Source organism: Panthera uncia (genome assembly GCF_023721935.1).
Source record: "Panthera uncia isolate 11264 chromosome A3 unlocalized genomic scaffold, Puncia_PCG_1.0 HiC_scaffold_11, whole genome shotgun sequence".
Lineage (NCBI taxonomy): Eukaryota > Metazoa > Chordata > Mammalia > Carnivora > Felidae > Panthera > Panthera uncia.
Genome location: NW_026057578.1, coordinates 54,150,329 through 54,294,507, shown reverse-complemented (window position 1 = coordinate 54,294,507; position 144,179 = coordinate 54,150,329). Strand labels below are relative to the sequence as shown.

Here is a 144,179-nt window from a genome sequence, read left to right as displayed (position 1 = left end):
AATATCAGGGCCTTTCCACGCAGCTACCCTTGCCTTCCTCATAGGACGATGGCATCAGGGGAGTTGGACTTTTTCCACGGCAGCTATCTTCCCCCAGAGTGGGTGTCCCAAAAGGAGAAGATAGAAGCTTCAAGGTTTCTTATGACCTCGCCTTAAAAGGCTTGCTAGCAACCCAGATTCAGCACCAAAGGGCCCATAAAAGGGCATGGCTACCAGGAGACATGGCCGACGTGGGCGACATCTCGGAAGATCAGATGATAGCCTAGATATTGCCTTACAGGTAATGTGGCATCATGGGAGGCTTTTAAACAGGAGCGGGATTGCATTTGAGCTTTGTTTAAAACACTGATTCTGGGACGAGGGGACGAGATCAGGAGGGATCAGTGGACGAGATCAGAAGCCTGTTTCTCTTCTGGGTGACACCGTGGTTATATGGGGAGGCTTGGAGATCTCTGAAATGCCCAGAGAAGGCTCAGGGCTGGAAACCCCGTGGCCCCCAAAGCAGAAAGTCTTGGCCCATATAAATGGGGCAGTCAGCGCTGCTGGGATGGAGAGGCTTCAGTATGATTAAATTCTCTCTACCACATCGCAGTGTCACTTCCTAATGTCCCAGAGGAAGCCAAGAAATGGAGAACAGTTGGAAACAAAGTGGAATGTGAAACCAACTACGCAAAATGTAAACCACAAGTGGGAGAGAGGCAGACACAGAATCGGAAGCAGGCTCCAGGCTCTGCGCTGTCAGCACAGAGCCCGACATGGGGCTCGAACTCACAAACGATGAGATCATGACCTGAGCTGAAATCAGGAGTCAGACGCTTAACCGACTGAGCCACCCAGGTGTCCCTATATGGGTTTTTTATAAGCTCCTCTTTAGCGTTCTGTTGCCAGAGTGTTTATAAATGAAGAAGGAAAGGACCTTACAGCTGACCATAGTTCCCTGAATTCCAGATGCAACTCTGGCCACAAGAAGTATTGTAACGGCTTCTAAAAGCTAATCTGGGGCTTTGAGCTGCAGTCACTCAAACCCAGAGCTAAAAATTCTCTTCTATCATCAGAGAATTTAAGAATCCTCAGCAGTGCCCAGCTGGAAAAACAAAAAAAATCAGCAAATGCCACCTCTGTGGCTCCCATTTCTATCATTCCTATAGGGCTCGTATTGCACGGACTTTTTCAACCTGTTCGATATAAAGCAAGGTTTGGGGGGAACAGAGTTTCTCAGCCAGCAGCAACCACACCAGGCTGCAGTGTCTGTATCTATCTTCACAGATCCACACAGGTCACATCTCAGCGACACCAAGTCCTGGTCCATGTCGTCTCGGGCATCAGAAGGAGGCTGAAATCTCAAAGTCCCACGCGAGGTAGTCATCTTTGTGACTTTACGGCACCATGCGTATGCATCCCTCGGTGTCCAGCCGGGAAAGGGAAACCACATCAGAGGTCATTTCACATTCACAGAGATAATCGAACATAAAGAACCGCTGGCTAGATATCGAGAGTTGCAAGGGCAAAAGGGAAACAGTAAGATACGACAGGGGTAGCAGGTGCAGGAAGCAGCCCCTTCCCCCAGCTAGAAGCCGGAAGAAGAGGCTGGGCAGAGCTGGGCCCTGATGGTCTGAGAAGGTGCGGGCACCGCCCACTGCGGGGCACAAAGCTGGTCCTGGGAGCCTCGGCACAGCCACTGACTTGGTTCAACGCCACCATTTGAATGAACACTGCTTGTGTGAGCGGAGAGGTGAGCCTGGCAAGGTTACAGGAGCGGGAGGCAACCGCAAAAGGACCAGTAACCCCCTCCACCTCCAAAGCGCACCTCCCTCGACTAGCACCCCCAACTGGCAGAGTGTGATTTGCTGATTCCCAGCCCCGGTATCGTAAATATTATGCAAGTGGGTTCTAGAGAATGGATCAAGAAACAATAGCTTAATAACTGGCACATTTAGCGAGACTTCGAAAATACAGTTGACCCCAGAATGCCATCCTTTACGCCCCCCCCCCCCGGCCCCCCAAAAATCACAACACTAACAGACACTCATTTGGGAAAATGTTTTGAATTTAATCACTTGCTTTTTATATTAAGCCATTGCCTTGGTACGGGAAGAGGGGGGAAAAAGTGTTACATTATTATTGGAAACCCTGCATTGAAGTAATGCAAATCTGTCTTCAAGTTCATTTAACAAAGTGACATTTAAATTACTAAGAAGAATGGAATAAACTCTATGTTATTTGCACTCTCCCAATACACTGGGATGAAATTGTCCTGGGATCAGCAACTGATTAAGCTGATTATATACCTCATACATGTAGGATGTGGTTTTCAACCGGCCACAATCAAAATACAATTTACTTCTGTTAGTATAATAATGTAGATACTATAAAAGTCATCTTTTGGTAAGTGTTTTTCATTTACATTTCTCCTACTATTAGCAGGGTATTTTCACAGCCTCACTCTGACTTCTCCCTGCCTTCAATTCCAAATTCTCAGAGTGGAATCTTTTTGACCTCCCTGGGTCAATACCGAAAGGGAAACTCAAGGCGCGATGGGAGCGGAAGGGGGCCGAGCCTTGGGAACCACACACACGCCTATGCCAGCCTGGAAGGTGGTGCTAGAATGTGGGTGGTTCCTGGAAAGGTGTTGAGGAAGACGGTGTAGGCCAGCGGAGTGGCTCAAAAGTGCCAAGTTGAAATGGATCTACCAATCACAGTCATTCTCCGGGTGCTTCTGTTCTAAAAGAACATGGGGACAATGATCTCCATGAACATGGGCTCATCAGAAAGGAAGACAGCTGTATTGACTCACTCACCACTCGGATGACTGGACTCCTGTCTGCGGTCTCTCCTCTGATCAGCACGTCGGTGATGGGACGTGCCTCCTCAGATCATACGAGATCTGCAGGGCGTTATCAAGGTGTGGGCGGCTCTTCTCATTTGCTTCTAGTCGGTTATGTAGGAACACGTGCACCCCTAAGCCATCTGTCTGCGTCCACTGCCACAAGCCAGTCCAGGTGTAATTACTTTTGCCTATTACTACATCATCGGCCTGTTCTTGTCCCCTTCCAATTATTCTCCATTAAAGCAGTCAGAGCGAGCTTTGGATCACCCCCTTCTCTTATTTAAAAGCTTTCAGAAGGGCCAGGTGCCTGGGTAGCTCAGTCCGTTTAGCGACCAACTCTTGATTTCCACTCAGGTCATGATCTCCACTCAGGTCACCATCTCACGGTTCGTAAGCTCGAGCCCCTCATCGGGCTCTGTGCCGACAGCTCAGAGCCTGGAGCCTGCTTCTGATTCAGTGTTTCCCTCTCTCTCTGTCTCTCCCCCATGCATGCTCTGTCTGTCTCTCTCTCTCAAAAATAAATAAACATTTATAAAATTTTAAACACATAAAAATAAAAGCTTTCAGAAGTTTTGGGGCACCTTGGTGACTCAGTCAGTTAAGTGACCAACTCTTGATTTCGGCTCAGGTCATGATCTCATGGTTTGTGAGTGTGAACACCACATCAGGCTCCACACTGCCAGTGTGGAGGCTGCTTGAGATCCTTTGTCTCCCTCTCTCTCTGCCCCTCCCCTGCTCTCTCTCTCTCTCTCTCTCTCTCTCAAAATAAACTTAAAAAAAAAAAATCTTTCAGAAGTTTCCATTTCACTTTGGCTGAAATAAAAAAATTTTTAGCAGAACTTCCAAAGCCCTGCATGATCTTATCCCTGTTCAACCTGATGACCTCATTCAGTGCTATTCTCCTTGCTTAGTCTGTTCTAGCTTTGTGCCTGTTGCCCCGCCCCCTTCCCAGCTTTCCAGAATGTTCTTTGTTCCATGTCTTGTGCATATGACTTTTATGCATTCTTCATCCTTGAGCTCAGATGTCACTACTCAGAAAAGCCTCCCTTGTTTCTTTCACCTTTTACCCAATTTAGAGAAGATCCCCCTCATCTTAATTATAACTCACCATCCAAATGAATTTATCTAGTTAGTATCCTGCTTCCCACCAGAAGGTAAGTCCCTGGAAGGTAAACACCTTGTCTTTTTCTTTTTTTAATTGATTATTGTATTCCAGGTACCTAACCCAGGGCCCCACAGGCAAGGGTATTCAATAAATACCTAATTCACTAAGTGAATTATTGGTACACTACCATACAGCCTGACTTAGCTGTCCTCGAAAGTTTTGTCATCCACTGACATAGAAAAGGCCAAATTTATCCCTTTGGGCCCATCATGTTGGTATCTTCTCAAACCACTTTCCCACTCAGGCATTCCTGACGTCTTGCCTCTCCTCACTGGCTGCCGTCTGCTAACATCCAAAGTCATACTAATTTATTCTCTGCCTCAGATAAGGTTTGCATGGAACCGAAGCCGACCCAAAGCGCCAGATCGGCCTTTCCACATTCCTAAGTTGATGAAGGTGATTTGCCAAGTTAACAACTTACTCTTCTGGCCTCAACCCCTTACCAGCGCTGGGAACCTGCCCACTGACAGTTTGTCCTTTTCGCCAAGGCCCCTCTAACACTGTTTCTGTAAGTAAAGGGGAAATCGGTGGTGGTGGTGGTTGTTTTTAGTGCTTATTTTTGAGAGAGAGAGAGAAAGCACAAGCGAGGGAGGGGTAGAGAAAGAGAGAGAATGCAAAGAAAGCTCTAGGCTCCGAGCTGTCAGCACAGAGCCTGATGTGGGGCTCCAACTCACAGACCGTGAGATCATGACCTGAGCCAAAGTCAGACGCTCAATCGAATGAATCACCAGGCACCCCTGTTTTTTTTTTAAAAAGATCTTTTCCTTTTTCAATCTCCAGAACAAACTCCTAAAATCATGAAAAAATATTACTTCCCATTACACGCGTGGTCTGTGGGTGGTGTCTAAACCCAGACCGCTAGGTTATGGTCAGAGGACAGGAATTTTGTCTCTGAACTGAGAAAAGCTTAGCCATTTGAAGGCGGAGTCTGGGCTCACTCAGATGCCAGGCACAATGCTGATAAAGCAAACAGACCTGGCCGCTGTCACATGCACCATGTGTTCTAGTGGGTGATGGAACCAGAAGAGAAACCTTCCCTTCCCCGGGGACCTGACAAAAATAGAAATACTCGTTTTCAGCAAGGAATTGACCTCATTGTTAATATTCCCTAAAACATGCCAAAATATTTAAAAATTAAGGGCCCTATGCTTTATGTCATGAATATTTTACTTCTTATTTTCAAATATTCTGGCTCATACAGAGGCAGTGAAGAATATTTTACACTAGATGGGGAGATTTACATTTTCAGACATACACATAAAGGAAAAATACCGAAAACACCCAAGAGGCCCTTTATTACCTTAACAACGATAGCAACATCCCTGATTCTATAGGTGGGCAGCAGTACGAATATACTTCCAGAAGGAAGAGTTGGAGGTCATTGAGCTTAAGGTTTTATAAGTTAGTAGCCGAGGCAGAATTATAATCTCAGTATTAACTAACACTAAACTAGTAATAATCACTTCGGCGAGAATCAGATGTTTTCCTCTGCTGACCACCATGACATTGCACCGTCTCAAATGGAATGCAGTCTTGTGCAAGCAGTGATATGAGCACGTCCCTCCGTGAGACATCTGCCAGTGTGACTGCTGTGGTCCCAGATCCTAAGAAGAGCAAAGACAGCGATGGAATTGGTCATACCTAAAAACAGAGAAAGGATGTGCCATCATTAAACCTCTATAAAATAGGAACGTTTGGTGAAGCAACATAAAAAAAAAAAAAAAAAAAAAAAGGCAGGGAGTTTTCACTCCTACCAATTGTAAGCAGTTTGACTTTTTTTTTTTTTTAAAGTTCAAATACTTAAAACAGAGACCTATGATCCGAATGGATAATCATAGTCGGAACGTCCATATAAGCGCCTTTTTTTCCAAGGCTTCTTTGCTCTCTTAATGCTATGCTGAGCTCTATGTGGGAAAGATGAGCGGAGAAAAAAACAGTGGTCTTTCCCGGGTCATTGGGGACAGCCTGAACCCGCAGCTTTTCATCTTTAAGCAAACACATCGGCGCTTATACACTGAACCTGCATTACCCAATTCTGTGGCATTCTGGGAGAAAAAAGGAGCCTTTGGGAACGGAGCCCGGAAGAGGCCGGAGCGGTACGCTGAGGCTGGTTAATTTCACTTTCTGCAACTTAAAACCATGTTTTAAAGATTTTTTTTTTCAACGTTTTTTTATTTTATTTTTGGGACAGAGAGAGACAGAGCATGAACTGGGGAGGGGCAGAGAGAGAGGGAGACACAGAATCGGAAACAGGCTCCAGGCTCCGAGCCATCAGCCCAGAGCCTGATGCGGGGCTCGAACTCACGGACCGCGAGATCGTGACCTGGCTGAAGTCGGACGCTTAACCGACTGCGCCACCCAGGCGCCCCAAAGATTTTTTTATATCAGGAGGATTCTTGATCTAAAGAGGTACTTCAGGAAGTAATCAACTGTTTTACTGCCAGATTGAGATAATAGCTACTTCTCAGCCTATATAAACTTAAATAATATCCATATCTTGGCCCATGCACAGGAGAATGAAGCACTTCAGAACAGACTGATGGGGAAGGCTTTTGACAGCTAAAACCCCACAAGGCACACTGAGCAGGGGAGAATATGCACTGATCAAGCGGATGAGATAAGAGGCAAATTTTATCGACATCAGTTTATTCCTTATCACTCAGTATATGAGACAGAGAAGAGGAGAGTAAGTAAAAGGAAATGAGAGAGAAAAAGAATGAATGGGGATGTAAAAAAAAAAAAAATCAGGGGCTCCTGGGTGGTTCAGTCGGTTAAGCGTCCACTTCGGTTCGGGTCATGATCTTGCAGTCAATGACTTAAAGCCCTGCCTCCGGCTCTGTGTTGACAGGCACAGCCTGGGGCCTGCTTCGGATTCTGTGTCTCCTCCTCTCTCTGCCCCTCCCATGCTCATGCTCTGTCTCTCTCTTTCTCTCAATAATAAATAAACGTTAAAAAAAAAAAAAATCAGCCTACTTGTGTCAAATATAAAGCATGTCTTCATTATTCAGAAACTTCCGGTTAGTTTAGTTAGTTTACTCAGTTTTAAAAGAATCATTTAAAAATGCTTTTGTCTGTGTGCTTCCTTTCCTGATGATTTAATTCTCTACCCATTTCTAAAATACGTAAAAATATGGAGACCCGGAAGCTGGGTCTTACGATATTTACTCATTCATTTAAAGCTGGGCCTTTAGCGTGGAGCCAGACTGCCTCACTGAACCGGTAGAGGTTAGATCTGGACGGCAGTGTGGACAGGGTGGCACATTGTGGAGATGTTCCCTGCAGAAGTGCATTTACGCTGTTAGTCCCAAAGACTACTCTTCCATTCGCGTGCCGAACACATAATACAGGTTGAGTACACGTTACACAAAACTGTAAACTTCTTAGATTTTAAAGTATTTTTACCTGCCTTAACATCCATTTATAAAAATGGCAACCTTCTTATAAAAGAGCAGTAATTTTTCTTCTTCCTGTTTTGCAGCCCGAAAACTTAAGAGTGATGGGAGTTCCTTGAAATTTCAGAGCCCGTTATTGACAAAGGCCGAAGGGGATAAGACCAACACAAACAAACAAAAATTCCTTTCCACCAGAACACCTTGCCTTCAACACTAATAGCATCATTGAAATTCCATTCTGAACTCAACTTAACATAAAATTAAGAATTCTATGCTCAGGGAAAGCTTTGAAAAATTAAGACACATCTTCCTAACCTTAAAAACTTCCTTTAAGGGATTGTGTAAAAAAAAAAAAAAAAAATGTTTCCACTCATTTTTCATTCACTAAGTAATAAAAGTAGAAGGAAGACAAATTGATATAATCAAGCCATAAACTCAAAAATAAGACTTAGTTTGACTTTCAGTTTCTACAGACATATTGCACGTGGCTCTTTAATTACCCTTCAACACCTAGGTGAGCAAGGGTTTAGGGCAAATCACTACCTTTCTTTCTGATGAAATAATGTTTACATTTTGAGCAGTAGCATGATATGCCCGTGATATTTACAGCAACGATCGTTCTAAAAATTTTAGCATTGGAAACATTTTCAAGAGCAACTATGTACTTCTCTGTCATTCGCACCAGGAGGGGCTAACACTTCCTTCCGTCAAAGGAAACATAGGCTTTCATTCACTAAATCCGTTCATTCATGTATTAGTTGAGTGTCTACTATGGGTTTCAGGCACTAAGGCCATAGCAGTGGGGAAAATATCATGGACATTCACGGTCTAGTGCCCTACATCCTAGATGAGGAGACAGGCAAGAAACAAAGCAAACAAGGATATAATAAGGAGATGATGATGAGTGTTTTGGAGAAACATGAAGAGGAGAAGGAGAATAAGGGCTGCAATTTAAACAACGTGGTCAAGGGTGTGTCACTGAAAAGGGGACGTTTGCAAATATTCTTGGGGGGTGTCATATGAGTAACTGTGGTGAGGGGTGAGTGTCTGGGGTGTGCGGGACCCGGGACGTGGGAGGAGCAAGGGCAAGGTCCTACATGGGAGCATACTTGGCATATTTGAGAAAAAGCAAAAAAGAGCCAGTGAGACTGGAGAAGCAAGGGGACCCAGAAGGAGCTGAGGTTAGAGAGGAAAGGGAGGGTTGGTAAGCAGGCAGATCCTGTGGGGCTTTTGTAGACATTGCAAAGACCTTCCTTTTACCCTGAGTGAGTTGGGAGCCACTGGAAGATTTTGAGTACAGGAATGACAGGACCCGACTGACATTTCTAGACAGCAGAAGTGGAAGCAGGGAGGTGACTCAGGAAGTTATTAAAACGGTCCAGATGAGATAAGATAGTCGCTTGAGCCAGGCTGGGAGCATGGAGGTGATGAGTCATGAGTCTATTCTAAGTATATCTATACATATTTTCAAAGTTTATTTATCAGTTTGGGGGGGTGGGAGTGAGGTGCTGGGCAGAGAGAGAGAGAATCCCAAGTAGGTTCTGCTCTGCCATGGCCAGATCCCATGAACCATGAGATCATGACCTGAGCCAAGATTAAGAGTGGGTCACTTCACCGACTGAGCCACCCAGGGGGCCCCTATTCTAGGTACATTTTTGAGGTAGACTCCACAGGATTTCCACTTGGGTTGGATATGGGCTACGACAAGAAGTCAAGAGCGCCTGCAGCTTTCTGGTCTGAATGCCGGAAAGGCAGGAAAGGGTGGCAGTGCCGCAGGACTGGGGAAAAGGCTGAGGTCATTGGTTCACTCTGGGGAATGGTAAGTAAGAGATGAATACTGGACACCCGAATGGAGGGGTCAAGCAGGCAGTGGGATTTACCAGGCTATCATTCAAGAGCGTTCAGAACTGAAGATTCCAATTTGAAATGTGAAGCCCTAAAACTGCATGAGATTTTCAAGGGAGGTGAGTGCAGGCTGAAAGGCATGGAGGTCCCAGGACTACGCTCCGAGCACGCCAACCTAAAGAAGCAGAGAGATGAAGAAGAATGGGCAAAAGTAGGAGGAAGATCGGGAACTTGTGACAAGCTAGGAGCCCAACGAAGGACGTGTTTCAGGGGTGGACCGATCAGCGGTGACAGACGGCTATGTGTAACCACTGAGAATCAGTGCTGCATTTAGCCAAGCGGAAATCCTCATTGGCCTTGTCAGCAGACTGGGTTTAAGACAGGATAGGAGGAGAGCATTTGCCAAATTACCCAGTGAAAGAGAGCAGGAAAATGGCACCATGGCTCAAAGGGAAGTGGAACCAAGGCAGGGGATTGTACAAAATAATATGTGACACTGACTTCAGTAGGGTACTCTGACATGGGCGGAGCCAAGGAATTGATGTCCTAATAACATTTTTAATTTCTTTTCATGTTTTTATTTATTTTTGAGACAGAGAGAGACAGAGCATGAGCAGGGGAGGGGCAGAGAGAGAGGGAGACACAGAATCGGAAGGAGGCTCCAGGCTCTGAGGCATCAGCACAGAGCCCGACGCGGGGCTCGCACTCACGGAGCGGGAGATCATGACCTGAGCTTAAGTCGGACGCTTAACTGACGGAGCCACCCAGGGGCGCCTAACATTTTTTAAATACGGACTTTAGGGGCTCCTGGGTGGCTCTGATGGTTAAGCCTGTGACTCTTGGTTTCAGCTCGGGTCATGACACCATGGCTCATGGGTTTGAGCCTCGAACTGGGCTCTGCCCTGACGATACAGAGCCCACTTGGGATTCTGTCTCTCTGCCCCGCCCCCACCCCCGCATGCATGGGTGCTCTCTGTCAGTCTCAACACATCCATGGGTGCTCTCTGTCAGTCTCAAAATAAATCAATATGTTCAAAAAAATAATAAATAAGTATAGACTTTATTCTTCAGTGCAGTTTTAGGTTCACAACAAAATTAATAAGAAAGTACAGAGTTTCCACATACTTCCGCCCCCACATAATGCACAGCCTCTCCACTATTAACACCCCACACCCTATGGCCCATTTGTTACAATCAAGGCACCTACCCCAATGCATTATCACCCCAAATCCCTAGTTGACATCTGGGTTCGCTCTTGGTGTTGTACGTCGATGGGTTTTTCACCAGGGTACTAATATTTTACATAATTTAGAATAAATTTGTGTGACAATGACTTTTTTACCATAGTAAGAACACTTAACATGAGATGTAGCTTCTTAAATATTTAAAAAAAAATTTAATGTCTATTTATTTATTTTGAGAGAGAGAGAGAGAGTGAGCATGAGCAGGGGAGGGGCAGAGAGAGAGAGAGAGGGAGAGAGAGAATCCCAAGCAGGCTGTGTGCAAGCAGCCCCACACCGGGCTCCATCTAATGAGTAAGATCATGATCTGAGCTGAAATCAACAGTTGGACCCTTAACCCACGGAGCCGCCCTGGCGCCCCCACCCTCTTAAATTTTTTTTTTAATTTTTTTTTTAACGTTTTATTTATTTTTGAGACAGAGAGAGACAGAGCATGAACGGGGGAGGAGCAGAGAGAGAAGGAGACACAGAATCTGAAACAGGCTCCAGGCTCTGAGCCGTCAGCACAGAGCCCGACGCGGGGCTCAAACTCACGGGCCGTGAGATCATGACCTGAGCCGAAGTCGGACGCCCAACCGACCAAGCCACCCAGGCGCCCCATAAATTTTTAAGTGCACAGTACAGTATGTACAATATTGTAGGGCAGAGAGCTAGAATTTATTCATCTTGCATAACTCAAACTTTTCACCATTATGCCACAACTCCCCATTCCCTCTTCCCCCCAGCCATGACAACCACCATTCCACTCTGTTTCTAGGAATTTGACTATTACCAAAATATAAAAGATGACAAATATTGGCAAGGATGTGGAGAGACTGGAACCTTCGTATACAGTTGGAGGGAATGTACAAGGGTGCAGCCTTTGTGGAAAACAGTACGAAGGTTTTCTAAAAAAATTGAAGGGGCACCTGGGTGGCTCAGGTGATGTAGCATCCGACTCTTGATCTCAGCTCAGGTCATGATCTCACCGTTCCTGGGATCAAGTCCCACGTCGGGTTTTGCGCTGGCCGTGTAGGGGCTGCTTGGGATTCTGTCTCTCCCTCTCTCTCTCTCTATGCCCCTCCTCTGCTCGTGCTCTCTCTTTCTCTCTCTCAAACTAAATAAATAAACTGTAGAAATAAATTAAAAATAGAACTTCCAGGCTCAGTCAGTTGAGCATCCGACTTCGGCTCAGGTCATGATCTCACGGTCTGTGAGTTCGAGTCCCACGTCGGGCTCACTGCTGTCAGTCTGTCAGCGCAGAGCCCACTTCTGACCCTCTGTCCCCCTCTCTCTGCCCCTCCCCTGCTTGTGCTCTCCCCCCCAAAAAATATTTTAAAAAATAGAACTTTCATATGATCCAGCAATCCCACTTCTGGGTATATATATTCCCCCAAATTGAAATCAAGATCCCTAAGTGGTGACCCATTGCAGCACAAAGGCCAAGATGTGGAAAAAGCCTAAATGTCCACCGATTGAATGAATGGATAAAGAAAAGCTGGTATATACATACAATGGAATACTTATTAGCCTTAAAAAGAAGGAAATCTTGCCCTACGCCACCATGTAGATGAACCCTAAGGACACGATGCTGAGTGAAATAAGCCAGTTCCAAAAAGACAAATACTGTATAATTCCACCAACAAGAGGTTCCTAAAGTAATAATATTCAAAGCCTTGTTTTTCAGTAATTAAAAACATTTTTAAATAAGTTAAGGTGGCACTCAAAATAACAACATTTTAAAAAGTGGTCGTATTTTATCATACACTGTTCTGTGGGCTAATCGGGAGACATATTATCAGTTTATAGAGTTTATAATTTCAAAAACAAAAGTACACAGGTCCTGCCTCCAAGGGCAGTGCTTCCCCTCCCCCTGCTCCGACACCATCCCATGAGTACTCAACACTGTTAACCGTGCTCTGTCCCCACAGAATGCACTTAGGTGTCAAACTGCTGTAAAGTGCTGCTGGCTAAGGAGCTATCAGGAATACTAACAAGCCTAACAGAATGTGGGAACCAGTTCAACGGGCAAACAAAAAGCTTTATGTAGTAGATGAACATTTCAAAGGACACAACGAAAAGAAGAACACACAAACACAGACACGCTCTGCGTGAAGTACAATTGTAACAATATCTACTATGTGGAACACGCCTTCTCTCTGCTAAGGTTTCAGCATTCCTTGTTGCTCCCACCCCCCACCCCCATTGTTGGGGCTATTGTCCCAAGGTAGAGGCTGAAGTACCAGGGGGGTTGTAACTGAAAAGCTAGAAAGTGGCCGTGGTGGATTCTGAACTGAATCGTTGGTATCTGACAGCAAAGCCCACGTTGTTTTCACTGGCACCGGGACACCTTGCCGGAAAAAGAAACAAACAAACAAAAAACACAGGAGTCAGTAACGTTCTCTCCATGACTCACAAAAATCTTCCTGGGAAAAATAGGAATTGCACATTTAAGAATAAAATGCTGGGGCGCCTGGGTGGCTCAGTCGGGTGAGTGTCCGACTTTGGCTCAGGTCATGATCTCGTGGTTCACGAATTCGAGCCCCGCGCTGGGCTCTGTGCTGCCAGCTCGGAGCCTGGAGCCTGCTTCGGATTCTGTGTCTCCCTCCTCTCTCTCTGCCCCTCCCCTGCTCACGCTCTGTCTCTCTCTCTCTCAAAAATAAACATTAAAAGGAAAACAATAAACTGCTACTCTAAAGGAAAATAGACAAGGGTAATTCAGCAGTCTGTAGTGTTGAATGCATTCTGTTCTTTCTAGAGAATATAAAACGGCTTAAAGGAGGTCCCAGAGATAGTGGTTGACCAGAGAAGTTCAAATACTTTATGAACTCAGCTGATAAGATTATAGGTATCCAAACAGTTTCATCCTACAATTACCACAACGTGTGACTGTAGCCAAAGGAGTGAAGTGTGCCTTTGCCATATTTTTTTTAACACTTTGCATGATTCTGTCATCCACCCAGAGAAACAAGCATCGATAATATTCAGCAGCGTGCCAAAAATCTAGACAGATTGGGTCAAGTTTCCATCATCATATTGCACCACATTATATTGCCATTTCAGCAATAATGTCAGTAATTAGATATTGGCTAAGTGCCCAAATCCTGGTTCACAGCTACGATTTAAATACATATCATACTAAATAGTGTCATTGTGCAAAGCCAAGAGGTATTCCGTGGTTGGTATTTTCCCCCTTCCTGAGACACAAAGAAGCTTATTCTGTTCTCCAGAATGCAGGTGTAACATTGGAAAATGCCTTGAAAATTCCACATGTGCATTTGCCTGGGAAAATAACTGATTTTTTTAAGTTATAAAAATATACTGGCTTTTCCACCTCAGTGGGCGGATGGAAATGGGTAGAAATGTATCATTCCCAGCTGATATGTTTATGTTATTGAAACCTTGAAAACAGTTCAAAATAAACAGCCCTAAATAGTTAGGCTAATAGGCCGAAAGGTTTCTCATACTTACTGTTTTGCATTGAACCTTCGCTTGTACACAGGAAAATGAGATTAAGGTCATTTCAGTACATTTGGCACATGTCTTTTCAAAAAGTTACTTGCTGTGGATGCGAGGTCAGGAAAAAAGCAAGTATCTTCTTAAACTCAAGCCCAATACATTTGTGGCAACCACAGAATTTCAAAAAAAACACGGGTGGGAGATGGGGACTGTGCTCTGTACACCTTCTCTACCCACACGGAGCGTCAGACAAATGGGAAGTAGGATATACATCGGCCTACCATATCACTAATTGACCCTGAATTTCATTGCAGAATGGCTTTGGTCCCAGCGGGCGCTATTTACCGAAAGCCTATTTCAGTCCTCCTGAGCCCAAATTAACCAGTCTTCGAATGTGATACTTACAAAAGGAAACGAAGGGCCTATTTGTCTGACAGTGTGGACCGAAAGGAGAAGAGATACGTGGCATGAACCTGCTATCCTTCTGTCCTAACTCCCCTGGTCCCAAGCCGCACTGTCTTCATGGTCTGGGCACTCTTGCTCAGGATGGTTGTAAGTGGTCAAAGAAGTGATGTTAATGACCTGTCCTGTACATTGACTTGGCTACTGCTGGCCCCCTATTTTCTGGTCCTTGGCTGATTCTCTTGGGCGCGTTGAGAAGGAGGCATATAGGTTAAAGCATTATGGTAGATCGCTAAATGCAGCCGTAATTTGTAACTCCACTCATCCAGAGTGGAGTCTCTTTCTCCAGAGACTTTTTGTGTCTGGAGACCTTTGTGACCTTCTCTGAAGAGCAGAAAGCAGTGGAAGTGAGGTTGGCTGTGCTCTGAGCCCAGGTGTCCAGAAGCCTTGCTGCTGCTGCTTCTGGGAATCCTTTTGGCACAATGTGGACAAGCCCGGCCTGGCCTGCTGGACAAAGAAACACCACACGGAACTGGCATCACAGCTGTTCCCAGTCGAGGCCCGGGACAGGTGAGGAAAGCTTGCCAAGAAAAGTCAGGCTGGGAACAGACCACAGAGGCAGCCCAGTGAGCTCAGCCCAAGTTAGTTGTCTGAGTTTGGGGTTCCTTATTACACAGCTATAGGTGACTGTTACAAGCCCTATAGGCCATAACAGCCCTCTTAACAGTGATTCCCTTTGCTCAGTCCTTTCCCCTGAAGGGAGGTTAGATTGTTTCTAACAGATCTTTATCTGCCAAAGGTGATTATATCAACAACTGCCTTATATGACTTAAGAAGACAAGCTTCATTGTGAAAATCGAAAGGTTTCTCTGGATAAGGTGGGCTGGCCAACAAAGAAATTAACTCTAGTCTATTGTACAAATCAAGCCAAAAGGAAAGCATTGCCCTAGGTTGAAAGAACTATAAATCGAAGGTCCCCAATGACACGAATATCCAAAGAATCGACAGAAATGCCACCAACATAAAGATTAACTTTGACAACTCTACCAGGCTCGGGGGCACAATACCATCTTAGGAAAGTACCAGTAAGACATTTCTCCTCACTTACCACTCTCCTGCTCTCTGGTGCTCTCTGCTCTGACCGGCAAATGGGGAGCCAAGCCCAGGGAAGAGAGAAAGGGCCATGCTCCGTTTCCTTGGCCTTCCTACAGAAGACACCAGCTGGGCGGGGAAGCAGTTTTCACCCAAATCAAGTTTAAAGCCTTGATTATTGTAGAAAGGGAGGTACATCAGAGGGATCTCATACTCAGCTTGAAGCTACAAGCTTCCCTGTAGAAGGCCATAATTCGAGTAGGTGATAACCAGGTACGACTGTGGTCTTGCATTCAGAAAGAGAAAACTGGCGTGCTAACCACTTTGACTTAACTTTTGCTTTTGGCGTCCTAAAAAAATGTAATTTAAAATGAATCATGGGGCGCCTGGGGCCCTCAGTCGGTTAAGCGTCCAACTTCGGCTCAGGTCACTATCTCGTGGTTCGTGAGTTGGAGCCTGGCATCGGGCTCTGTGCTGACAGCTCAGAGCTTGGAGTCTGCTTCAGATTCTGTGTCTCCCTCTCTCTCTTTGCCCCTCTCCTGCTCATGCTCTCTTTCTCTCTCTCTCTCTCTCAAAAATAAACAAACATTAAAAAAAAGAAGAAGAAGAATCAGAAAATCACCTGGCTCATAGATGGTAAATTATTTCTGAGCTTAGTAGTCTGTAAAATGTTCCTAGGGGCTATATATCACATCATATCACATCATATCACATATATCACATCATATCACATACATGTCAGAGAACCAGGCAGTAAGAGGAAGAGGACATTGTGGATGCCCAGTATGTTCTACTAGCAGGAATAGTCATGAGCTGGTGTTCGTGACATAACTGACAAGACAGAATAGGCATCACTAAACACCAGATTCAGTTCTTTACAAAAGATACAAATGGATCACAAACCTGAAATTAAATGTAACACTTCGAGGGAAAAAAACAACACAAGTTTTTATACTGGACAACAAAAGTATGATCTACAAAAGGAAAATTTTGTAGATTAGAGCTCAACAAAATTAAAAACATTAGTTCTATGGGGTGCCTGAGTGGCTCAGTCCATTAAGCCTCCGACTTTGGCTTAGGTTATGATCTCGCAGTTTGTGAGTTCAAGCCCCGCGTCGGGCTCTGTGCTGACAGCTCAGAGCCTGGAGCCTGCTTTATATTCTGTGTCTCCCTCTCTCTCTGCCCCTCCCCTGCTCATGCTCTGTCTTTCTCTGTCTCTCAATAATAAACAAACGTCAAAAAAATTTTTTTAAACATTTGTTCTGTGAAAAACCCCATTAAGAGTATAAAAAGATGAACACCAAGCAGGAGAAAATATTTGAAAACCACATACCCAACAAAGAACTTCTATCTGGAATATGTAGGGAAGTCTCAAAACTCATTGTTAAAAAAAATTCTTGGGGCTCCTGAGTGGTTCAGTCAGTTGAGCGTCCGACTTTGGCTCAGGTCATGATCTCTTGGCTCGTGAGTTCAAGCCCTGCATCAGGCTCACTGTTGTCAGCACAGAGCCTGCTTTATATCTTCTGTCGCCCTCTCTCTCTGCCCCTTCCCCACTTGCACACTCTCTCTCTCTCTCAAAAATAAATAAATCTTTAAAAAAAATTCTTGTTGGCAAATAGACAAAAACAGGAACATTTTCCTGAAAAGGATACATAGATGGCAAATAAACAGGTGGAAAACTGTTCAATTTCATTAGTCATCAGGGGAATGCAAATTGAAATCACCACAAAATACCATTGCACACCTATTAGAATGGCTAAAATAATTTAAAAAAAAAACAGAGCTAACACGAAACACCGGTGAGGATGTAGAGAAACTGGGTCACTCATACATTGCTGGTGGTCATGAAAAATGGTATGACTGCTCTGGAAAACAGTTTGGCAGTTTTTAATAAAACGAAATCGGTAACTATAATACAACCAGCATTGATCCCAGAGAGAGAAAAATGTATGTCTGCGCAAAAACCCATACAAAAATACTCTTTTTTTAAAAATTTTTTTAACGTGTATTTATTTTTGAGAGACAGAGACAGAGACAGAGCGCAAGTGGGGGAGGGGCCAAGAGAGAAGGAGACAGAATCGGAAGCAGACTCCAGGCTCTGATGCGAGGCTCGAACCCACAAGCCGTGAGATCATGACCTGAGCTGAAGTCGAACACTTATCTGACTGAGCCACCCAGGCGCCCCTGTTAGTTGTTTTATTCATAATAGCTGAAAACTGGAAACAAACCAGAGGACCTTCAACAAACAAATGGTAAACGACCTGTGGTACATCCACGCCATGGGGTGCTACTCAGCAGTGACAAGGAACAAACTTTTGACCCATACATCCTCCTGCATAAACCTCCAGGGAATCATGCCGAGTAAAAAGAAAAACAAAACTCAAGATGTTTGTGTCATTACATTTATATTAACATTCTTAAAATAATGTAATCACAGAGACAGACTAGATTGGAAGTTGCCAGAGGTTAGGGGGTTGGTAGCTGTGAGAAGAGGCTATAAAGAGATAGCATGAGGGGTGCCTGGGTGGCTCAGTCGGTTAAGCATCCACCTCTTGACTTTGGCTCAGGTCATGATCTCACGATTCTTGAGTTCCAGTTCTGCATCTTGGCTCTGCGCTGACAGCATGGAGCTTGCTTGGGATTCTCTCTCTTCCTGCTCCTCCCTGACTCACTTGTGCTTTCTCTTAAATAATCTTAAGAGAGAGAGAGAGAGAGAGAGCATCAGAGAGCCTTTATAATTATGGAACTCTTGGGTATCTTGACCATGGTGATGAGTACATGAATGAATCTACATGGGAGATAAATCTGGACACACTCTCTCTCTCTTTCTCTCCCTCTGTCAGTCTCTGTCTCTGTCTCTCTTCCTCCCCAGATCCCCCCCCCCCAAACAAAGCGCTGTAGAACTTTACAGCAGAACTTTGCCAGAGAACTGGTAAAAGCTGATAAGCTCTGTGGATTGTAGATTTCCCCGTGTCACGTTGCTCTGTAATTATGCAAGATGTTACCATTGAGGGGAACTGACTGAGGGGTACATGAAACCTGCAAGAACGTTTTTAATTTTGCAACTGCGACTTCAGCCTGCAACTCTTTATAACTATTATGAATCTTGTAATGTTTAATCTGTAATTATATCTTATTTGGGGGCTACTCTTTATAAGGGTTTCAAAATAAAAATGTTAAACGAAACTAACAAAGAAGGATGCGGGACGGACGATACAGCACACGCGTTAACAGCAAAGATGAGTCTCATGACCCGGTACAGGTTCCCAGACACCGGTCATTCATTCAGGATGGGTCATCTGAGATGGGGCTGAGTGGGTGTGGCTCCCGGCCACCTTCAGCTGGTTAGGCGCGTGCCTCTCATTCTCCATTTCATCAATACCAGTCACTCATTACTCAACAGCGCGGCCGGGGTGCTAGCCCAGGCACGTAGACCTAGGCTGAAATCTATTTGCCTTGCATCTCATCTAAGCCTCCTCCTAACGGATTCCTATGTGAGTGTTGGAAAGGGTGTGCAATCCACACCTCTGGCGTCCCTAGGGGAAGCTAGAGGAAAGGCCACCTGACCAGCTGCTCCCCAGCCTTCAGCCGTCGCAATACCACACAGTGACATTTACAGATAGCCGCCACACACTCGGAGCAGGGCTGTGCCGTGAATTCAATCTGAACTCTGAAGTACAAATGAGAATGAGATTCTAGCAAAATAAAAATGACCAATGCCTGGAGCCTGGGGAAATCTACACACCCTGCTAACTGGTGGAAATCAAGTCTTAGATGGATTCTGCCTCATTCTAGTTTAGTGTGTGTGTGTGTGTGTGTGTGTGTGTGTGTGTGTGTATACTTCTTTATGACTCATCAGGGGATATAGAGCATCATTCTCAAAGTATAAAAGAAAAACCTATTTCTGGAAATGTCTATAGAAATCAGAAGAAAGTTTAACGCTTATGCATCTGATTAGACTGAGAAAAGACAATCATGTTCTCAATGACATAAGAAAAAGGAAGTCCTAATAAAATGCTATTAAGAAGTCTCAGAGAGATAAATAATTGTTTAAGGAACTTACATAGCCACTAGCTCATTTATGACTTCAAGTTTTTTAAAATAATTTTTAAAGTTTATTTTGATAGAGACAGAGAGAGAATAAGCAGGGGAAGGACAGAGAGACAGAGAGAATTTCAAGCAGATTCTAAGGGTCAGCATAGAGCCCCACATGGGGCTGAAATTCATGAAACTGTGAGATCATGACCTGAGCTGAAATTGAGTTTGACGCTTAACTGACTGAGCCACCCAAGCGCCCTGATGACTTCTTCAAGTTTTTAAATGGTGGGGTAAAGAGGATTGCCCTTTCCCCTTCTCAAAAATCATGCTGGAGTACTAAGAGAATAGGTACCTATAAGAGTATTAAAAGAAGAAACAGAAGCAAAATCCGTTTCCACTGAAATGAGGAGACATCTGTAACCGTGCACCTGTGAGGAAGGGCTGGCAAGAGTGGGGAAGGTCAAACAGAAGTGTGAAGCTGCCCAGTAGAGGTGTCTGCAGGTAGACTCTGGTGACCCAAGCCCATCATGAATCTGCTCTCAGCCTGCTTCTCAGCCACACTTCCCTTAGCTGGTACTCTGCAAACCACATTTCTCCTGCTGGAGTCTGCCAGTAGGGGGTGCTAGAGAAGGACCAGAAGGAAGAAGGAATGGTGACCACTGGTGCCACAGTTAATTCCAGTTTCCAGTTGTTGGTTTTCTTCTACAGTCCCAGAGCATCATCCTATCCCCTCTGAAATAGCTGACAACTGCTTCTCCATGGAGGTCTGTGTCTCCCGCCCACCAAGCCTCTAGGTTATAATGACCTTAGGCTCTCCTCCGATTTCCTCCAGAGCTAAGAGTGGTGGGGGCCTCCTGCAGTTCCTATCGCTCTGTTAAGTTAGCGTCCCTTTCCCCATTTTCCATCTGCCCAGGATCTGTTTAATCCAGCTCTTATATGAAACTCACTGCTAAAATAACTTGTGGAGTTCTGTTTTCCTGACTGGACCCTGACAGATATAAAATCACTATCCTCAGAAGTAAGTGACCCACTGAGAGGGGAAAAATTAATCATTCTTGAGGGCTGGTTGATCTAATGTCCCTGGCCTTGGTTTGATGGGGGAGCTTCCAGAAGCAGAGAGGGTGATGCTGCATAAACCATCACATAGAGCACCATTGCAGAAAGAGGTGTCTTGGTAAAGTGGGAGGGGAGGACAGTGTGCTGAGCCTCACGAACTGACTGCAGGACTTATATTTCTTGTCTAGGGAGAAGTCACAGCCGAGAGAACAGTCATACAGGGTTCTGTCACAGGAATCCTTGCCAGCCTGGGGCGTGATCCTGCCTGATGTCTGACCTGCACCTCCCATAGACAACTCGTCCAGGAAGAACTCATCTCATTTGAAGATGAGCAACAATCCAAAATGAATTTGCCATAAATTATATGCAGATACATACCATGTTCTACGTGAGAAAGCAATAGCATAAGAATAAATAACCAAAATTCTAAGAAAGATATTAATCATATACAGTCAAGCAGTACATTTTATAATGATATAAAATAAATAAATAGGATTTATTTTTGGATTGATAAGATGCTTCAACATTAAAATATTCAAATATTATGTTAATAAATCAAAAATAAAAGCCAGGGGTGTCTGGGTGGCTCAGTTGGTTAAGCGTCTGACTCTATTTGGGCTCAGGTCAGGATCCCAGAGTCGTGGGATTGAGCCCTGAATCTGGCTCCGCATTGAGTGTGGAGCCTGCTTAAGATTCTATCTCCCTCTGCCCCTCTCCCCTGCTCATGCCCTCTCTCTCTGTAAATAAAATAAAAATAAATAAATGAATGAATGAATGAATGAATAAATAAATAAATGCCAAATAACTCGTGGTGATTTTTTATAGGTACAAAATATGAACAAAATTCTATACCTATTACCAAAATGTTTAATAAAAGTAAAGAATTTTTCTCAAATATTTTGAACAGTATTTATCAGAAATCAATAGTAAACAATTCTGAAAATTTACAGGTATTCTGACTGTCAGGAACAAGACAAGTATGTTTACTATCTGTATTATTCACTGCTACGGTACTTTGGACAGTCTATTTAATGGAATAAATCTAGAAAACAAAATGAGAGGAAAAAGTTAGGTGGCAATATTTACATACGATATGATTGTATACATAGAGAAAAACCACCTGAAACAAATATAATATTACACATCAATTGTATCTCAATAAAAAAATAAAGATTTACAAATTAATATCTTTGTTTCTAACTAGCCATAACTAGTTAGAAATGAATTGAAAATAAAATTCCATTTGCAAAAATGACAACTCAAAATTCATCAAGAAAAAAAGTATATATACATATATATATACATATGTATATATATATGTATATATACTTGTAAAAAAAAAAAAAACTATTCGGCATTAATGACAAACGTGAAATAAAGCCCCAACTGAATGGGAAAACATACCATTCTCCTAGACAGGAAGATTCAAATAACATAAAAATGTCAGTCCTCCCAAAGTCATATATAAACATTGTGCTTTTTCAGTCAGAATATCAAAGGGATTTTGAAGGAACGTAATAAATTGATTCTAAATTTCATCTGGAACAATAATTCCATCAGAATTGCCAAGAAATATTTGAAAAACAGAATAATGAGTAGAGGCATGTCTTATCAGATATGAAAATGTCCTTGAAAACTATTATAATTAAAGTGCCATATTATTATACCAGGAATAGACAAATAGCTTGTTATAGCAGAATATAATCCAGAAATATGTATCTATTTAATACATGAAAAATGTGACATTTTAAATCAGTAGGTAAAGAATGAATTATTCAGTATTTGGATAATGGAACAACTGAATATCCATTTTGAGTAAATCAAACTTAGCTTCCTGCATTATGAGATATATATATGTATATGTACATGTATATGTATGTATATGCATATATACAATTATTTATCAGTGATGGTTTACAAAACCAACAGAGAAAAATTTTAAGAAAGTTTAAAAAAATCTTTATTGGAGAATGACCTTCTACATAAAGTCCAGAAACCAGACAAAATTGGACATAATTCCTAGATTTTCCTACTAAAATTTAAATTTGCTCTATGTTGAAAAAAATACCATAGACAAAAGTAAAAAGATGAAATGGATTAAGAGAGAATGTTTGCAACTCAGAAAACACAGAGGGGCCAGCAGGGAGCTTCAGTCTGCTTTCAACTTGAGAGTTTTGGTGACCTGGTGAGCCTCATCATCAATTTTCAACAGCTCGGGAGAACAGGAGTAGAAGAAAAGGCCCAAAATGGGAGTAAGTAGGACCCTGTTCGCCACCCCACAAACCTGGAACATCAAAGGACTACACTCTCACAGTAAAGTTAAACTAGAAAAGACACTTCCCCTACTCCATTGGTCTAGAAAGACATGACCAATCTCAAACCGGTTATTAAGTAGCAAAACTATAACCCATCCTTAAGGCAATGAAATACCCTGAATTCAACTTAACTAGGGGTTTCAAAAAACCTCAAGGCAAGAATTTAACCTAGAATGCTCTGGGAGTGTTCCCAAACATTTGGCAAGAGCAAACATAAATCCTTTCTTCAGAAATGCACCTTTATCCAAGGTCCCAAGTATTTCCCTCCCTCTCCAAAAAAAAGAAAGAAAGAAAGAAAGAGGAAAGGAAAGGAAAGGAAAGGAAAGGAAAGGAAGGGAAGGGAAGGGAAAGGAAGGGAAGGGAAGGGAAGGGAAGGGAAGGGAAAGGAAAGGAAAGGAAAGGAAAGGAAAGGAAAGGAAAGGAAAGGAAGGGAAAGGAAGGGAAAGGAAGGAAAATCCAAAGAAAATGAATGTTTTCAATCAAGACAAAACAAACCACAAAAACACAAGCACGATGATTGAGCATAGCACCAACAATAGCTGAAAAATCTGACCTACAAATACTTTAGATGAGTTATTCTCAAAACATAGTCCCTAAACTAAGCAACATCAGCATCACCAGGGAAGTTGTTGAAACTGCACATTCCTAGGCTCTGCCCTGACCTGCTAATCACAGGTCCTAGGCGTGACGCCCAGCCATGTGTGTTTTAACGAGTTCTCAGGTAATTCTGATGCACACTCAAGTTTGGGAACCTTTGCTTAAATATTAAATTTAAAAACCCAACGTATGGTGCAAATATATTTGATGTGTTTCTCAAGAGAGGCTTGAAAACATGACAAAAGAGTGAACAATTTTGAATAAAGCCAAGCAGGGCTTTCAGAAATGAAAAATACGGCAACTGGAATTTAAAATTCAATTGATCCATTTAGCAGTAGACCCGATGGACATAGCCAAGGAAAGAATGAGTTACCTGAAAGACAGAACCAAAGAATAGTATGGAACGAAGCACGGAGACATAAAGGAGACGAGGATGAAAGGCAGATTTAAAGACTTCGTGATGCACTGAGTGAATATGCATGTGTTGCATATTTCATGATGTAAAGGAAACATTTTTAAATGCTTGAATGACACCTACAATTAATACAACCCAATTAATGTATACATATTGAGCACTGCACCCACACAAGAGAAGTCCAAAATTATAAAGGAGAAATGTGGCCTTCAGGCCATGGTCACCCAACAAAGGATAGAAGTCACAGCAAAGGGTGAAGGTAAAAAGGTGGGTATGGTGAGCCTACAGCAGCATTCCTAGAAAGGAACACAGGACCAGAGAGACCAGAAGCTTCTCTCCACACCAGAGGAGCAGAGGGTCTGAATAGGCTGTTAACAATATTGGATTCGGCCGTGGTCCCTAGGGTGGGAGTAATCTTATATTTGCATTGCTTTTAAGATATGAATGTGACAACTTTCAAGTTTCAATCAGCCTTCAAGAGAAAAGGCAGACTAAGTTAAGGGTCTCTGCACTTTCCTACAAGAGAATTCAGGACATTTATTTCCTAGTAAATTGAGTGTGAACTAAAAGTTGCTCATGGCAAGCAATCAGGACCAACGGTACTTGCAAACTACATTATATGTGGGTTTTATATGCTTTAGACAGTATATGGTTGACACTAACATCTAAATACAGTGGAAAAATAAAAACTCTTGGAAAACTAAACAAAATGCTCCCTCCTGGAGCATCTAACATAAGGCATACCTGGCTGGCTCTGTTGGAAGAGCGTGTGACTCTTGATCTCAGGGTCGTGAGTTCAAGCCCCATGTTGGGTACTGAGATTACTAAAAAAGAATAAAATAAAACTTTTTACAATAAAGAATATCTAAGTTAAAACAATAGCCAACACCATACTTTCACAAATCACCCAAGAGATTATCATTAAGTAAAGAAGAGGTCAAAAATGGCTGCTATCTACAAATTACTCCCATTGAAAGTAAAACCAAGAAGATACACTGAATAACTCTACCAAATTAATTTATGGGCTATGAGAATTTAAAATAAGTATGATAGAATTGATACATAAACTTTCTCCTTGTCTTTGAGATTCTTCAATTTTATGGTACTGTACTCAGAGGAAGGATTCATTTTATTACCCAGCCTGTGAACTTTTCCAACCTGAGGTCTTTCATTATTTCTTTCCTTCTAGAACATGGAATATTAAATTCTATCTAATAACAGGCAATTATTTTTAACAAGAAACCAAGTGGAAATAATAATTCAGAACTGTAATTGCTGAAACAACTGAATGGAAGGGGTGAATGTCAGCATGGATTCCACCGGAAGCAGATTTTATGAGCTGAAGATCAGGTCGAGAAATCCTCTCATCAGCAAGTAGTAAAGGATCAATGTGCCGGTAACAGGAGCACCAAAAGGACAGGGGAAAACAGAGGGGAGGAAGCATTTGACAAAGAAATGATAGGGGTGCCTGGGTGGCTCAGTAGATTAAGTGTACGACTCTTGATCTCAGCTCAGGTCATGATCTCACAAGTTCATGAGTTCAAGTCCTGAGTTGGGCTCTGCACAAACATTGCAGAGCCTGCTTGGGATTCTTTCTCTCTCCCTCTTTCTGCCCCCTCTCCTGCTTGCACTCCAAATACACACACACACACACACACACACACACACACACACACATACATATATATAAATAAATTATAATTAGTGGAAATTCTCAGAACTTTACAGAGAAAAAGCAAATCACATACAAAGGACCAAAATAAATCAGGCTTTCAACAATACCACTGGCATCAAGAAGGCGGTGTGGTAAGACATTGAAGACCCCCAAAGAGATTGGCTAAATGGGATTGCATCCTCATCTCTGAGAGGCAGGAAGAGGAGAGAGGAAAGATGTGTAGAGACAAGTTAGTTGGGGAGAGTGAGCTGGTCTGAGGCTGGACAGGATGCCACCACATGCAATCACAAGAAATGTCCCAGTTGGTGAAATAGCCAAAGAGTATTTTTAAGGACAATAATTTTGAGGAACTATATGAGCCATGGCTCAGAAATTTATAGTAGAATATTTTCTTCTGATGAATGCTTTCTATGAGTGTGTGTGTGTGTGTGTGTGTGTGTGTGTGTGTGTGCACGCACATGAAACATTCACAGAAGGGGTTGAATGTACCATCTGGATTGATGTGTAATAAATAAGACAGCTTCTCTGAAATGAGGAGCTTGGAGACAAAGGTGATCAAAAGGGTGTAAGCTCCTAGGAATTTTTAGAAATCTTCAAAGGCAAGGAGGGCAGGACATCCACAAAGGTTTGAGTCAAGCCCACCTGGACAGCCAGGGTCTGGGGGACTTCATTCCAGCTGACATCTGGGCGACAGAGCACTTCTACTTCCAGAACAAAACTGTGCTCTCCACGGTGGTTCCTGCACCTGGGTTCTTTTTTTTTTTTTTTTAATGTTTATTTGAGAGAGAGAGTGTGTGTGAGCATGTGCACACTAGCGGCAGAGAGGCAGAGAGAGAGAGAGCAAGCAAGAGAGAGAGTCCCAAGCAGGCTCAGTGCTATCAGTGCAGAGCCCACTGCAGGGCTCGAACTCAGAAACCTGTGAGATCATGACCTGAGATGATATCAAGAGGCAGAAGCTTAACCAACTGAGCCACCCAGAAGCCCCAGCCTTGGGATCTTTCTGTATGAATTCCCTGATAAATGTCCTCGCTATCTCTGGGCTCGTACAACTTCCTCAGTTTGCTCCCTCGTACTCCGCCTGTCTTCCTCACTAGCTTGCCTTTCCTTCCTTCCTTTTGTGGAAACGGCATTTTCCAAGGGTTCCCAAGCACTCCCCTTCTGCTTTCCCGAGCTCGCTGATCCAGGAGGTGAGCCCGGAAGCCGTGGCTGGCAGAGTTCCCTCTCAGGTACACATGAATCACCTTGAACTCAAGGGGCCCGAATGGCTGCAGATTCACCATGTGTTTGGAAAGAAGGGGGACTTTGTTGTAATATTCACTTCATTTCAAACTTTTCCAACTTCTTCTGTAAAGTTTCGTAACTATTTTCGATTTCGCAGGCCATATGGCCTCCGTAGCAACCATGTAGTTCTGCCATTTTGCACGAAAGCAGCCATAGATGATATGTAAACAAATAGTTGTGGCTGTGTTCCAGTAACATTTTATTGACAAAAACAGGCAGTGGAAAGGAGTTGGCCCACACGTCTTCTTTTGATGTAAGCAAGCACTTGCCAAGATGAACCCCCCCCCCCCACCCCCCCAGGATGTTAAGTATAGCAAAGGCCTGGGGAATATTGGCCCGATCTCCCTGTCGGTGTCCAATCCCTCCCCCAAGGTTTTTGCAGATTTCAAGATTTCTCAAGGTGAATTTTAGCTCTAGACTTTGGCTTTTGTGTGAGTTGCCTCTGTCGTGTACCTGATCTGCCCTGATTTATGTATATAAGCCATTCACTGACTTCCTGAACCATCCACACGATATTTTGATGACTGTTATCATTTTACTAGGGCTGCTGTAACAAAGTACCACAGACCGGTAGCTTAAACAACAGACATTTATCTTCTCAAAATTCTGGAGGCTGGAAGTCCAAGATCAAGGGGCCGGCAGGGTTCGATTCTTCTGAGGCCTCTCTCTTTGGCTTGCAACTGGTCGTCATCTGCTCTCTGTGTCTTCACGTGGCCTTCCCTCCGTATGTGTCTGTGTCCTAGCCCCCTTCTTACAAAGACACCAGTCATTTTGGACCTGAACGACTCTAATGACCCCATTTTAATTTACTTTCTAAAAGATCCAGTCTTAAATACAGTCCTATTCTGAGGTAATGGAGGGTTAGAACTTCAACTCCCCCTTCAATATGAATTTAGAGATAACATAAGTTAGCCCATACTCATGAGAATATAAATTTTATAAGGTCTTATGGTTATAGCAAGGGGTTCTCCATATATATTACGTAGCAAAATTGTTAAATTGCTTATGAACCATTCCTATTGTTAAAAGCCTTTTTTAGGAGCGCCTGGGTGGCTCAGTTGGTTAAGTGTCTGACTCTTGGTTTCGGTTCAGGTCATGATCCCATGGGTCATGAGATTGAGCCCCGCGTTGGGTTCTATGCTGAAAGTGCAGAGCCTGTTTGGGATTCTCTCTCTCTGCTCCTCCCCTGCTCTCTCTCAAAATAAATAAACTTAAAAAAAGCCTTTTAAAAAAGTTTTTATTTAAATTTCAGTTAATTAACATACCATGTAATATTAGTTCCAGGTGTACAATATAGTGATTCAACAATTCCATACATTACTGGGTCATCATGACAAGTGGATTTCTTAATCCCCATCACCCATGCCCCCACCCACCTCCTCTCTGGTAACCATCTGTTTGCTCTGTAGAGTTAAGAGTCTGTTTCTTGGTTTGCCTCTCTCTCTCTCTTTTCCCCTTTGCTCGTTTGTTTTGTTTCTTAAATTCTACATATGAGTGAAATCATATGATATTTGTCTTTCTCTGACTTATTTTGCTTAGCATAATACTCTCTAGCTCCATCCACATCATTACAAATGACAATATTTCATTCTTTCTTATGGTTGAATAATATTCCATTATATATATGTTATATATATATGTTATGTTATATATATATATTATATTATATATATTATGTTATATTATATATATACATATATATAATATAACATATATATACCCCATCTTCTTTATGCATTCATCAGTCAATAGACACTTGAGCTGTTTCCATAATTTCGCTATTGTAGATAATGCTGCTGTAAACATTGGGGTACATATATCCCTTTGAATTAGTGTTTTTGTATTCTTTGGGTAAATACCTAGTAATGTTATCTCTGGATTGTAAGGTAGTTCTATTTTTAACTTTTTGAGGAACCTCCATCCTGTTTTCCAGAGTGGCTGTATCAGTTTGCATTCCCACCAACAGCACAAGAGGGTAAAAGCCTTTTTTGACCACTCTGCCACTCTAGGTTTAATTATTTTTTTAATTTTTTATTAAATTACTTTTTTTTTTACCGTACATTGCTTATTTTTGAAAGACAGAGCACAAGCACAGGAGGGACAGAGAGAGAGGGAGACGTAGAACCTGAAGCAGTCTCTGGGCTCTGAGATATCATCACAGAGCCTGACACTGGGCTCGAACCCATGAACCGTGAGATCATGACCTGAGCTGACATTGGACGCTTAACCACTGAGCTAGTCAGGCGCCCCCTGGGGAAGTTCTTTTTAAACTGAAGTTCCTTTCAAGAGAGTTGAGTAAGGCTAGTGCTCCTTTTGGCTCTGAAAGTACAGTTGTATCATCCTTGAAGTACTCAAAGTATTTTAATATACATTTTATTTTTCAATCATATCAGAATTACATGTTCAAATAAAATACCTACAATACACAGAAGGGAAAATCTGCCACAGTCATGCCACACTACCCATCCACTGTTAACTTTTTGAGGCTTTTACTACACTTTCTAACACAGTGGTGACTACAAGATGTATACATTATTGTTTCTTGCGAAGAATGTTTTTTTTTGTCCATAAGGCAATTAATTAGCTGGGTTTATTTCTACTTTGTCTCTGGAAAATATATCTGCTCAAGTACGAGGAATTTACCAGTGAATTACGTTATTAAGACATGGCCTGCCGTTCTCACACGGATGCTTGTCTGAAAGATAAAGGACAAAAATCAAAGCAGTGTTACTTACAGACAGCATTCACCAATAACTTATTCAATGGTATTCAATAGTAACTATATTAATATGCTCCTTTTTAAATCAGCTAATGGAAAGTTAAGTGTTAGCAAGGCCTGTTCCCAGATTTAACAAGAGTCATCAGCTTCCTGATAGTCAACTTTTGGGTTGAAGAGGTTTTTCAATGGAAATGTGTGCATTTGATGAATGCTAATTGCATGGTTCCAAATCTTCTTTAGCCAATCCGTTTGCAGCTGTTATCCAAGTTATTTTATAAACGTCTGAAACAGCTGTCAACATTTTGAGGGGGAAGCTCTTCAATCAATGAATTGACAGAAATGCAATACTTAGATTTTTCTGAGCAGAAGGCTCGAGAACATAATATACATCTATTTAGTGATGTAGCCAGCAATGAAAGGCAACGATTGATACTCCCATTGTGTTTTAAAGTGTTGAAGAAAATCTTCATGCTCATGGGCATGGAAAGTACATCTTAAGAGCACACTACTTGGTGGGGGGGAGACCCACAAAGTCAAATGGGATGTTTGAGTGTCCTAAGGATACAAGCAATGCAATCTTATTTCCCGTCAATAAGAATGCTTCTGATGGTATATAGCAACATTGTAAATCATATTTTAATTAAAATTTTAGTACTTGTTGATGTTATTTGTTTATTGTCTCAATAAAACATTTTTAACAGATGACATCTGGACATTTTGCTTGATTTCTTTCTTTTTTTGCTCTATAAAATTCGTTAGTAAATCTAATTGTTGGGAATTGCATCAGACTGACAGCTCTGGAAAACGAAGCCTTTTATTCAGGCTCAGAATCTGTGTATTCGGAAAACAGCTCCCTTTATGCTGCTATGGGCCTCAGTTGCGTACCGAAACTAGAAGGCTCAGGTCACTTTTAACCTTCATGGAGCATTTGCTTCTTTGCTAAGGTTGCCACCTTTGGGGGGAAAAATGAGCATCTGTAATTGTGGTGCTTTCCAGAGCGTCACGTGTCCGAAACAAGGCTGAAGACCGCTATGTCTTTCTATCCGCAACTGGTCCATATGATTCCTGTCCTATCATGACCTACTTAAAAATAAGCCAGTGTTTTCTTTGCATGAATGGGAGACAAAGCTTGTCTGCTCTGACTTTTCATGGAACCATGTCCCTGTGTGAGCAAGTCAATTTTTCATGCCAGTAACGAAAGAACATGATGAGGGTACGTTAAGTTTGCAAAAGTCTGCCTGGCTAAGTCATGCTGCCAGAACACATATACTCATCTCTGCAAACTCGATACTGATGATTGCATATATGAAAACATTTTGCTATTGGGGCTGTTCCCTAATAGATGAAAACATCAGCAGTCATGGCGTGATATCCCTGGGCAGTTTTTCAAAAACACACAAAATCATCTTTTAACTTTCAAATGATTAAACATAGAAAGTCCTCTTTGTTGACCCTGAAATTTCTTCAAGCATTGTGGAATAAGTTTGTTTGTTTCCAATCAGTGTTTCCGTCTTTATTACTTTCTCTTTCCTCTCTTAACTAACCTACTTCTAGGGTTAGTTACCATGGAGCCACCAGAAGCAGATACCGAGACAAAGATATGTGTGCAAATGATTTATTCAGGAAGTGCCTCCCAGGAGAAACTAATAAGGGACTGGGGAAGCAAGACACGGAAAGGCAAAGTGCAAGCCAGGGTATGATCTCAGGCAAAAGTCCCTGGAGAGAAGAACGAGCCTGATCCGGCAGGGGAACTGGATTACAAATTTTGCCTCAGTGTATCCGAACCGGAGGCAAGAGAGCTGGGCTTTCGTTGGCCGCACCAGTCAGCCATTGGCCAGGGGCTTTCCCTGAGGAGGCAAGAATTCCCAGGCATTTCCTGCTTTCTGTACTTGTGCCCAAAGTGACTTCGGCAGACCTTGGGCAGACCTCCAAAGAAAGACACAGGTGTGGACAGTTACAAGCAAAAGCATACCAAAGCCAAACGAGGGGTGTATAAGAATAAAAGAGATCCAGCTGAATCTGGCTGAGCCCCAGCAGTGTCCAATACACATAGGAACATTAGACAATATGCCTGGAATTGTAAAGTGAGGATAAGAGCTCATTCAGAACTCATGAGCTCCGTCCTGGTAGAGTACAAAAATGTGCAGTCATTTTGAGTAGCATGCTCATGGCCACGAGACAAAGAAAGCACAGAGCAGAGATTCCCATGCTCATTAGAATCACCTGGGAGCTTTCAGAACTCCCAAAGCCCAGGACATACCCCAGACCATTCAATCACCATCTCTGGGCCTGGTGCCAGACATCAGCGTTTTTTTCAGTGTTAAGGACCTTCGGCATAGAAATATGGTCTAGATATTGATGACTCTTGCCAAAGTTTGTCGTCGCCTTTCCTAAAACGGGTTTTGCTCATAACCTGTAAAACAACAAAACAGAACAAACAAACAACAATCGGGCTCCTTAATGTGATAGATAACATGTTAGTGGGAAAATGTCTTGCCTTTGGCAAAAATATCAGTCTATTTCCCTATTAATATAGGGTTTGGTACTTATTTTAAAATTGTTTATTTGGTTCAGGGACAAGCTATTAAGAGTTTTGCAGAAATCTATGGGGAAACATTGTAATATTTTAAAAATGCAAAACAAAGAGAACTATTTTAACAAATACTGAGACAGTTACCTTTTACCTTATAAAAATAAAGGGAGGACTCTGGGAAAATGGCAGAGTAGGAATCGGTCTCCCCACCTAGACAGTAATTGCACTGGCAGGATCTGTCTGATATAACGATTTTGGAACTCTGGAGTCTATTGAAGGCTTGCTACTTCCAGGGGAAGTAAATTTTCTGGATGGTAAATTGCACTTAATTTCAGTCAATTTCATTGTAGCAACTACCCATCTCCCATCCTCTGGCCCCACAAAGACAGCTGTGCACATGTCTCAGGAGCAGCTTGCATACAGCTTGAGGGAGCCAGGGTGGATAATAAGGACTCTGCCTCCAAATACCAGGGATCTTTGCTCTGATCACTGATTGCTGGAGCCAAGCGCAGACACAGAAGCATTGTTGCCTTCCTTACTCTGCTGTTAGAAGCCTTTCCTCTTTAGGCTGAAATGACTGTCAGAGGATTTAAAGGGCCAGTGTCTTTCAAAATTTTCTTTTGTTTTCTGTTCCCTCTCATTTCCCTCTTTTGGCAGCCAGATAGTTAAGGTCTAGGATATTCAAAAGTAACCACACATATGGGGAAATTTAGAAAATCATCAGGCATGCCCAGGGAAAGTTGCAGCCTCAGCGAGGAATTGAGAAGTCCTTTAATTTATACCTCAGGCTGATCCCCAGCACAGATACAGTCTACAGCAATCAAAATATAAAAACAAAACCAAAAGTTGGCAAACCCTGAGGAAAAGGGAGAATCTGATTCCAGGGTTACCGCATTATTAGATAAAAATGCCCAGTTGTCAATAAAAAAACACAAGACATTCAATGAAACAGAAAAGGGTGGCTCATTTAAAGCAGGGGAAAAAAACAACAGCGACTGTCTCTGAGAAGAACACACGATGGACCTACTAGGCAAAGACTCTAAAACATCTGTTTTAAAGATGCTCAAAGAACTAAAGCAGACAGGGAGAAAAATCAAGAAAATGCTGTATAAACAAAATGAAAATAACAAGAAAGAGATTTAAAAACCTAAAAAAAAAAAAAAAAAAAAAAGAAAGAAAGAATCAGAAATTCTGGACCTGAAAAATACAGTGACTACAATGAAAAATTCACTAGAGGGATCAGAGGGATTCTGAGGCAGATTTGAGCAGGCAGGAGAAAGAATCAGCAAACCCGCATATGGAAAAATTGAAAATATCAAATCTGAGGAAAGAGAAAAGATTGAAGAAAAGTTAACAGAGTCTATGGGACAGGTGGGACACTGTAAGCCAATCAGCATACACATTGTGGAAATCTCAAAAGAGAGAAGAGAGGGGCGCCTGGGTGGCTCGGTCAGTTAAGCGTCCAACTTCGGCTCAGGTCATGATCTCACTGTCCGTGAGTTCAAGCCCCACATCGGGCTCTGTGCTGACAGCTCGGAGCCTGTGTCTTCCTCTCTCTCTGTCTCTCCCCTGTTCATGCTCTGTCTCTCTCTGTCTCAAAAATAAATAAACGTTAAAAAAAAAATTTAAAAAAGAGAGAAAGGGGAAGAAAGATTAAAGAAATAATGGCCCCCAACTCCCCAAATTTGATGAAGGACGTGAATATAAACGAGAAGCTCAATGAACTCCAAGCATAATAAACTCCAAGGGACCCACACCAAGACCCATTGCAATCAAGCTGTTGAAAGCCAAAGATGAAGAGAGAATCTTGACAGCAGCAAGAGAGAAGTGGTTCTCAACAAATAAAAATCCTCAATAGAATAATCAGCAGACTTGTCATCAGAAACTTTGGAACCTGAGGCAGTGGCTGATACATTCATGTGCTGAAAGAAAAAAACATCAATCAAGAGTCCAAGATTCAGCATAAGTGTCCTTGAGAAGTGAGGGAGGATAGTAAGACATTTCCAGATAAACGAAAGCCGAGGGAGTCTGTTACCACTAGACTTGCCCTGTAAGAAATGCTAGAAGGAATCCTGAAGGTTGAAATAACTGGACATGAGACAACTCAAAGCCATATGAAGAAATAAGGACCTCAGTAAAGGTAAATACATGGGCGGTTATAAAAGCCAGTATTAATGTAATTTTGATTGGTAACTCCAGTTTTTTGTTTTCTACATGATTTAAGAGACAAATACATTTAAAAAAATCATTGGTCTAAAAGCTAGTGTTACTCTAACTTTGGTTTGTGACCCTAGTTACAAACTAATGCATAAAAAAAATGCAATTATTAGTTTACATTTTGGACACACATATGTAAAAACATAATTTGACATCAATAACTGAAAGTAGTGGGGATAGATCTGTATAGGAGAAGTTTTCGGCGTTACTGAAGTTAAGACGGTATAAATTCAAATTGGAGTGTTTTGACTTTAGGATGTTACATGTAATCATGGTGATCACAAAGAAAATATCTATGGAATGCACACAAAAGGAAATTAGTACATTTCACTGTGAAAACATCAGCTAAACACAAAATAATACGGTAACGTGGGAAATGAGAGACAAAAAGTAATAAAGCAGGCAGAAAACAAATAGTAAAATGACAGAAGTCTCTCCTCAATAATTTTTTTAATTAATTAATTTATTTTGAGAGAGAAGGTGTGAGCGCACAAGTGGGGAAGGGGCAGAGAGAGAGGGAGATGTGGGGCTCGATCCCACAAACTGTGAGATCATGACCTGAGCCAAAATCAAGAGTCAGACGCTCAACTGACTGAGCCCCCCGGGCACCACATCAGTAATTACTTTAAATGTAAATGGATTAAACTCTCCAGTCAAAAGACAGATTGGCAGAATAGCTTTAAAAACATGATCCCAATATATGCTGTCTACAAGAGACTCACTTTAGCTCAAAGACACGAACAGGTTGAAAGTGAAAGAATGGACAGAGATAGTCCATGCCAATAGTAACCACATAGCACATTATTCACAATAGCAAAAATGTAGAAGCAACCCGTGTCCACTGGCAGGTGAAGTGACAAGCAAAATGTGGTATATTCATAAAATGGAATTTATTCCACCTTAAAAATAAAGGAAATTTCAGGGTGCCTGGCTCAGTCAGTTAAGCATCCGACTTCAACTCAGGTCATGATCTTGAAGGTCATGAGTTCGAGCCCCACATCGGGTTCTCTGCTGTCAGCACAAAGCCCGCTTCACATCCTCTTCTCCCTCTCTCTGCCCCTCATCTCCCTCCCCCCCCAAAAAAAAAAAAAATTTACAAAAAAAAAAAAAAAAAAAGGAAATTCTGACACATGCGACAACATGGATTAATCTGGAGAACATTATGCTATGTGAGATAAGTCAGTCACCAGAAGGCATATACTGTCAGATTCCACTTATATAAGGTTCCTTAAGTAGTCAAATGCATAAGGACAGAAAACAGAATGGTGGTTGTCAGGGGTTAGGAGAGGGGGTGAATTGAGAGTTCCTGGTTTCAGGCTTGCAAGATGAAAAGAGTTCTGGGGACGGACAGCGGTGATGGTTGCACAACAGCGGTACTTAATGCCATTAGACGGTACCCCACAAATGCTTAAGATGGTAAATATTATGTTATGTGTGTTTTACCACAACAAGAAAAAAGACACATTAATATCAAGCTAAGAGAGAGAGGGTTTATGTGGAAAGGATTGTAAGTTAAAGAAGGAAAATGGCAAGGAAAAGACAGAAGGGATACCTCACCCAGTTGTATTTCTAAATCCTTATTTATTCATTCTTACTCTGATTTTGGAGAATCAGCTTGAATCCCCGGCTAACGGGGTATTTCATGAAACCTGGATACCAGTATTTAGCGCAAATTAGTGTTTTCAGTGATGAAATTATGTCAAAAATCATTAAAGGATTTTTTCACATTAGTCAGGGTATTTTGATTCCTTCTCTCTCTCTCTCTCTCTCTCTGAATAAATTAAGAACATCTAAGAAACTTAAACGGTAATTTCATTTTTCACAACCAATCTACCTAGTTAATGTTTTATTTTTCCTTTGAGGTATTTTATTTTCATAGTGTTAATAGGTGTTTTTTTTTTTTCTATCTAAAGATAAAATAACACCTTCCCATTGTTAATATGTGCTTTTAACATTTAAAATATGCAAGCCAGTGTATCTGAACTTGACCATTTCTGGTATGCTTAAAATCTAATTAGACTGTTATGTGAATCAAACGAGGTAAAATATATAAAAAATGCTTTGGAAAATGTAGATTATTGAATGAAGTTAAGGTCTACATTTTGTTTTAGACACGGTAATAAATCTAATTATGGAGAAAAACAAATCTCACAAAGTGGAAATTTGTAAAATAAAACATGGAGTTGTGTATCATGTGCAATACATTCATTTTAATTAATTCCTAAAGGTGCTGAGCTTTGGGTACCTCAATTAAATAATCATTACAATAATTCACTTATAGAGATATGTGCATGCTGGGTCTGCACACAACACGAAATGGAGATGTCTGAACAGAAAAAGAAACACCAGTGAAATTTTTTGGGAAATGAAACAATCAGCGTTTCTAAACTCAGGAATTAAAAATAAGTTAAAAAAAAAAACAACCCTATTACGTATATGAAACAAAGGAGAGAGGCATTTGCCAAGAAACTGGCAGGTCTTCTTATTACATCCTTCACCTCAAATCACAGAAACAAAGCCACATCAAGGACACGCTGTTTGGAAAACTGACCTGATGGTCATTGTTTTCTGACTAATCATGTTGCATTTGCCTTGCTTCAAGGTCCAAGATGCCACTTTCCAAACATAGAAAGAAGGCATTTTCTGAAGCGTAAAAATCATCAATGATACTTTTCTGCATAATAAAAGTAAAAATGGGCCCATCGGGCCACCACACTGTTACTGTAATGGCCAATCTTACACGGAGCCAAGTAAGCATCAAAATAAATTTAGTTGCCAGAATAAAGAGAAGGTGCACCCAAACATGTTCCCAAATTCTCAGTTTGTACTACATCCTTAATTTAGGAAAAGGAAATCAAGTGACAAAGTTATCAAAAATATCTATATGCCATCAAACAAAAATTGGAGAATAACCAGTATATGAACCTTGAGCATTGAAGGATGGTGGAGATAGGAGAAAAAGACAATTTATGTTTCATGTGATCATTCATTTAGCTGACAAGCATTTACTGATTGCCTAGCATTGTGCCAGGCACAGTCCAGCTTTGGGATACAATATGAACAAAACAGACATGGACCCTGCCCTCAAGGGATTTATTTATAAAAGGACTTCAGATTCATCTCATGTAAGCATCCACTATGAAAGCAGGAAAGCTAAAGACTCCCTTGCAGCTTGAGTTCCAGGTATGGATTAGTTTCTACCAATCAGAGGGATCCATGTGAAACTTAAGTCAGTAACTGGTTTGAGTGGAAAAGACGAGCAGAGCAAGAGGCATATCCAGTTGGCTGATGCTCGTAATAGCAGTCGTCCTTGGAGAGATGTTCCTCGAAGTACGGCTACAGCCTGATCCACTTTCCCTTTCAATGATTTTTAAATACCTGGTAATAAATCCCTTTCTACCGAAACCAGTTAGAGTGGATTCAATTGCCTGAAAGTGAACACAAACTGACACAGTGTTATTAACACGATGCTTGGACCCATTGTCTGGCAAGAATTCCTCCCTGCTGCTGGGAAGCTATGAATCTACACTACTGATTATGGACCCACAAAAGACAGAAGACGAAAACCGAAATCTCGTTTCTTTTCTCACATTCTCTCTTTTCAACAATAGGCCAAATGTGTATAAAAAAAAAATCTGGAAGTAGTGCTACCTCATGCCATCAATCTTACCTTTGACATAACTGCATGAGTTGTTGAATTCTTCAGTTGAACTCTTGAATCTAACGACGTAAAGAAACACATTGCACTGACTGGATAAGAAGTTGTAAGGAATATGAATATTTGGCAAGTTTGTGCCTTGAGTTCAGAGATCTACAACTAAAAAGTGCCGGACATCTAAATAAGATGACAGGAAACCATGGGTTTACCACACAAGCCTAAATATTTGTCAGTTTCAAATTGGGTCATTAAGAATGTAACTCTAACAGTTTGGCTCAAAAACTGATATGCTTATTTCAGGAATCTGTATTTCCCAGGATAAAATGTTCCTTTGAGTCTAAAGCCAGAATAACACCATGCAGGTGTTTACAATCTAATCACAGCAAACTATTCATAAAGAGATGAGATAGTTTAATCAGACACCAGGCTGTGATATGCTTCTTGAAATTGGACACAATTTCAGGTTTCAGATATGATACTTGATTTTGGAAAACACTTGGAAAATGGGCCAGCAATGTGTCTTCAGTGGAAATCGGAAAGGTGGCATGCAAATGCTTAAGAGTCATTTAAGGATATTGAAGAATAATTTTTAATCGCCTGATTTGATAAATTGAGATGGAAAATTCTACTTTGTAGGTATTATAAAATGGGGTAGGTTAATTGCTTTCAGAGAGGGTTTGGAAGTGGTTCTGCATTATGGTAAAGAAATGAGTTAGATGGTTTTCTTATTTTGATTTGCAGCTCTATAAAACATTTAGGAAATAAAACCATCTTGATCCATTTGGCAGGAAGTAATGTTTTCCTTCTCAAAGTCCCAAATTACTTTGCAATTCTTTCATGACTGTATCACAATCTTTCTAGAATGATCATATTTGTGTAAATATCTTTTTCTTTATATGTGTTGATAAGCCCTTGAAAGGCAGGTATCATATCAATACCCAGACGGTTCCTATCAAAGAGAATTTCAAAGTATGTGTCAATAAATATCGGGTGATAAAGCTAAAATAGTTTTTTGTGCAGATTAAATTCTTACTGCAATTCCTAAAGTACCAGATTTCCACTTTTCAGCTGGGCGGTCGAGTCAGAAGACATACTGGGCAGATTTATCTATGTCTCCAAAATATGAAATATCCAGTTTCCTGGTTGGCCTATCTGGAAGAATCCTGTGGGCCCTAGAGCCCTTGCTATCTCTGAGTAGGCAAAATCTGAATAGTTCTGGGGTTCATGTTTATGTCAGGAAACACTTAACGAGTGCATGTGGGTAGCACTCAGGGTGGGCACTGTAGGAAGCAGGGTAGAGGATGAACATGCATGGGAACAGCCTGAGTGGGGTCCCAAGAGTGGAGGGGACATGGTGAATGGAGGGTATGTGGTCAACTTAAAGCATCCATATTTAAACTTCACACACACACACACACCCCTGTGCAGACCAAGGAAAACGTACGTGAAGGGTGACCAGTTTTCGACCTCTGAAGAGCAATCTAAACCGGTGTATTCTCATGTCCTTCCACAGGAGATGGGATGCGTGGGAAGTATGAAAGCAGCAGACAGAATTAAGTGGGGTAGGATGCTAACGCAAGAGGACCAGTGAACGGGGTCCCTAAAGAGAATGGTTAACAGCAAGCAGATACAATGTATAAAGGGGAGAGTGAGGGTTCTAAAGACACCCTTGTTGACGAACTCACGGTTCTTCCAGGACCGGGCATAATATGGAAGAGTGGTTGCGTGTGTGTCCTTGGGCGCCATGGTGCCTGGTTCCATGCCTTCCTAGTTGTGGAACACTATGCAAGTTACCGAACACACCCCCGCCCCAGCTTCCTTATGTCTAATATGAGGAAAATAATAGTGCCTCCCTCATAAGGATGCTATGATTCAATGAGGCAGAAAGCCAGAACAGCCCCCAGCTGATGCCATATAATGTTGTATAATGCTCCCTAAATTAACATTTTGTGCGTGTTCATTTGCATATGATGTATAACTTCTATAACTCTCTTTTAAGTTTCTTAGAATCGCATCTCATGGTCCATCTCAATCCATCCGCTTTCTCTGATAGGTTAGAAACATGTTGCTCTTCCCTTTGCTTCCTCAACAGCGTCAGAATGAAAATTACACCTCAGAACACCTTCTTCTTCTTCTTCTTCTTCTTCTTCTTCTTCTTCTTCTTCTTCTTTTTCTTTTTTCAGGTCCAGATGACAATCTTCTTCTGCTTATTTACATCGTTAGGCTGGATCAATGTCTTAGTAGCAATGCACTTTTTTTTTTTTTTTGTAACGTTTATTTATTTTTGAGACAGAGAGAGACAGAGCATGAATGGGGGAGGGTCAGAGAGAGGGAGACACAGAATCTGAAACAGGCTCCAGGCTCTGAGCCGTCAGCACAGAGCCCGACGCGGGGCTTGAACCCAGGGACAGTGAGATCGTGACCTGAGCCGAAGTCGGACGCTTAGCCGACTGAGCCACCCAGGCGCCCCAGCAATGCACTTTTTAAGGCGCCTCCCTGCTGGGTAAAGTGGCACTTCCTGTTTGTCCTAAAATGGTCTCTTTCTGCCTCAAGTTTATTTTGCTCTAGTTTTCTGGAATTTGATTATTAAGTCTGTATTTGTTTTAACCGGGCCTGCACTGATTTTATTGATTTTGATTATACTCAAAACGTCGTTATTTGATTATATTCTTAACGTTCATTATTATTATTATTATTTTTGCTCTGACATCCTAGTATCTCAACTATATTCAGTCAAACAACTCCTTTTTTCTAGACCTTCTTTACCTCCACTTGGCGTTCATCACAAGAAAGTCCTGTTTGGAGCCCGAATGCATCCTTAGCTCATGGATGAAAGAAATACACATAATGTCATAGGACATTTTCCACACTCTATTATTTCCAATAGGGAAAAACACTTATAATTCCGCCACCCAATTGGAATAACTACTTCCACTGTCTACATGCACGTAAAAAAATGACTTAATCTATGCAAAATAATTACAAATATGGTCGAGAAGACCCTGGCCCCAAGCACACTGCCCCTGCACCTGTGTATGTTGGAAATCATTTTCAAGGCACAGCAAAAGGTCTGACTGATCCACCTTTATGTTCCCTGTAAATTTGTTTTGTTTTTGATAATGAAGCCTGGAGAAATGATTCTCGAAGCATCATAACAGCATTGACTGACAGCTCCCTAAGTGCCGTGTCTTTTATAGCAACCGTAATTGACAGCTCATAGGTAAAGAGCATATGTAGACAGATTGAGCCCACATTGAACACAGTGGGGGAAAACACCAAAGAAGAAATTTGTTCTATTTTTTATTAATTAAAATTCAATTAACATGGTAAAATATATGCATCCTGGGAGAATAGATTCACTTGTAGGCTGAGACAGATTCAGTTTTTAAGCTGCTATAGAAGCTTCTTATATAGCAATTATGTACTAAAATTACCTCTCATAAATGTTTTTACACTTCAGTGAAATTTGCACTTCCTTACCCCACGTACACTGCTTATTTAGCTGGGAGTGGTCTAGGTCATTAAAACTTTTTAAGTTGTAGATCTAAACATCGCTGAAGTTGTGTGGGCACCTGCCTGTGGAGGGTACGTTAAAAATCTGGCCCCATTAAAAAGAATCCTGCAATGCCACTTCTGGGTATGCACCCAAAAGCATCGGAAGCAGGGATTCAAACAGATTCTCGTGCCCTCACATTCATAGCACCATTATTCACAATAGCCAGAACGTGGAAGCAGCTCATGTGTCCCTTAATGAATGCCGGACAAACAAAATGTGGTATATACATGCAATGGAATATTATTTATCCTTAAAATGGGACGAAACCCTGAAACATGGTACCGCATGGGTGACACGTGAAAACATAACGCTAAGTTAATTAAGCCAGGTCCAAAGGGACAAACGTTGTGTGATTCGACTTACAAGAGGTACTTAAAATAGTCAAGTTCATAAAGACAGAAAATAGAATGGCAGTTACCAGGGGTCGGGAAGAGGGTGGCTGGGAGGTGTTTCATGGGGCTCGAGTTTCTGTGTGGGAAGATTGACAGTTTGGAGATGAATGGCAGTTGTGGCTGCACAACACTGTGAATATACTTAATGCCACTGAATTGTATACTTTAAAAAGTGTTAAAATGGTAAATTTTAAGGTATGTATTTTTTAACCATGCACACACACAAAAGACATGTAGGAATCTGTATGGTCAGTCCAGATGGTCAAGTTGAAGGAGTATTGACACAGATGAAATGTAATGGAGTCTGACCTAAATAAGAATCATGATGGGGCGACTGGGTGGCTCAGTCGGTTAAGCATCCGACTTCAGCTCAGGTCACGATCTCACGGTCTGTGAGTTTGAGCCCTGCGTCAGGCTCTGGGCTGATGGCTCAGAGCCTGGAGCCTGCTTCAGATTCTGTGTCTCCCTCTCTCTCTGCCCCTCCCCCGTTCATGCTCTGTCTCTCTCTGTCTCAAAAATAAACAAAAACATTAAAAAAGAAAAAAAAAAGAAAAAAAAAGAATCATGAATTATTTGGACGGTTTTATGCTGGGTCCCCCTCTCAGATGTAATAGGTCTGGACTGGTACCCAACGATCTGCATTTCTAACAAATTCCCTGGGGTATTTGTTTTTTAATGCTGCATAACGAATTATCCCAAATTTTAGTGGCTTACGAGAACATATTTTTTTATGTCAAAATTTCTGTGGTCCAGGAGTCTAGTGGTTCTGGCTCAGGATCTGTCATGAGGTGACAGTCAAACTGTTGATGGAGGCTGAAGTCATGTGAAGACTTGGCGGGCAGGACCCAGTTTCAGGATGATTCACTCCCTGTTAGCAAGAGGTTTAATTCCCTACTAGGTTGGTCTCTCCATATGTCTGTCTCACCACAGGGCATCTGAGTTTCCCAGAGTGGATGCTTCAAGAGAGTGAGAGCAAGCAGGAAGCCAGCTTTTGTGACTAGTATCCAAATTCTATTTTTCAGAGATAGGTCATTAAATGCAGCTCATATTCAAAAGGAGGGGCTCAACCTTTCAAAAGGAGGAGTACTGAAAAACCAATTTTAAAAGCCAATACCCTGGATGTATTCCTGGGGCTGCTATAAGAAAGTACTGTAAACTGGGTGACTTAAACACCAGAAATTTGTTGTCTCACAATTCTGGAGGCTGAGAGTCCAAGATCAAGATGTCAGTAGGGCTGGTTTCTTCTGAGGCTTAGGGGGGAAATTTTGTTTCAGAGCTCTGTCCTTGCTTCTGGTAACCTCACGCTTTCCATGGCTTACAGATGACCATCTTCTCCCTGTGTCTTTACATTGTTTTCCCTCTATACATGTCTATCTCTAAATCAAAATTTCCTTTTTTTTACAAGTACTACTGTCATATTGGATGGAGACCCACTGTAATGACCTCATTTTTACCCGATTACCTTTATAATAACCCTACTTCCAAAAAAGTTCACGTTATGAAGTCCTGGGTGTTAGGACCTCAACATCTTTTGAATTGGATACAATTTAACACACAATACAATCAGATAATACTGAGGTTCCTGCTCTGGGGACAATACTTTCGAGAATCACTGGTCTAATCCACTCCTTGGTTACTCCAATGAGAAATGTAGGTTTTTCGGATCTCTGTTATCTGTGGACCCATGAAACCTTTGTGTTTTTTATAGGTTCTAGGTTCTTCATATTGACTCACAAAGCTCTGAAGTTCCAGGAATCCTTTAAAGGTGTGTGTGTGTGTGTGTGTGTGTGTGTGTGAATTTTCTGGAAACCACATCATTCATCATTTAAGCTATTTACACTGGGAAGGAGAAGAGAGAGGGTAGGAGATGAAGAGGAGATAATGAAGAAGAAAGGAGTAAGGAAATGAGATATGAGAAATACAGGAAAAAGAAATATTGTACCAATTTAGACTCCTACCATAGCCTGCTACATCATCCAGTGTAAGGCAGGGTGGGAGGTGAGATAAAATCAACTCACCTTACTTACTGTTATATGTAATCAACTTACTGTTATATGTATCTATATTTTTAGAAATTCAAGAAGAAAATGAACACCTGTGTATCTGCCAGTCATCTAAAAACAAAGAACAGTGGCAGGGGCACCAACGCCTCTGTGTGCACAGCTCACAGCACCCTCTCCCTCCTTCCTGGGTTATTTCCTAGTCCCACGTTTGTGTCTATCATTTTCTTGGTTTTCATTATGGTTTTACTACATACAGATAGACCCTTAAACAATATCTTGCCTAGTTTTACCTGTTTTTGAACTTTACATAAATGGAATCAGTCTAGGTGAGCATACGTGACTTTCTATTTTTTTCCTCCACCTGGTGAAACCCAACCATATTGTGTGGCTGTGGTTCATTCACTGTCATTGATGTCCACCCATCCTCTGATCCATAGATAGGTTACTTTTGCTGTCACACACAAAAGAATGTTATGAACACTCTTATGTTAGTGTATCAATATGTGTGCACTCCTTGGTGAGTTAGACACAGAGACGATACCAGGGGGAGTTGCCTCACAAGGCCATCTTTATTTGCAGCAAACCAAGGAGATCGGGGGAATAATTTCCAAAGCTGTGACTCCTGCAACAAGGGTCAGCAGGTTCTTTTTATTGGGGTTTGGATGAATCTTCAGAGGGGCAGGTCTCATCACTGAATGTAATGGGCAGGCATCAAGTTACACATTCCCACTCAGAAAACACGCCTATACATATATTACATGTCATCTAATGAGGCTTATGTCCCTCCCTGGGTGGGGATTTTTAACATTATCATGAAGCTCAGGTAACTGTCAGTCACTTTATGATTCCTGATTCATCTCCCCAGGCATCTGTCCTGGGGGGGGGGGGTGGTCATATTCAAAGGTTTCTTTTCTTGTTCCAGCAATTTGTTAGTTGCTAAAAGATAAAATCTGTAGTTAGGCAGAAGCTTCTAGGAGTTTCCTGAGTGCAGGGGTCTCGCTGATGACACTTTTACATGTCTCTTGATACACTGTGTAAGAATTTCTGCAGGGTATATGCCTAGGAATGTAACTGATGGAGTGCAGGGTGTACTCCCCTTAGCATCACTGATTGGTTGGTAGATTTCAGGAGGGTTGTACTAGAACACTCCCACCAGGAGCACCTAACTTATTGCTAGCTCACAGCTCAGCAGCACCTATTATTAGTTCAATATTTTGACTTGCCTGATGTCTACCCTACAAGCTGACTTTAGAACCAAACCCTCACATTAGATGTGACACCACCATATTGGACTTTTTGGGGACGTTATGATCCTCATGCCTAGAATGCCTGATGCCTCTGACATAATAGGTGCTCAGTAAATGAGAGAAAAATTAAATGAATCTTATGCTTTAGCTGTTTGGTAAAACCACACTTTTTCTTTCATTTTAAATGTTTATCAGCACATTCCTGATTCCAATCATTCTTTCTGACTCCAAACTATGTACCTAATGTCAACCATTAGTGGTATATTTTTTCCAAACTCAAAGGTTACGCAGGAAATTTAAGGCAGCAGTCCAAGTGTTGCCCCTAGAGGTAGGAAATGTACTACATTCACCTTACTGTAATCTAGTAAAAGACTGTAACATGAATTTAGACCAAAAAAAAAAAAAAAATAGAAGAAAAAACCTCCATAATTCCTAACCTTAATTACATAACCTACTTCGTTCTTATATGTTCCAACATGTCATTTTGTAAAAAAAAAAAAAAAATAGTAAAAATTCTGCATTCACATACTTATTTGATTGTTTTATACTTAATTAAATTTCCACAGTTAAAACCATTTTTTGTGACAATGTGTAGGAATTGCTATTTAAAGACATCTATTTTAATGAGCTATAAAGTTTTGGTTCCCAAACGCTAGTTTGCGGACCTCTGCCAATTTCTGATGGAAGTTATTAGCCTAAAAGGTACTAACAGAAAAACAACAGAGTGAGCTTTTCAATACAATGAAATGCATTTCATTTAAAGGAACACCCCCGCATTTCCCCCCTGAGATTATGTCATTTCTACCTTTTTAATTACAAAATGTGTTTTAAGAAATTATGGTGTCTTTATTTGTTTGACTACTCTGTCTGAACTCAGATTTTGTGTGTGTATGTTTGTGTTTTAATTTTACTAATCCTTGAAGTCTAAATGTTTGGAAGTCCTTTCAGAGCAGTTCAGTGCATTATTTAAAATGCATTTTGTAGGAAGCACCCTGGGAGTTACTCTCAAGAGCACACAAGTCTCATAAAGCAAGGTATACTCATTTCTATTCCATGACTGTGGATTTAATTGATTGGTTGCAAGTAAGGCTTAGGACTAACACTATGGGAAGTGGTGTGCAAAGATGGGTAAGACTGTTTCATCCCTACCTGTTAATGGTTTAGTCTGCACTTAGTTATACAATTAGAAGTGTGTGCCCTGGAACGTAGAGTGGTTTGGCAGCTGCTCAGGAGGGTGGAGACCCTGGACCCTGAAAAACGTGGAAAGGTATACAGGAGGGGAAAACCCTACTAGTAAGATAGATAGGAGCCAAGGTCTGAAATCCATTCTTGCGTGAGCAAGGAGAGCAGGATCCGGGTTGGAGCGTGGTGAAGACAGACTGCAGAGGGAGATGCGGGCGGGATGCGCCCGTTCTCGCGTTCCGGAAGAGCCTGCTAGAGGTGCAGCACTGGGCCAGGGAAGGAAGGGTGGGTTAAAGAACCACATGGAAGTCGTACCCAGACTTAGACAACGACAGAATTCAACAGCTGCAGTAGGTGAAAGAGACCAAGAGGCCTCCTTCGGAAAGAGGCCAATACTCTTTCAGCTTGTGGTTACTACGAACTAGGGGATACTACGACCTGGCTATTCCAGGGGGTGGAGCCGGACACGCCCCTCGGGGGGTTCACACACCCAGTCAGCGACGAGCCGCCCCGCCCCACGGGGCACGCCCCCTCCTCCTTCCCTACACCCTCGGGATCCCCCGTCTCCCACAGGCGCCTGCGCAGCCGTCAGGCCCCGCCCCTTCACCCTCCAGCCCTGGTCTCCAGCAGCCAAGATGGCGGCTCCCTGTGTGTTCTGGGGCGCAGCGGTTTCCTACCGGCTGTTTCTCGGAGGTAGGGTTAGCCTTGCCCTCAGACAGGGAGTCTGGAAAGCCGCGGCTGCTGAGTTGCAGGTAGGTACCGGAGAGAAGTGGAGAAGTGGAAACACTGGTCCGTTGTAGCGCGAGGATGTGGAGCCGGCGCCGCTATCTTCCCCTGGCGTCTCGCGTGCCTTCCGACGGGGACCCTAGGGTCTTGGGTATTTAGTAGAGTTGTGCGGTTGAGAGAGGAATGGGTATTGGCTTGCAGCGGCCACATGGGGTTGTGTCTGGTTTTCGCGGGGTGTGCAGTGAGGAAGTTACCTGCAGACGGAACTAGAGCGACCTCCTTTCTTGAGTTGGCTGCCAGGCAAAGGGGAGTCTGTGCCTAGGTGTGGAGTAGGGTCCGGTCCCTCCCGCCTTCCCCGCGGTCCATTGGGAAGGAGGGCCGCGCCGGAGGCGGTGAATGAGAACTGGACTCCTGCAGTGAGTGGTCTGGAAGACTTCACGGAGAAAGTCACACAGTGGATAGGATTGATAGCGACTTTAAAAGTGCCTTGCATCTGTGCAGTTTCTGTTTTCTTAATTTTCCCGACACCTTGTCTGTGGAGAGGTGGAGCCCAGAACTTGAACGTTTCCGCTCATCCTGGGGGCAGTGAAAAGCCAAGATTCTAGCTTCACAGCTGGTTGAGTGATGATGCCATTTACTGATATGGGATCCCAACAGGAGGGGCAAGATTTGAGAGGGTAGAAAACGAGTTCAGTTTTGGATAGAATTATATTTATTATACAATTATAATTGGGATGTCCAAGTGGAGATTTCCACTGGGCTCAAAGATTGGCAAGTTTGTAGGTCAAGAAGAGTACTGATTTACAATCCTCTGTTACCTTGTAGATGGTAATTGAGGCCTTAAGAGTGAATTCAAACACCTGGTAAAGGTGTACTGAATTGGAATAAGTAGAGGTACAGGGCCCTGAAGGACAACAGTCAAGGAAGAAGAGCCTCCCAGAGATTGAGAATGAGCTGCCAGAGAAGTAGGGGGAAAACCAGACAGTGTGGTGTCATGGAAAACAGGTGAATGTTTGAAGTAGGGAAAGTGATAAAGAAGTACCAAGTATTGTGAAGAAGTCAATTATTATGATATAGAAACTACTGAAAGGGGTGCCTGGGTGGCTCAGTTGGTTGAGCCTTGCACTTCAGCTCAAGTCATGATCTTCCAGTTCCTGAGTTCGAGCCCCACGTTGGGCTTGCTTCTGTCAGCGCAGAGCCTGCCTTGGATCCTCTGTCCTCCTCTCTCTGCCCCTGCCCTGCTTGAGCTCTCTCTCTCTCAAAAATAAACAAACGTGAAAAAAAAAAAAAAACTTGAAAAAAAGAATAGTCTATTTTAACGTAAATCAACCAGTCCACCTATTCATTTGTCCATCATTTGTTTTTTAATACTTTCTCGGTGAAAAATATGTTGGAAGTTTTTATTTTTTTCCTGCATCTTATTTGAATATATTTTTCCTGTGTATGCATAGTCATCTATAAAAGGGACTGTTGCATATATAATGTTGTTTTGCTGACACTTAATATGTGTCTGGGGGAGAATGCTCACTTTCTCTCCCTCAAACTCTGGAATATGCGTATCCTCCTGTGTCTTTCTCTATGTTCTTTTTATTGCATGCAAACATCCATGCACATGCATGCTTTCCAAAAAAGTAGATTCCATTCTACATTTTGCTTCTCCAACTTACATATATAGTAGAAATTCCTTCAGGTCACCTGTTATGTATCTAACTGCTATATAATATTTTATTGTGAATGTGTCAGAGTTAATATTTGATGGCCATTTATTTTGTTCCCATTTTCTTCCCACGAATAAAGAGTTCAGTAAACATCCTGGCATAATTCTTGGTACTGTTGCTTTTAATTGTGTAGTAGAGAGTTCCAGTTGTGAGATTCTTGTTACAAAGTATGTGTAATACATCTTAAATTTTAATAGGTATTTCCACATAGCTTTCCAGGAAGGCTGTAGCAATCCATGCTCTATCTTTCATGTATGAGAGTGCCCCCTTTTCTACTGGCATCAGGTATGTTTTCCATTAAGATGAGTGAAAAATTTAATTCTCATCTCCCTGACCACTCTTCAAGGTTTTTTCCCCCCATATGGCAAATGTTTACTGAGCACTTTACTTGAGCCAGGCACTGTGAAGTAAACAAATCATTATCGAATAATTACCCAGACAGTATTGACCCATAGCACTCTCCAGGAATGATCCTGACTGCCAAATCCCCAAATTCGTGAATAGTATCACAGCTCATGTTTTACCACGTGAAGTAGGACTCAGACATAACTGAAAGACTTAACTGACCCCAGTCAGACCCTTACTGTTACCATATATATGGTTAAAGACATTTATGAAGCTTTTTTCTGGCACAGAACTTGTCTGTCTTAATTAAATATTAATGTTTCTTCACTTCTGTCTCCAACATTAATAGTTGTATTTCTCTTAGGGGCCATGTTTCATAAAACAATAGAATAATAATAAAAACATCTCGTACAGGGTATTTTTGCAGTTTTTTTTTATATGTAAAAGTGTGACGAGGTGGTGATATAAATAGCTATTACTGTGGGTCACAGTCAGAAAAGTTTGAGGAGCACTGATGCCACAAGGAAAAAGAAACAAGTTTTGGTAAACTAGGATTCCTGTGGGCTCAAGTGGGACCCTCACCAGCAGACTTCCTCTTGCATACCACTCTTGTGGTATACGCATTTCATATTAATTTCTCTACAACTGCAAATTTGGGGTGGAAGAAGGAGTCTTATGTGTGAATGGCAAAAGTTCAGATTATGAACCCCTGAATATCAGGGACTTACATACAGTGTACTGAGATTTGCAGAGGTAAATACAGAAGAGCCCAGATGTGCAGTGCCTAATGCAAATGAGTTGTAACACGTAGAGTGGTGCGGTGGGCAGTTTCTCAAAGGAGATGATAGAGTCTTCAGGAGCAGTGAGGAATTACATGATAAAAGAGAGGTATTCTGTTCTAGGAAGATGAAATAGGTTACAGAAGGGGCCAGATGTGTACAGAGTGTGTGGACTCTTGCCAACAACAAATAATTGGTTCTTCTAGCAGTTACAGTTGGTGTAGTTACAAGAATGGTGAGAGACGGGAAAGTTTGGCAGGGCCCAGGTTATGGTCAGTTTTGCTGTACTAAGGTACTTGAATTTTTCTTTTTTTCTTTTTATCTTTCGCTAATGAGAGTAGCACTGGCATTATTATAAGCAGTTGACAGTCATGGTGTCCTGCAAAGGTTACCCGTGAATTCTTAAACCCTCTATCAGTATAAGACAAGAATACTGATTTAGTTTCCCGAAGTATTATTTATTTGTGACTTTCATAATAAGTAAACCAGTAGGCCAATTCCTATTTTTTATTTTACTTATGATTTATTTTTGAGAGAGAGCAAGAACAAGCACAAGCTGGCGAGGGGCAGAGGGAGAGAGAGAGCCCAAGCAGGCTCCGTGGCTGGCACGGAGCCCCAGCGCAGGGCTCGATCTCGCTACTGTGAGATCACGATCTGAGCCAAAATCAAGAGTCGGATGCTTAACCGATTGAGCCACCCAGTTTCTATTTTGAAAGCTAGTATTGTCAAATATCAAGGAGATGCCCTCTTTATTTTCTACTAAACGCTTAGTGCTTACACTTTCTGTTTTTATTGAGCCAGTATACTTCCCTTGTGGGATTGGACTATCTGCCAAAGAATGACAGGCACAATCAGTGGCAGTTTGGGAGCTTAGCCCTTGTAGATTTTGGTTTTATTGGAAAAACGTTGTTGTCCTTGTCTTAAGTATCTGTTCTTATCCTGTATTTATCACAGCATCCAGTTGGTTTACGGTAGGGTCTTAATAAACTTTATTGATAAATTGCTTAAAAACTCTTTGAAAAACAAATTTAAAAATCGACTTGCATTTGTATCAAATGCTGTATGCAGTTCTGTAAATTAGTTATGTTTTTGCCCAGGTAACTTTGAATTTTTTAAAAATCCCATTTTGTTAGCAATGGAGATAAAAACCCCTTGGTGGGATAAGTTGTTTCTTTTGAGATCTCACCCTGTCCTTTAAAGGATAGATTTAGTGTGTTCCTCATTACTCCATTATGAAAAATATTGACATTAAAAGTAAAATATTGACATTAAAAGTAGCATTTTCCTCATGTAGTAGTTTCTTACTTAAAGAGAGGCTGATAATAGATGCTACCATCATTCCCACCTATTTTGTCCTTATAAAGCAAATAAGTAAGTTTCCTTGTACTGTGCTTCATTGTTGTAATTAGGATGATGCACCCATTATTTATTGCCGTGGAACAAGTTACCCCCAAACTTAGCAGCTTAAAACAACAGACATTTGTTACGTCGTCGTTTCTGGGGGTCAGGATTCCACACACAGCTTAACTGGGTTTTGTGCTCACAGTCTCCCATAAAGCAGCAGTCCAGGTGTTGGCTGTGGCTTTAGTCCTCTCCAGGCTGGAGGGTGGAAATCTACCTTCCAGCTCACTCTTTGTAGGTGTTAGCAGGATTTATATCTTGGCAGGCTGTTGGGCCGGCTGTTGGTTGGAGGCCACCTTCAGTTCTTGCCACGTGGGCCTCTGTAGGGCAGCTCACCACATCTGGCTTCCATCAGTTGATCAACAGAGTGGGGGGAAAGAGGAAAGACCATCTTTTTGTAACCTAATCTTAGAGGCGACGTTCTATTACTTTAGTAGTGTTCTATCCGTCAGAAGCAAGTTACTCAAGCGCGCATTCGAGGGGATTGAACAGGATGAATATCAATCAGTAGACTCGCTGGAAGCCATCTTGGAAGCTGCCTACAACTGTGAAAGACCCACATTTACTTCTTTTTTATTATCTCAATATCTCGTGTGTTTAGGTCTTTCCCTTACAGTTGGTTTTTTAAACCTCTTGAGAAAAATAGCATAACCTTTGTATTCCTACTCTGATGCTTCCTGCAGTGGCCACAGACACCTCCTAGATGCTCATGGATCATTTCTTGAATTAAATGTGAGGAGTTCTAGGGGCACCTGGGTGGCTCAGTTGGTTAAGCATCTGACTTCAGCTCAGGTCATGATCTCAGTTTGTGGGTTCGAGCCCAGCGTGGGGCTCTGTGCTGACAGCTCGGAGCCTGGAGCCTGCTTCAGATTCTGTGTCTCCCTCACTCTCTGCCCCTCCCCCACTCATGTTCTCTCTCTCTCTCTCTCTCTCTCTCTCTCTCTCAAAAGTAAATAAACATTTTTTAAAAATTTAAACATGTAAGGAGTTCTTACATGTAGGGATATGTGCATGTGTACATGTGTGTATGCACATTTGTATATGTGTGAACACCTGCCACATTCTTTTTTGCCAGATAGATAGTAGCTTAAATAAGAAAACTGCATTTTTACCTTGTTTCATGTTTGCTTTTCTCAGTATGGCAACATTCTCATTTTAACACCACTCAATTCTGCTTGACAGTTATTTCTGTTAAAATTCAGTGTATAGCCTGGCCCATAGTAGTTCCTTAAATTTCTTCAGTGAACTTGTAAAATAGTTTACTTTTTAGAATTTTATTATAAAAATTAAAGCACATTCAAGCATTTGCAAAAATAAAATACTGTAAGGAACCCATGTATATGTCAATCAGCTTCAACAATTATTAATGTTTTACCAATCCTGTTTATCTTCCTACCTTTTTTTTTCTGTAGGTTTTTGTGTAAATCTCAGGCTTTTTGTTATATTACTTATATATATATACTTGATTTTTTTTTAACAGGTAGATTTTTTTTTTAAAGACCATAGCTTCCTTGGGGCACCTGGGTGGCTCAGTCGGTTAAGTGCCCGACGTCGATTCAGGTCATGATCTCGTGGTTCATGGGTTCGAGCCCTGCATCGGGCTCTGTGTTGACAGCTCAGAGCCTGGAGCCTGCTTTGGATTCTGTCTCCCTCTCTTTCTGCCCCTCCCCTGCTTGCGTTCTCTCTCTGTCTCTCTCAAAAATAAACATTAAAAAAGTTTCTTAAATAAATAAAAGAACATAGCTTCCATGCCACTATGCACATATCTAACAGAAAAAACAATAATTTTTTAATATCATCTATTACCTATTCCGTGTTCAAATTTCCTTGGTTGTTCCAACAGTAATCTTTTATAGTTGGTTTGTTTAAATCATGATTCCAACAAATTCCATATATTTTATTTGGTAAATATGTTAAGGCTCTAAATCTATAAGTTTGTGGAGTGAATATAAATGGTGAATTTTGCTCGAGTAGTGTAGGACATTTCCTTGTTTGTCTAACCTGGTGTCCATTTCCCCTTCATCAGGGCACTCCTATTTTCTCAGGAGTAATGAGTTCTTCCCCACTAGATACAGCCTGGAAGAACCATCATCTGGGGCATCTGACCCAAGGTAGCCCCATTAGATAGTCCTTCCCTTGAGATCTTGAGCAGAGAGAGAAGGACCGTTGGAATAGCATTTTATCTTAATGGCCAAGACTTCATTGAGCGTGCTGTGGATCATTGGAGTTCCTGCTTTTTAGCTGCCTGCTTCAACTATAGTCCTGCTAGTCTATAGCAGGACTATATTTTCTTTTGCTTGCATCCAGAGACCTCTACTTGATGAAAATAAAAACTCATTCAGGAAGGTTACTATCATTTCTCTCTTGGTGTCCTTATATTGTTTCTTTCCACCTTTTCTCTAATCTGACTTCAGTCTTTATCTTTTATTCCTCGAAGTATTTCTTTTTTTGCCTTTTCTGTTCAGATTAGCGGTGCATTCTTCTTTGTTCCATTTTTATCCAATTGAACGAAAAGGAAACTCCTCAATACTCTTGTAGTATCATTAGAGTAGTGTGTGGCACTGGTATTTGGCCAAATTTGGAACATCACTGCTCTGTCAGGATGTGTCTGCTTCTTTGGCAAACCTGCTTGATTGAAATTATAGTTGTCTGACCCACTGATTATCTTAAAAAAGAAACAAATCTGTCAACTTGTATCTATACCATTCCGTAAAAACAGAGTGTGAGGAAAATTCTCTGCCACAGCTTTTCAGTCGGAAATAGAACCTATAGAATATTTAGTTGGGGATTTGTACTTACCAGTAGCAAAGCACATTCTCTCCAGGAATTCTGACTGCTCATAGCTAAAGATCTAGTTGATTCAGATTCAGCCTCATCTGACTTAGTGGATTGTACTAATGAATAATGGTCTTTTTTAAATGTAAATACTTTTGTGTGAGTCATTGCTAGAATAACTTAGAACATTTATAAATATATTCAGTACTCTGGTACTGATGCTGTAATGGCTTTGTAACTTTAATAAATATGAATTTCCAGAATGTCATATTCTTAGGCAGTACACTTGTCTTTGAAAAGATCCTAAAGAGATTTTTATGAAAAATAACAAAGTAGGGACTTTTTTAAAAAGTTCTTTCTAAATGAACAACAATAAAATTTTTTTGACAGTCTTTTAAGACTCATGTTAAAACTAAGAAAGCTGCCAGCTGTCACAAACTCGAAGAATATAGACAGACAAAAGATCAAGTGAAGATCAAGTGAAAAAATGAGTCTTCCAGCCAATAATCAACTCTTTTGCTTGAGGTGATACTAAAATGTTGTCAGAACAAAATAAGAAAAGGAACCGAATAGGAGAGAGAGATGAAGAAAACAAAGAATATTTACTCAGCAACATGGAAGAATTTTTTTGCTATAACTCCTTCACACTGTCAAGGACACTTTAACGTTTATTTATTTTTGAGACAGAGAGAGACAGAGCATGAACGGGGGAGGGGCAGAGAGAGGGAGGCACAGAATCTGAAACAGGCTCCAGGCTCTGAGCCGTCAGCCCAGAGCCCGACGCGGGGCTCGAACTCACGGACCGCGAGATCGTGACCTGAGCTGAAGTCGGACGCTTAACCAACTGAGCCACCCAGGCGCCCCATGTCAAGGACACTTTAAAAATGTTGGGTGAGAGAGAGCTGTATGAAACAGGGGATAAGACAAGAATATACAGTTAAATAGTTAAGGAAAGATTTTTGAAGATAGATCAGTGATTTAAGAAGCTAAAAATTCAGAGTGGCTGCACAGTTGACACTGTAACACACACACACACACACACACACACGTCTCCAAGGAATAAAGGTTTAAAAATCATACAGAATGCGGAGCAAAAAGTAAGAAAGAAGTGAAGCTGATACGGTTGGAGGACAGAAAAACATAATTTTTATGGTCGAAAAAGAAAAGATAAATAGGTGAGAATTGAATGAGTATTACTTTCTGAAGTTGATAGAAGAAATACATTTAAACATTTTATTCAGAGACATAGGTAATCACTACTGAAATAAAGGCAGGCTCTATAATATCCAAATTGCCATATCAAAAAACAGATATAAAAATCTACAGACCATCTAGTAAAAGAAAGAAAACAGGAATGAAAGCATAACAAACAATAAAGATAAAATCAGATGAAAAATGAGACAGAATATCTATGAAATCCATTTAAATGTATTAAAAACTCAGATTGGGTCAAAAAAAACTAAAATTATTCAAAATTTAAATGAAAAGTACTGGCAGTGACATTCCAGGGAAATACAAATTGAACTTTGAAAGGGTTGCAATATTATGATCCAGTAGAATTAAGTTAAAAATAAAAGTATTGCCTGGGAATGGAACACTTTATAATGCTGAAGGGTACAGTCTGCCCTAAGATGGAACTCTCCTGAGCCAAGTAGTGCATTGAATATTCCACTGAAACATACAAAGGAAATCTATAGGAAACAAAAAGGTAATTGACAAAATATTGTAGCTGTTGTATAGATGTAGATTCATAACTGTTTCTTTGGTATTATATTCCTGGCACACATCCAGTATAAAGGGGTACTTAAATTTTTTTCTAATTTTCTTCCTTTAATTGTCCTTCCTCCTTTATAACTGCTGTATTGTTGCTCTTTGAATATGAGGTATTCAGTCCGTCAAACCTGTCACTCCTTACTCTGCAGACCCATCTCGCATCCCGTTTTATAAAAATAATGGCCGTAAGGCATAAGTAATCTTACCTTTCTGCCTGCCTTCTCTCACATACTGTGTTGTTTCTTTGCATAGTAGAATAGATGTTTCTTATTCTAACACTAATGCCTGCATTTCCCCTCCATTGATGGTGTCACATCATGTCCCATGCTGATTATTAACAGACGGCATCTCTAGCTCAGATCTTTCCTGTGCACACACCCACAGAGCCATCTGCCTCGCGGACACCTATCTCTCTGGAGATGCCCATCAAGCATCTCAAACCTGTCATGCCCCAAATTGAACTCATCACTTTCTTCCCTAATCTTGCTCTTCCTGTAGAACTCATTACTTCAGTGAATGAGTCTCCTAGTGAATCCGGGAGACTTCCATTTCTCATACGGGCTGTGGTTGGTGATTGGTGGGAAGTGTAGTGGGTTCACCTGTATTACACATGGGTTGTTTTAGCTATGGACAGAAACATTTTGTCATATGACTTCCAAAACCCGCATGTGGAACCAAATTAATGATAAATCTTGGTGTTTAGTGAAGCAGTCTCTTCACTGTATCAGCCTAAAATAAGGACCGCAGAAGAGTCTCCAGCTAAGCTAAACTGTTTTAAGGCATTGAAAGATGGGCTATATTTGTACCCTTGAACCAGGTGACTGGTCTAAGTATGCTATTCCCAAGTGCATGTCCCTTCCCTCCCATGTCTTCTGCTTGCTAGTTTCTGCCTGCTAGTTTCTGCCTGCATGTGCATTTGCCTTTTTTTTTTTTTTTTTTTTTTTTTAAGTAGGCTTCACACCCAGCACAGAGCCCAATGCAGGGATTGCACTCAGGACCCTGAGATCGTGACCTGAGCTGAGGTCAGGAGTCAGACACCTAACTGACTGAGCCACTCAGGTGCCTCTACATTTGCTTCTTTTTAAGGGAGTGGCATTTTACTCTTTATTCCCTGTGTGTCAGATACCACAACTAGTTGTCTTTGACCAATCAGTATCAAATGTGGATGTTTGTCATAGATAAGGAGGTGGCATATCACTTATAGGTATTTTGGGTTTTAATGTGTTGAAATGCTAGTAGTTTAAACTGCTATGTAAGCAGAAGCTTTTAAAAAGCAAGCTTTTGAGTGGGGAACAATTTCTAGTAGCTTTCTTAACAGGCCTTTTACCTGTTTCCAGACTCTTGCCAACTGAGTACTGTAATAAAGACAACTGTTTGAACATCCTGTTTTATCTAGAGACAGTGGCCTACAAGATCATTATTTGTTTTAAAACCTTTTTTCTTTTTGTTTATATTTTCTGCTAGATATTAAGGCTAAGACACACCACAGGTGTAACAGCAAAGAAAAATGTTGCAGCCTTAAGACGTGAAACTTACACAGTGGATTTTATTAAAAAGCAGATTGAAGAGTTCAACATAGGAAAGAGACATTTAGCCAACATGATGGGAGAAGATCCAGAAACTTTTACGCAAGAGGATATTGATGTAAGTACAGTTACTCTGTTGGGAAACTAATTACTGTAGTTTTAACTGTTGAAATTACTTTTCTCCAGCTTGAATTCTTTAGCTCTGTGTAAATTTTAATCAAACTGTCAGAATAAGGACAAATACCACTATGCGTTGCATGTTGGAACCAGGCTTTCGAAGAGAGAGATGCTACTGTGTGTTTCAAGCATTATAAAGCCGAGTGAGTTTTAGATTTTTATGAGAAATGGATAACTTTATTGTTTCAAGGTCCTAGGAGTCACTATGAATGCTTATACACAATTTGGAAACATTTATCCAGTTGTGTAGTCTTAAACTCCACTTTCTTGCAAAATGATGATGGAAATATAGTCAAGTATACAGGAAATTCCATAAGTAAACCTGAGTCAAGTGTTTTTTATTATCTTAACTATACATAAATTTTCAAAGTCAGGGCATGTTCTAAATGATTTGAGAGTTGAGAGTTAGAACTCTATTATTGTTCCACTCTTGAGTTGTTCTAACTCTCATAAAAGTAGTAATGATACATTTTTGCTAGACATGTCCCAACATAGTTAACAAAGATACTTAAAATTTAACAACTTTGTAACTTGTTCTAAGTTTTTTTTATTCTATCTTGCATTCCATTATAGTTAACATAGTGTTATATTAGTTTCAGGTGTACAATATAGTGATTCAACACCATACAACACCCGGTGCTCATCACAAGTGCACTCCTTCATCACTTATTTAACTCCATCCTCCTACCAACCTCCCGTCTGGTAACCATCAGTTTGTTCCTTATAGTTAAGAGTTTGGTTTTTGGTTTGCCTTTCTCTTTGTTTCCTTTGCTCATTTTGTTTTGTTTCTTAAATTCCATATAGATGAAATCATATAGTATTTGTCTTTCTCTGACTTATTTCACGTAGCATTATACTCTCTAGCTCCATCCATGCCATTGCAAATGGCAAGATTTCATACTTTTTAATGGCTGAATAATATTCTTCTGTGTGTATGTGTGTATCATATCTTCTTTATCCATTCATCTATCCATGGACACTTGCTCTGCTTCCATGATTTGGCTGTTATAGATAATGCTGCTATAAACATAGGGATGTGTGTATCCCTTTGAATTAGCGTTTTAGTATTTTCTGGGTAAATACTCAGTTGTGTCATTGCTGGATCATAGGGTAGTTCTATTATAGATAGATAGATAGATACATAGATAGATATAGATATATAGATATAAATAATTTATCGTGAAGTTAGCTAACATACAGTGTATACAGTATGCTCTTGGTTTCAGGGGCAGATTCCCTTGATTCATCACTTACATATGACACCCAGCGCTCATCCCAACAAGTGCCCTCCTCAGTGACCATCACCCATTTCCCCCTACCCCGCCATTAACCCTCAGTTTGTTCACTGTATTTAAGAGTCTCCTATGGTTTGCCTCCCTCTCTGTTTGAAACTATTTTTCCCCTTCCCTTCCCCCATGGTCTTTTGTTAAGTTTCTCAAGTTCCACATATGAGTAAAAGCATCTATCTCCCTTTCTCTGACTGACTTCTTTCACACAGCGTAATACCCTCCAGTTCCATCCACATTGTTGCAAATGGCAGGATTTCATTCCTTCTCATTGCCAAGTAATATTCCATTGTATATGTAAACCACATCTTCTTTATCCGTTCATCGGTCGGTGGACATTTGGGCTCTTTCCATAATTTGGCTGTTGTTGAAAGCACTGCTATAAACATTGTGGTACATGTGCCCCTATGAATCAGCACTCCTGTATCCTTTGGATAAATTCCTAGTAGTGCTATTGCTGGGTCGTAGGGTGGTTCTATTTTTAACTTTTTGAGAAACCTCCATACTGTTTTCCAGAGTGGCTGCACCAGTTTGCATTCCCACCAACAGTACAAGTAGGCTTCTTTTTCTCCACATCCTCTCCCAACACCTGCTGTTTCTTGTGTTGTTGGTGTTAGCAATTCTGACAGGCACGAGGTGATAGATATCTCATTGTAGTTTTGATTTGCATTTCCCTGTTTTCATGTCTGTTGGCCGTCTGGAGGTCTTCTTTGGAGGAATGTCTGTTCATGTCTTCTGCCCATTTTTAATCGTATTATTTGCTTTTTGAATGTTGAGTTATAGAAGTTCTTTATTATTTTGGATACTAATGAATTGCAAATATCTCCTCCCATTCCATAGGTTGCCTTTCAGCTTTGTTATTTCCTTCACTGTGCAGAAGCTTTTATTTTGATATAGCCCCAGTGGTTTATTTTTGCTTTCATTTCCCTTGCCCCAGGAGACATATCTAGAAAAATGTTTCTGTGGCCAATGTCTGAGAAATTACTGCCTGTGCTTGGTTCTCTTCTTGGATTTTTATGGTTTCAATTCTCACATTCAGGTCTTTAGTCCATTTTGGGTGTTTTGTTTTATTTGTTTTGTTATTGTTTTATTTTAAGAGAGAGGGGGCCCAAGTGAGCGAGGGGCAGAAAGTGGGAGAGACAGAGAGGAAGAGAGAATCTCATGAGGGAGAGACAGAGAGAGATTAGGAGAGAGGGAGAAGGGCTCACCCAAAGCAGGCTTGTGTTCACCAGAGCAGGGCTCATGCTCACCCAAAGTGGGGCTCGAACTCACAAATCGTGAGATCATGACCTGAGCCAAAGTCAGATGCTTAACCGACTGAGCCACCCAGGCACCCTTTTAATGCATTTGAATTTATTTTTGTATATGGTGAAAGAAAGTGATCCTTTTGTATGTAGCTGTCCAGTTTTCCCAACGCCATTTGTTGAAGGGACTTTTTCCTATTGGATATTCTTTCCTGCTTTGTTGAAGATTAATTGACCATATAATTGTGAGTTTGTTTCTGGGTTTTCTATTCCATTGATCTGTGTGTCTGTTTTTGTGCCAGTACCATATGATCTTGATCACTACCACTTTGTAATATAATCTGAAGTCTGGAATTGTGAAACCTCCAACTTTGCTTTGCTTTTTTAAACTTGGCTTTGACTATTCAGGGTCTTTTGTGGTTCCCTATACATTTTAGGACTTTTTTGTTCTGTGAAAAATTCTGTTGGTATTTTGATAGGGATTGCATTAAATGTGTAGGTTGCTTTGGGTAGTATAGACATTTTAACAATACTCGTTCTCCCAATCCATGAGCATGGAATGTCTTTCCATTTCTTTGTGTCTTCTTCAATTTCTTTCATCAATGTTTTATAATTTTCAGAATATAAGTCTTTTACCTCTTTGGTTAGGTTTATTCCTAGATATCTTATTGTTTTTGGTGCAATTGTAAATGGGACTGTATTAATTTCTCTTTCTGCTGCTTCATTATTAGTGTGTAGAAATGCAGCAGATTCCTGCACATTGATTTTGTATCCTGTGACCTTACTGAATTCATTTATTCTAGTTTTTTGGTGGAGTCTTTAGGGTTTTTTATATGTAGTATCATGTCATCTACAAATAGTGAAAGTTTTACTTTGGATGCCTTTTTTTTTTTTTTTCCTTCCTGTTGTCTAATTGCCGTGGCAACGACTTCTGGTACTACGTTGAATAAAAGTGGTGAGAGTGGACATCCTTGTCTTGTTCCTAACCTTAGGGGGAAAGCTCTCAGTTTTTCCCCATTGAGTATGATGTTAGCTGTGGGTTTTTCTTTTATGGCCTTTATTATATTGAGGTATATTTCATTTAAATCTACTTTGTTAAGGGCTTTTATCTTGAATGGATGTTATAATTTGTCAAATACTTCTTATGCATCTGCTGAGATGATCCTTTCTGTTATTGATGTGATGTATCACATTGATTGATTTGCAAATATTGAACCACCTTTGCATCCTGGGAATAAATCCCACTTGATTGTGGTGAATGATTTTTTTTTTTTAAGGTATTGTTGGATTCTGTTTGCCAGTATTTTGTTGAGGATTTTTGCAAGGATGTTTATCAGAGATATTTGCATCGATGTTTATCAGAGATATTTGCCTATAGTTCTCCTTTTTTGTGGTGTCTTTATCTGGTTTTGGTATCAGAGTGATACTCTCTTTATAAAATGAATTTGGAAATTTTCCCTCTGTTTTTTGGAATAGTTTGAGTAGAACAGGTCTTAACTCTTCTTTAAATATTTAGTAGAATTTGTCTCTGGAGCCCTCTGGCCCTGGACTTTTTGTTTGTTAGGAGTTTTTTGATTACAGATTCAGTCTTCTTGCTGGTAATCAGTCTGCTCAGATTTTCTATTTCCTGTTTCTTCAGTTTTGGTAAGTTATATGTTTCTAGGAATTTTTCCATTTCTTCTAGATTGTCCAATTTGTTGGCATATAGTTTTTCATAATACTCTCTTACAATTGTTTGTATTTCTGTGGTGTTGGTTGTTATTTCTCCTCTTTCATGGGTAATTTTGTTTATCTGAATTTTTTGGGTTTTGTTTGTATGTTTGTTTTTGATGAGTCTGGGTAGAGTTTAATCAATTTTGTTGATTTTTTTCAACAAATCAACTCCTGGTTTCATTGATCTATTGTTTTTTAGTTTGTATATCATTTATTTCTGCTCTGATCTTTGTCATTTCCTTACTTCTGCTCGTTTGAGGTTGTATTTGTTCTTCATTTTCTAGTTCCTTTAGGTGTAAGAGTAGATTGTTTATTTGTGATTTTTCTTGCTTTTGAAGTAGGCCTGTGTTGCTATAAACTTTCCTCTCAGAACAGCTTTTGCTGCATGCCAAAGGTTTCAGGCTGTTGTGTTTCATTTTCATTTATTTCCATGTACTGTTTGATTTCTTCTTTGATTTCTTGGTTGACCCATTCAGTGTTTAGTAGCACGTTATTTAACCTCCATTTATTTGTGCTCTTATCAGTTTTTTCTTGTGGTTGGTTTCTAAATTTATAGTATTTTGGTCAGAAAAGATGTATGGTATGACTTTGATCCTTTTGAATTTGCTGAAGCTTGTTATGTGGCCTAATATGTGATCTGTTCTGGAGAATGTTCCACATTCACTTGAAAAGAATGTTTATTCTGTTTGAGGATGGAATGTTCTGAATACATCTGTTAAATCCATCCATTCCAGTGTATCATTCAAAGCTGCTGTTTTCCTTGTTGATTTTCTGTTTGGATGATCTATCCATCGCTATGAGTGGGGGTGTTAAAATCTGCTACTATTACTGTGTTATTATCAATTAGCTCTTTTATGTTTGTTATTAAGCATTTTGTGTATTTGGATGCTCTCATGTTGGGTACATATATATATTTACAGTTGTTATATTGTCTTGTTGGATTGTCCCCTTTATTATTATATGATGTCTTTCTTTGTCTCTCTTCATAGACTTTGTTTTAAAGTCTGTTTTTGTGGAGTGCCTGGGTGGCTCAGTCAGTTAAGTGTCTGATTCTTGATTTTGGCTCAGGTCATGATCTCACGGTTCATGAGTTCAACCTCTGCCATTAGGCTCTGTCCTGACTGTGCAGACAGAGCCTGCTTTGGATTCTCTCTCTCTCTCTCTCTGTCTCTCTCCCCACCCCCACCCCCGCCCCTCTCCCGCTTGCTTACACTCTCTCATAAATAAGTAAATAACCTTAAAAAAATGGTCTGTTTTTGTCCAATGTAAGTATTGCTAATCCAGCTCTTTTTTTTTTGACATCCATTTACATGAAGTTTCTTCCCCCTCACTTTCAGTCTGCAGGTGTCCTTAGGTCTGAAATGAGTGTCTTGTAGGCATCATATAGATGGGTCTTGTTTTATCCACTCTGTCACTGTATGTCTTTTGATTGGAGCACTTAGTCCATTTACATTCAAAGTAATTATTGATAGATATGTATTTATTGCCATTTTGTTACTTGTTTTGTGGTGGTTCATGTAGTTTTCTGCACGCAGTATGCTCTCACTTGCAAATAGAAACAGCTTAACTTCTTTCCTTCTAGTCTGGATCCATTTTATTTCTTTTTCTTCTCTAATTGCCACGTCTAGACATTCCAGTAATGTTGAACAGAAATGGCAAGGGTAGACATCCTCATCTTGTTTCTGATCTTAGGGGAAAAGCATTCGGTCTTTCACCAATAAATACATTAGCAATGGGCTTTTTGCAGATACTCTTATCAGGCATAGGAAATTCCATACCCAATTTATTAAATATTTTTATTGTAAAGAGGTACTGGATATTGTCAAATGGTTTTTATTTTTATTTTTTGCTTTTATTGAGACGATCATGCCTTTTATTGGTGTGGTATGTCACTGTAGTTGACTTTTTTATGTTTTTATCATTATTAAGTTAGAGTAGTAACAGCTACTTTCATGTTGTAAAACTGAAGAGATAAGCATAAGCAAAAAAAAATATTATGACATAGCAAATCGCAAAGTCAGTCATAAAGGAGGGTCTCATTTTACCGACAGATTTGTTCTGGACTTGATGGAAACAAATGCTGATTTTCTAATTATTATTATTATTTTATTTACATAAATTGATGTGGATGTTAAACTAACCTTGTGTTCCTGGAATAAATCTCACTTTGTGTGGGTCATCTTTTTTATGTGTTTCTGGAGTTAGTTTGCTAGCATTTTGTGGAGGATTTTTGTATCTGATTGATACTGATCTGTGGTTTTCTTGTAATGTCTTCGTCTCATTTTGAATTCAGGGTAATATTTGGCTTCATTGAAAGAGTTGGTGGGTGTTTTCTTCTGTTTTCACAAGAGTTTGTGAAGAGTTGGTATTTAAATGTTTGGTTGAATTCATTTGGGCCTGGGATTTCTTTGTGGTTGGTTTTCTTTTTACTGCTGTTTGCATTTAAAACTGGTTCTCCTCGGGGCACCTGGGTGGCTCAGTCGGTTAAGCTTCTGACTTCAGCTCAGGTCATGATCTCACCACTCATGAGTTCAAGCCCCACATCGGGCTCTGTGCTGACAGCTCAGAGCCTGGAGCCTGCTTTTGACTCTGTGTGTGTCTCTCTCTCTCTCTCTGCCCCTCCTCCGCTCATGTGCGCGCTCGCTCGCTCTCTCTCTCTCTCTCTCTCAAAAATAAAGATTCCAAAAAAAAATTAAGAAAAAAAAAACAATAAAACTGGTTCTCCTCTCTCTTCTTGGGACCTGTGTGCCCCTGAGTAACTGTTGTCAGCAAGAGGATCCCACTACCCAACTGAGTTTACCACTATGGCATTTTTGAGGATCTTTACTACCTTTCTGGGCATATGGGGCATATTTAGCTTATTGAAAGAAATAAATTCCTTCAGTGGCTTTGTAATTCTGTCTGAGAAGATAACCATTTTCACACTGTTAGTATTAAAAATTAACTGTGTTGTTTGGAGTGGTTATTTCATTGCTTAGATACTTAATCAGAATATTAGTTTGGGATGTTAAAAATACTTTCAAGAGGATTTAACTTCTAGGTAGCAGACACAGTCTATAATTTAATTCATTTACCTGCTTGAAAGTCTAGACTCACTGTGTAATTTTCACATTGGTAAATTAGGTGCCATTATATTCAGATTAAACGATTTGTTATTTTATATATTTTAGAAATTGGTTTTTCCGTACTACTTGTCCAATTGCTAAAATAATGATAGCTGAAACTATCTGTAAAATGTACTTAAGCAAAAATACTTAAGATTGAAAACAACTTTCATATATGAAGATATCTTTAAAATTTGTTAAGGTGTTCGCCACAGACACACATGGGTGTCTCTATCTAGCGTATTCTTTTTGTATCATTAGAGGAATCTAAAAGGATCCTATCATTCAGTCAGGTTGAAACAATATGTTTTGTTCTGGTTCTTACAATATAGAATTGCTTTCCGGAGAAGAGGTATTTAAAATCAGTATGTGAATGTGAGAGGTGACAGCTTCTCTGTACTTTTAAAACTGCATGTGTGTATGCAGGTGGTGAAGGTAACTTGATGTTATTTTGTGTCCTTTTGCTAATAGAATATAGTAAAAATCTCCCTTAGATTTAGCCAATAGAGTGATAAAATCATGAATTAACATGAAAGCCATCCAATTCCTTCTTTAAAATTTTCTAAAATGAAGCGGAATTTCTTGTGTTGTAAGGAATACATATATCTACGGAATATATAGGACTTTGTTGTTAAATTTAAGTTGATTTTTTTTTTTTAAAGAGATTCATTGTAGTTGAAGTGATGCTTTTGCAAGATGCAGAACCTGGAATCAGGAGATTCCTTGCAGTGTCACTAACCACTATAATGTTTGGCAAGTCACAGCACTCTGTCACTTGATTTTCTCATCTCTAAAATAATACCTGTTTGCCTACCTCAGAATATAAGTAGAGTATGAGATTAATGCAGCGTGTTATTGTTCTCATTACTGTTAAATGTCATAAGTAAAATCTACTATAATTTGAATCATTCACTAGTTCTCTAATTACCTTTGTCACACACATCTCCCATCCCACCTAAGACTGGATGTCGAGGAGAATAATAGGAAGTGCCGTTGAGTATATTGATTTATCACTGAGTGAATGGAACAAGAGATTATGTTGTAGCCACAGGTTGGGATTTGGTCTCACCTAGCACACTGCCTAAATGCCCGTGTGGAAGTGAATGGTGACCCCAGTGACATAATTCTGCCGTGTTGGACTTCCCTGCAAGTGATTGATCTGCCTCACTAAGTCTCACATTTAAATCAATTAGCTCTGGGCATTTTATTAAATTTAGTGGACTGTCTTTAGCATCTAAGTAGATGTAAAAGCAAAAAAGGACAGAGACAACCAGCTCAATTCTTTAACCAAAGAATTAAAAGTATATATACCTATTGCAGTTCCTGTTTGTGTGTGTGTTTTCAAACCTATTATTTGTGTTTGAGATTTGGCTGTATATATAACCTGAAAGAGTATATAGCTGATGAGTCTTATGTAGCGTTTCCATACTGACACAGTGCTTAATTATTTCTAAAGACAAAACCAAATAAATTTCAGATACCCAAAATCAGGAAAATGCTTTAAACTTCCAGATAATCTTTTGGAAGAAAACTGTGATTGCTTTTACATATTTAGAAGTTGTAATGCTTTTTTGTAATGTGTTTAAGAATTGAAAACCAGGTACAGTAATTTTTCTCTTATTTTATATGATGAGGAAATTAGATAATCTGCAAAAGTGAAGTTTCCAGATAAGGGAAACTATTTTTAATTATTATCTGTAATGAAAAATACCACCACTTATCAAAAACCTCCTATGTATGTGCAAGATGCTGTCTGGGAGCCTGGTATACATTACCACATTCAATCTTTATAAAAACCTTATGGGGTCAGTATTTACTGTTCAGGAATCCAGAGCTGGCCAGGTCTTTCTGTATGCAAAGCCGGTTTTTCCACACTTTCGAAGATTAATTTTTTGGGTAACATTTTCTAAAATAAATGATGGTCTCCCCAGCCTTATTTAGCAGAGTATAGGGAGTGTAATTTAACCTTACTATGCCTCAGGATTTTCCTTTTAGCATGGTTGTTGAGCTGTGATAACCCTGACTGTGGCTCGTCGTTCCTGTTTGTCCCTGTACTGAATGGCCTGGCTATGCTTTATTGCTGATCCCTGCCATCTCCTTTCCTGTCAAGATGTCTGTGAGTCTGCCTCTGGCTGCTCTCCCCTCCAGCCTTCTGGCATAACTAAACTTGTTAGGCCTGAGAATTAAAACTAACAGCCACTGAACTTGGCGTGAGGACCTGCGTGTCCTTCCTACGAAGTAAAATCGTGAATTTATGTCGGCTAATTCAGCTCTTTGTAGGCATTTTTCTGTGGATTTCTAGGTTTAGAACTTGATTGCAGAAGGCTGAACTTGAATAGAAATCTGGCCCTACTGAGTGCAGCATATAGAATATGTGAAATTATACCTTGCTAATCTTACATGCTATGTATGTATAACGTGTATAAAGGCTTTTAAAAAGAGTACAGGGCTGGGGCGCCTGGGTGGCTCAGTCGGTTGGGCAGCCGACTTCGGCTCAGGTCATGATCTCGCTGTCCGTGAGTTCGAGCCCCGCGTCGGGCTCTGTGCTGACCACGCAGAGCCTGGAGCCTGTTTCGGATTCTGTGTCTCCCTCTCTCTCTGACCCTCCCCCGTTCATGCTCTGTCTCTCTCTGTCTCAAAAATAAATAAACGTTAAAAAAAATTTTTTTTTAAAATAAAAAGAGTACAGGGGCCCCCGGGTGCCTCATTCGCTTGAGTGTCTACTCACTTGAGTGTCCACCTGATTTAGCTCAGGTCACGATCTCACGGTTTGTGAGTTCGAGCCCTACATTGGGCTCTGTACTGACAGTGCAGAGCCTGCTTGGAATTCTCTCTCTCTGCCCCTCCCCTACTTGCATGTTCTCTCTCTCTCTCTCAAATAAACTTAAAACATATTTTAAAAAAAGATTACAGTTGTGGATTTGCAAAATAAAAAGAGGTATATATGTTATAAAATTTTCTGAATAAAAATAATTCTTGTCACTTTTAATATTTACTTAAAAGTTACATTATTTAGAAGTTTATTATTAAAGCTACAGCACTGTATATTGGCTAGCATTTTTTTGTGTGGGTGCAAAATTACTTTGCTGTATTTAATGCTCAATCTTGGTATTGTATTGATGTGACAAAAATTTTTAGTTTGTGAAATAACAAATTAACTAGAAAGAAATTAGTCATGGGCAAAGTAGATTTTCTGCATTTCGAGATAGTTTAATTTTTGCCTACTATTTTAAGTTCTTTTGAAAAGGAAGAAACCACTCGTTGCACTTCCCCACTGAACCACTATGATGCTGCTTTACCTCCAGCAGATCTGAGAGGGTCGGTCCCCTCTCACAGTCAGTAGTGTATATGGTCACTTGCTGGAAATACTTAAATGCTATGCTGAATGTTTTGAAAATCTGTCTTAATCCTGTGGTTCTCAACTCCTGTTCCTTAAACCTTTCACAGATTACTGCCAAATGTTGATCAACATGTAAAACATATTTTGGTCTATAACCGTACGGTTACCATGAGGAGGATTGAACTGTCAGATTGAATAGTGAACCGAGTGGGTTCTGTATTCAATGTGAAACGGTTCCAACTTGGCCAAGAGAAGACTATGTGTACGGAGACTGTAAAGAAATAAGCCCCCAGCGTGTAACGGAGGCAGGGCTGCATCCGTTTTCCTTAGTGACCCAAGGCAAAAGGCTCGTCCAGTGACATTGTAACACATTGTTATGCTAGAGTAGACAGTGGGTTACAGTTATTTCAAAATCATGCTATCAGCACCCAAAGAAGTTGAGGACCACTGCTATTTACATTTCCCGTTTTGAATTAAGTAGTATCACTTACCAGTTTTAAGTTGGAGACATTTCGGTTGTGTTAAACGTTATGGATACAGAATTGCACTTGCATTTACTAATGTCTTTATTTGGGAATTAAAAGTTAGGTTCTACATTACTATAGCATTTCAGGAAAAAAGCCAGCAAATTGATATATAACACTGCTGAAGTCTACCAATTACTTTTTAATTGGTATTATAGACCTCATTCTGAAACCAGAATGTTTTATTCTCCTAAGTGTGAATATGCTGTATGAAGTTTCTCTAATTGATTTGCTGTGCCCATTCCATTTGATGTATCATTTTTCACAATATTTCATAATTTGTGCTCACTTCTAATGAACAGAGTCGTTAGGACAGGCATGTCTAAGTACAACTGACAGCTAACATTAGGTGCCAGATGCAGTTTATAAAGCTATGTAGAACTGTAGAGAACAGTTTAAATAAATTAGCACCTGTACATTAGTCTCACTTGCTGGTAATTTATAAGCGAATCAGTAGAGATGACATTTAGGTAAGTCATTGATCAAGTTAACAGCTGCAAACCCACTGCCCAGCTGGGATACCTAATTAATAGAGATTGCATTCCTGACCCGGTGCTCCTCCTGGGTTGAGCCTGCAGTCCTTTTATACTTTGATTTAAGCCTAAGAATGTAGTTAAATACTTTGCCTTCGTTTTAGAGAACGCTTGAATTACCCAGTATTCTAGTTAGACACCTAGAAATGTAAGAAACATATTTACGAGATGAGAATTACCTTACTCCGTGACTTATGTGGATGAATTTTTTAAAAATTTACATTCTTTATTTTTGTCAGTATTTTTTTGTTTTAGATTCAGGTAAACCATGCTGTCGTCCAATAAATATTTTTAAATCTTTATTTTATTTCGAGGGGGAGGGCGGAAAGGCAGGGGGGGAGAGAGAGAGAGAGAGAGAGAGAGAGTGAGAGAGAGAGAGAGTGAGAGTGAGAGAGTGAGAGAGTGAGAGAGAATCCTAAGCAGGCTCTGCACTGTCAGCACAGAGCCCGATCTCACAGACCGTGAGGTCATGAGCTGAGCCGAAATCAAGAGTTGACTTAATCGATGGAGCCACTTAGGTGCCTCTAAACTTTTAAAGGTTTCTGTACTTATCATTAAATGTATGCTCCACTTTTTTTATCTCCAAAAGAAGCAGAATTTTTGTGGTTTGTTTTTTTGTTTTTGTGACAACCAGCTATTGAACCTGCATCACGCATATAACATTGTTTTCAAATTTGACGTAACACCTAAGATTTAAAATACCTAAGAACTTTGCCAAGTTGAATTCCAGAACTTAATATAGGAAATGTTAATCTAGAACTTATTATAAGAAAATACTTTTTTTTTCCCCTATCCCTATGGCTCAGAGTTTCTTCTGAGTGAACTTAAGTCTGAAAGATTAAGTCATCAGCAACCTTAAATCAGAGTAAGGCAGTGATTTGGCATCTACTTCAGGTATATAATCGTAGACATTGATGATGTTTGCACACGAGTGTTAACTACAAGCTACACCCAGAATCTGGTTCCTACTAAGAAAAGGTTCTCTTGAAACCCAAATGCTAACCTAAGACAAATACCGATACTGAGCTAGTAATATTGTTTTCAAGCTTCTTGAAGAAAATTGATCCCCTACTGATACACAGTTGGCCTTTCCACAACACAGGGTTCAGGAGTGCCAACCCCCTGTAGAGTTGAAAATCCTCAGAGAACTTCTGACTCCCCTAAATGTCACTTAGCTACTTATTAATGGCCTACTGTTGACCAGAAGCTTTATCAATACCTTGTATCGATACAGTTGATTAGCACATACCTTGTATGTTGTGCGTATTATACGCTATGCAGTTACAATAAAGCAAACTAGAAAAAAGAGAGTGTTAAGAAAATCACAAGGAAAATACATTTACAAGTACTGCACTGCGTTTATCAGAACACAACTCAGCGCGTACCAGGGACTCACAGGAATTGAAACCTGTGTCGTTCACTGGTCAAATGCATATATTTCTGTTTTTTGTCTCTATGGAAGAATTGGCTGTTTCTTAGTTTATGTAATAGTTTTTTATGTAGATTGCTTAGAAGTGAAACAATGCTTATTTCAGATGATTAGAAAACTTCTGTTAATTCTACTGTAGTTGATACATGTGGTCCAAGTGGGCTAAACCACAGTTCAGATGTGAACTGCCAGTTCTCCTCTAATTTTAAGATACTTGAGGTCCTAGGCCATGTCCTGCTGGTGCTTTTTCTCTAGTGCCCAGTAAGTGCCACACATGTGCCAGGAACCCTGGAACATTACAGGTGACGAGTTTACATTAGCAGAGAGTCAAATATTTCTCTCACTGCCTTCCTTCACTGATTTTCTGGTTGACTTAACCTCACCTATCTTAATATTTCAATTCTCCGTTTTTTATCATGCTAATATAGATATTTCTGAATAACATCAGGAAAACTTTTTTTAAAAAGTATTTTAACACTTTCTTTGCCTTTGTTTCTCATTTTCATTTCTGGTACTTCTAAAACTTTCCCAACCAAATCTTTACCTTAATTTAAAATTAAAAGAAATTTTTTTCAATGTTTATTCATTTTTGAAAGATAGACAGAGGACAAGCAGGGATGGGGCAAAGAGAGAGTGAGACACAGAATCCGAACCAGGCTCCAGGCTCTGAGCTGTCAGCACAGAGCCCTATGCGGGGCTTGAACTCCCGAACCGCGAGATCATGACCTGAGCCGAAGTCAGGTGCTCAACTGACTGAGCCACACTGGCGCCCCACCTCAATTCAAAATTTTGTGTGAAAAAGCCCTTCTGCCCGTAACCATTCTTGCTGCTGCTTCTTTGTTATACTTATTTGAAATACGGTCCTTAGCCTTATGTTGAATTAGGAATACTATTGTTAGGTACTGTGCATTTTGGGAAGCCCCGAGGACTCAAGGCGTGAGCCCGTGGAAGACTTTATCTTCTATGAGATGTTTTTCAGGTGCGGGGCAGAGGCTGTTGTTGTAAGGAGTGAGGGTGAAGCTGTATGCCATCTGCAGGGAGAGCTTGGGGAAGTCTCTCGAGCCTGTGGCTTTGGAGAGAAACTGATTGAGGAAGCCAAAGGGGCAAATTAGTGGCAGTATGGAGAGAGGTGGAGAGGTAGATGCCGTATTTGGAAGGGCTTGCACAAATCCCTTTTTGCTAAAGTGTCAGGTCCCCGTGCCCTAACAGACCCCCGTAGGGGTTTGGGATGTGCCTGCCTGGCCTTGATTACACACAAGTCATCCTGGTCAAGGAAAGTGAAATCTTATCCCTGGGTAAGGAGACAGTCTGAAAGGCAGGAAGCAGGAAAGCTGTCGTGTTCCCTGGTGGGTCTCGCTCTCATTGCAGGGGCCAGTACCCTTACAGCTGATGGCAGAGCTTCTGTAACGAGATGGCAGTGACTTGGGTGACACCGTGCTTGGAGGTTGGTGCTGGCACAGCAGACTGTAGCACACACGCACGGTCTCATACTTTGCAAACGTGCACAGTGTCCAGGAGCTGTGTCACTACCAGCAGCGGTAGAGAAAGCTGATGGGTGCCTGCCTCCTCTCACCATTTCTGCCTTTAAGGTGGCGGTGGGGACCTGGACTGAATGCGCTGCAGACACTGGGAGAGGGTTCCCTGGAGGGCATGTTGCAGACGAGGCTCTGTTCTCATGGGCTCTGGAGGATGACCTTGTTCCGTCAGGTGGGCGTTCCGAGGCCACAAGAAAGAAGGGGATGCTTGTCATTTTGGTTGTTTTTTTCTTCCTTTTGCTTTGTTCCTAGGAGGAAAGAGGTGCAAAATAAGCAGGAGTTTTCAGTGTTGGTCACAACTCGGTATTTACATCTTTTTCTTTCCAGTAGCAAGTTAAGATTAACTGGAAAGGAACAGACGGGGGTGGCAGGAGCCGCCAACTGTAATAAGGGCCCCTGAATTAATAAACATCACAAGAGGACTAATTGGGTATCTGTCGAGTCTTGTGATATTACTTTCATTTTCACCTCACGTGAGTGTTCGTGTGTGTATGTATATGCCTAGGTTTTCCTGCCACTTACTGTATATAAATGTTTCTGCCTCCTGTCCCCAGCATTTAAATTCAGGCAGAAATGGGATATAGAATCCAAGTTCTGAGACACAGTTAAGTTAAAGTCATTCTGGTTAGTAGCAGAGGGCCTCAGTGGTATCAAGAGAAATGTCAGGAAATTCGACTTTCTACAGCTTTCCCTGATGCTGAGTTCCCCATCCAAGCCCCCAAGGAATCAAATCACAGATCCAGAGTATTAAAATGCCCTCACCTCACAGAAGAGAAAACTAGGAATGGCTATCAAGTTCATTAAAATGAACTAACGTTAAAGTTTAGTTCCTCAGTCACACTTGCCACGTGTCAAGTGCATCATGGCCGCATGGGCTACTGGCTGTTGTATCAGCCAGCACAGATTATAGAATATTTCCATTATCGGAGAGACTTCCTTTGGACTGTGTTGACCAGAAGATTGCTCCGTCATTTCCCCCCAAGTGAGAATTTGTATTTTTTGCCTTGTCTTATTTGAAAGAAAGAGAACACTTTGGAAGTATAAGTAATATCATTCTGTGATTTCATTTTATATTGTCTTTCATTAAAACAATTCAAAATACCTGAAATATTGGTTTTGAAAACAGTTCAAAAATACACCGAAAGAATCAATAGAAATTTAGAAGTGTAGACAATAGTTGCTTATATCTGACTGAAACAGCAGTTGCTTATATCTGACAATAGTTGCTTATATCTGAACTGAAAACAATTTCGGTTCAATTGTAAAAGAATAAGATTCATCACTTGTATGTGTGTATGTATCTGTGTACACACACACACACACACACACACACACACACACATCTATGTATTTATGTAGGTTTGTTAAACATGGGGGTAGGAACCAGAACTGAAAAAGCGAAATATTCTAGGCTAATAGCAATAGCAGTAAACATGAATTTGTATACTTTTTCTTGTGAAAACTTCAGTCATACAGAAAAGGAGACATCATTGTACAGTGCATACCCGATGACCGTCACCTAGTTTAAATAACTTGACATTTTGCCATATTTACTTCACCTTCCTATTTTGTGGCTGAACTACTTTCTCTTCAAGTCAATTACAAACATTAGGGTACTTTAGCCCTTCATGCATGAGTGCATATCTCCAAAAAATTGGGATGTTTTCCCGTACAACCACAATACCATTATCACGTTTAACAAAATTAATTTGAATATAGTCTGTAGCAGGGTGTGAGAACATTTATATATTAATCTGTATTTCAGTTTCCCCAATTGTCTATAAAATGTTCTATTTTCTAGTTGATTCACTTGAGGACTGTGCAGTCAATTTGGTTCTTGATTTATCCCTTGAGTACAGTGTTACCCTTCTGTCTGTGGTTTTGCTTTCTGTGGTTCCAGTGATCTGTGGTGAGTCCCAGTCCAGAAGCACATGATCCTCTCTCTGCCATATCAGAAGGTCATTAGTAGCCTAATACTACGTTACAGTGTCTACATCCCTCACCTCACTCATCCCATCGTGTAGGTATTTTATCATCTCAGACTATATTATCACCTAATAATATGGTGAGGAATTATGAATTAGTAAATATATGTTAATTTGCTTTTAGCTGAGATTTTTTTTTTTAAGACAGTGCTACTTTTCCTCATCCTTTCAGGAAATTGCAGACTATATCTAGCAGATTCTTTATTGGCTTGCTTTTATTTTTTTTAAAACTGAGATTGCCTGTAAGACGTAGACGCCCCTTGCAGTCAACACTTTATTTTCAAGTTCTGCCAATTAACTTCCTCGTGACTTATCTGAGTCTTAGTTTTCATGAGAAATCCAGCTGTGGGATGGAATTCTTTACATTTTCATTCTCTTCTTGGACTTCTAAGTTAATGGTAAGTTTTATATTTGAAAATGATGCCAGTAACAGCTTGAACCGAATTTGAAAGTTGGTTGGATTTCCCCCCTGTAATTATGGAGCGCTCACCCCCAGCTGAAGAGCTGTCCTTTAGTCCTCCCCGCTAATACTCTCCCCCAGGCCTGGAGTCAGTAGCCCCTTGGCCAAGATGTCTGACCAGCCTTGTGTCCGACTGTGGGAACCAGGCCTGAAGTCTAGGTGGCCCACACGTGCTGTAGGCTCTTGGTGGCCCTGCTGAGACCGGTTAGATTTGGAAAGATCTGGCTGACTAATTTTTAATTTTTAACATTTTCCTCAGTTTTTTATTTTGACATTTTTCAAATTTCCAGGAAATTTGAATATTCAACGAATACAAACATGCACATACATATATACGTATACTTTTCACATAGATTTGCCAGTTAACGTTTTGCCACGTTCCCTTTCTCTCTATACATTAAAGCTTTTTTTGAATAAGCCATTGAAAATGCAGATATAACACTTAACCCCTAAATGGTTCAGCATGTACCGCTAAATACATACAACCTTTATACCATTTTTTCCACAATACCACTATTGTACCTAAATGCAATTATAATAATTCTATAATGTCATGCATTATATAGTCTATACTTAAATTTTCTCAATTTTCTCCCAAATGCCTTTATAGCCAGCTAGTTTTGTAGAACTCAGACTATTTGTCTTCTACAGTTATCCCACATTCTGGCTTTCTACTTCCTTGTGATTAGATTTAGAGTATATACAGATAGTTCTCCCATGATATTGTGTACTTCTTGTTCCCTCACACCGGGAGGTACATCGTGAGTTTGTCCCACTATTGATTGTACATCTTATCCCTTGGTTAAAACGAGTAACCGCTAGACCTCTTTATTGTAAAAGGAACTTCTTCCCCGCCTTGTAACTGGCAGGTAATCTCTAGGGTGATACTTTGGATTCATTTGAATATTCCATTCCCCAGTAACCTTTCAGCCAATGATTTTACCATCCACTGGTGATCCTTGGCTGAAATTGGTGATTACCTTGAAAGTTATAAAACAATGATTTTCTACTTCCGCCATTCCTTCTATTTTTATTTAACTGGTATTCTTTCATACAGAGGCTTTCCTTTTCTCCTCGCCCCCTACTTCAGAACTCTGGAAAAAAGAGAAAGCCAGTGAGCCTGTGTGTGTGTGTGTGTGTGTGTGTGTGTGTTCACAAGCACACTCTTCAACATGTACATATTGAGCATGTTACAAGGCATAGTCATTGTTCTTTTTGATGTTCGCGTTGTTGTCCCAGGTATGGCCAGTGGGAGCTCCTTGAAGCTGGCTTCTCTGTCTTTTTGAGCACTTCCTTGTTTTCTGGCACAGGAAAGTGTCTCAGGCTTATTTTATACTTTTCCTGCCTAAGGCCTAACCATTTCTCTGCCATACGCTGTTCCTTGTACTAAGAAATTGTATTTAGAAACTAAGATCTGGATGCTAGGGGCCACCCATTGTTCCTAGAGTTTCATTGCTTCTATGCGCTTTCAGGGGACACAACTAAAAACTAGTATCTTTTAAATATTAGAGTAATAATGTAGGAAATAATATTTTTTAAAGATCATGAGTGTGTATTGATTTGTCTCATTCAAACTGACATTTCTTTTATATTTGTATCTCCTCTACAGTAAAATTTTGGTCACTGTAAAATTAACATATGTATTTACTTTATGCTATGTAAGATACACATAATATTTCAGAATTTTAGTATTAATATTCCTGACGCTAAGCCTTCCAAATAAAGTTGGGGATTTCTTTGCAATTGTTTTTGTCATTAGAAGTTAGGTTTATTTGTTTATGTCTGCATTAAGTTTTAGAGTTTGTTTTGAAAATTTTAGTCTTTAATGTATATGACATATTCACGCTTCAGAGGACTCGTCCCTGTGCCCCTCACCTGCTGCTGCCCACCCCTTAATAGATGATGGTTTTTTTTAGTTTCCACTTTACCTTTCCGTGTGGAAAGAAGCCAATGTATATCCCCCCCCCCCCCCGTTCCTGTGTGTATTATCTTATTTCTTTTTCTTACACCAAAGGTCACACTCTAAGTACATTTCTTTTGCATCTTGCTTTTACCTGTCTTTTTTTTTTTTATGGCTGGAGTGCTTGATGGCAAGGGTGTGCCATCATTTATGCAACGAACCTTGGCGGGGGGTGGGGGGGCGGTGCTGAGTGTTTCTCATATTTTATTGTTATAAATCCATGAATAAGCTGTATGTTGGTTTTGCCTGTGGGGGTGTAGCTTGTAAAGGAATTCACCATGTTTTTTCTTCTAGTACTTGTTTGATTTGATTCTCTGTGTTTAGCCGTCTGACTCATTTGAAGTTTATTCTTGTGTATGCTGTTGGGTTTGCATCCACTTTTATCATTTTCCAAATGGCAGTCAGTTCTCTCAACATCACTTATTAAAAAGTCCACCTTTTCTCCTTCAGAGAAGGAAGGCAGAGGAGTCTCTGGTTTTAGAAAGAAAAAAAGTTCACAAAATGAGCCCTCTGATGTTTGATCTAAGAGTGTCTTCAGTGTCGGTTTTATTGCCAAGAGGCCGAATGGGAGAATGAAGCTCGACCCAGAGTCACAGACGGGCTCCCTAATATAATGGAATTTACAAGCCCCAAATTACAGGCCCCTACTTTCGGGGGCAGAATCTGGTCTAGCACATTTCCTGTGAGGGTGGGCAGAGAGGCCCATCGTGAGAACAGCCTCTCTAAAAGAGCAGCACTGTGTTCCCATGAGCTGCCAGATCATTTAGAGTTCGGATACAGAGCTAATAAGATCCAAGGCCACAGACTTCTCATCCGACACCCTTCAACAGAAATGACAATGCACGTGGTTTGCTTTTCATTGTGAGGAGCGGTGCTGGAGAAGACGACGCTGGAATGAATGGCTTATGCAGTTGTCAAGGTGGCGGCGTACGGGGAGGCAAGGGGCATTTGGAAACGTGGGGGTGAGATTTGTCACAGGCACCGGGGATGTTACTGGCATAGGTTGTGGAGAAGGGCCGGCGTGCTGAGTGACCTGCAGTCCAGGGGAAGGGGAGGGCTGCCTGCACCAGAGCTGTCCCACTCAAAATGCCAGTAGCATCCCCATTGAGAAACAGACATTTAGGAGAACTTGGCTGGAAAAAATGTAGCTTAAAAGCCTCTCACAACTTCTAGGAAGAGTTCAAAGAGTGTCAGAAAACGTCGGGGCTGTCACGGTGGATGAGACTTAGAGCCTGCTCTTTTCGGTGTTCGGTCTTTGATATTTGCACCGCCAGCGGGGAGTTCGAAGGGGTGCTCTTGAGCACAGAGGTTATAGACGAGTGCCTCTCGTTTGCTTTCAAAAAAGAGAAGTTTGCAGTATCACCTCTGTGTTTCAAAGTTGTTAATAACTAGTTTAATAGTTACAAGTTATTTTTCTTTGGGGGGATGTGGATGTGGTGATTTTACTATCCCATTGAAAAGATTATGAGATGAGATAATGTGTATGAAACTCTTAGTTTGCAATCTGGCATGTAGTAAGCACTCAGTCACTTGTGTTTATATTAACTGTTAATGAACCTTTGTGTGTCTTTTCAGAGAGCTATTGCTTACCTTTTTCCAAGTGGTTTGTTTGAGAAGCAAGCCAGGCCAATAATGAAGGTAGTTATCTTAATATTTTTTAAAAATTTCACTTCGGTTTCTATGTTACAGTAATTTATCTAATGTACTTTAATTTATTTTACAGCATCCTGAACAGATTTTTCCCAAACAGAGAGGTAAGTTGGCTCAAGAATGAATGAACAGCTCTTCCCGTACTGCAGTGTTACGTTGCGTATCTGCAGCCGCTCGCACACGGTGGAGATGCGCTCCTGTGTCATGGCCATTGTGAAGTCAGCCAGTGATATTTTATACCTAATGAGAAATGACTGCAATTTGCAAACTGTTTTCTTAAAGTAAGTTACATTACAATCAGGTCAGGTTAGAGTTCATGCCTATACTGATGTCATACTAATCTCTTTGCATTCTAATATGCTTTTTTGAGGAAGAGTGGGGAACAGATCTGCTGAAGCCTAATGCAGTTTTTTTTTTTACTTGAAAACTTAAAACTTTTGTTCATTTTGGAAGCATATTTTCACTGAATATAGATCCTCCCCCCCCCTTTTGATCTTTCCTTACTTTATCGATATAATTCCATTGTCTTTTGTCTTGCATTGTTTCTTTTTTTTTTTTTTATTTATTTTTTTTTTTTAAATTTTTTTTTTCAATGTTTTTTATTTATTTTTGGGACAGAGAGAGACAGAGCATGAACGGGGGAGGGGCAGAGAGAGAGGGAGACACAGAATCGGAAACAGGCTCCAGGCTCTGAGCCATCAGCCCAGAGCCCGACGCGGGGCTCGAACTCACGGACCGCGAGATCGTGACCTGGCTGAAGTCGGAGGCTTAACCGACTGCGCCACCCAGGCGCCCCGTCTTGCATTGTTTCTGATGAGCAGTTAGCCATCATTCTTGCCTGGCCCTCTGTTTTCTCTGGCTTCTTTTAAGCTTTTCTCTTTATTTCTTAGATGTGTAAAATTAAATCTTGAAGAAGACATACAAACCAGGAAATCATGTATTTACTGTTGTCTAATTTACATTAAAAGCCTGTTCCCCGGCGTGGACTGGTGGTAGTTGTCAATTAATTTAAAAAGTACTGAAGCCAGAAATCACTTCTTAAAAACACTTGCTATAAATTTACATTTATTCATCAATCTTTTCCTATAACCCTAGAGGGTAGTTTTCTTTGAGTAGGTATCTGTTTCTCCCTGTTTCTCTGGCATAACCCTGCTGTCATTGACGTATCATCAAAGTGTTTTAGGTTTGGTTTCCTCACGGTGGAGCAAAGAACTTAGACTTTCCAAGAAATCTGAGTGCAAAATATTTCTTCACTTCTGCAGACTTTTTCTCTAACCACACTGAAGATGGACAAACTTGGTTTTTTGGTAACCTGCCTTTCAGTTTTTCTAAAGCATTCAACTTCGTTTTCATAGATGCGAAAACTCTTTTCTGTTTCCACTCATATTTCATCTGTTTATGTAATACTTAACTCACGTAACTACAGAAGGAGGTACAATTGTAATAAACGGGCTTGGGAACGAACACGACTGACTCTTAGTAAGCATGTAACTCGGCAGCAAAAATGTGCCCGGTAGAGAAGAGCCCGGTAGCCGCAGATGCTCGATGTGCAGGCAGCATTCATTACTCAGTATCTAATTAGAGCTGATTAAATAGAGATTGGTAGGAGAGCAGATATTTCTATAAAAAATGTATTTGCGTTGCCTTGATACTTCTGCTAAGTCTTAACCTGTGTGCAGAGCCAGGCCTTCTTTCATTCTGCTGCTTCCCTTCTCTCTTTGAAATGAGAACTTGTATTTTGAATCCCGTTACAAGTATTAGGGGTCTTTTTATAAATACATTCTGTCTTTTTATATTTTCTCATTTTTTTGATGTGGTTGATTGTAAACTATAACACCAATTCAGTTAATAGCTCTTGGAGACAGCATACGTGAAGGCTGTGTTACAAGTACAGGTCAAATTTAAAGATGCAGCTCGCTTTAGAAATAAAACTGCATATACAAGGCATACACACCCAAAAATGTGTAACTTTTTTTTTCTTATTTTTAGTGGCTTGTCTATTTTTCAACCTCACAGGCTCCTCACTTACGTGTCTTCTTCTCTTTGTTCTGTGTATCTCTACTCTTTGCATCTCTTATGCATCCGCCCCTCTGAGGCTGTTTTTTTCAAATCTCACCAGCTTCTCAGTATTAAAAGTTTGTTATTACATCACTTGGAATGCAACACTGAAACTTCTAGAGATCCCTGCAGAATGCTTGTTATTTTGGAACTGTGTCAGTAGCAGTAGGATTTTATTACACTACAGTTAACTGTATTTAAACAGGACTCCTTGAGAATTAGCAAATTTCCTTTTGCCACCTACCTACCAGTGTTGCTGTACTTTGTAAACATAGGCAAACTGATTTTTTTATGTTTAAAAATACCAGGGAAATTTAGATTTGACTAGACTATGATGTTTGGAAAGTGCCACCTCTTTATTAAAAGATGGAAGCTTCCAGATTGAGTTAACATAAAAATCCTGCTCTGCTGTTACAGGCAAGTGATAAAAATATCGGAAAAAACAAAGATATATACCAGATTGGTGACAGGCTCAAGGAATAGCACCTAATACTAGATGAAATGGAATTCAAGGAGGTCGGGGAATGGTTCGATGAGACAAGAATGTTAATTTATATTGATAGGATCTAATATCCATTAAGTGGTTTTGACGACCATGAACCTTTTTGTACCAAGCATTTAGCATTGAAATGTTCATAGCAAAAGCTGTTAACTAAGGCTCTAAAGAATTTGAATAACACAGCATGATTTTATAGCTACACATACAAGTACAAAGAATACATTTTTCTGTATGGATGCTAATGGAATATTAATAGAATTATATAGGTCATAGAGAAAAATCTAACAAATTCCAAGAATTTATATAGATTAGATTTTCTGACTTAAAATCAACAGAACCATAAAACTGTTGGATTAAGGAGGAAATCCAAATTGAGATTACAGATTATTTAGAAATGTAGAACAACGAGAACGGTTCATAGCAAACCCAGTGGGATATGGGCAGGTGTTATACAGAGGCAAACATGTATTTGGCAGACATTAAGAAAGACTAGAAGTAAATGAACTAAGTATTCAGTTCAAGAATGCAGGAAAAGAACTCTATTGAAGGAAGAAATTTGAAAGAAGAGGTAGGATAAATAAAACCAACTGGTTCTTCGAAAATTGATCAACTTCTGGCAAGTCTGGTCAAGGAGAAAGGAAAACATAAAAGGACAGTATGAAAATTTTTAAATAATATTCAGAGCGTATTATTACAGTATAAGATTGTTTTTGGGTAGCTTTATTCTAATTTGAAGAGTATCCTAATTAATAAAAATGACCAGTATTTATCGAAACATAGAGCAAGTCAGGCCCAGCTCTTAGTGCTTTGTATGTATGTCCTCCTAATCTTCACAACAGTCTTGTTAAGTAGATACCATCGTGTTCCTCATCTTACAGACGAAGGAATTGAAACACCAAGGACACACAGCTAGGAAGCGACTGAGGCAGAATGTGCACAGGCCCCAGCAGTCGTTGCTCCAAAACACTGCCACACCCCACTGACTCTCACACAGGTAGTTTAAAGAAAAATATGATTCCCCAAATTGTCCTAATCAGGAGAATACTGGTTAGACTCAAAGCTAGAGAAGTCACAGGTAGTCAGAGAGGAGCAAAGCCCAGAGGTTCTGTCCGTGAAGTCTGTCATACCTTGGCTAAAGCTTGAACTTTTTAACATGTTGCAGAGCAGAAAAAAAGAATGAAAGCTTGCAGAGTCACTTTAAAGGCTCACACAATTATTAGATCTAGACATGAATTGCATAAATACCTGTAGTCTGTTCTCACTAAATAAAATGATAGCAAACCAAATAAAGCATTATATGAAAAATGTGCCAGAACCTTTTTATCCCCAGGAATATAAGGATGGCTTAATATTAGGAATTTATTAATGTGTTATTTGAGTCAGGGGAAAAAACATTTTCATAGATGAAAAAAGGTAATTTAACAAAATTCAGCGTTTTGGGTTTTTTTTTAATGTTTATTTTGAGAGAGAGAAGGAATGTATGCATGCATGAGCTGGGGAGGGGCAGAGAGAGAGAGAGGGAGGGAGAATCCCAAGTAGGCTCCTTGCTGTCAGCGCAGAGCCTGACCCGAGGCTTGATCTCACACACTGTGAGATCGTGACCTAAACTGAAACCAAGAGTGGGATGCTTAACCGACTGAGCCACCCAGGCACCCCCAGCATTTATTTTTTGATGAAACTCTTAAACCGGAACTAAACAGAAACTTTCTCAGGTTGAGAAACAGAAACACATTAAATGAAAAAAACCTGTCATTGGATTCCTTTACCTTAAGTTCAGAAATAAGTACGTGTCCACTTGGCCCTGGTACTCGGTATTGTTTTGAAAGGCTTGAGCAGTAGGGTTAAAAAAGGCACCGAAATTAGGAATAAGTCAATTATTTATAGAGGTTAGGACTGCCCACTTAGAAAATACAAAGCCACAAACTTAAAAACTACATTAGATTTACAGTAGAATATCATTATTTAAATATCTGAATATTGGAAACATTCAAATTATCAATTATTCTAATTTTTGAAAATGATACTCTGTTACAAAAACATGCCGCAGCATCAGTGAAGGATGAAATGCTAAGCATGCAGAGATGATATGAGCATCCTGCCAGTTGATGACGAGGTGGTCAAAACCACACAAACCAGTGTGAGGATGATCTAATAAGTAACATGATGGTCTCATTGGTAACAAATAAATTGCGATTTTTTTTTTCTCTGCTTGTATGTATTTTGGTGGACAGGAGCTGTTTTAAAAACACCGAATTGCAACATTACAAATAAATTCATGTCTATGTGTACACATACAAAAATATGTGTCTGTGTGTATTCTATTTTTTTAAATATTTTTCTTCTGTATACTTCTTACTCATCTTTGTTCTAATCTTCCATCTATAATTAAATTGTTAAAGGCTGCCCATAACTCCTTTTGCTAAAGTTTCCTTTGTCATCTCTTGATTGAAAGGAGTTCGTTTTCTAGTCGATTCTTCAAAGAGGGCTCATAGATACAAAAATTTTAGAGCTCTTATGTGTTTAAATTGTTTTCCTATAGCCTTGATACTTAAGGACAGCGAGGCTGGAGGGAAAAATCTTTGGTTCACGCTTTCTTTTCTTGAGTTTCTTGAAAGTGCTGCTCTGTTGTTGCTTTGCTTTGGCTGTTGTTCTTGAGAAGTCTCATATCAGTCTAGTTATCTCTCCTTAGGAGTCATTTAACCTCTTCCCCTGGTGGTCCTAGAGATTCCTTATCTTTGTTTAGTAACTTTATGAAAGTATGTCATTGAATTGACTAGTAAAGGTTAGCTTACTGTGCTGCTGATGAGCTCTTTCAGTATGTAGATTCTGGTCCTTTACATCCAGAAAGTTTTATAGATGTTAGTTCTGTTCCATTTTTTTTTTTTTTTTGTCCTTTGGGTCTCCAATTATATAAATGTTATTCCTTCTTTGGTTGCTTCCCACATCAGTCATGGTCTGTCTGACTCCTCTTCTTCCTTTGTCTCATTTTCATTTTCTTGATTGTTTTTCTACTTTTTCCCCCAATGTCCTTTATTATATTTTAATCTAATTCTTCTTTGAGTAACGTATAAGTCAGTCTACATTTCTGATGATTTAAATTTTTTTTTTTAATTTTTATTTATTTTTTGAGAGAGACAGAGACAGGATGTCAGTGGGTTAGGGGCAGAGAGAGAGAGGGAGACACAGAATCGGAAGCAGGCTCCAGGCTCCGAGCTGTCAGCACAGAGCCTGACACGGGGCTTGAACTCAAAAGCTGTGAGATCATGACCCGAGCCGAAGTCGGACGCTCAACTGACTGAGCCACCCAGGTGCCCCTACATTTCTGATGATTTTAGCTTTTTCTTCTGTTTCTTCTCTGATTAAGTTGTTTCATTTCTTTTAGTTTTTTGTCCATTATGATCCCATGTTTCGAAGATTTGATTCAGGGTATGTTCCAGTAAACCCAAATGCTTGTTTGAGGATACTTAATTCAGTTTAGAGTGTTGCATTACACCCTTTCCTTCTGTTTTGCCTTTGGTTTGGGTAACATTTTATTCTGTATACCTCTTACTCATCTTTGTTCTAATCTTACATCTATAATTAAATTATTAAAAGCTGCCCATAACTGCTTTTGCTACAGTTTCCTTTGTCATCTCTTGGTTGAATGGAGTTCATTTTCTAGTAGATTGTTCAAAGAGGGCTCATAGACACAAAATTTCTTGAGCTGAACATTTGGATTATTCTCATTTTCTGTTTTAACTTTGTAGCAGTCTTTAAAAAATAGATGGAAATAGGTGTCTGCATTTCTGTGGACAGAAGTGTCCTATTTCTTAATCCACTCAACGGAATTAAAAAAAAATTGTATCCATAAGATGACAGAATTGGGTCAAGACTTAAAAAGTTCATTATGAATTAAGAGATTTAGATTCTAGAATAGAATTAAAGTGGCTAGTTGAAGGATAAACATACAACTATCAAATAATGGGTAAGATTATACCAGTAAGTCACAAGAAAAGCAAAGGAGAGAGATCAATAAACTATTTTAAAATTCAGAACTTCTGAATTGGAAAAAAGACACTATAAATTTAAAAAGCAACTAGAGTGCCTAGGTATCTCAGTTAAGTGTCAGACTCTTGATTTGGGCTCAGGTCATGACCTCACGGTTTATTAGATCGAGCCCCACATCGGGTTCTGCCCTGACAGCATGGAGCCTGCTTGGGATTCTCTCTCTTCCTCTCTTTTTGCTCCTCCCCACCCCCTCAAAATAAATAAGCTTAAAAAAAAAAAAAGAAAAGCAAGCAACAAACTAGAGAAAATTTGAAACAAGACAGAGGTCTGTTATCTAGAATAAGTACTCTTAAAGTTAAAAACAGCTTAAGAGAAAAATAGTCGATTCATTAATGAAAATACAAGCAACCAGTAAACATAGGAAACTATCAGATCAGAAACCATGCTCTATAAAACAATGAGAAGAAACCATTATCCCTTATCAGATTGGAAGCTGTAAGTATTATGTGTCGGCAAAAAACTAGAAACAATCTAAATGTTCACCAATTCAGGATAGCTAACTAAACCGTCAGAGAATCCTACTGTGGAGTAATATGCTGATGATCGAGAGAGGTAGTTCTAGTTGTGTTAGTACAGATAAGACACACTGTTGGGTGAGAAAAGCAAGTGAAAATGCTGTAGTATTGTCTTAGTCCATTCAGGCTACCACATACCAGGTGGCTTACAAATCACAGAAATTTATTTCTCCCAGTTCTAGAAGCTGGGAAATCAAAATCTCACTCTAGTGAAGGCCTGCTTCCTGGTTCATAGACCACTGTCTTTCCCTATGTCCTCACATGGTGAAAGGACCAGGGATCCCTGGGGTTCTTTCTGTGAGGGCACTCCTCATTCTATTTATGAGGGCTTTGCCCTTATGACCTGATGACCTCCCAAAAGCCCCACACTGAGATACCAGCACATTGAGGATTAGGTTCCAACATGAATTTGGGGGGCAGGGGAAGACAAAGAGTCTATAGCAAGTATGTAGGGTAAATACAGCTTAATATCACTCATGTTTTTAAAAAAAACATGCAGACAGTTCTATTTCAGTAGGTGTGTGTATATATATGTATGTATGTGTGTGTGTGTGTGTGTGTGTGTGTGTGTACACACACACACACACACACATACATACACATACTGAGAGAGTCCAGAGCTGTAAACTTTAACCTTGCCTCTGGCAAGAGAATTCTAATATTTAATCTGTATGAGAGGAGTGAGTAAAAGAAATGTTCAGAGGGAAATTTATAGCATCGAATGCATATGTTAGAAAAGAAGATCTAAAATCACTTATCTAAGTTTCCATCTTAGGAAACTAGACAAAGAGCAAATTAAATCCAAAGTAAGTAAAGGAAAAAGAATGATAAAAATTACAGCAGGAGTCATTGAAGTTGAACACAGGAAATCAGTGGAGAAAATCAACAAAAGCTGGTTCTTTGATCATAGATTGTATACATCCGTTTTATGTTATCGGTAAAATCGATGAGCCTCTAATCAGGCTAACTAAAAGAAAGGAGCGAGGATACAGATTACAAATACCACAGCTGAAAGAGAGGATACCACTACAGATACCAGGACATTCAAAGGATAATCAAGGAATACTATGAACAACTCCATACCTACAAACTGGATAACCTATGTGAAACGGACCGATTCCTTGAAAAATACAATCTGCCAAAACTTACTCCGGAAGTAGACACTTTGAATAGGCCTATGTCAGTTAAGAAAATTGAATCAGTAATTAATATCCTAGAAGACCTTGGGTTTGGCCATGGCTTTTTATATACAACACCAAAGGATAAGCTGGATTCCATTAAAATTAAAATTGTCTGCTGTGAGAAAGACACTGTCAAGAGAATGAAAAGCTACAAAGAGGTTGTAGAAAATATTTGGAAAAGACCTATCTGATAAAGTACAGTTACCTAAAATACACAGAGAACTCTTCAACTCAACAGTAATTTCTTACTGTTGATGACCCAATTTAAATACGAGCCTAAGTTCTTAGTAGATACCACAGAAGGTCTATGCGTGGCACATAAGCATATAAAAAGATGCTTTGCATCAGCGAAATGCAAATTAAAGCAACCCTAAGATACCACTACACACCTTTTAGAATGGCCAAAAACCCGGAACACTGACATTATCAAATTATGCCAAGGATGTTGAGCAGCAGGAGCTCTCGTTCTTCGCTGGTGGAAATGCAAAAATGGGACAGCCACCCTGAAAGATACAGTTTGGCAGGTTCTTACAAAATTAAGCATCCTCTTCCCCTGTGATCCCAGCAGTTGTATTCTTTGGTATTTATCCAGAGGGCTTGAAAACTTAAGACCACACAAAAACCTGCATACAGATGTTTAAAGCAGCTTCATCTGTAATTGCCCAAACTCGGAAGTAACCGAGATGTCCTTTGGTATGTGTATGGATAAACTGTGGTAGGTACAGACAACGGAATATTATTCAGCACTTTTGAAAAGAAAGGTGCTGTCAAGCCTTGAGGAGACTTAAATGCAAATTACTGAGTGAAAGAAGCCAGACTGAAAAGGCTACCTACTGTATGATTCTAAGTATAGGACATGCTGGAAAAGGCTGAACTATGGAGACCGTGAAAAGGTCAGTGGCTCCCGGGGATTGAGGGGAGTATGTGGAGCACAGAGGATTTTTAGGGCATTGAAACTACTCTATGATATTATACTGGTGGATCCAGACCCCACTGAGTATACAACACCAAGAATGAACCTAATGTAAACTATGGCCAGACAGAGTACGTTCACTTGTAACAAGGATACCACACTAGTGGGGGGGGGGGGGGGATGTTTATAATGAAGGTGGCTATGCATAGGTGGGGGCAAAGATAGTATATGGGAAATCTCTACCTTCCTCTCACTGTTGCTGTGAAATATTCTAAACCAAAAAGTCTACTAAGAAAATAGTGAAAGGAGAGTATATTGTGTAAAGTTAATTTTATAGAAAACATAGTTAAATGAGGGAGGGGGCAGTGTCCAGAACAACAGAAACTTAAACACAGACACAAGTTAACAAAAACATGCAAGAGATTTATGTTGAAAATTATGCAGCTTCAAGATCATAAGTGAAAATCTGAATAGCTGGGAAGAAAGACTTCATGTTGCTGTAAGGAAAGATTGCAAGGTTGCTTCTTTTCAAAGTATTAATTAGCGTAATTTTCATCAGAGTCCTGGTAGGACTTTGGGGGAAACTCAGAAACTTTATTCGAAAGAGTAAATGTGCAAGAAGCAGTGAGAAGTGTTGAAAAAGAAATAAGAATAATGAAGGAAACTTACCCTACCAGCTATCAAAATGCAGCAAAAGCTTCTTTGAATCGTGTGGGGTAGTGGTGCAGTATTCTGACAGACAGACCAGTGGACCAGATTAGAGGACTCAGCGTCAGCATGCTTGTTGATGTGAATTCTAAGACAGTTTGTCAATTTTAAGATCTTTGACAGCAGGATTCATTTTACAATTAACGTAAACTATGATGATCAGCTTTTTTTCCTTCTCTCTTTATAGAACATACAGGATAGGGCATCTTAAAATCTGGGACATCTTTAGATTGAATGAAATATCATGAAATCAAATATATATACATGCATGCACATACATACGCACTCACACTCATGAAATGAGACCCAATTCAGAAACCCCTCCAAGTTTTACAGTAGAGTCGTATCTGCAGCCATGAGATTTATCTTTCTAGGGCACATTCTGACTTGAATGCTTTAGCGACACAGTGAAAACGGATTGCAGAGTAAAGTTCTAAATCTTGGAAGATATGCAGGATTTCATGAAGTCTATGAAAATGATGTGGGAGAAGTATTTAATTCATCCATAGCCATTGACAAATAAGAATTTGGTTTTCTTTTTCAAGCTGAGATCCCTATCAAGACTTTCCTTCATAATTTATTAGAAATTTTGGTCTTCATTTTACGTATGTTCACTTAAAGTGGCCTATGTGTAATGTCAGCTATCCTCAGAAGACAAAAATATCCTACTTATTGTACAGGTGGTATTTCAACAAAGCATAGTATCAGAAGAGTAATGGGATAATGACTCTTTGCTGGACAAAGTAATAACTTGGATTTCTGCCTCACGAGCACAAATTTCATAGAGGTGAAATTTCTGCACATGAAAAAAATAAAAATTCCAGAAGAAAATATAGGAAAATAGTTTTTAGGAAGCCAAAGTCTTGAAGCATGCTCGCTCAATAGGATTGATGTTGTCCCTGAGGTGGCATAAAAGGGTGCATAGGAGGTGAGAAAAGTCTGAGCTGTTACAATGTTTATGGTCCTCCAGAGGACCACCATGTACATCAACAAATATGCAGTGTATTTGTGGTATTGAAATTTCATGGAGACAGAGGCAGTTAGAGCGGGAAATGTCTAACAAGACTTCTTAGTAGAGGTGATAGTGAAAAACAGTCAAGAAATGGTGCCATGGAGGAAGTGACTGTGTCACACGTGCTATGTTTCACACATGCTATATGTACACATGCTATAGACACACACATATATGTACATTTTAAACTTACTGGTTATGAAAGACCTGTAAACCAAATTAAAAGGTGGGTGACAGATTGGGAGAAAAGAGTTTTCAACTTATGTAATGGACAAAGGAGTGTACCTTTAACATATTGGTGTTCCCACAAATGGTTAACCAAGAAACAACTCAGTAGAAATAAGGGCAAAGGGCGTGGAGTTAGGTTTGGTTTATGTAGTGCAGTGACTCCATTCCTCAGTTTATTTGGTGTTTATTAGATGTGAATGACCATCTGTATTTCAAAAGGAATTACACATAACACCTTCAGGGGCCCCTTCTGTTTTAGACGTTTAAACTCTCAGAGGTATGTCACCACAGAGTTGGAACAAATAATGTGGCATGGAAAAATCCATTTAGTGTTTTCCTTTGTTATAGTGTGCTTTTTCCTAATGTCCTGAATGTACGATGTCATTGACTTTATCCGTTTTCCTTTTAAGGAATATGGGGGCGTACTGTATTTACAGCCAAACTTAAATTTTTTTGTTCTAACAAGAAGATTTGGGCTATTTTATATGTGTTTATTTAAAACAAGTTCTAGAAATTCTCATGGTGAAATATATAGGAATATGTTACCAGATATAAACGTTGTTTTATGTTAACGAATATGGAATTTTAAATATCCTGAATATTTACATGTTAAACATGCTGAACTACGTATTAAAATACTATATATTAATGCTGTTTTGTTATTTTAAAAGTTAATCGGAATTATAGACATGTCTTACCTTCAGTTAAATACAGCTCTTTGGGCTCTCTCCGTGTATATTTTTATTTTTGTTTATTTTTTTTCCATCTGGCTTTTCACTAGCAATCCAGTGGGGAGAAGATGGCCGTCCATTTCATTTTCTCTTCTATACTGGCAAACAGTCGTATTATTCACTAATGCACGTAAGTATATTACATTTATGATTAATAATATGAACCGTAAGGTAAGTGACTAATTATATCAGAGATTAGTCAGCGTCAGAACTTACCTTGTATGTTTCATATTGAACTAAAACTAAGACGTCTGAGGTAAGGCAGTGTGTTGAAAAGCTTTATATTTTATTAATTCGTTTTTGCTAATGGTAAACATCACAGAATTTATATCAGGGCGGTTTGACCTTCAAAGGCTGTTACTTCCAAATTAAGATCATTTTAGGGGATAGGTGCTCAGCTCAGTAATAAGGCCCGCGTGTGCGTCGAAGGTAAAGGGCGAAGCAGGAAAGAGGACAAGTATATGCTGCTGTCAGGGGCTGTAAGGCCTTTACCGTGGGAGAGAGTCCAATTGTTGTCTGTGCTTTTTGTTTATTCGTACATAATTTTTGCTTTTCAGAAGCGAAGGCAGTGTAGGAATCTAGAATTTGTGACTCCACAAGACCTAAGAAATGATTTTATTACATTTTGACTTGCAACCGCATTTGAGTGTACTGGGACCCGCATTTGAGTGTACTGGGACCCGCTTTTATTTTGTTTCAGAGCTAGAGGTGTCTGATGGCAGATTTGGGAAGTCCCTAGGGTACCACGAATGAAAGGCCTGGATGCTAATATCCAGTTTTCAACAGCAGAACCCGTTTCACCATAAGAACACGATGTCAAGTTTTATTTTCTTCATTATGTGATTTTTAAAAGTTGCGAAAACATTCACCGGGCTTCCCCCGTCCCCCGTCAGATTTCAGGTTGCTTGACTCCCAGGCACACATTCACTCTGCTGTTTCAGGACGCCCCGGTGTTTATTTGTGCGCCACAAACCCCAGGACAAAAATCCCCCCTTGTCAGGTACATTTATTTCTTGGGGAAAAAGAAAAAAAAAGAAAACCTTCTTTTCGCTCTTTGTTGACCTTGGGCAAATGAGCTTCTTGCCCTGGCAGAAATGAAATGAATGATAAATGTAGAGGGTGTCTTTGCTGAGTAATGGAGCCGCGGCTGGCGCTCCGCCGAGCTCCTCCGCGCCGCCCGAGGCTGCCCGAGGACCCCTGCTGTTCATTTAAATAGGTATGTCAAATCTGCCTCCCAACGCCGCTGGTTTGATCTGTGGTAATATTTGTGAAGGTTCCATATGGACTTGAGCCCCCTGCAGTGCTAAGAAATAATGTACAACGCTTCATGGTGCAGACGCAAATTTTCTCTGAAAAGGGATGCGGTGCCGCGTTTTAGCTGTCGGAGGGGATGATGGAGCTGACGCGCTCGGCCTGTCAACTTGTTACACGGATGGGTTGCACGCAGCGAAGCTGTGGAAAATCTGTGCCTTTTAACTTTTCTACTTAATCACGGTTGTAGCATTGCCTTTAGACTGTATGCTACATTAATTCTCTTCCTGCCTTCTGCCTTTCATCCCAAGTTTCACGGAAAAAAGTAAAGCATGCAGGTCTTGTAGAGGAGCCTTATCAAACAGCTGTCATCTGACAAGCCATTTGCATTTGTTTGGGCTGAAACTGAGCGACCCAAGGGCAAGATATTTTGTTGCATTCCATCATAATGAAGAAATTACACATTGCAAAAGAGGCCCAACTTTTATTTTGGCTGCCGTGTGTGTTTTGGAAAGGTACCGCTCCAGAAACCGGTCGGTTTCTCCGTAGATGAAACACTACCATAGTCTGACTCCAAGGTCGAATTACATTAATAAATGTGTTTTTTTGGTTGTTTTTTTTGTTTGTTTTTTTCTTTTTGAGTAATACAGTTTGTGTCGCAGAGAGCAGAGTTCTTTGGGCTTTTCTGTGTCAGTTAAATTCAGTAGTTTCGGTCCGGTTTATTTCGTCGGGGGGTTTGACTCCCCTCGCAGCGTGGGGCTTCGCTTACACCCGCGAATCACAGATCTTCGGGCTTAACTTGAGCGTTTAGTTCAGCTAATTAGTAAAACCTTGTATCTCCCAAACTTTCGCGAATGGAATTTTAAGGTGAACTTCTGTAGGGAAGAAAGGATAAATGCTTTCCTAAACATACGCCAGTCACTTCAGCGTCATGTGTGGCCAGTTTTATTATGAATTCACAACTGCAGTCCTACCAGCCTCGTTTTCCAGATCATGCCAGATACCCTTTGTTGCTTCGAAACAGTACGTGACTGAATGAATACTCACTGACTGGCCACTTTACAGAAGTGGTTCTGTGGGGGAAGGCCGCACTGGGTATAAAGTAAAAGGTTCCAACTTGAAGCCGCTTCGTGTGTTTGCCGGCTCCTTTGTTCTGCCTTCTCTTGGAGGGGGATGGATGGTGTTCCATTCTGTGGGAGAGCGAGCCCCGTGCTGCTGTCCCATGCATCAAGGACTTGGCCCCCAGAGACGAAGGCAGGCACTAAACACTTGGAAATGTATCGTCGTCGTTACCGTGTCCCTTTGGTGTAATTTCTTACCATGTGACCAGGTAAAAAGACCCTAAGCCAGTCTCGGTTTTCATCCTTGGCCAACTGTAATTGTGTGAGGCATGGCAGTCAAAACAAAGCAGAAACAGAACTCAAAAAAACCCCCCACAGATCTAGATCCTGTATGCAGTTCTGCCAGGAGACCTTTCTGACATCAGTTAACCTTTTTATCGTCTGTAATAATGCCGGTTCCTCTTTTGAGTATTTGGTCGCCGTTTGTATGTGTATGAAGCTTATCTATTACCTTACAGCGGCTAATACGAGAGAGTCCTGGTGTGGCTTACGGTGAGGGAGAACATATAATGCTTTAGTGAACACTGTCTCCCACTGGCCTATCATTAGTCCATCCGGGCTTTGTGGAGAAGCGGGAGGATTTTGAGGGAAGATGAGGACGAGAAGAAAGCAATTTATTGTTCCCAGAAGTGAAGCATGATAGGAAAGCGTAAAGTGGAGGAAACGTGCCGATCCGTGGCAGTCTCAGACTTTGTAGATGTGTTTTACGTTCTAAAGGATGTTACCCCCTTCATTGGAACTCCCTTTTTCCTACGGAGACAATGTATGTCCTCAAAAAAGGACAAAGTCCTTTTTTGGAAAGGGAAAGTCAAAAAAAAAAAAAAACCACTTCTTTTACCCAGTAGTGAATAAGGTGTACCTATGTAATGCAAAAAGTATAGAACAGTACAAACAGGTCGTGTCTTAAGCAGTAAAAAGTGGTTTAAGGAAGAAGAAATAAGACACTCAGGGAGTTTCTCCAAGGATGGTTGAGTACTGAAAAGGGAGCTCCACGCTTGCTTGGCACTGGCTCATCTGTCTTTTTTCACCCAAAATGGATGGCTTTCCATTTCCTTAATAGCCATGTGACGAGTAGCACTTGTATACTTTTCAGACATGATTTAGAGTTTCAGTTTAGGGTTTCAGCCGCGGCAAGAGGAAGCAAAGGGAGAATGAGAGAACTTTCCTGAAACAGCCAAGCCCAAGTGTAAAGGAAAGGGAAGAGTTTTTAAAGAGAATACACGTGTTTGTGCAGAAAAGAAAATGCTGTACCGTGGACCGACTGAGCTGGGAGTAGCCAAGGGCTAGATGAGGAGGACCGCGTGTACATAGTTAAGGGACGGGCCGGAAGGGCGGTCTGCCTTTGGGTCGGCCAGCCTGCCGGGGCTAGTACCCCTTGTCCACAGCAGCCGGAGCCTGGCCGGGCCGACCGTGCTGGTGGCAAAGAAGGCTGGACCCATGAGCAAGACAACTGCACCTGCAGCCTGGACAGTCATGGTCGAGTTTGGGCAGGGCCTTTAATTGTAGGGAAATGTGAATTCCGGGTCACTCGTTAATGCAGACACACGCTTTTGAAAAATTTTAAGTTCACTCACTAAAAGTGAGTTGAAAACTATTTAAATTTCATTACGGGAGGTGATTATTTGACTCTGAAGTGGGAACCCTCTGTAAAAGATGATTCGTTAAGTCCGGGCGTGTCTACTGCAGCCTTTCCCAAAGTGGTTGCTGAGAAACACAAGTTATCAACTATTCGTCATGAGAAAGGTTCTGAAACTGAGTGAGTTTGGCAGTGCTGGGTATTGCACCCTGGGGAGCTCTAACAAGGAGCTACGCGACAGCACGATAAAGTCCTTCAGTAAAGAAACCTGTTGCAGTGACCCACTGCTGCTCAAACAATGGGTCACGAACCCTTCCTACCCACAACACCTGTTAACACCCCATGAGACCAGTACTTGGGAAAGGTGGCACTGATGTTGCAAACAGGTGTCAGATACATTAGGCATTTGCTGAACTTTGACAGGAGCCCCCTCACCCCAATTTTTAAGATACGATTGTGCATCTCTAAAAACGGCTCTGGGAATTGTGCATCTTATAGAAACCTCATGTTCAGGACTAGTTTAGAGTGAACAATGGATGATTTTCAAAGTATTTCTATAAATTGAAGGAATTACATGGCCACATAGGGAATTTGTACCCAAAAAAGTATGAAACTAAGGAATAAGTAGATCATTATGTATTTAAACTATTCTGCTGAAGTGAAAAAAAAACAAAAGGTTAAAATTTGAAAGAAAACCAAGTAATTCTAATCCTGATAACTTATGCATAAATGGGATTCATTTGCCTTTTGAAGGAAGGCTGACTTATTTAGAAATTCTCTGGTTTATTTTAAATGACTTCAGTAACCTTCTGTGTTCATAAAGCGCGAGAACAGCAGCCCCAGAAGCATGCGGCTTCATTATGTGAAGATTCCAGACTCCCAATAAGCCAAAGTCCTGGGCACTTAGTACGACAAAATTCTCACGTCGTTTACATCTTCTTTGTAACCCTGTGGTGAATATTTAAAATTTTTGATATAGTGTCCTTATCTTTAAAAATGGAGTTAAAATAGTGATCCTTCTCACAGTGAGGTATTATGAAAGAACTCCTTTAAAACTATGCCAAGTGCTGATTTTTAAAAAGCTCCGGATTGGTGCTGACATTATCTCTGCATGCTCTTTTAAGACTCTGTAGCCCTATTGTGTTAACAGAGTGATAGCAAGGGTCTAGGGTAGTATGTCACCTGGAATATTAGGTAAATAGCAGTAACTGTGACAAATGAATTATATATTATGTTTGTTTCATTTCATTTTGTATATGCCAATAGCCAAAAAATGGAGAAGATTGCTAGTTAGGGAATTGAATTCTCTGTGGGTTTTTTTTTAAACAACATATTTAAGTTGGTTACTTTTCTGTTATTTAACTAGTATCTAAGACGGTAATTACTATTAGTTTATTATTGTATGTATCAAAATACAGTTGACTTCCTATACCACCCCCACAAGAAATTTTTATTTGTTTACCTTGCCTAAAATTGGAATTTCTACATGATTAATACAGCCAAAACAGATTTTAGAAGGATACTAAAAACCATATTGCTTATGCTCGGGGACGGCTTGGTTTAAGTATCCTTTTTCTGCAACCTGAGCATCTGGTATTTTCAAATTAGGCACCTTCTAAATTTGACTCATACATTATGGAAATCTGATGACACGAGGGGTGGATAGGCTTGCTTTGATTTTATGAAATATTAATCATAGCTGTGATTAATGATTCAGCATTTCACATCTGGGTTATTCCTGTCATATTTGAAAATTATACTATTAAATACAGTATATAAACTTAGTGTAGGTGGGGTCACTCTGATTCTCTAGTGTCCTTTAAAAATTAAGTGGAAACTTAACAATATACCAGAAGCTACCAGTGATAATCTGTGATGTTGACAGTTCCTGGCATATTTTATACCCTCAAGGATTTTTAGATACACGTTAGTACACATCTCTTCAGGGAGCTGAAGCTATACAATCTACTTTCCAGAGAGCTGTTGTCTCTAACTAACCAAGATAGAATCTCAAGAGCGGTTTTATTATATAGAGAAGAGAAAGAATAAATAGAAATGGTACACCAGTAAAACTGTTTCAATTGTTAGACTCTTGAATGCCACACCTCCCTCCCCCCGGCCCCCCGCTGTCACTTCTTGACCGTTACTACAGGTCAAGCACTGTGCTAAGTACTTGACATGTGTTTTCCTGTTTGAAGAAGTATATGGGGTGGTGTAATGAGAATCGTGTAAATCGATGGGTTGCAACCATCAAAGTATAAGCATCTGCCCTAAATGAATAGAACGTACCGTCTTTGAAATTTGGCATGTACTTTTCATGGGTGTTTTTTTCATATTACACACTTTTTGTCTGATTATTTCACTTGGACTATTTAACAAATTATTATGGAGCTAAATATAACCCTGGAAGGTAATAATAGTATAGTGAAAAAAAATGGGGGGGCGCCTGGGTGGCGCAGTCGGTTAAGTGTCCGACTTCAGCCAGGTCACGATCTCGCGGTCCGTGAGTTCGAGCCCCACGTCAGGCTCTGGGCTGATGGCTCGGAGCCTGGAGCCTGTTTCCGATTCTGTGTCTCCCTCTCTCTCTGCCCCTCCCCCGTTCATGCTCTGTCTCTCTCTGTCCCAAAAATAAACTAAAAACGTTGAAAAAAAAAAAATTAAAAAAAAAAAAAAATGGGAAGAAGAGTATGGGCCTAAAAATTGACCCAGAGTCACTGGAAAATGGTGGTGACTTTAGCAGCCTACACACTGACTTGAAATTTGACTGTGAGGCAGGCCTATTATTATTATTATTATTGCCTTAGTTATTACAGAAAATAACAAAAGAGCCTTACAAACAGGGAGGGCATCGTTATTACTATTGTTGGTGTTCTCTCGGACAATTTTTTTAGCTGTGTTTGAAAGATACAACGTGTCTGACTTACGTATTCTCAGAATCTCCAGACTCTGGAGCAGACCAGAGAGACTGGCGCCACCCCTTTCCCAGACGCCGAGGTGCGGCAGCGTGGCTCATGTCCTGCCTGCTGACGGGTTCGTGCCAGGTGCACAGGGAGGTGCTCTCGGCACTGTGTCTGTTCTGCTTCGTACAAGTGGGGCAGGATTTGTTTTGTAGGTTGTCATTTCTTCCTTTGGTTTACCTGTTCCTTTATTGACCTGTTCAGAGCACTTGAGAATTACTTTCTAGAAACAGTTGCACAGAAATGATTCTGATATGGTGGTATCCAGCTGGGGTCACAACCCAGTATCTTAGCCTTTTAAAGTGAGTTAAAAGCACCCGCAGCACAAACAGTCAAATGAGGCTTCGCCATAATTCTTGCGAGAGAAGTGGTAGACTTTTGTTGTAAGTTGAGTAGCAGGCACACATGCTACACGTGGGTGGTTCACATTTGCCTTTGCTTTCTTTGGGGTAGACTGCTGTAGTTGTGCCGCTACAGGTGATACGTTTGTACTTCGGATGTAGTTGTAGACATTGTTACACTTAATGTGCACACTAGAGTACAATTAACTGATTTTGTCCCTTCGCTGTATTATGTTGAACTAGACTCTTGGTACTTCTAGCGTTCACATCCAAACTGCAGTGTATTATCACTTGGGCTCATCATTAAAACAGGTCGCTGGGGGGCGCCTGGGTGGCTCAGTCGGTTAAGCATCCGACTTCAGCTCAGGTCACGATCTCACGGTCCGTGAGTTCGAGCCCCGCGTCGGGCTCTGGGCTGATGGCTCAGAGCCCGGAGCCTGCTTCCAATTCTGTGTCTCCCTCTCTCTGCCCCTCCCCCGTTCATGCTCTGTCTCTCTCTCTCTCAAAAATAAAATAAACGTTAAAAAAAAAAAAATTTTTTTTTAAAAATAAAAAAACAACAAAACAAAAAAACAAAAAAACAGGTCGCTGGGCGCCCCCTCAGACGTTCCTCATCTGAAAGTACGGGCTGGGACCTGAGAGGTTGTATTTCTAACCAGTGCTAGGCTTGTGTGCTGCTGCGTCTTCCCTGGGAATTTACCTTTGAATTACTGACCCAGCAATGGTTTCACTCTGTTTGAGATACTCACATACACTGTTAATGTACACACCGGTACATACACACACCGGGGCAAAGGGACACGTACCCTTTTCCTAGAACAGACTCTGTCAACAACCTTGTGATTGTGTGTGTGTGTGTGTGTGTGTGTGTGTGTGTGTAAGAAGTCGCATCTCACAAATTTGGAATTCTCAAGACTGAGATATGAATGGACATATCCATTGGTAATAAGCTGTGTCTTCATTACCTGACATTAGCTAATGATATTGGAAGGGGTCATTCCCAGAAAGAAAATAAAAGTCATGTCACCTCCATCTCATGCTTTGAAAATGTCTACTCATTGGGTATCCGTATGGTAGATGATGGTAAATTATAAATGCATGGGGGCACCTGGGTGCTTCAGTTGGGTAAGCGTCCAACTTTGGCTCAGGTCATGATCGCGTGGTTCAGGAGTTTGAGCCCCGTGTCAGGCTCTGTGCTGATGGCTTGGAGCCTGGAACCTGCCTCAGATTCTGTGTCTCCCTCTCTCTCTGCCCTTTCCCAGCTCATACTCTGTCTCTCAAAAATAAGTAAAACATTTAAAAAATTTTTTAAAAATTATAAATGAGTACACACATAGTGGATGTGAGTCCTCAGTTAAATTTGCTCAAAAAAACTGGGAGACAATTTGTGTGATTCTGCTTTTGTCAACTCATTTCTTGGAAAATGTATTTTCTAGATAATCTTCATTGCCAGATTATTGCTTTTTACAAGTTCTAACAAAATGGCAGTTTTTCCCGTTTGCATTATAATTTAACAAGTGACATAATACTCAGTCTTTGTTAGAAAGTAAATTAATGGAAAGAAATCAAATAATGAAAAATAAACGTAGTAGCAAACTTTTTAAGATACAGACTAACATGGTGAGGACTTAAATATTATGTAAATATTGAATATTAGATAAGTAGTTCAGCTACAAATGCCATAACTTTTATTGGTTAATTCCCTAAGTTTAAAGTGCATATTGCTATATAAATTATGATTTTTTTTTAAAGGAAAATTTTTGGTCCTACTCGTGGAACTTAAAGGAAGATAGTTCATAGCTTTGTTTTGTTTTTACCAACTTCACTGGAATTTTTTTATATAGAGTTCTTTACAGAGTAAATTTCTTATAGGGTTATTTAAAAATCAGTTAAAGTATGGCACTGCGTGTGATACAGAATTCTCATTGAAATTACTGTCCTTTAGTTTGAATGAGAAATAGTATAACTAAAAAGCACTTTCAGTATTATTTGCTGTGCAGCTAGATTATGTGAGGAGGTCACTTCTGAAATGAAGGCTGCTCACAGGGAAGGTAGGAAGTAGAAATAATGTACTGTATCTCTTATTTTAGTGTGTATATTTTATTTGCCACAGGAAGCATATGGAAAGCTACTAGATGTAGAAAAACGTCAGAATCAGTTGCAAGCCAAAGGTCTATTTTCAGAAAAAACTAAAACCAAGTAAGTTCTTCTCTTGCATTAAAACATATGAAAAATTTGGGGCTCCTGGGTGGCTCAGTCAGTTAAGCGTCCGACTTCGGCCCAGGTCATGATCTCACAGTTCCTGGGTTCGAGCCCCACATTGGTCTCTGTGCTGACAGCTCAGAGCCTGGAGCCTGCTTCGGATTCTGTGTCTCCCTCTCTCTCTGCCCCTCCCCCGCTCATACTCTCTCCCTCTCTTCAAAATAAATAAACATTAAAAAAATAACATGAAAAATTTGAATGAAAAACATGACACTTGTCATTGGTGTTTTTAGTCATATTTAAAGCCTAGGAATTTGTTTGCTATTTCAGCATTAATCATTCAAGTTAGGAGTCAGAATAATAGGTGAGTTTTTTGTTTGGGGGGAAGTAGATATTAAAGTTAAATCTGCATTCCAGATTTATGTATTAAATGACACTTAATTTCTATATTTGAAGATGATGTCCTTAGAATTTTTGTTTATATAGCTGCCTATTCACTGAAATACCAAAAACAAAGACTTGGACTTCCATGTGGCAGTGGAATCAGATTAGATCTACAGTGAAAGACTGTGATGGATTAGATCTGTCAACCTGGTTGTTTTGGCCTATTCACTTAACTTTTTCTTAGGCAGAAGACAAGTGTTTGAGCATCCCTTGTTTAAGTCGTAAATCCTTCCCCTAGCTCTTTGGACTTAACACTACTTTAGTCCATTGACAGGCTAACTTTGTGTCCATAACTTCTCTTTTGAAGTGAATTATGAAAAGTAAGCACCATTTAAATTTTTAAGAACCCTGGTACCTTTTAGTATCACATGAGTTCCACAGTGGCATGTTTAAATCCTCAAACAAAACATTTGCTAGACTGCGTATCTTTTCTAAAGTAGAACAAGGGCATGAGCTAACACTTCTCAAAAATAGTTTACTTGGGTTTTAAGGCTTTAGAATACAAAAATTTGTTTTCTAATCAAGAATCGCTACTACATGTGTGATCTTTTGTGATACAACTCTAATTGCATGGTTAATTTAAAAGAGAATATATGTGATATTTTAACAGAGACCTGATTGGCAGCAGATGGCTGATTAAGGAGGAACTAGAAGAAATGTTAGTGGAAAAACTGTCAGATCAAGATGTGAGTAATTAATCTTTTAAATTTAAGGGGACCTGTGCCATAAGAATGCAGACAATTGCTGTATTTAGGATCGTCATAGTAATGTTTCTCAGATGCAGGTGTTCCTAAGACAGTTTTCCTTTCTAGAACATATTTACAGCTGATTTCTGCCACAGGGCCTTACTGTGGTCAGGAAAGTGACATGCCTGGTGTCTAGATCCTCGTGTGTAAGTGCCTTTGTGGCTCGGCCAGTTGTTCTAGGGGACTGTGGCAGATGTCAGTTTTCACTTTCTCCGGTAGAGCAGATAGCTGATTGTATAAGCTAATGGTAAGTAGAAGGAATCCTCAGAGGTTAAGTCAGAAAAGAACGGAGCACACGGTTGGTTACTTTCATGCAGTTTGCTGCTCCCCGGCTGACCCGCGTGCAGGATCTGTAAGGACAGTAGTTTTCATCTTGGAATCTGTAACACCACCTGCATCAGTCATTTGAAATGCCGGTTAGAAAACGCGGTTTCCCAAGATTCAGACCTACCTCAGAATTTCTAGGGGTGTCCTCCTGGAATTCCTATTTTTAACAGCTCCCTGGGGAGTATTCTACCCTATAAAGTTGGTGCTCCCGCATTAGGTTTTAATTGGAGTCTTTTGCTAAATGTTCTAATACATGCCAATGTTATCAGAGGAAATTTGATGTTTTACATATGTGGGTGTTCCAAATTTAGATTATTCTAGAAGATTTGAATGTAAATTTCACAGATTGTTCCAAGAAGGGTTTTTTTCTTCCATGGCACTGGCTAACATTGTTAGTACCTTGCCACCCGTGTTGATTTTAAGTCATGTACTTAAATTGCTCTTTTTCTCATTTAACATATTGAAGAAATTAATGATTTGGAAACGTTGCAATTTGCTTAACAAGGTGTCAGGCATTTGGTGAGCGGTGGATCTGGAGTTAATTTCTAATATCCTAACTGCCAAGTCAGTATTGCTGCATGGATCTAACTGAAAAATCTCTCTTTGCTTCTTCATTGAACGTGTCATTTCATTGTGTCCTCTGTTTTCTGGCTGCTTTGATCTTTATACTACAAGTTTGGGGTTGTTAGTTTTTTGTTTGTTTGTTTTCTCCCATTTTGAAGACATCCCAAGGACTTCATTACAGGTATGCAACAGGAAAGACAAAATAAATAGATACATTTTATATACATGTGTGTGTGTATATATATATATATATATATATATATAATACGTGTATATCACATGCATAGATAGTATATGTAGTGCATACGATAGTCTTCTATACTTTTAGGGTCCTGGATAGCAACAGAAATCCTGAAACGGATGGCTGGTATCCAGATGAGGGAGGCAGGGACTTCTTAAACCTTCACCCTGGTCCTGGAGAAAGGCCATGCTGTACTTGTAGGTACTCCTTTGTACGTTCACAGTCAGTGTGTGGTGGGATTGAGAGAAGCGCTGAGAGCCAAGGACGCAGGCCTGTAAATGGAGGGCGAGAACGGAGCTTTGTCAGGCCGGGTACCACAGGTGGCAAAGTATGTCACCCTTACTCAGAAAACTCCCTTCTCTTGTGCGGGAACAGCACAGGAAGCAGTCATTGGAGCCATCTGTGAGATGGTGAGATTTCTCCACATTTCAAATTATTAATGGCGGATGTTCACAATGAAGTCAGAGGTGACAGAGAAGTATGATTTTTAGGGCTGACAAAAACGTACATAAGGTTATCAAAAATTGAGTCTCACACTGCACATTAACTAAGGATCTCCGGTGTTAGTTGTCTCCTTCTGCGTAAACACTTTAGATAGTGATTACTGTGGCTTCTAATTTTAAGGGGTTAATACCAAGTTGTTTACTTTCTAATCACATGTTCAAGAACTATTAAAAAAAACGCACAGAGTAGCAGGGATAATTTATTTCAAGAGGTTGCCCTTTAAGTCAAGTATCTCTTGAATTTTTAAATAGCTTGATTGTTCGGTTTTAAAGGAAATCATAAACATTAAAGTAACACAGCTTGAGCAGCTAAAGATATATTTGCCAAATATATTATGAAATATAATTTAAGAGGTACATTTTCTCAAAATCAAACTCTTCCCATTTTACGATACATAACTTACTGGAAATTATTTTGGAACCTCCTCTTGATCCAGTTAATAAAAGAGTAGAAATTACACTTGAAGATCATCTAAATATGTTTTTAAACGAATTTAAGTCTCCATTTCATGTAATTAGAATACAGAGAAATGGACTTTTCTTTGCATGGTAAGTGTCTTTTGTTTCTTAAGAGAAAAGCCTGGGCACGGCGGGTACGCAGGGAAAGCGTTGCATCTGCATGCTGTTTAAAAGCAGCATGTGAAGGTGCACGGGTGTCATCCTGTCAAAATTCATCAAGAAAAGCAACATCGGAAAGATCAAGTATACAAAAATAGAAAAAACTTAGCAAATGCAATTACACTTGCATCTTCTAATGAATTTTTATTTTATTGTCTGCAGTATGCACAGTTCATTCGGCTGCTAGAAAGGTTATTGACAGTGGAGTGCAGTGCCGAAGAAGAAGAGTTTGTGCAGAGGTTTCGTAGGAGTGTAACTGTTCAATCAAGAAAACAGCTGATTGAACCCTTGCAGTATGACGGGCAAGGAATGGCCTTCAGCACAAGCGAAGGTAATGACACTCTGGGGAGAGAAAATAAATTTCGTGAAAACGGAGAAACTATAGTTATTTTTATTTGCTCTTGCTCCCTGGTATTCATTTGGTTCATTTGGGGTTTTTTTTCTTTGTGTTTTTTTGTGGTTTTTTTTTGTTTTGTTTTGTTTTGTTTTGTTTTGTTTTGTTTTGTTTTCCACTGCTGCCACATTGGATTTTCTGATTTTCAAGGCTCTACTGAAGTTTTGAAAATCTGAACCTTTTAAGGCCCCAAGAAAAAATGTGGATGTGTGCCTACACAATCACGTTAACACTTTATTTTCACAGATCTATGTTAAATCTTTTTATTTTCACCTTTTCAACTGCCAGAAAGAAAAAATGTTCCTAATAAAGGTTTCCTGTGTAAAATGAAATTGCTCGGGAAATCTGTTTGTCAGATACCGAATCCGTGAAACATGGTCCTTGCCTCCCTTCTTCCTTGTGGCCAGGCGGACGTTCATTTTGCTGCTGCTTTTAAGGACCGACCCTGTTACATGATAGACCTGCAGCTCTTCAAAATTGAAGAAACGAGTGATTTCAAAGAAATGGGACCTTTCCTGAGGAATCCTTTCATTTCTACCGATGATATTTTTTCATACCCCTCATATATATATATATAAAAGCTGTCGGATTAAATACACTCTGATGGATTGTAAACGACAAACACTGTAAATTGGTTGTTTTTCTCAAGTAACATAAATACATAGGAATTATCTCACTGCTTATTGAAACTGATTGAAAATCATTGTGGTATTACTAAAACACAATTGAGGAACAAAACTACCCCATAATAAGCTTTACTACATGGATTATGGTGTAGTCACCTGTTTTGTTTTTGTATGACTTACAGTAGTTCTAGAACTTCCCTACGCCCCCTGTATATATTGTCATTCTGGGGTGTGGGGGGGGAATCTAATGTTGTTTTATCGGTCTCAAAGCATTGGCCTAACGGCCAATATCTTAAAAGACTTTCCCTGGTAGAAATTTTATATTTTAAAGGTAAAAGAAAGAGTGCAAAAGCAGAAGCCATTGTTTATGAGCATGGAAGTGGAAGAATAAAAGTAAATGGAATCGATTATCTGCTTTACTTCCCAGTGACACAAGACAGGTTAGTTTCTGCTTTTGCGTTTGCTTTTCGTCTTTATTCTTTATATTAAGGGGGCTTCCGATTTTCCGATTATGTATGTCTGAATGATGGTTTCTCTTTACCAGTGTGATTAATTTATCAAACTAGCTAGAGGGAAGCTACCACTATTCTTTATGTAGCTTTTCAGGTTTTGGAAAAGCATCTCTAGAATTCCTCATCAGTTGAATCTTCCTCCTCTCTTCATCAGCTCCTACTGGAAGTGGAGTATTTGGGATGTAGCTCACATTCTGGAATGCAGACTATGCCAGAATGAAAGAAGAGTAGACTACCACCTTGTGTTTCCCTAGTTGGGGGGGGGGGTGGATGCACACAAAACAACAAAAACCAACCTTGGCCCTTACATGGAAAATATTAGACAAAGTCTGCTTTGTCACTTTGGATTTTTTCCTACTCAGAGGAAATTGATTATATATTGAGCAGGCAATGAAACCTGACGTTTATGTGTTAAAATAGGAGCTCATCAGGCTTTGCTTTAGTTCCCAGGGCTAAATATGGCAGCTTTATGTTTGGAACTTTGTAGCCCATGGAGAAACAGACATTAATCATAAACAGGTATCAGAATTCAAGTCCTCGAAACATGCTCCTCTTTGATCTCTGTGAGTCACTATCCAAAGGCCTCTTTTGGAGACGGTTATTATTTTTCTAGTAGTTACTGTCCTTATGCACGGGTAACACAAGTTCTGCATGAGCAGGCCCTCCTCTTTAATCCTCCTGTTCCCTGAATGTGGACTGTGCTATTTAAGGTGAAAGGGGGCAGGAGCTCTTACGATCCCCATGCTTATGTAAGGAAAAGAGAACCCTGTTAGTGTAGTGCAAGCTTCTGGACTGCATACTTACTTCAGGGAATGTATGTTTATTTTATTGCCATATGTGTCTGGGTCAAAGAGTAACCAAGTCCGTTCAGCTTGTAGTTCACGGAGTAAACTAATTCTGCCGTCCCTCTTGCAGGGAGATGGGTGGAGGAAGCCCTTCTTTCCCTTCAGAAAAGCCAAAGAGAGACCCAGAACTTGAGCATTGGGAACTGCTTGGAGCAATGGCATTTGACCCTGACTGCCAGTTTGCTTTCAGATAGAGCTCCCGATGATTTAACAAGTCTCAGTTTATGGCTTGGTCTCATAATTAAATGGTAGCCTTACAATCCTTAGAACTTGTTTTTCACTCTGAATTCAGCAGGCATCTGCTAAGGATTGTCTGTGTATGCAGTCCTGTTCTGGGCATTGTGAAGAGATCAGAGCTGTCGAAGATAACGATTTCTGTCATTAAGAAACTTCTTCTCTGGGAAGCCTAAGGCTAGTCTTGGTGGGAATGGGCCCCCAGACCATCTCGTCTTTAAGCGGTTGCAGGGATTTGGGGCAGCTGTGCTAGCTGTGGGCTGGCCTTTCCTCATGCGGAAGCAGCTCGAGAGCTTACAGATTCCGCAGCGAGGCGACCACTGACCAGTAGGAAGACAGCTGAACGGAGAATCAGATGATCTTGCTTCTAGTTCTGTTTTCTAGTTGTGTGACCTTTGCCCAGATACTTAAAGGTCACTTGGCTAGTCAGTAGGAGAGAGTTGGACTTCATCTCCCAGATGCTCTTCTGAAAGTCCGCTGGACTGCTAGCTGTCTCTCCGGGGCCCTTTCTTCAGGCTGTGTGCACAAACATAGCAGACAGATCATTGGGAGCACTGACTGTGTTGCCTTCCCAGGGTTATCAGAAAACTTGTTCATTCGTTCATGTGTCACTTACACATTTGTTACTATGTGCCTAGCACTGTGGGATACAAGGATTAATAGCCCTTCTGATTTGGAAAGGCCTTGGCTCCATCAGCCAACCATTAAAACAACTCTGAGTTGATCATCTGTACAAAAGAAACACGTTCCTCACACAGCACTAGCCATGTAATAGGGGAGATAAGATTAGCATTCTGAGTGGTTACAGAAAAAAAAAAGTATGCGTTTGTACAGATGCTAAGTTACAGGCTTTTGAATTGGTGCCATAAGGGGTAGTGTTCAGAGAAGAGAGAAAGGAAATCGTTTTATTTTTATTTTTTTTCAAAATAACTTTGGTTATATAACAAAGAACAAAACAAATTTGATTCTTTTTTTAAAAAAATTTTTTTTAATGTGTATTTATTTTTGAGATAGAGACAGAGCATGAGCAGGGGAGGGGCAGAGAGTGAGGGAGACAAAGAATCTGAAGCAGGCTCCAGGCTCTGAGCTGTCAGCACAGAGCCCGACATGGGGCTCGAACTCACAGGCCGTGAGATCATGACCTGAGCCGAAGTCGGACGCTCAACCAACTGAGCCACCCAGGCACCCCAAATTTGATTCTTTTAGCCCAGGATTTCCTCTGAGATGCCTGCGAGAAGATGAAGGCTGGTTTTGCCTATGTTCGTTTGCAGTCCAGAGGAGCGAAAATTGATAGCTGTAGATAATCATTTCCCTTTGGGTGTTTTTTCACCTGCGTATAAATTTAGTTTTGTTCCTCCGTGTGCACCAGCTTCCCAACCGTCCAGGCCCTTCACGATGGTCTGTCTTACCTTGACCGGTCCATCTCAGTCACCGTAGTATATCTGGAGTAGATGGTAGAATGTATGTCTTCTGAATTTTAGTCTAGGTTTCTTTATGTAAGCATTTGTTAGGGAATCTTAGAGTCTTAGGAATTAAGACAGATAAATGTTTATGCTCCCAAACAAGTGGGTGACCAGAGCTTCTCTTACTAATGTCACGTACCTGTCACTGACCGCTTACCTGCGTTGGGCAGTGCAGAGACCTCCCGTGTGTGATGGAAGCAGCATCCCTACTGAAGCAGTGCTATTGCAAACTCCAGTTAACTATGTTCTTGGAATGTCTTGTTCAGAGAGAAGGTTCTGCCCATTTATCTGCATGCGATTATTTTGCTCATGCAGTCCAAGGAGTACAGTGTGAATGTCCCGTCCGCATCAGTCTTTCAGCATCACTGTGGGACAATAAGCTTTATTTGGGGTCCAGAAAGCCACACTGTCAGATAAAGCAAGCAAATGCAATATAAATTGGCTTTGCTAAATATTCAGTAGAGGTATTAAGGCAAAATAGCAGGGGCGCCTGGGCGGCTCAGTCAGTTGAGCGTCCGACTTCGGCTCAGGTCGTGATCTTGCAGTTCGTGAGTTCGAGCCCCCCATCAGACTCTGTGCTGAAAGCTCGGAGCCTGGAGCCTGCTTCTGATTCGGTGTCTCCCTCTCTCTCCGCCCTTCCCTTGCTCACACTCTGTCTCTCTCTCAAAATAAATAAAGGTTTAAAAAACTTTAAAGAAAAAATAGCAAAATCCAAGTACCTGACAGAGGCAGTGGTGAACACTGTACCTGGTACATAAATGATGTTCGAATACTTGCTGGGTTGAGCGAGAGAAGCTCCAGGGCCGTGTTGTGTCTGTGTTCCGGTCTCTAATCCAGGGGTGCCTGCCCGTGCCCGAGTGGGCACTCCCTGACTGCTGCGGGAAGCAGGCCTGGCTGGGGTTGTGCGGCGTCACCTGGCACCCGGCGGGTAGTGGGACCCCGCCACTTCGAGAACTGGTAATAGGAATGGGTGTTTCGGCAGGGGGAGCGTGGAGGTGAGAGGAGTGGAATGTGGTGCCAAGAATTTTAAAAACCAACCACGCCAGGATGAACAGCATACACTAGACAGGTATTTATGGTACGCCTTGTTCAGCGAGTCCAGATGGCATTTGACGTTGCTTGCCGACTGAATCCAGAGAGATTCAGCTGACGAGGGGAGGTCCCCCACTTTGAGACTTCTTTACGAGGTTATCCTCGAGCTTCGCAAGGTTCTCGTGAGAGAAAAGGGGTCAGCAGTGAGAGAGCGTATATCGCCGTATCCAGGAAGAAGGAGTCAACCTCGCATTCCAAGTATCAGAAATACCAGTCGTCCTTCACTTAATAGGTTTGGCCTTGAAGTATGATCTCTGGCAAGCCTCATACGCTTTGTATACATGTTGAGAATGTGAGCAGTTCCTAAAGCGGGTATCTTTACAGTAAACTTCCTTTCCTTGTGGCGCGTTTTAGAGAACAGCTGATGTTCCCTTTCCACTTCCTGGACCGGCTTGGAAAACACGATGTGACCTGCACCGTGTCGGGTGGTGGGCGGTCTTCGCAGGCGGGAGCCATACGCTTGGCGATGGCCAAAGCCTTGTGCAGTTTTGTCACCGAGGAAGAGGTCGAGTGGATGAGACAAGGTACGTGCTGAGGTGGGAGTTGGGGGTAGGGGGGCAGCTGTCTCCGCGCCATCTGTAAGTGGTCACGGAGTCCCGCACCAGTTACTGGAAATCAGAGAGTACTTGGTATCGCAGATTGCTGCCTGCTCTTTTTGTGCTCCAGGATCATAACAGTGTTTTACGGTTTTGATTTCTGTGAGGTGAGTTTGAATTAAAAAAAGAAAAGGAGGTCCTCCCAGCGTCCGGGAAAGTTTCTTTTGGCCTTTAAGGCCTAACCTCTTATCCAGTGTAGCAAGCACTACTCCATTATGTTTCACAGGTGAACCGGTGATGGGTTTTTTTGTTTTTTTGTTTTTATTTTTTTAATGTTTATTTATTTCTGAGACAGAGCATGAGCGGGAGAGGGGCAGAGAGAGAGGGAGACACAGAATCTGAAGCAGGCTCCAGGCTCTGAGCTGTCAGCATGGAGTCTGATGTGGGGCTCGAACTCACACACCGTGAGATCATGACCTGAGCCGAAGTTGGTCGCTCAACCGACTGAGCCACCCAGGCTCCCCCCGGTGATTGTTTTATCATAGAAATTTGTAACCGTTTGGTGTAATAACCAAGCCCATGCTGTTTCCAACATCATTGGAGATTTTTGTTTTTCCACTGTGATGTGGCTGTGAATTTTATGTTGTCTTATTCACTGCAACACTCTTGTCACCTCACCATGAATACAAGAGTCTGTGCAGTGTGAGAAAGAATACACAGTCAATATGTCCATTAGGGCCCCACTTTCACACTTAACTACAAATCAGGGCAGTTCTAGCTGAAGGTCACCCTCGAACTGTTCACAAAGGGAAGAAAGCGTTGCAGGCGCTCCTAGCTGGCTGCACGGCCTGGGCAAGTCACTTAGCGCCTCTGTGCCTGCACTTCCTCTCTGGGCACGCAAGCTGGCCTCTGCACCCCCTGCCCTCCCACAGGAGCCGCTGGGTCCTCACTCCGTGCTGCAGATTAGCACCGCTTAGGGCTTAAGTTAGTTGAGTTTTTAAGTCTCTTAAAAGTCCATAAACAAATTGATTTTTAAGAAACCCACTGTTTTGTGGGATTCATATCTAGTCATTAAAGTAACTTGTAGGACCTTACTTAACAGTTCTGCTAGTTTGACTTACTGTGTATATTAAAAAGTAATAAAGTGTTATTATTTATAATTCAAACTAGAATTTAGACAAGTCATGTCTGCATTTTGTCCAAAATACTGTTTTATTCCATGCCTTTTAAAGACAAGTAAATGCAAAAACTTACATAACAAGTGATTGAAGTTTCCCTTTGCTTTACGGCCATTCACATACTCCTAATAAGATACCTAGACCTGTATGCAGTGACAAGAAGTGCTAGTTTTGGAAGAGTGAGAAAGACACTGAAAGACTGGGGTCTGTTTACATATTTGTAAAAGCAATGTAAGAGCTTTCTTATCACTGGTATTCTTGAAATCTGTGGTTCCAGCCACCACTGGGGCACATTATTTGGGGCATATGTTTGAGAATAACTCATTAATTGCCTAGAAATCTTAATTGCTCCTGATGATTAAGAGAGTGGAAGCTTCCGGAAGTTTCTTTTCTCAGATATGTTTGATAAGTCATACTGTATGTGTTTGTGTACTCATGTTCTTAATCTATAGTGCCCATATACTCCCTCTTACTTCACCATACAGTGCTGCTTTTCTGCCTCTTCTCCATTCGAACTTCCACACCTGTAATAATAAGTCGGCGACGTAAGTCCAGTCACAGTGAAGAGTGCCCGCCCACATAAGAGCAGACTTAAGTTGAACAGGCTTAAAAACTACAAGAACCCATGGTCCTCATGGGATAAGGAGAGCAGACTCAAACAACGTAGCTGGTGTTTGTCTCGAAATGGGGAGAATGTCCTAAAAGAGTGAAAGCAAACTGCTCTCATGAGATTTATTCCAGGCTGGTAAATTATTACAGGTCTGGTTGCTTTCCGGCTAGGCAGCGTGCTATTTCCATGGTTCATAAAGGCCTCTCTCTCTACACTGCAGCTGGACTGCTGACTGCCGATCCACGGGTCAGAGAACGGAAGAAGCCAGGCCAGGAGGGAGCCCGCAGAAAGTTTACCTGGAAGAAGCGCTAAGTGTTCTTTCACAGGAGAGGAGAGGAAACGCTGTGTATATGTGCCCGGCATGCGGCAGACATATGATAAATATTTGCCGGCTAGTGTGAGGGCAACACTATCGGGCGTTTGAGTTGTGAGACAGTTTATTTTTAAACGCTACTTCGTAAAGGTTACCCTGTAAATACAATTTTTAAAACATGTTTAGCTTCATTCTGCTGCTTTATTTTTTAAACTTTTTCAGAAGGTAGTTTTAGAAGCATGATTCATAGAATTTTGGCATATTAGATCTGAAAGGAACATTCAACAAAATCTAGTCAAGTAACCTCATTCTGCAGACGAGAAGGCCCGGCCTCCAAAATGAAGGGACCCACCAGCGCTACACTGCTAACTGAACAAGAGAGGTAGACCAGAACTCGCTTCTCCTGCTGCTGTGGTTTTCCCGTACGGAGGCTGTTATCCCATATTTTTCAAACTGAGAGGTGAGGATGCTTGTTCAGAAGAATGAAGTAAGCTGTGAGCGTCTTTGTCAGGAGCCGGAGAGGGCTGGGCTGCCAGGTGTCAGAGGAGTGGCTTCAGACAACAGGCCAGTCTCCCGCTGGCCCCTGGCAGCCACCATCCTCCTGTTTCTATGGGTTCAACTTCGTAAAGATGCTACATAGAAGCGACACCGCGTGCTGTTGGTCTTCGTCCAGCTTCTTTCCCCGAGCGTAACGCTCTCCACGTCAGGTACACGCTTTCAGCTACAAGGTGAATTAAGTTCCGAGGATCTAACATGGTGATGATGATACTGTACTGGTACAATGGAAGTTTGCTTAGAGAGTAGACCAGAAGCACTCTCACCAAAAAAGGTGGGGCCGGGGGTGGGGGGGTGCGTAACTCTGCAAGGTGATGGTTGGGTTCATTAACTTGATGGTAGCAACCCTTTCACAATCCGTGTATATGTGCACTAGCCACCCCCCCCCACCCCCCCACCCCCCCGGGCATTTGTTCCAAGACGCCCAGTGGATGCCTGAAAGCACAGATGGTACCAAACCCTGTACATACCGGGGCTTTATCCTGCACATAAATATCATGATAAAGTCTAGTTGATGAATTAGGCATAGCAAGAGATTAACAGTAAAAAAATAGAATAATTACAATGTGCTGTAATCAGAGTTACGTGAATGTGGTCTCTTCAAAATACATTTTTGCACCGTATCCCCCCTTCTCATGCTGCCATGAGATGATAAAATGCCCACGCGAGGTGATGCAGTGAGGTGTGTGCCCTGGGCCTTGGGACATAGTGTAAGGCCACTGCTGACCTTCTGATAAAGTAGCAGGAGGGTCATGTGCTTCCGGACAGGGGTTGACCTCGGGTATCTGAAACCACAGATAAGGGGGACTACTGGATACCACATCGTCGCACTGTACATCTGAAATATATTACTACAACTTCGTCAGTTCTACCTCAGTCAAGCTGCAGAGAGAGCCAAATGGAATTAGAGTCTGTAATCACCGCTATAGTGTAAACAAGAGACTAACCCAGGGGAGGGAGGTGCTCCCCCAGCCCACAGAGGTCTCAGCAGAGGTGTCTGAGGCAGGAGATCCAGAGGCTCTGAAGGAAGGTGGGGAGGCCGGGAATTCAGAGGCGGAAGAGCAGGGGTGGGGGCCCAGGTGTGGAGTCCTTGACTGCAGGTGACCCCTCCCCGCCCCCGGGGCGGCCACGCAGTAGCCATCTGCAGGTCAGCAGCGGGGGGAGGGCTGCTTCCCCGGTACAGCCTTGGTGCCTGTGTTGGGTCTGAAGGATCACATTTAGGTTTTTGGCCAACAGCTGGACAGACTCCTTAGTCATAGCTAAATGTTAACTTGAGTTGGTTATAGGATTCCTGAAGTTCTTTGAGAAACTTGGATCTTAACTTTATTGCAATTTTGCAGTAGGCTTCTGGCGGGGGAAAAGGTAATTGGTGTCAGAGGTACCTTAAATCTATTTTAATATGGTTGTTTTAATAAATACAATACTTAAAGAATTAGACCCTCAGTGTTCAGTTTTCCTTCTGTAGAGAGTTACCTAGTACTGGTTTCTTTGTAAATTTGGCTTAAAAAAATCTAGGATAAGGTCTGAAACGTGTACATACTTCAGATCCTTGAAGGGTACGGTAACATGAAACGTGGGAGGCGTGTCACCTCATCGGACCCAATGCACTTTTCATCTCCCACGGAATCGCAGGAAACATGTTCTGTTTTTTTTCCTATGCAGCAGTCCTTCTCTTGTGAAGCACTGGCAGGTTTTGCTCAGCCCCTGCCTGTCCGAGCATGCTTTCTCTCACCTTGACAAGAGAGAAGTGACGCGTGGCCCTGCCGTGCGGTACGCGTCTGCTCAGGGCTTGTAGGTGTCTGTGGGGCCACCAGCGCGGGGCTAGCACCTGCCGCCCTCCTGCTGGATGGGCAGGGCCAACCGCGCATGCGCCGGCCGGAAGCTCTCCTAGCAGGTCCCTCGCTGTAGTGGAGGAGACAAAGTGGAGGAGGTCTCGTGGGAAAGCGGTGAAGTCACAGTGAAGCCAGGAATGGAGCCACTGACCAGGGCCCTGAAGGACAGGAAACCCAGCAGAGACGGGAGTGGGGTAAGACGTGGGATTGCAGACTTCGGCAGCAGGAGACAGGCAGGAGGCAAGTTCACAGACGTTTGGATGTTTGGGGAACTGAAGGAAACCTGAGGGCTGGGGTGCTGCCGGTGGGGTAGGTTGCCACGGAAACCCAGCCAGGTCTGCGACGGCGGGAAATGTCGGAGAGATGTCCTTGCTCACCGCCCAGGGGGATTCATAGCCTTTGAGAGAATAGCAACGAGGGCTGAGATTAGAACAAGGATTTCAAACTGTTAGCCACACGACTCCCTTATTTTAGCTATTAGGTAGGATCATAGCACATAGTACAGTTGTCCTTTGAGCTGCACGGGCCAACTTACATGTGGATTTCTTTTCAATAAGCACAGTACTGTGAATATATCTTACGATTTTTCGTAATAACATTTTCTCTAGCTTGACTATAAGAATATATAATAAATATACATAAGATGTATTAAACAAGTATTTGTCATCAGGAAGGCTTCCAGTCAACAGTAGGCTATTAGTAGTTAAGTTTTGGGGGAGTCAGAAGTTACACACGGATTTTCTCCTGCATCGGGGTCAGCGCCCCGAGCCCTCATGTTGTACAAGGGTCATCCTATAACAGAATATGAGTGTTAAGTGCCACCTTCCTGTGAGGCAGCTCTAGGGAGCACGCTCTGAAATCTGTCCCTCATGCAGATCACAGTTGTTGCAGGAGCAAGAGGGACTCGAAGTACGGGACCCCTCCGGAGACTACAGTGACACTGAGGGAGCAAGCAGAGTGACCAGAAAGGGGATGGGTGTGTGGAATGTTCCAGAGATGGCCTGGACAAAGGTGACAGACTGCTGTAGGAAGCAGGGGCTGTAGATACCAAGCAGGAGAGTAAGTGGGCATCTGGTAATTCAGAGAACCACAAACCCGGGAAGGGCAGTTGGTGGCAGAGGGGACAGTGACACGACAGGGGCCGGCTTGGGTTTTGCGGAGTTTCCGGTGTTTGGGGACCGCTGAGTGGTGCTGCCCGGCACACACTTGGGAACCGAGAGGCTGTAACTCGGATCTTGCTGATCTTGCGGATCTTGCGTGCGTCAGGCTGGAGACCTATTGGGGAGGCCGTCACATGGGGAGGCATTTGCGGTGGGGCTGGAAGGGACGCACAGCAGAAAGAAGGCAGAGACTCTGCTCTGGGCTTTAAAGCCTGAGGTAGGGAGAAGAGCCAGAAGCAGCACCAGTGACGGTGGAGGAAGGAGGACATCTGGGGGATGAAGCTGTTGGTGTCTTCCCCGTGCGGGCCAGGCAAGTGCTGGGGGTTTGTGTGCTCGGCAGATCACCCTGCCCTCCGAGTCTCAATTTCCTCACGTCAGGGTGGGGTCACGGTCTGCCCTGGCAGCGCCCGGATCAAGTAAGTTGAAGTGGGAAAACCTGCTCCAACTGCAGCCCAGGCACCGGGCCATCCGAGTGTGGGGATGGGGCAGCCGACCAAGAGGATTAAATCGGCTCCAAGCCCTTGTTTCTTTGCTCAGCTGGAGGCAGGCTCTTTCGCAAACAAGTGGTTAGGGCAGGAGCAGCAGGCACTTGGCTTTCCAGCCTCTGGTTCGTGACCTTCTCAGCTACCTTGGTCGGAAACTTGGGGAGTGTGTCCGAACACCCCACCCACTGCGTGTGTGGACAGCGTTGGAAAGGGCTGACAAGAGCCAGTTTCTTAAAGTAGGCATTTGACAAGATTATGGCCTCGAGATAACAGCAAGAGCTAATGGCTTCTGTAGTTCCTACTCGGTGCCAGATACTGTTCTAAATACTTGGCAAATTTAATCCCTGCGGGAACCCTGTTAGATAGACACAGAAAAATCATCGCCCAGGGAGGTTAAGTAACTTCCCCAAAGTCACACAGGGAGGAAGCAGCCAAGCCAGGTTGAAATCTGGAAAATCGGCTCCAGCATGTGTGCTCTGAACCCACCGAGGCAGGACAGGATGGAGCACGTGAGCCGCCCCGACCACCTGTGCTCACACGGCCCACATTGTTTGGTGCAGTCAGAAGATTCGACAGAGGAGGCGGGGCTTCCGGCAGATCCTAATGGACAGGTAAGCATTGATTACTTCGCATTTGTACTATACCCTACGTAGAGCCTACATCACATCCAAAGAGGGGTATCATAGCTACGCCATCGAGATGGGATCACTAGGACAACAGTGGTGGGCCAGATGCCTGGGGAGAAGGTTCTAGGCGAGGCATGGACGACGACAGCAGTCCAGGGACGGAGCCCGAGGAAGGTGAGACCCCCGCCAGTTTGCCCACGATGGCCCAGCCTCCACCCCTCATTGTAATTGGTTATCTCAGTAGAACTGCTAAGTAGTTCTGTCTTTTGCTCCCCACGCTTCAGGGCACAGGTGAAACCTTCCAGTCCTTTCCAAGGTCTTGTGGCTCTGTCATTTTTCCTGGGCGTAGGTCCAGTCCATCGCTCTCACAAGATGCCCAAAGGGGTCCCTCCCTGTAATGGTAAGGACCACTGGCAGAAGGTTTTTGTTTTGTTTTGCTTAAGGAAAACAAGCCTGGCCTTTGGGGGCCGTCCTGAATGCGGTGGGTGAGGCAGAGCAGGTGTTGTAGGACACTGGGGAGAGGCGCTGCACCCGGTGGGGGCAGAGGGTTGGGGAGATGGGTCCATGGGTGTCCACTTAATACGCCTTCCACAGGTGATACATTGGATTCTCATTCTGCACTGTTACATGATACAAGTAACTGCAGGGCCACCCTGAGGCGGTCCGTGGAGGTTTCAGAACAGTCTCTGGAGTTCGTGACTGTGACCTCGAGCAAGCTGACCTCCTTACCCCTCAGTTGCTCATTCGCGAAGTGGGGAGAACAGTGGCACACGTCCAAGGATCACAAGGAGTCCTGAAACCACAGGAAGTGCTCTATAAACGTTGGCTGTGACTCTCATCAAAAGATCCCTCTTTCGCCTCTGTCATTCGGCTAAACAAAAGTGCATGGGTGACCCACGAGCTTAGAAGAAGTGGTGATGTCAGCAGGTGGTTTCCTTGAAAATGAAGGACCACGTCATTCGGTAGGTGTTTTCCTCCTCGTGTTCACGGACTACCCGGAACAAACTGAAACGCAATGGCACAAATGGTGGAGTGATTTGATGTTGCAGAACAAGTGCCTCCGTGTCTGTGAAAAGATCCAGGCCAGACTGGATCCAGGGACACACAGACATCGGGTGTGTTCAGCCTGGGAAAGCCCCCAGGGCCACTGTAGAGGGCACCTGGCGAGGTACTTGGAGGCATTTACGAGGAAGGATCAGTAGGTTGTGTTTTGCAAACACTGAAGTCAAGTGCCTTTAATAGGCTGTAACACAGTCCCCAGAATTAACAGGCACTGAACTATAAAAATAAAAATCATCACCTCACAGAAATTATTGCCCCTTTGGTGAACAACTGTGTGGTGAAAAACAACGGAACTTTCTCCTATTCTAAGCCTTTGGCTAAAACAACGCATAACTAAAAACCGGAAATAATTTTTGAACACTGACCTATAAAAGCTACTGAACATCACTACTGTGCGCAAAGTCTTAGCAAAGAATTTTTGCTGTCATTTTACAGGAAGTAGAATACAAATCATTACTGAGGTGCAAAGTGTGAAAAGGATTTTCAAAGAAGAATTCAAGTGCTGTCATAGTATTACTCGTCCATCAATCATAAACCATTAGCTTCTTAAACTAAAGCATCAATATGGGGCACCGAATGGCTCAGTCGGTTAGGCATCGGACTTCGGCTGAGGTCATGACCTCACGGTTCATGAGTTTGAGCCCCACGTCAGGCTCTGTGCTGATAGCTTAGAGACTGGAGCCTGCTTTGGATTCTGTGTCTCCCCCCTCCCATGCTTACTCTCTGTCTCTCAAAGAAAACAAAACAAAAACTAAATCAATGAAATTAGTATCATATATATATATATATATATATATATATATATATATATCATATACATATATATATGATATATATGAAAGGAACCACAGATCAAGTATTTCACTAGGATTAGAAGACACTTCAAGTTTCCTCGTGTAAGTCATAAATGATTATGGAGCAGAGGCCTATATTAACCATGTGTTTCTGATGCGTTCACATCCTGGGGCCAGACCTGCCTGCCAGCGAACCTTTCATATGCAAACCAACCGGTACAGCCTCCACATCCCCAGCCACCACCTGTTTTGGCTGTCACTCTTGAGGACACCTCCTCCTGCCCTAATCACCTCAAGGCCACGTGTCCCAGCGGCTCCTGGTGCTGCCCTGCATGGCCCAGTGTGGCACTGCATGCCCCTTCCTCTCGGGAACTGTGACAAAAGACTTTCCCATGGCAGTCACCTCCTGATCAGTTGGCCTCACCATACCCGAATCATAGTAAAACCTACATGGTCAACAAGGTTTCAACCATGAAAGGCACTGCTATACTATGACCTCTCTGTTCTAGGATTGCGGTAACTTCTCTATGTTAGTGCTTTTTGTTATTCAATTTACCACCCTTTCCTAGGGTGGTAAATTCCTTTTTTTTTTTTTTTTTAATGTTTATTTTTGAGAGAGAGAGACAGAATGTGTGCAGAGGAGGGGCAGAGAGAGAAAGAGAGAGAGAGAGGGAGACACAGAATCTGAAGCAGGCTTTAGGCTCTTAGCTGTCATCACAGAGCCCAACGCAGGGCTCAAACTCACAGACTTCAAGATCATGGCCTGAGCTGAAGTCTGGAGCTTAACCGACTGAGCCACCCAGGTGCCCCCCTGTTACTTTTCATTAATTCACCCTTGCTTCAGCTTTAACAAAAGTTAGAAGCACTTCGGGATCTTCTCGGAAAACTGTTCATGAGAAGTCCAAATTCCTTTTGCATTTTCTCAGCACCTGGTTGCACTCATCCTAAAAAAGATTGAAACCTCTCCAGGGGAGCCAGCCTCACAGTGTAAGACCTTTACCTCAAGGTCAGGAATGAAAAGATTCCTGCCCAGCTCTTCACAATCGTATGTAACCTTCCTGGAAGCCCTCCGCACTGAGGCCACCACGGCTTCTGGAGGAAACTGTTCCCTCACAGTGTCCCCAAGCATTAAGGTGAATTTCTCTTTTATAATTTTCAAGCATTGCTTCTCTGAAGTGAGGGGAGGAAGTGGCAGAGGGAAGGGAGGTTTTCACAGGGGTGTTCAATGGATAGAGTTAAGGAAACTGAGTATCGGGTCAGTTGGTAGTGGTGTTTGCTTAGGATTAGGTGCTATTAGGACTCTCCTGGCCGTGGGCAGCAAAAGCCCCAAACTTGGACTATCTTTACACCGCAAAGGGGATTTTCCAGGAAGCTCTCAGGATATCCGGCCTATTTGCAGGAAGAGGTGCGCCGCCATCTTGCAGGAAGGGAGTAGCGCCTCAGGTTTGTAGGATGCCATGCTTCCAGAACTCTCACTGCGCCCTCTGCTTCCTTCCCTTCTCGCACAACTGCTACTCCCGCAGGCAAGAAACACTCCTGCTGGCTCTCGTATCTCCTGCTTCTCAAGGCACTTCCAGCGATGCCAAGAAACCACTCATGAGCCCACCTCCAGTTGGCTGCAGGGAGCGGGGCTCGTGTTGGAACTGTGGCAGCTCCCACGGAAGGCCATGGTTGGAGCAGGAGACGGGACAACAACTAGAAGACAGCAGGTCCTATTCCCAGAAGGCAGTGGTCCCACAGACAAAAGAACCGTGCATCCCAGGGTCACCCCTGGGCCATCTTAAAACAGAAACGGCCACTGAAGGTCTGTAGGAGGCAGTCTGAATGCTCTCTCTGCCACACAGTTGCTGGGAGCCCCTGATCATTAAAGAATATGGCCTCTACCCACCTTTCTGGGCTTATTTCTTCCTTCCAACACCCTCCCAACAGCCATCTGAGGTGCTGAGGCCTGGCCTCACCATCCCCCCTAGATCTCCTCTGCTCTCACAGCACTGGTCCCATGCAGCAGTCACAGCACTCAGCCGGTAGTGCCTGTCCATGTATTTTCTTCCCACCAGACTGTAAACTCAGCAACGGCAGAAAGAATGTTCAGCTCATCTTCGTGCCCCACGGCCTGGCTCACAGAAGGGACAGGAAGAGTTCAAGGACTTCATCACTGATTCCTCATAAAAACGGTCAGGTAGTTTCAAAGGTAAGGATCTGCCTGTCTGCCTTGTGCAGTCTGGACTCTTCTGTGGCCCCACCCACATTCACTGAGAACTCCTTTGGGTCCGACCCAAAGGCCAGAAGCACCTGGGGCAGGCAATGAGGCTCACTTACTGTCCCCTACAGCTTCTCCTACTTTCCAGGGTTATGAAAAAAATGATCAAGTCAGAGCTGTGTCCCCAGAGTCTCAACTAGAGAAAACAATTAGAAGGCAGGCGATTGCTGTAACTGCTTCAAACAGTTGACTGTGAGGGAGTGAGGGCAGAGGGCACAACCAGGACAGTCACCAGAGGTGACAGCCATGGGGCCTCCACACTCTGGGCTCACGGGCTCTGAGCCCGGAGGGCCTGGCCCGTATTAGGTGCTTGGGAAACCATGACTCTGCCTTCACCAAGCCTCAGCTTTCTCGTCGGACAAATGGAGTCACTGTCTCTGCTTTCCGGGGTTCTGTGGACACTCAACAAACATGGGTAAAATACCCAGCAGAGTATCTGATGTGGGCACGTTCTTGGTGAATGTGTGTGATGGGGTTCAGGACGGGCCGCCACTTTGGCATATTGATTTTTTGGAATTAAAGTTACTTAAGAAGGACACCCTGACCCTCCTTTGTCCCCTGAAAGCAGAAAATGCTCCCCATGTGAAGGCTACCCTCCCTGCACCTGGAGGGTAGAAGGCATCCTTGTCCCCAAATTAGGGCATTCAGGGCCACCAAGGCTGTGCAAACAAACCTCGTTACTTCTTCAATTATTTGCTACCCCCAGCCTCCCAGAGCTCTGCCTGCAGGGTCCCCTGAAAGCAAGACGGTGAGAGCCCTTTCCTTAGGAGAAAACATCTGCGTGCACTAGTTCCTTGTGTACAGCGACTCTGGTAAAGATTTGTCAGGAGTACTTTTGCCCTCTGTTGATTCTCTTCTTCCCACAGATGGTCACTGCTTTCTTTTGTCTGTCTTTTGTGTTGTTTGTCACAGGGAAGAAACCCCCACGGTGGAACACAGACATGGGCCCCATCGGCTGGCTGTTCCAGCGGCCTGACACCGATAAGTTCACGGTTCTCGCCAGACCAGCGTCTCTTTAGACCGACTTTGCTGTGGGTCCCCTATGTAAAAAGTGAATGAGGTCTACCTCTGTCTTGTCCTGTGTCCTGAGAGCCTGGCTTTGTGACCAGTGAGAGTATTCCTGCTGGCATCCACCATCTAGAAGGTACGTGTACCACTGTGCATCTGGTGGCCAGTCCAAGAGACTGGGGATCCGAGGCACGAGGTCACAGGCAGTGGTCTCTTTGTCCTTCCATGCCGGCTCTCAGGGGAGTTTGTTTTTAGGGGTCCCAGCCCATAGGGGGCCTTTGTCACCCCAACTTTCATTATTTTGAAATAATGTTAGAAAAGCCCCATAAGCCCCATTCCTGGGGCACCTGCCCCATGTCACAGATTAGCGGGTCTGTGACTGCAGGCGTCCCATGTTCCCATGACAGACCAGAGACACCGTTTTCACTACACTGTTCGCCTGTGACAACAAAGGTCTGTGCTTTCATAGGGTAACCCCGGGAGACTTTGGATTGTGGGGGCTCTATCTTCTGTACTCACTTTGGAGATGCCACTTGCATCCATGACTAAGACTTACTGATTTATTCTAAGCCTCGGAAGTTACCTCCAGGTCTTTCCATTAAAAAGGCTTATTGGATTGAGCCACATTTGGAATAAATATACTAATGGAGACCCCACTCGTCAATGGCCAGATGATGGATGTTTTGAATGGGAAAATTTTCTATATTTAAAAACAAACGTGGGACACCTGGGTGGCTTAGTCAGTTAAGCATCCGACTTTGACTCAGGTCATGATCTCACAGTTCATGGGTTTCAGCCCTGTGTCGGGCTCTGTGCTGACAGCTCAGAGCCTGGAGCCTGCTTCGGATTGTGTCTTTCTCTCTCTGTTCCTCCCCCACTCATGCTCTCTGTCTCTCTCTGTGGAAAATAAGCATTAAAAAAATTTAAAAATTTTAAAATGAAAAAATAAAAACAAATGTAATGAGCTCTCCTCCTACAGAGCTATCTTTCTGGTATCTCTGGGAAGATCGGATTGAGAACAGGACACCAGGGAATACAATGCCTAACATTAGGGGCTCCCTTAACAAGACGATGGAACAGAAATTAGACTAGGAACAAAGATTAAAATCCACATCTAACACAAATCCCCTGTCCCCAACTTCTGGTGCACCGATTTACTCCCCATCTCCCTGTCCCCTACCCTCCAGAAGATCATTTGGATCTCCAGGCACTGCGTCAAAATCCCCCTTCGCAGAAGCCAGCCCCAGCTCCCCAGGAAGTTCCCTTAGCTTCCCAAACTCTTCCACCTTCCCTAGAAAAATCCCTTAAACACCCAGCTACCTGTTTTAACTTCTCTTTCCCTACAAGGTTTACTGAGGGCGCTCTGGCCTGACTTCCCGGCCCATGGTATACAAGTTATCTGTGGAAATGCTGAACGTCAAGAAGGGAATATATATAGCAGAAGCACCTGGGGCAGGTGATGAGGCTCGCTTACTGTCCCTTACAGCTCCTCCTACTTTCCAGGGCTCTGTACGCAGACCCTACCAGCCTCAGGCCTTCCTATCAATGTCCTTTATGGATGCATCCTGGTACACCCACCACAAAGAATTCACATCCCCTGGACAGCAGCAAACCTTTGAAATTATAAAGCCTTTTACCTCCACTTTCAGAAGATCCTACCAAATTTAGAGAGGAATTAGGAAGATTAGTGGCCATTCACAACCCTATTCCCGGAGACCTTGATTGCCTGCTTAAGAGTGTTCTTTCCTCCCGTGATTATACCGGGGTTATTAGGCAGGCCAGACAGCCCCCTGGAAAAACCCCCTCTCGGAGGAAACAGATGGCCAGGAATTCTCCAAGGCCCTTCTGCAAATGACCAGGATGTGGCTCAGCTGGAGGCTGATATTCAAGGCTTGATAGGAACAATATTAGAGGCTTTTCTCCCTCAAGTGAATTGGTCTAAGGTTGAATTGTGAGCTCAGAGGGAAAGAGAACATCCAGAGGCCTTGGCTGAATGCTTTATACGAACTCTTCAAACGTGTAACTGCACTGAACCCAGAAACTCCAGAATGTAAAAACCTTTTAATTTCCACTTTAGTAGGAAACTTTCTCCCTGATATAAAGAGGCAAGTTCAAAATAATGTAGTTGGATGGGCCAGCCAGCCTATAAATGTCACAATAGAAGCAGCTACTAAATTCTTTGAAAATAGCTGGCAGGAAAAAAAAAAAAAGTTAAAATCAACTATTCCTTCTCTGCAGTTTGAATCTTTAGAGCGACAGAATCGTAACTTTCAAAGCTACTCAAAGGCCACTGTGACCCTCCCTATCTGCCCCTAGACATTCGCAGATAGTATAACAAATACTATTGGAACAATAACTGTCCTACCCTTAAGAGAAAAGTCAAAGAAACAATCCTCTGGGACCTCGGTGTCCCCAGAAGGTCAGTTTTTCTCCTGTGGGACAATTCACCATCAACTCATAGGGTCAGCCAATCCTCAGTCACACCCAAGCCCACTGTTAAATTGAAAATAGAGGACCTGGAATTGGATTTTTGTTTTTTAATTTGAGAGAGAGAGAGGGAGAACTTGCGCACGAGAGAGAGGGAGAGAGAGAGAATGTGTATGTAAGCTGGGGAGACGGGTGGAGGAAGAGGGAGAGAGAATCCCAAGCAAGCTCCACACTCAGCACAGAGCCCAACGCAAGGCTCGATCTCACGAACATGGGATCGTGACCTGAGCCCAAATCAAAAGAGTCAGATGCTTAACTGGGGGACCCAGGCGTCTTACGGGACTGGATGTTTAAACTGACCTTGGTGTGATTTGCCCTACCAGCCCCTCTGAGGATTCATCTCTGCCTATCACCTGATTCTATTCAAGCTACCAGAGACTCCGGGCACCCATTCCATGGCCCCTGTCTCAACCACCTCAACCAGCATGCCTTGCTGGGGTCCAACTGCGCATTGGCAAACCTTTCTGGTACAGAGTTGTTACGGAAGTTCAACGCCACCGTAAAGCATAACGAGACAGGTGCTCATTTCTCTGCCCTCAGACCACATGGTAACTCATCTTGATTTAGATTCCTCTGGAGAGGAGGGGTCTTGAAAAGACGCCCGGTTTGTCTCTGGGCCACACATGGAGGTGAGTCTGGCTTGTCACTGAGTGCCGAGCCAGGTGCGTTTCTTGGAAAGTAAGCCGTTTTCCATCCAGGAGCACCCTATCCCCAGATACACAGAGAGAGGAGTTGAGCCTGTAGGAGATTCGTTGGGAGGAGATTGTACTGGTCTTTACTGTCTCACCCTGTAACACTCCAATTTTGCCAGTAAAGAAAGAAGGTAAATTTGACTCGGACAGGAACCAAATCTATCGACCTCTGGAACACCAAAGAGCCATAAAGTCCTGCACCCCCTCCTTACCCTGTGTCCCTGATCCGGCCACTGCTCTTACCTCAATTCCCAGAAAAGCCATCTGGTTCACAGTGACTGACCTCTGCTTGGCTTTCTCTTTAATCCCACTGTGCCCTGACTCAAGATTTCTTTAGGGAAGCAGTTATCGTGAACTCGCATACCTCAAAGATATTATGGGTCTCCCTCAATATTTTCCCAAGTCCTTAAAGCCGACTGGGATTCTGTAGCCTTCACACAAGGCCCCCCTCTTGTTCAGTTTGTTGATGATCTGTTATGCTGTAAAGACATGAGACCAACCGCTCTTACAGACCCCCTCATCGTTCTAAAGGCACCAGCTGAACGAGGCCATCAGGCCTCCCCATCTAAACTTCAGTGGGTCCAAGCAACTGTTACCTACTTAGGACATGAGATGTCCTCGGGGTGTTCAAAAGCTCACCCTAAAATGCCTTGAGTCAATGTTGTCTCTCTCCCCAAAACCAAAACAGTTACATAAATTTCTAGGGGCAACCAGCTACTGCTACCAGTAGATTCTTAGTTTTGCAGCCCTTGCTAAATCTCTGTATGTCCTCCTCCCAGAGAACACCCCAGAACCAGTTTGCTGACCAGCCTTTGAAGCCATTAACCTCCTCTGAAGCCTTAAAATAGACATCGTCCACACCCCCAGCTCTCCACTTACCTAATTCTGACGAACCTTTTTATCTGTACTGCCATGAAAATAACAGGGCCCCAAGACAGCCTCTGCCTCTCAGACTCATCCTGTGGCCTACTGCTCATGTCTGCCAGGCCCTGTGGCATCAGGCATGGCTCCCCTGCTTGCCCAGTATAGCCACCATTGCCTCCTTGATTGACAAAGCCTTTCATTAGGCTTGCCCATTCGCCCACGTTCCCCGTGAGGGGTCTGCCCTCTGACAAGTTCATAAGACCCAGCATCTCTCCACACAGCAACAGACCACCTACGACCAAGTCCTTGTGACTGATGCTCTCAATCCAGCGACCATGCTCACTGCACCCCCTGCACCCCCTACCATGATGGTTGCCTTGCAACTATAGAAATGGTCTCAAAGCCACCAGGGGACCTCCTAGACCCGCCGGCCCCCCCTCCCCAGAGGCAGCCCAGATTTACCTCTAGTTTGTCATGGCTTCCAGAAATGAAACTTCCAGGGAAATGTAAAAAACGGCTATGCCATAGTGTCCCCACGTGACACACTGGCACCATACTCCTTCCTTACCTGCTATAAAATCAGCCCAAGCAGTTGAACTGCTAGCTCTCACCACAGCTTGTACGTCGGTGGAAGGGAAAACCGCCAGTTTTCACACGGACTCCAGATAGGCTTTGGGGGTCTGCCGTGCTGTTGGCGCAATTTGGAAATCCCTCGGATTCTTAACCTCTGCAGTCCTCTTGCTGCTAATGTGCGTATGATTGCTGCCTCGTTACAAGCTATTCCCCTCCTTCTAAAATCCCCATTGTTCACTGTTCAACCCACACTAAGGAAATGGATGTCATATCTTTAGAAAGGAATAGGGCCGACGGAGCTGCTAAGTGTGCAGCCCAAGAAAAGTCCCTTCCTATCTCCGCCCAGCTTTTAAGCCCGCCTTTCTCCTCGACTGATGTCTCCTCCCCACCCCAATCTGAAAAAGACGAATGGATCCTAAAAGCTGCCAAAGCAAACAAGTTACCAGATGGATTCCCCATTGGGCCAAATGGACTTTTGTAGCCCCTTTCTTTTGAACTTGTTGGCTTGTATTTCTCTCCCATCGAATGGGACCCATGCGCAGGTGGGGTGTAGGTAAGGAACTAAAAGACAATTGATTCCGCCCCAGCATCCACAAAATTGCTGCCCAGATTATTTCCCGGTGCCCACTTGTCAGCCTCACCAAATTTCTAGAAGAAATTGACATTCCCTGGGAAGTCAGGGCCGCACCGCCCTTGGGAGTGTTCCAAATGCATTTTATAGATTTGCCCCCAGGCATGGGCTATTCTCGCTGTTTGGTTTTTGTACGTTTGGTGGACAGACTGAATGCTAGCTGACTTGATATGCTGTTGCCGCAGTAGTGTAAGAAAACTAATAACAGATTAATCCGTGTTTTGTCATTCCTTTATGGATCGAGTCAGACCAAGGAATTCCTTTTACAGCAGAGATAAACCACCTGCTCGGAGAGACTTGGAGATACTCGTTACAGTTTTGGACTCCTCGATCATCAGGGCAAGTGGAACATAAAAATTGAGACATAAAAAGGACTCTAGAAAAGACCAGTCAAGAAACTGGACTTAAATGGCCAGATGCTGCCCCTGGCCCTTGTAAAGATCCAGAATACTCCAAATAGGAGAGATGGATTGATCGCTTCTGAAAGAGTGCTTGGACATCCAATGCCTCCTGACATTTAAAAACCTCCGTTCCTGGGGCGCCTGGGTGGCTCAGTCGGTTAAGCATCTGACTTCAGTTCAGGTCACGATCTTATGGTTTGTGGGTTTAAGCCCAGAGCCTCAGGCTCCATGCTGACAGCTCAGAGCCTGGAGCCTGCTTCAGATTCTGTGTCTCCCTCTCTCTGCCTGCCCGCACTCGCATGCTGTCTCTCTGAAAAATACACATTTTTTTTTTTAACTATAAATACGTAAATAGATAAACACAAACTTCCATTCCTGGAGCACCTGGGTGGCTCAGTCGGTTAAGCATCTGACTTCAATCAGCTCAGGTCACGATCTCATGGTTCGTGAACTCGAGCCTCACGTCAGGTGTGCTTGTGCCCTGCTTTGCGTGAGCCCTGTCTCTCTCTCTCTCTCTCTCTCTCTCTCTCTCTCTCTCTCTCTCTGCCCCTCACTCACTTGTACCCTATCTCTCTCTCAAAACAAAACAAAAACAAAAACACTTCCATTCCTGGATTCAGTGGACACTGTGGGAATTAAGGGAACCATGTGTGCTATGACGAGCTATATATAAGAACTAACTAGCATCCTTGAGGTGCATCACCAGCAGGTAAAGAGGCATGGCCTCCACTGACAGACAAGCCTCACCATCGCTCTTGACCAGAAGACCAAGAGATCGCAAGATCTGTAGAAGGAAACATGCACTGTCACCTCACCGGGAAGGACCTTCCATAGTACTGCTGACCACCTACACGGCAATAAAAATTAAAAAAAAAAAAAAAAAAAAAAGTCCTTCTGGATTCATGCAAGCTATGCCAGAAAAGACCCAGCTCATCACTTCTGAGATAATTGGAAGATAGCCCCTACAGGTGACCTTCAAGGAAGCATTTCTAGAGCCAATCCCCAGGCTCCTGAAACAGACGGTGATAGAAAGTGGAAGAAGGTCAGTAAAGTATCCTCCACACAGAGAAGGCACTTTGAGACTGAAAACTGAAGCAAGACACTGTGTGTACCGTTTACACAGAGTTTCGTTCCAGGTTCTTACTGACGTGGAGATCGGGCAGACAGGAGGATCCAAGAGGTACGTGGCCGTTCTCCATCCCTCGTCTCTGCCCAGACCAACCTGAATCCCCAGCTTTTCTGGAGTGCGGGGCATGGTGGTGAGGTCACAGGGCAGTTTTCTAAAGTGGCACCGTCTATGCACCAGAGGATCTCCACTAGTTACCCAAAGTGGGACTTTCGGCACACCAGCCATCTCCAGTAATACGTGCCCTCTGCGCACCACTTTAGAGCAGACCAGAACAAGCCCTCCCACGTTCCAGGCAGGGTGTACATTAACCTCCATGGGGCCTGGAACATGTGGCCCTGAGGGCGGTCGTCATGGGGCATGAACAAGATGGAAGGCCCAAGATGGAGTCAATGTTGTCAGCACTCCTACACTCCACCCCTGCCATCTTTACAGCACGTACAATCTCCTGTCCTTCTTCTGTGATGACCCTAGAGCCAGATATCAGGATGTGACTTGCTCCCCTGTGTCACGACAGCAACATTAATATACCTTTAAGCCCAAAGGAAAAAAAGAATGGTTCCCCAGTGACCCAGTAAAGAGGTCCTTTCCATAGGGGGATGGTGAACTTCAGTGTAAGTGGTGGCCCATGACAGGAGGAGGTTTCCTGACGTGATAGGAGAGGAACATCAGAAATGTGAGGGTAGAGGCGATAAGAGAAATGTTTTACAACAATAGCTTTGACAAATCTTCATTTCAGAGCAGCACAGCAGTTTGGTCCCCATGAGTCAACACCACCATTGGCTTAGGGATTTTCCCTGGGGGATGATACCATAGATGTCGCTCCTTAATATAATGAGAGGGTGTGTCTATATTGTCATCTTGGTTGGTACCCATACTAACAACCCTGCCTCATCATGAAGAGTTGGAGGTTGAGAAGTTATTTGCAGGTGTTGGGCCCCGACCAATGTCCAGGGGTTAAGAATAATACGAGATGTGGGGCGCCTGGGTGGCTCAGTCGGTTAAGCGTCCGACTTCGGCTCAGGTCATGATCTCATGGTTTGTGAGTTCGAGCCCCGCGTCGGGCTCTGTGCTGACAGCTCAGAGCCTGGAGCCTGTTTTGAATTCTGTGTCTCCCTCTCTCTGCACCTCCCCTGCTCATGCTCTGTCGGTCTCTCTCTCTCTCTCAAAAATAAACATTAAAAAAATTTTTGATAAAAAAAATTTTTAAAAAGAATAATACCAGCTGTGAGCCGTTGGCCCCAAGGCATTAGGACACCAGGCTCCCTAGAGAGGCACTCCAAGCTAACTTCCAATGAACGGAAGCCTTACCAGGTGGGAGGGCTTGTGGCAATTGCAAATGGAGTCCCTCCTCCAACCAGACAGGCCTCAACCTCCTGAGAGTCCTGCACCTGAGCGCCCAGGCGTGGGGCTGCTGTTGGTTACCCACCGTACGCTGATACCTGTCCTGCTGTGGGTGAGGTGTCACGGCGTGGAATTGCCGTTAGTCATAGAGACCATCCTCTGAGGAGGCCGTTTGGTGACAAAGTCTTGAAAATGTTTGTGATCAGTCCATTCATCCTTTCAGTTAGTCCTGCAGCAATGGAGTGTCCGGCAGATGCAAAGTCCATAATATGTCCCGGGCCTCTGCCCGTTCTTGACCCTCACAGCCGGTACAGTGAGTCCCTTGATTCCTATGTATCTGAGTCAAGTCCCACACATGCCCTCTGGTTTATTAATCCCTTTATAGTTGCAGCCTGGCTGGCTCTCTTACAGGCAAAGGCTGGTACAAGCCCTGCGCATATCTGTGCCCTTCCGATACTGGCAGAGGGCCTGTGCCATCTATTTGCAATGTGGTCTGACCGATGTGCCCTGGCTGTCACCGGCGGTGGCATCGGGGACAGTCCTTGTCAGCAGCTTGTGGATCTGCCTCATGACCACCTGGTGGTGTGGGTGGGTACTGAGTGGACCCTTGCCATACTTGAACGGCTGCATCGGGTTCAGCGCATTCTTCCCAAATCTCTTTCTCTGAACCAAAGCACATCAGAGTGCAGTGGGATGGCAGAGGGACTTCATTTGGGGTGCGCTTGCCCCGGCAGCCGCCATCAGTGTGCCATGTGGGTGCTGGAGGCCAGCCTCCCCCTTCCTTTCCTTGGGGAATAATGTCTGTTGGGGGGAAGGGTGCCATTTCTGCGAGGGGCTTCCCTGGGCACAGGCACTCTTAGGTTTGCTGAACATGTCTTTCATCCATCCTCCCATCTGCAGAGGGGTTCCTGCCATCATCACAAGCAGGTCAGGCAGCAGGACTGCTAGCTGTTGCTGTACGAGATACACAGCTCATAGTTGTTTCTTGATGGGACTATACCTGACTGGTGTTCTCTTCCGTAACTGAGATGGGCCACAGCTAAGGAGGTTCGTTTCCCATTTTGTCCCTGCCACGAGCCCCAGACAGCCCTTCTGGATATGAACTCACAGCTCATTCACAACTCGAACGTGTCATCAGTACCCCCAGGGCCTTTATCATTTTTGCCTTTAAGAAAGCCTTTTGTTGGTTAGCACATCAATCCCATCAACTTCCCTTCCTAACCAAGGTATATAAAGGTCTTAACAGCTGCTCTCCATGGGAAATAAAAGGTCTCCAGTAATCCAATAAGCCAACAAAAGCCTGTAATACCCTTACCGTGGTAGGGATTGGGAAGACTCAGATCTTATGGATAACTGCCTCCCGCATCACCTGTGTCTTACTCAACCAAAGGACACCCAGGCACTGTATTGACTGACCCTGACCTTGGATCTTGACAGCATTTACCTCCCATCCTTGTGACTCCTGGAGTGACATGGCTGCTTGAGACAGGGAGGATACATCATCACAGGTTAACATGACATCTACCTCATAAGAAAGCACCATTTCCTCTGGCAATGTCCATTTTTTCAAATCTCTGGCCACCATCCCATGACAAATTATGGGGCTATGGAGCTACTGTTGGGGCAATGACTGGAATGCCCATTGTTTGCCATTCCACGTGTTGGTAAATTGGTCTTGGGATTCAAGTCCTAACGGAATGCCAAAAAAGGCGTTAGGTCCAGTACGTAATGTCTTAGTAGACGCCATGATTTTCTCTGAATATAAGGCTGTATTAAGCACCGCAGCGTGGATGGGCAGAGCTCCCTATAATCTATTGTCATTTGTCAGGTCCCCTTAGATTTAACCGGTTTACTAAACCCTGGCTGCAGGGACTGATGAATATGACCGCTCATTATGTCAACATCTAGATAGTGTGAAAGAACCTGAACTGGTTTCATTCCTGCCAGTGAACACCTGGTGGAGTAAGTAATGGGAAATGGGTGAACGATGAGGTGTGGTATCCACGACGAGAAAAAGATCCCGCCGCCTCTTCTTCGGGTGGGTGATTTAGGTCTGGGAAAACCTCTATAGGAGCTCAAGGACTGTCCCTCTCCCAGATAAAGACATGCCACTGGACCTTTCCTGGGTCACATACCAGGACGATGTTGCAGTCAAACCCCGTGGTTTGAGTCCATAGATGGCATCTTCCAACAGGTCAAGGAGATTGAAAATGACTCTTAGCACTACCTCCCATGGCACAGATGTTTGCCAAGTCACCAAATGTTTTAGGTAGTTCTCAGGCTACCCTTGTATGACTTGGGGTATCTTAGCTCCTCCTGGATTGGATTACCTGATCATATGGTAAGCTGACTATATGGAAGGCTATATGGGAGTGGACCAAAAGTCTAACTTGGCCAGGTGACAAAACCAAGAGTAAAGTTGCCAAAGCCAGAGTACAGGCTTCCTGTGTCAGATGTTCTGGTCTTAAAAACTGAGAAAACGCGGATGTATGGATGCTGACGTAACTAGTAGGATAGGTCACAGAAAGCCCCAGATCTGAGATATTACAGATTCCACTCTGACCTTACCTTTGAATCACATTGGTCTTTTTATCTTATATATGTAAAGGTATGTATGTAAAGGTACAGGTACGTAAAGGGTTCCCAGCTAAATGGTTAGCATGATATGGACTCGAATGTCTGGCTCTTTCTGCCACTACATACTCTTCCTTAAATGTTGGCCAAATTTCGGGACGCCTGGGTGGCTAAGTCGGTTGAGCGTCCAACTTCGGCTCAGGTCATGATCTCATGGTTCGTGAGTTTGAGCCCCGCGTCAGGGTCTGTACTGACAGCTCAGAGCCTGGAGCCTGCTTCAGATTCAGTGCCTTCCTCTCTCTGTCCCTCCCCCACTCGCGCTCTGTGTCTCTCTCTCTCTTGCTCTCTCAAAAATAAATATTAAAAAAAATTTTTTTAAGTCTTGGTCAAATTGCAGACTTGGGCCCCCTTGTTCATGAAGTCAGGCCACATAAACATCCCAGAGTAGAAAATCTGCTTGGGTATCACCACTGCAAGGTCTTTGTAGCATTGAAGATCTCATTCCCAAGCTGTGGGAATTATGAATTGGAAAAGGTGATCTTAAACCTTTCCATGGTAATAGAACAAGAGTTCAACACCATCACGTGAACTTGGGAGCTACCCAGTCAGAAGTTAACAGCTTTGGCCTCTGCTGTCCTCCACGTTCATCCAGCCCTCACTGTCCAGCGAGGAGTAGCATATGCAATCATCGGTGAAAAATGCTGCTGTGATGTAAATCAAACAGGACAAGTAGCGTCTAATGTACATCTATTGAAAGAGAAGATAAACTCTGTGCATCAGCTAAATGAAGCACAGCCATTTTTTTGCACTGATCAAGTCCCAGGACTGGGAGGTGGTTTAATGAGTTGTGCACAAAATTACTTCCATTGTTCTTGTCTGTCCATCCTGATTCTAATCTACACTCTTTTCTTCCTTCACAGACCTCTTACCACTCAGCTACTAACCTGATTCTGCTCTCTACAACCACCAGCTCAGCTTTAATGTGTGCACTTCCCGGGAAGTTTCAGAGGAGGGAACTGACGGGGTTCAGGGCTGGCCACCCCAAAATATGCCACTTTGGTATGTTGATCATTTTGCGTCGAAGTTACTTAAGAAACAGGGGTGCCTGGTGGCTCAGTTGGTTAAGCATCCAACCCTTTGATTTCAGGTCAGGTCATGATCGCACCGTTCATGGGATTGAGCCTCTGCCTGGGATTCTCTCCCTCTCTCTCTGCCCCTCCCCACTTGTGCATTCGCTCTCTCTCTCTCTCTCTCAAAATAAGTAAATAAAGTTTAAAAATATATACAGTTACTTAAGAAACAGTGCAAAACGGACACTCTGACCCTCCTTTGTCCCCTGAAAGCAGGAAATAACTCCTCATGTGAAGGCTACCCTCCCTGCACCTGGAGGGTGGAAGGCATCCTTATCCCCAAAATAGGGCATTCAGGGCCACCAAGGCTTTATAAACAAACCTCGTAACTTCTTCGTTTATTTGCTACCCCAAGCCCAAACCCCTTCTCAATTCTTCACAAATAAGTGTTTCTCTGTTTAAAAGATACCAAAGGCTGTTGGCTTTGGTCACTTCAGGGAATCTCATATTTCTGCGAGCTTTTATATGGACAAAATTAAAGCTTGTTTTTCTCCCATTAATCTGTTTTGTGTCAATGTAATTGTCGGGCCAGCCAAAAAAGCCTAGAAGGGAAGAAAAGTCAGTTGTGGGTTTTTCTGTTTGTTTTTCCCTACAGATGTTACCAGGGTTGACCCAAAAAGTCAAAACTGCTTTTGGGGGGAAAAGTGAGCCCTGACCGGCAGCGAGCATTTAGAGAAGCCTGTGACGTGGATATTCATTCTTTCTGGGCCTCTTCCTGAGAACAGAATCGATAGGAAAACAATCCTGACTTGATGTGTCACTGGGTCTCTGAGGACCATGCTATGATTATTTCTTCATATGTGAGTTGGTTTGCCTTTACTTGGCTTGAAGTTCGTGTTGATGTTCTCTCTTCTTGTTTCTCTTTGCCTTGACCTATCTCACAAACTATGAAAGGCCTGTCAGCTGTGGCCAGACACACAGGTGTTGGAGGCTTTCTCTACCGACATCTTTGCAAACAAATATTGTCCCCGCTAGAGGCCATCATGTACACTGTCAGCGCTCAATTTCTTTCCAAACGATGTGAATTTAAACCACATAAAAATTCTACTAATCCGTGTTAGAGTAATCGGATTAGGTGAAAGCAAAGGACTCTGGCCCTGGAAAAACGTCATGAATCGGCAATACCATACAAAAATGTTGAGAGGTTCACAGTAGCCGAAGGTTCACCCGGGCACTGGGGCTTCTACCCACCACCAAGCTAAAAATTCCCATTGAGTTCATTACTGAGATGGGACGAATTCAAAATCGTAAGGTCAACTTACTTAATTTCTGATTTTCTTGTTCCTACCTTTAAAATACTTGTTTAAAAAAGCACAGTGGATTAACTTTGGCCTTTGTCTATCGGCTTCCTACCAGCCCCAGAAACCATCACGTGTATGTGATAGGTGTTTCTGACTGTCCAAACGGTATCGCCATCTGAGGTCTCTCCCTGGTCCCAAACTTCCCAGATTCCCTCCTCCACTTGCCTCCCACCCAGCCTGCCTCTGAACCTGGGATCTGAATGAACGAATGGCGGTATGTCAGACAAAGGGGCAGCTCACCATCCAGCATTTTACCCTTGTCTCCACACGCCGCTCCTTCCCTAGAACTGCCTGGCTGATGGGTAGAGACCCTTTTGGATCTCAGATGGCTTGAAGGGAGAATTTGAAGACCAAAAGTAAGCCACCCAAAACTCCAGAGCAGATCTTTACAAACTTAGCTCCTTCCACACAACGGAGCCCACTCATGGGTAACACTAAAACGGGAGCTGAGAGGCCATACTGCGTGCGAAGCATGACCCAGGGCTTGTGAGGTTTGAGGGGGTGACAGACACTAGTGGCTCGAGACTAAATTGATGGGTGTTTTTAATTTCTTTTTTTTTTTTAAGTTTTATTTATTTATTTCGAGAGAAAGAGCATGAGTGGGAGAGGGGCAGAGAGAGAATCCCAGGCAGGCTCCTCACTGTTAATGCAGAGCCTGATACAGGGCTTGAACTCACGGACCATGAGATCATGACCTGAGCCAAAGTCAGATGCTTAGCCAACTGAGCCACCCAGGCGCCCTGGTGTTTTTAATTTCTAACACACCTAATACGCATTCAGTGGAGTATCACTCAGGCCTGAAAAAGAATGAGGTCTTACCATTTGCAACCACATGGATGGACCTAGAGTGTATCGTGCTAAGCAAAATAGGTCAGACCGAGAAAGACAGATGCCACACGATTTCGCTTATCTGAGGAATCTAAAAAACAAAACAAAATAATAAGCAAAAAGCAGAAACAGGCCCACGAATACAGAGAACAAACTGGTGGTTGCCAGAGGGGAGCAGGCAGGGGATGGGCAGAGTGGGGAAAGGACAGTGGGAGGTACAGGCTTCCAGTTACGGGATGAAAGGCCACAGAAATGAAAGGGACAGTTTAGGGAATATAGTCAATGGCACGATAATGGCATGTATGATGACAGACGTTAGCTACACTTGCGATGAGCACAGCATGACAGATAGACTTGTGGCGTCACTGTGTTGTACACAGAGTGATAGGACATTTGCATGTCAACTGTACTTTGATTAAAAAAATATTTTTTTTAACATACCTAGTATATGGCTGTCAGTACTCATTATAGTGCTCAACTCTTTTCGAGTACTGTCAAAACAATTTGCTTAACCTCTGAGCTCAATTTGCAGGCTAAGAAAAACTTGCTTGTGGCTCCATAAATCTACCCATTTCCTTTAAGTCAGAAAAACTAAAATGAGAGAATTTACACATTGAATCATTGAGGTCATAGTCTATACTTTTGATCTAATCAGCAAAATAAATCCCTAGCCTTAATATTAGGGGGGAGTGTGCACCTGCAGAAAGAACGCAGACTGCCCACCCCCTGATTTTAGCCTGGTGAGACTAAACCTTCAGAGGGGAATTTCTAATCTGCAGAACTGTAAAGACAGTAAATTTGTGCTGTGTTTGGCCATTAAACTTGTGGTAATTTGTTACAGCTGGCGTACAAAACTAATACAGGTGTGTATGGAGTATATGTTATTGTTACTTTTATACCAGAGTCTTGGAAAGAATGAGGTCAAGCTGGCGCCAGACCTCGAGGTAGCCGGCAGAGGTCCCAGAGAGCTGTTCCAAATACATCACGGGGTCACAGGAGGCAAGTCCTTCTGGGGAAGATCCGTACATTGAAATTCCCAAATGAAACCCAGGGAGACAGCCTTCTCTTGGGCTGCTTCTGTAGCAGGTGGCCTGAGGGAAGAGCTTGTGTGGGGTAAATTCACACCTTCCAAATGGCTCCACCAATAAAGACTTGTTTCCAGAAGGAAAGATTTGATTTGGTGATGTGTGAATTTTAACCAAAACAAACTAACAAAAAATGAAAGTCTGGCCAAAGTCGTAGGCATATGGCGCATGGATGGATTGTCTCGGTGCAGCTGCCTGGATCTCTGCACTGGGAGGATTCTGAGTCCAAGTTCAGCTGGACAGGAAAGAGTCCCACTGCACGAGCGTCATGGTAGCACTTCCTTCCCTAGTCTAGTTCGGTCTTCCTATTGTTCATGGGCTGATCCCATCTCGAGAGGAGTGGGAACCCCCTCAGCCAAAGCTCCCCAGATGCTCTTTCTTTATCCAGCAAATGCTTAGTGATCACTACTACCTGTAGCCCCGTGGACGTCCTGAGGATGTTCCCGAGCAGAAAGCAAAATTCTGCCCCTCGCGGGGCTCACACTCCAGCTGGGAAACCAACGATAAATCAGGTGCGTGGTGTTGCGTGTGGTAGAAAGTGCCAGGAAGCAGGAAGCAGGGAAGGAGGGTGTAGGGGTGAGGGTGGAGAGGCTGTGACTTGAACAGGGCTGTCAGGGGGGAGTCGTTGAAGCGGAGACGTGAAGGCAGCCAGGCAGTGAGCAACAGGTACCTCTGGGACCAGAGGGCTCCGGGCAAGGGCTGGGCTTATGCAAAGGCCCTGAGGTGAGATCAGGAACAGGCAGATATGGCTGGAGCAGAGGGTGGGAGGGCTGGTAGAAATAGTAGAAGGTGAGGTCAGAGCCATGGTAGGGGCAGAGCATGGTGCCTTGAAGTTATTTAAGGCAGTGGTTTCTTTTGAAGGTTCGGTGGAATCATGAGCGTTCTATGCAGAGGCTGCTACACCCAGGAGTGACTGCAGGAAATGGGGAGGGAGGGCAGGGAGGCCGAGTGGGGGGCTTCTGTGCCAAGTTGGGTGATATGATGCTAGCTTGGACCTGGTGCTAGCAATGGAGGTGGAGAAAAGGTGCAGCCTCTGGAGTTTGAAAGCCAAGTCCCAATTCAAGTCGTTCTGGATTTATTGAAAGTTGATGTTACTCTGTCCTGTTACTTTATCAGCGACACTCTTGCCACTAACCCGCCAGACCAATTCATAGTATAGCCCACATTATGACCAGTTGAACTGCAGTAGCCCAATCCTTGTGTGGAGGGGAAAATTTGAAAATTAATAATGAGGAGCTGAGAGAAGTGAATAGGAACAGACAGCCCGTTTTCACTGATGTCAGACTTAAGCACCAGAATCATCTGAAGGCTTGTTAGGACGCATCCAGGTTCCCACCTCCCTGAATTTCTGATTCAGTAGGTCTGAAAAGGCTGGAGAATTTGCATTTCTGAGGCAGATGATACCAGTGTCCTGGGACCGCACTTTGAGAACCACTAGTTCTCAAAGCTAGGAACAGAACCCTTGAATGTCTCAAGTGGAGGAGACGTAAGAATCATTTACGAATTCTTTTTTTTTTTTGAGGTTTTTTTGTTTTTTGTTTTTTGTTTTTTTGTTTTTTTTTTTTTAAGAGAGAGAGAGTGCACAAGCGGGGGAAAGGGGCCAGAGAGAGAGGGAGACACAGAATGAAGTAGGCTCCAGGCTCTGAGCTGTCAGCACAGAGCCCAACACGAGGCTTGAACTTACAAAGTGCAAGATCATGACCTGAGCCAAAGCAGGAGGCTTTACTGACTGAGCCACCCAGGTGCCCCAAGAACCATTAACTAATTCTTAAGTTGCAGACCAAACACTTCCCCAGGGAGGCAACATAAACATGTTGAACAGTGTGAGACCACAGGCACCAGAAGGTCTGGGGGCCAGATTTGGGACTCCCTGGCACTCAGCCTCTGACACCCTCCCCTCCCCTTCCTCCTGTGATGGATCAGGAAGCCGAGGCCCATGGAGGCTGTGGTTACCCTGTTAGGAAAATATTCAGCTTTTTAAAAAAAAAAATGTTTATTTTGAGAAAGATAGATAGAGAATCTCAAGCAGACTCCACACTCAGCACAGACCCTGACCGGGGGCTCGATCTCTTGAACGGTGAGATCATGACCTGAGGAGAAATCGAGAACCAGACGCTTAACCTACTGAACCACCATTCAGTTTTTATTCCAATCTGCTAACCAAACACTAATGAGCTCTCTCCTGAATCGTGTTGAGATGGTGATTCCGCTGAAGTGAAAACAGGCAAATGAAATGGTAACTACTATGTCTTACATAAAAGAATATACCAGTATTATGTCCCCGTATTTGACTTATAAAATATATGTGTCTAGATATGTCTAGACAAGGAAATTATTGATAAATTCTACTTTTTTCTTTTAGGTATAGTTTGGATTTTTTTTTTTTTTTCAGCTCATTCATCGTTTTTATAACAGGGGAGAGAATACAGTGATTTTCTCTGTGACAAGGGTCATTTCTAGCTATGAGTACCCTTGTTCAACCACAAGATGGAGTAGTTTACAATCGAATAAGCAACTAAACGCAGAGAGAGGCAGGGGAATGGAACTCTGCCCCCTTTCAGAATTTAATCCAGGTGATTCGTGTGCATTGTACCTCCTCTTGAAACACATCAGGCCTATTAATTGTATTTTAAAATTCATCTACTGCAGATACATTTCTAAATTCTGATTTTTCTTATGCTTACATGTTGAACTTACAGTTATCTCACTTATTAAATTGATTTCTTCTCATACAAGGTAAATTGTTAGAGAAGACTAGAAGCCAAAATTGTACTTAGCAGCAGCTTATTCTAATAAGAGAACATTCCGGCACACGGAGGTCGGGTACCCATGGCTTCCACCTCAAGCTGCCCCAACAAAGAATTGCTACCGTTGGCCTTCTAGGGCCATTTCAAAATGTATATTTACATCAATGTTTGGAACGGCTAATAAACTCTCTGTTAGTGTACAAAAAAAAAAAAAAAGAGAGAGAAAGAAGAAGACCAATGGTAAGAGACTGAGACCCAAAACCAAGGCATAAGGACCGCATTCCATCCTGAGGCTTGGGGGAGAGGGGCATGGGAAGCAAATGAGAGCGCTGGTGACAGCAAGGTCTTGCCCCTGCAGAATGAAAACGGTTTGTGGATCCCGGATTGGCAAGAGAGTCCTCTCTTCCCTTTCCTGCTTTCCACCCACAACCCCTCCTGGCATGTCACTGAGAATGTCGTTCAAAGTGGGGTTGGCATAGGGGCGCCTGGGTGGTTCAGTCGGTTGGGCGTCCGACTTCAGCTCAGGTCATGATCTCAAAGTCAATGAGTTGGAGCCCGCATCGGGCTCTGTGCTGACAGCTCAGAGCCTGGAGCCTGCTTCGGATTCTGTGTCTTCCTCTCTGTCTCTGCTCCTTCCCCACTGGCGCTCTGTCTCTCTCTGTCTCTCAAAAATGAATAAACATTAAAAATTTTTTTTTAAAAGTGGGGCTAGCGTGTTCTCTATGCAAAGCACCCCAATACACTGTGGGCTGTTGATGACCTACACTGCCTTGGTAGGGAGGAGTTCCCCCTCCCCCCAACATTAGTTACTATCAACAGTCAACCTTGACACTGGATGAGAGGGGTATTCTAATGGAGTCACTACACCACACAAAATCCATCTTTTTTAAAGTTTATTTATTTTGAGAGAGAGCACGTGCACATGAGTGGGTGAGGGACAGAGAGAGAGGGAGAGAGAGGATCCAAACAGGTTCTGAGCTGCGAGCACAGAGCCCCGTTGCAGGGCTCCATCTTCTGACTATGAGATCATGACCTGGGCCAATATCAAGGGTCCAATGCGTAACTGACTGAGCCACCCAGGCATCCTAAAACCCATCTTATGGGACCTCAGTACCATCAGAGTATAGAGGGGGGGAAAATCAGCGATGTTCTCTTGAATAAGGTAATAACTCATAAGATACAAGGATACATTTTTATCCTTCCAAGTAGCACTGTAGCGTTAGGATTCAGAAGGAGTCTACTACAGGGGAAAGAAAAAACAAATCACCCGTAATCTTACCAATATCCCCAGCCAACAGCTAGTCTGTTTTAGGAATTCTACTGTCGTATACTTGCGCGTGAAAGCCTATCTCACGTAGTTGCAGTGAGACCTCTACATACCATCTTAAAACTGGTTTTCCATTACTGTCATCATCACTTTTCTGTGCAGCTCTAAGCATCATAATTAGGATTTTAATGACCTCATAATATTCCATCCATTGAGCATATGTTCCATAATTAACCAGGTTCCATACCGTTAGCCACATGCGCTTTTTAAAAATAATACCGTAAATAATATGCCACAAGCATGGTTGAATGCGTGCTTTTTTTCTTTTCCTTTATCCCGAGGGGAAATTCCCCAAATGGACTTTATTGAGTCAACGGGCATGCACTGTGACTTTATACCTTGTGTCACACAACTTCCCAAAAGGAACCTGCCGCTCACCCACATGAGTGTGCCAGCTGCACTGTGTCCACGTCGGTGCTGAGCACTTTCATTTTCGGAAGGCTCCAGCTTTCCAACATAGTCTGCCCAGCGGACACGCAGCCATTCTTTACTGCCCTTCTCTGTTCTGGGGGTGTTCACCTTGAGAGTGTATACCTTATCTCAGCCCCCACGCCCTGACCTCCCAGGCCAGGTCCCCCTGGTTATCTTCTGGTCACCCTCAGAACCGTTCCTCTTCTTTCTGTAAACGTGCCCACACTTCCCCAGGGGCCCTCCAGCGGCCCCGAGGGCTGTTCCGTCTCCTCCCTGGGTGTGCTTCCATACCCTGTATATGTTCCAACCTCCCCTTCGTGCCTCACTCCAGGCAGTGTGGCTCCTGCTCCCACCTCTTCAGTGGCATGGCTCTTTCTAAGGTTGCCGGTGATGTTAACTGCAAAAGTCAGTGAACATCTTTGAGGTACTTCTCATTTGCTCTCTGTGAGGCATTTGATACCACTTTTCTGGAAGCTTTCTCCTGCCTTGGCTTCCACGTCCTCCTTCCGTGCTACTGCTTCGTTGCAAATGTCTGCTGTCTTCCCTCTCTGGACCCAGCCCTTAACCATTGGTGTTCCCCCCAAATGAGATAAATGGTACATAGGACAATGCAGTGGGGCATCACACCCTGTCTCTATGCTGTCATGTTGGTTCGAAAATTTACAAACCCTAGTGTGTCCTCTACCCTGGCTTTGTGACTCCCAATCCTGGATTCAGTCTCTGTCTTCTTTTCATTCTTTACACATGAACCATGAATAGGCTCATTTGCTTCCAAGATCGTACTCCTCCCCTATGCTAATGGCTTCCCAATCTGTGCCTCCAAAAAGGTCTTTTTGTTGAGTTTGGCTCTTATCTTACGGGGGCCTGGTGGACACCTCTGTCTGAAGGTCTTGCCGGTACCACAGATTCAGCAGGTACTGAATAGAATCATCATTTCCCTCCTCACCTTACTTGCCAGTTTATTCACGTCCTCGTAGTGAATGACACCACTCCCCACCTATGTGATCGAGGTCAGAAGCTGTCTGTCATTTCAGACTCTTTCCCCTTCCTCGCAGCCAGGGCCACCAGGAGCTTGTCCATCCCACCTCCTAAAGCTCTCCAGTCTCTCTCCTCATGTCCCTCCTTCACTGCTTCCTGAGTTCGCTCCACAACTCTTGTCAGCTCCTGCCTGGATTATTTCAACAGCACCACGAATGGCCTCCATTCTGTAGCCCATGTACCCAGTGCATCATGAGAGCAGGTAGGTTGTACAGGTGGATTTTCTGGATTCAGTCACTCATTCTTCTGCTATCTGTGCAATCTTGGGCAGCTTCTTCAACTTCTCTCCATTTGCTCACATGTAATGGAGACAATAACAGCATCTACCTCAAGGGAGTAGGTGTGAGATGGGATTACAGGAGTCAGTACACGTCTGGTACTTGAGACCGGTACCTGGCATACAGTAGGCACTCATTTAATGTTTATTGCTGTTACCATCATCATCATCTTCTGCACCACCAGGTAGAACTTTCTAAAGGAAAAATCTGGTCCCACCTGTAGCCTACTCAAAATCCTTCACTTCAAACGTATTTGTCCATCCGCCTTTTTAGAAGCGTTATTCACAATAGCCAAAAGGTGGGAACAATTCAAGTGACCATCAGTGGATGGATGGATAAACAAAATGTGGTATATACGTGTGATAGAAATATTATTAAGCCTGCAAAAGGAAGGAAATTCTGACACATGCTATAATATGGATGAGTCTTGAAGACATTATGTAGGTAGAATAAACCAGTCACAAAAGGACAAATACTGTGTGATTCTACTATGACGTACCCAGAATAGTCAAGTCCCTAGAGACAGAAAGTCATATGGTAACTGCCAGAGGTGAGGGGTGGGCAAATGGAGAATTAGTGTTTCATGGGCACAGAATCAGTTTGGGAAAATGGAAAAGTTCTGGAGATGGATGGATGGTGGTGATGGCTGCACCATATGAATGTACTTAATGCCACTGAACGGTACACATAAAAATGGTTAAAAAGAAAAATTGTATGTATTTTTTACCACAATGAAAAAAAAAATCTGAGTGTCTCCCCACTGCCTACAAAGTTGCAACACCACAGCATATGCTCCAAGTCCTTGAGGATCAGTCTCAGCTCACCTTTTCTGGCCTCATCTGCTACCGCTTCCTGAGCTGCAACCATATAACAGTACTCTGTGGTCTCTTGGACCATGAACTTGGACAACACTCAGCCTCTGCAGGGCTCTCCAGTGCCTCACTGTCCATGTCTGTGATACTTGATTCATGCCCACCTCCTATATATCTGGTCTTGTTGATGGACTTTCATTTGGACGATTCAAAACATGGAATTGTGGAATATTGGAGATTATTCTAATTGAACTCTCTCATTTCCAGGTAGGAAAATAGGTCATCGATTTACCTGAAAGCACACAAGTTGGTGGTGCAGCCAGAATAAGAACCCAGGTTTCCTGCCTCCTAATTCTGGAATCCTGACATCATACTTTGACAGCCATGGCATTCATGAAAAATAAAGTCCTGGGCTAGGAAGAAGGCCAGATGCGGACATGCCAAGGCCACAGACAGGCCCTGAGAACCATAGAGCTCCCAGGCTAATGGGGATTCTATTTGGGGGGACAAGCTTGTTCATTTGTTCATTCACTCATTTGTATATCCATCCATCCATCCATCCATCCATCCAACCACCCAACCATCTATCCATCCATCCATCCATCCATCCATCCATCCATCCTTCAATCCTTACATCTATCCATCCATCCATCCATCCAACCATCCATCCATCCATCCATCCATCCATCCATCTAAACAGTCAGCCAACCAGCCATCTATTCTTTCATTCATCTGGGAGGCAGCGTAGCTAAGAGTCTAGATGTGAATTGGTTAGTCTGAATTTTATCTCTGCCACCAGCTTGTGTGATCTTAGGTTATTTGCTTTCCTGTGCCTCACTTTCTTTATCTGTAAAGTGGGATAAGAATACTAGTTACTTCATAGGGTGGTCATAAGGAATAAATTAACAGGGTCTGGCACCTGGTAAGCTGTGTGAGTCTTTGACTCGGCCCTAAACCAAGGGAGAAATACCTCTAATCCTGGAAGACATAATGCACAGGCTTGTCTGTTGGAGACCCTTCTCCCCGCCTCGCAGGCGTCCCGGGCAGTGATGAAAAGAGTGTCCGGCCCAGGGGCCTGGATTGCACAGAGTGGAGTAGATGGAGTCACAGGAGGCTTTAACTCCTGTCAGTGCTCGTGTCTCCAAGCTTGAAGTTAACCAAGATAAGCGTGAGATTTCAAGCAATATTTTGATGTTATGCAAATAAGATAGCAAGGTTTGTTTTAAAAACATTAGCATAAAATTTAAAGTTTCTGGGGTTTTGGAATTTCTGACGATTCATCTACATGGCAAGAGGAGTTAGGGTGTTGTCGGGGAGGAAACGTGCCGCTCTTGGCTGAGGTCTGGCAGAGCCTCTGAATTTAAACCACGGGGCATTGCTCTCCACTCCTTTCTCTCAAAAGCCACTTCAGGTGTTTGAAACTCCTCTTAGAGAATTAAGAAATTAAATGGAAAACTTCCCTTCTTTTCACATAAGAACTTTCCCTGATCATCCACTGATCTGCACCATCAACAAAGCAGAAAAGAATTTTATGAAAGCCATTTTTTAGCTACTGACTGTATGAAGTGGGGAGGGGAGTTAGTTTTGCAAGCACTGATGTATATGGCCGATTTTAATTTTTTTCTCTAACTTAAAATATCCTTTACTGCAAATTGAGGTTGCATGAAAATGCTGAGTGTCCGTGCACATGTTTTTATGTGTACCTAAGTCTTCATTTCTCTGGGACAGCGGCCCAGGATCCCAATTGCTGGGTCAGCTGCATGTTTGGCTTTATAAGAATCTGCCAAACTGCTTGCCAGAATGGCTGTGTCACTCACCAACAATGCATGAGTGATCCGGTTTCTCTACATCCTTGCTGGCACTTGGTGATGTCGCTATTTTAAATTTCAGCCA

General features: G+C 42.3%; 1 protein-coding gene across 1 annotated transcript; it reads left to right on the top strand.

Moving 5' to 3' along the window:
* The first annotated feature begins 46,870 nt into the window (after window positions 1–46,870).
* MRPS9 (mitochondrial ribosomal protein S9) lies at window positions 46,871–111,036 on the top strand. The gene is made up of 11 exons (XM_049651253.1): window positions 46,871–47,038; window positions 57,268–57,447; window positions 78,195–78,257; window positions 78,343–78,373; window positions 90,212–90,291; window positions 99,521–99,606; window positions 100,664–100,739; window positions 103,215–103,383; window positions 104,404–104,512; window positions 108,573–108,742; window positions 110,763–111,036. The coding sequence occupies exons 1-11, from the start codon at window positions 46,922–46,924 to the stop codon at window positions 110,852–110,854; spliced, it is 1,173 nt and encodes a 390-aa protein (XP_049507210.1). The 5' UTR covers window positions 46,871–46,921; the 3' UTR covers window positions 110,855–111,036.
* The last annotated feature ends 33,143 nt before the right edge of the window (window positions 111,037–144,179 follow it).

Excerpts from the sequence above, each read along its gene's own strand:
- MRPS9 (XM_049651253.1), top strand. The coding sequence starts at position 46,922 with ATGGCGGCTCCCTGTGTGTTCTGGGGCGCAGCGGTTTCCTACCGGCTG. Across the intron at positions 99,607-100,663 it reads TCAGAAAAAACTAAAACCAA|AGACCTGATTGGCAGCAGAT; the intron begins GTAAGTTCTTCT and ends ATATTTTAACAG. Across the intron at positions 108,743-110,762 it reads GGTCGAGTGGATGAGACAAG|CTGGACTGCTGACTGCCGAT; the intron begins GTACGTGCTGAG and ends TCTACACTGCAG.